The following is a 141754-nucleotide window of genomic DNA, read 5'->3' on the forward strand; positions in this document are numbered from 1 at the left end:
CCTAACGGAAGCTGAGTTGGATCTGGAGGTGACATTGATAATGGCGGAGAGATATCAATTGACCTGAATAACATACGAAGACCTGAGGGCACAGCATCAAAAACTATAGAAAATTCTTTTGGGCTTACTGGAATTTTATATTTGGCAAGAAATTCTGAATAACTGTATAGTAGTCCATTCTTATTAAAGAGCTGACTGACTAATAAAATACCATTGTTGAACCAATTATCATAAAAAAGCGACTTGTTCTTATAAACAATATTAAAGTTGTTCCATATATAACACCTCTGTGGAGAAAAGTTGTGCTTGTAAAGCAAAGCCCATGCTAAAAGAGCCTGTTGGTGGAAATTGGAGAGTTTAACTGGGATTTTTTGTATTTTATAGTTACAGAGCAGAATAAATTTTAGGCCACCTAACTGTGAAAAGACATGATGAGAAATAAAATTCCAGATGGAAGTAGGGTGTTTGAGATATTGCTTGATCCAATTTATTTTGAATGTGTTGTTGAGAGAGCTAAAGTCTATGAAATTTAAGCCCCCTTTGTTGTAAGAATTCAGAACTACAGACTTACGAATATAGTGAGTTTTATTTTTCCATAGAAAATTAAATAGCATCTTATCGACAGATTTACAAAAGGAGTTATCTACATGTAATGACTGAGCAGCATAGGCTAAACGAGAAATACCTTCCGCCTTGGTGATTAGAACTCTGCCTTTCAAAGAAAGATCTCTTTGTAACCATTGGTTGAAAACCTTTTGAGTTTTTTCAATGAGGGGAAAAAAGTTGAACTTACCTCTGGCTTCTCTATCTTTAGTGATATGAACACCAAGATATGTGACTGAATCTCTTACAGGGATATTACACACTACGGAAGCAGAGCAGTTATTCACTGGTAACAGTTCACATTTGCTAAGATTGAGGGTGAGACCGGAAGCTTTGGAAAAAGAGCGAATCAGGTTAATCGCAACTGAAACCTGAGAAGCATCTGCCAGAAACAGGGCTGTATCATCCGCCAACTGACTGATTAAAATATGATTGTTTGCCACACTAATGCCTTTAATAGGATTGTTTTTAATTTGTAAATTAAGAAGTTGGGCAGCGAGTAGGAACAGGTAAACAGAAAGAGGACACCCTTGCCGTACTCCACGCTTTAAATCAAACCTTGGGGATGCACCATTGCTTAATTTAATAGAACCGTTTCCATTAGTGTACAAAGTTTGGACCGATCTGCAGAAGAACTGACCAACTTTTTTAAGGTTTCCATTATAAAATCGTGCTCTAAGGAATCAAAGGCTTTATAAAAGTCTAAGAAAAGAATAAAACTGTCTTCATGAACTAGCTCAGAGTAGTCTAATAAATCTAAAATCAATCTCACATTATTTGAGATATGTCTATTATGCATGAACCCAGATTGGCTCTCATCAATAATAGAGTCTAGTACTGATTTCAGTCTCTTGGCAAGTATCAGAGCAAAAATCTTATAGTCATTATGTAACGGGAGGAGGAATTTTAATATTGACCCTTGAGGTACAACAACAAAAGACAAAGGTGTATAGACTCAATTTATTTCAATCTTTCAATACATAAAACACATAATATATAGATATATACACAACTAGGAAGAGAGATTAATAACGTCTACATACGTGGTCCATGATCACACTAGAGATCACAGATGATTAAGTACAAATAAGCATATTAAGCAAGTAGCACTACTGCTATAAAACCAGTGGTAAAAAAATATGGCGCCCTCTAGGGGGAAGTGAAGTCCCAAAGTCACAGTTATCTCAACGCTGGTAGACACACCACAAATAATTCTACACTCGTGTACAAATCACATCACACGCATAATCACTTTCAGGAAAACAAGGGTTAAATAACCATAATGTGACAAAAAAATACACAAGATCACACAGCAAACTGCTACCACGTTAAAAACGCTGTTTACATGAGAAATACCCTTTCACCATATTCACTGTTCAGGAAAGTATAGCGAGCAGCCAGACCTTAGACATGTGCACAACCCCGCCCCCCAGACAGTTTATTCGACATCTCAATTGCAAATTAGCCCCACTACATTTTTACCCCCCCCCCTCCCCCTCCCCCCCCTCCTCCCCCCCTTTAATAGGGCTCGTCCCGAGCACTAAAAATCCAGTCATAGGGCATAATGTCCCATAGTTCAGTTTATGGTCCAGTCTGTTGCGACCTTCAAGGTCGGTAGCGCACAGGAAGGTTCCCCCGGTTATCACGGGCCGGGTACCGACTAGGAGCACATGGCTCCGAATTTTGGTAATGTTCTGGGGCTGTGCAGGGGTCTATCATTGGCTGTGGTGGAACTATTGTGTCCTGAGCAGTCCCTACCATTCGCAACTCTGGGCCAGGGGCTTCATGAGAGGGGGCAACTGAGGCAGAAGAATGAGGTGGAGTCACTATAGGGTTGGATGGTACGTTGGCTGGCTCTGGCAATGAGGTCGATACAGGGTCGAGCCGGTATGGTGGAGCTGGCTGGATTAGTACCACAGGAGCAGGAGGCCAAAAGGGTTCTGGGCGATTGGCTATCCCAGGTTCGTATACCCCATTCTGATGACCTTCCGCGGTGTCATTATTGATCGGAGGGTCTCCAGGGCATGGCCGCAAATTGTTACGGTGGAGGGTTCGACACGGACCATCTTTACCCTCTGGTCGTATGGTAAACACTGGGCGGTCGGGATGGGACTGCCCAACGACCACAAATGGTGCTGGGAGCCACCGTGGTGCAAGTTTACCTTGAGCCCTGCGACGAAAGTTTCTCATCAACACCCTCTCTCCTGGCAACAGTGGCAAGGTCCAAGTGTTCCGATTGTAATGCCTCTGGTTCCAGTGGCTGCGACGCTCTGCGTTGTTACGGACAGTTGCATAGGCTTGCAGAAAAATCTGGTGGTGGCTTCGGACCCAACCCTCTAAACTATCTCTACACTGGGGTGGTGCAACCTCGTACAACATATCTACTGGTAGCCTAGCGTGGCGGCCAAAAACAACGTAATGTGGAGTCATCCCGGTGCTTGCGTGCGTGGTGTTATTGTAGGTCTGTAAAAGTGCAGGTAGCCGGCTAAGCCACTGGGCCTGGGACTGTGTTTCGATAGTACAAAACAGAGCTAGGAGAGTGCGATTAAACCTTTGCATGCACCGTTCCCCTGTGGATGGTACGGGGTGGTACGCATCTTCCTACAGCCATACATCATGCAGAGTTGACTCGAACGCTGCTCCCTGGTCTGTGAGAATTCGCTCTGGGCAGCCAAAAGGGAGGATAAGTGCCGTCCACAGGACCTTTACTGTGGTAAGAGCCGTCTGATCCTTGATAGGTACAGCCAGTGCATATCTAGAGAACAGATCCGTAATGATCAGGATGTACTGGTACGTGTCAGAAGGTCTCCCAAGGGACAGATAGTCTAAAGCCACAGTCTCAAAGGGGTAACTAGAGACAATTGGGCACAGGGGGGCTTTTGGCTGAGCCCCTGATTTCCCAACTACACAAGTGGTACACTCTGTTGCCCATTTCCGGGCATTTGCACTCATCCCTACCCAGTAGAACCTCCTTCTCAGCAATGAGACCATTTTGTCCCCACTCGCATGGGCTGCTGCCTTATGATATTCTTCCAAAAGTGGTCGGGCCTGCGCTACTGGGATGATAATTTGCTTCACCGGTGCGCCTGTATCTGGTTCCGCAACGCACCTCACCAGGGTCCCATCACACATCATCGTCCAGCCCTTCACCATGCAGAGCTAGGGCTGGGTGATCCCAACTACACAAGTGGTACACTCTGTTGCCCATTTCCGGGCATTTGCACTCATCCCTACCCAGTAGAACCTCCTTCTCAGCAATGAGACCATTTTGTCCCCACTCGCATGGGCTGCTGCCTTATGATATTCTTCCAAAAGTGGTCGGGCCTGCGCTACTGGGATGATAATTTGCTTCACCGGTGCGCCTGTATCTGGTTCCGCAACGCACCTCACCAGGGTCCCATCACACAGCTCCAAATGTCGCCACCTTTAAAAACCCCGGTCCAGCAATCTGCCACAATGTTCATCCCCAAGAGTCCATATTCAGTGTTAATGCAGTCATCGCGGACAATAACTACCCCCTTCCCCTTTACCTCTAATCCCCCAATGCAAAAGTCTAAGACGGCGTAGGCTACATAGGGAATATACAGGCCATTAGCTGCTTTTAAGGCTAGCCATGATATACGGCTAGGGTCTTGTATACATTCATCACCGAAGTGGCGCTGGAATAGTGTTTGGCTAAACAGGGTGACTTGAGAGCCAGTGTCTAGTATGCATGGAATTTGTTGCCCTTGGACAAATACCTCGATTTCAGGGCATCTACCAACCATGGAGGGCCTTTGTTTGGGGGATGGTTAAGGGCCCCTCCCGGTTCACTTGCCCTGCTGTGACCGGGGGTGCCGAAAACCCGTCTGGGCTGGGCGTCGCCGTGGGCAGAATCTCTGGATGTGTCCGGCATCCCCACAGTCACGGCAGATAGCTTGGCCTTGAGCATCCCATTGGTAGTACGACTGCCCAGGAGGGGCTGATCCCAGGCGTTGGCGTTGAGGGGCATTGGACTGTGACTGCCAGGATGGTTGAGGGGAAGTCTCCATCTCCGGCAGTGGTTTCAAGCGTCCTTGTAGCTCCTCTACAATAGACTTGCCTAGAAGGGTTACCTGTTCTTTCAGCTCTTTTGGCGCAACTCAGCCCGCAGAGCTTCCTTCATTTGCTGCAACTCTGTGACAATGGGAGTAGGCCGTGGGTATGATGTTGCAGCAACGGTTGGGCAAACGTTGGCTTCTTCTGTGTGGCCCAGTTCCCGCTCTAATGCTTTTGCCTCCTCACAAGCCTCCGCAAAGGTGAGCGTTGAGGTCCTTCGGAGCTGCCTCTGTAGCTCCTGCTTCAAGGATCCCGTTCTCAGGCCCATCGCAAACTGTGTCCGTAGCAGTTCATCATCTGTCCCGGCGTCCAGAGGATCCCTGGCTCTCCATCTGTAATGCAACTCACGTAAATGGAGAATGAAATCCCTGACACCCTCCCCAGGTTCCTGTTTGCAATTAAAAAACTGGACTCGCAACTGAGCTACTGGTTGTTGGACTCCATACAGTTCACTTAGGGCCTCTAAAATTTTAATGTCAGTGTCACGTTTGTCAGCCGCCAACAGCACCACCTCTCTTTTAGCATTTGCCTCCAATGCACTCAGCACAAAGTCCACCCGTTGCTCTACATTCAGCCCCTGGGCCCGGATAAAGGCTTCAATTTGGGTTTTCCATTCTAAAAACTTTGATGCACCCCCTTCTCCACTAAACTTTGGGACCCATGGCCCCCCCATAAACCATGGCATTAATGCAGCTACCATTTGTGGCTGTGCACCCACTACCTGAGGCTGCTCGCTGCTATTCATATTGTTGTGTACGTCAAGGGTCCTGCCGACACTACGCCAAAATTGTAACGGGAGGAGGAATTTTAATATTGACCCTTGAGGTACAACAACAAAAGACAAAGGTGTATAGACTCAATTTATTTCAATCTTTCAATACATAAAACACATACTATATAGATATATACACAACTAGGAAGAGAGATTAATAACGTCTACATACGTGGTCCATGATCACACTAGAGATCACAGATGATTAAGTACAAATAAGCATATTAAGCAAGTAGCACTACTGTTATAAAACCAGTGGTAAAAAAATATGGCGCCCTCTAGGGGGAAGTGAAGTCCCAAGGTCACAGTTATCTCAACGCTGGTAGACACACCACAAATAATTCTACACTCGTGTACAAATCACATCACACGCATAATCACTTTCAGGAAAACAAGGGTTAAATAACCATAATGTGACAAAAAAATACACAAGATCACACAGCAAACTGCTACCACGTTAAAAACGCTGTTTACATGAGAAATACCCTTTCACCATATTCACTGTTCAGGAAAGTATAACCTAACCATTGTCTGCCTAATAAAACCCCCCGTTTCTATACAAGAATGGATTAACAGCCCAGCAACCACTCACGGCCAGTCCACAGTTCAAAATCACAGTACAAGGGAATCGCCGCCGTCTCTGTCTCTTCGTTCCTTATGACGATGCAGGGTATCTCGCGCCTCCCGTCGGCAGCGTTCCTCCACGGATGGTAACTGTGGAAACTCCACCCGGAACTGTGAGGAGGGGAAAGTGGATCAGTCAACTCTTCACAACAATATCGCGGGGTAAAGCCCACTCGTTCGCAAGACAGTCGCAAAACTACTTCCCTTTAATACGAGGAATAGAGTGCGTTGGGATGATTATTTCGCCGTCCTCACTGCGTCCAAGCAGATCATGGTCAGCTCGCGGCCGTGAAAACTCCACCCGGAACTGCGAGGAGGGGGAAAGTGGATCAGTCAACTCTTCACAACAATATCGCGGGGTAAAGCCCAACTCGTTCGCGAGACAGTCGCAAAACTACTTCCCTTTAATACGAGGAATAGAGTGCGTTGGGATAATTCTTTCGCCGTCTTCTCTGCGTCCAAGTAGATAGTGACCAGCTCGCGGCTATCTGGGGAATCGGAGGCGGAGTAATACCGGCGTCTCCGCTCTCGTGGGTTGCGGTGCGTGAAGTTCGGGCTCCGGCTACCAGAGTCCTGGTTATCAGAATCCATCCGCTTTTATCCTCTCCAGCCACTAATCATGAAGGCTGCTGATCGTTCCCCATTATCAGCCGCACCTGTGCATGATCGTCTCACACACACACACAGACATGTGTACAACCCCGCCCCCCAGACACACTGCATGAAAAGAGGTGTATCCGGACCAGTATACTCCTGTATACACTGCTGAAATTCGGAAGAATCCAGGCGTATACTGGCCGGATAGCTCAAATTCCATGGGTCTGTATATATCCGTATACATCCAAAATGATACCAAATCGGATGTATGTTGTGGACGTATACTTCCGTGCTACAGCCATTTGTTGCCATGGCAAGTAATCCCTCAAAGGTTTTTTCAAGAGAACATTTTCACACCTTTGTGCACCTTTTGGCCTTCCCCCCTATTGGTCCTTTTCTTTTAAAACCACTCCCATTACCCAGACCACTATTGGAGGACAGGACACATTGAAAACCCAGGAAAGTGATTTGATTGGTTACTTTTAGAACATAGCCCACCCTAGGCCTTATCGCACAGTGATTTGATTGGTTATAGGCCAGCTATGCAGATATTGCTCAGTATACACTAAACCCCCCCTTCCCCCAATTTTAATACATTCAAATATAATTTTAAAAACACACACAAAGAACAATGAGAAAGTCTGACATTTTTATTAAGGTAAATAAAACATTCCAAAGAGCATTATAAACAAGCATTAAAAAGGAATGGGGGAACAAAAATATTTGAAGGGATGAAAATGTAAAGGAACAAAACAAATATAACATGAACATTCCAAAGAACATTATAAACATACATTAAATTGAATGGGGAAAAAGAAATGTGAACAAAGGTGTAAAGGAAAAAAAAAAACCGTGGAGATAAGCAACATGCACATCAAAAAGGAACAAATATACAAAGTATACAATATAAAACAAGATCAATAAGTAAGAAATATAGAAAATTAAAGTGTATATAAAATATATGTAAATATTCATTTTTTCAAACTGCCATGATGCACTGGTGGTGTGACGTAGCGTGGGTCAGCCTCTAGTCTGGTTTGTAGTACCTGGCAGAGAGCAGATAACTCTGTGGTTCTGTTTGGTGGAGACCTCACCATCCACACTGGCCTTCCATCAACAATAGCATCTTCATCAGACATCAGATCTATTGTTGCAGTCTTCCAGAGTTCCCTTTCTGTGTTGGTTTGTACAACACTGGACCTGGTCTCCAGCATCTGCAAAACATAACAGTAATTTAACCACTAAAACAGAGAGGAGGACAGTTACATTCTGAAAAAAAAAAAAAAAAAAAAAACCTGCTTAACCAGTTTCTTAACTTACCCGTCTCTTTCATTGACGGTTCTTTGCAGTGTTCTTCATAGTGTTTCTTTTCTGGGCCTTTTCAGGCTGAGCCAAAGAATACTTCCTCCGCAAAGTCTCAAAATACGTCTTGGAACCTGTTGAATAAATCATAAATAAATGTAATGCCAATAAAACTAAGTAAAACAGAGGACATTAAAATGATTACAACATCTTTAAGATTACCTTTTGCACATTCAGGGTCAACGTCTGTAAAAGTTGTCCTTAATTCTTTGAAGAGATAAGTGGTCACAGCCAGGTTATGTGATGAATTTATTCTGGGGGAAAAAGTTGCAGGCATCATTAATGAAATTCAGTTTTGGTATTTCAAATCCATATAGTATTAGATTAAACTAACATTTACAGTATACAATACGCAGTCGTACTTGGTTTGTGGATCGTATTTGTGTGGGTTGTTCACTGAATTATGGAGGCACCTTACAGATTCCTGTAAAGTTTGAAATTAAAAAGCGTTTAAGTGGATTCACAATCTGCAAGAACCACAAAACTGAATTTTCAGTTTGAATAAGTTGGCCATCACAGTAAACATAAGAGACAAAACATATCAGTTGATAAATCTTTAAGATGTCATGCAGCGCCTCTGATATCTTACCGGTTCGTGCCGCCTTCTGCCTATACAAGGCCACCAGTGCAGGTGTGTGTTGGTCAAGCACAGCATAGAACTGGTTCCGTATGTTGACGTTTGTAATGCGTTGGAACTCAGCACAAAGCTACAAAAACAAAAACAAACAAAAATAATTATATAAAAAGACTAATACTCGATTTGCAACAGAAAACACATTTGTGATGCAACATGTTCAGTTAAAATACATTGTTGAGCTACATGGTCACATGCAAAGTGATAGTTCTTACACACAGTGAATAGTGGCATTTGCTGTTCCATTTGAATGTGATACATATTAAAAATTTGGCATAGAAATATGTGTGAAGAGTGGCAGAAAAGAGAAGTGAGTCTGTTTTACCTGTGATTCAATCCGAAGAGCCGGCCATTTCCCCAAGAAGTCCTTTACCTGCACAGATAAAACAATCAATATGAAACCAGTCAAATTATGCAATCAACCTCTTTACAAATTAATGATACAAAATTTCAACTGAATGTAACTTACCGATAAAGTTGCTCTCTGGTGACAATGTAGGTCTGCACATGCACACAAAAACAGACAGCAAGATATTTAGTTACAGCCTAAATTAACATTTGAGTCACCTTGATTTTGGGGATGCTCACTGCACTCCTTCCACTTAAACCTATAATAAAAAAGACGTTTGTAAAGGTTTAATAAAAACTTGCATAGTTCATTCGGTAACTATTATGTCCATAACCTTAACTTTGTTTGAGTAAAAGTTAACATAACTGCTAACGTTAGCCACTAGCTCATTTGGGTGCATGTAGATAACATCACATTGAACTTGCCAGAGCAGGGCGCTTAACACAAACAGCAGCAACACACTCAAAAACAGAAGGACTATCGCTTGCTGAAAAGAGTTATTGACTAACGTTAACATTATTGCCCTGCCACGACATCAACAGTAGCTGCTAACGTTACACAGGATATTCTGTAACTAGCAGGCGGACTGACGGCAATCGCGCCTGCGGCACCGCGCTAAAAATAGCCTCGTCTAACAGTCAAATATCACGTGTAATATTATATTCTTACGATATTACAACAAGCAAAGTAGTTTTGAAGTGTTTTGGTTTACTTACAAGTTGTTTCATTCTTGATACACGTCGCTCGAGAGGGTAGCCATCTTGGATAGATTTTTCAGGTAACGTCAGCTGTAGGGGTGCACGATTCAGAAAATGTCACGATTCGATTCGATTCCGATTTTTAGGCTCAAGATTCGATTCAAAATCGATTTTCGATTCAAAACGATTCTCGATTAAAAAAAAACGATTCACAGTATGTAAATGTAGTTTACTTTTTCCTATGTGATTGATTGTAGACATACAATTTTAAAGAAAAGAAACACAAAAAACTCAATGTAGTTTGATATTACTTTACTTTGTCTTCATGCAAAAATAAAAACTTTTTCAACTAAAAAGTGCAAAGTGCCAAGCTTTGGCCAGCTTTCAAATACATTTCAAGTTTCATTTAGCTTTAAAGTGCTGTAGGCTACTAGGTTAACTGTTGAAATGTGAACTCGACTGGGCACATTGAACTTTATAAAACTAGGCCCTTTTTTTTTTAGAACTCTGGCAATACAGTCCATTCAACAGAACTTGTGTGATGTATCAGAATCACATAAAGGATCAACATTTAGGTGTATGTGTGTGTGTGTAACCAGTTCATGGTCCACCACTAGCTGAAATGTGTAAATTCTTTCGTAGAAACAGAAGCTGGTCTACGTGTTCTGGAGTGAGCATGCTCCGCTGTGCAGTTATTATGTCTCCGGCAGTTGAGAACACTCTTTCTGACGCAACACTAGTACCAGGGATGCATAAATAGCGCTTAGCTAACTTAGCCAGGAGGGGAAAGACAGTCTCATGGCTCCTCCACCAGATGAGGGGGTCTTCTGAGAGTGATAATGGGGAGGTTTCCAGGTACTTTTTCATCTCCTCCTCAGCTCTGGTGTTGGAGGATTTAGGGACCACCCCGGCACCGGCATCACTGAATGTCTTGCCTAACAGGCTCTCCAGTGAAGTACATCTTCTTTTGGGTCCAGGAGGGCCTTCATCATTTAGCCCTTCATCTGGGCCACTGGGCACCTCAGCATAATCCTTATGCCCCACCTCATGCTGCAGTGAAAGATCATAATAGAAATCACAATTAACAAATAATCCTCATGTTTAAATTTCAAGTTTAGTGTTATTATCCCTTGTAAAACACGATCCCACTACAAGATACAATGGAATACATCTGAAATATGTGACCCTGGACCACAAAACAAGTCACACAGGTATTTTTGTGGCATTAGCCAATAAAGCATGGTATGGGTCAAAATTATTGATTTTTCTTTTATGACAAAAATCATTTGGATATTAACTAAAGATAATGATCCATGAAGATATTTTGTAAATGTCCTACCTTAAATATAACAAAAATGTATTTTAAGGCAAAACTTTAAAGGCCATTTTCTTAATATTTAGATTTTTTTGCACCCTCAGATTCCAGATTTTCAAATAGTTTTAGTTCAGTGTATGTATAAATCTCAAGTTTAAAAAATGTACCCATAATAACACTGGTTTTATGGTCCAGGGTCCCATAGGCTATTGGTGCATCTCTCCACAAGTAACATTCATCACACACACACACACACACACACACACACACACACACACACACACACAGTATGGTTGTGCATAATCTGTATTATAAGCTATTATGTTAAACACATACTTGTGATATAATACAGTTTTGCAACATTGTTTTACATGTTTTATTGTTAAAGATAGAAATAGTTAGCCTACCTCAAGTGCTGCAGCTTCAGCTATCACTTTGGATTGCAAGTCATGCTGCTCATCTTGGGAGAGAAATGGAAGGGCTTTAAATCTTGGGTCCAAAATTGAAGCTGTGTAGAGCATATTTTTATCAGCCACAGTCAAGTATCTCTTCGACAGATCTTCGTGAATGGCCTGCTTGATTTCTCGGACAATTTGAGTTTCACCGCTGAAGCCTGTTTCTGTGTCGTGGAGTAACTGTGCATGCAATGGAGCAATCACAGACAAAGTCGGTGTGCTATCCTCACACATGATGTTGGTTGCATCCTTTATTGGTTTCAGGGTCACAGCGATTTCTTCGGCATTGTTGACATCCGCTTCGCTCAGGGTACAGATATCTGTTCCACTTTTTCTCACCTCGGGAGAGAGAAGCGCAGCGCAAATGGCTGGTTGTTGCTCGAGGAATCTTTCAATCATATCGAAGGCACTGTTCCATCTAGTAGCCACGTCTGTCTTTAACTTGTGAGGTGGCAGTTCGAGAAGCTTCTGTTTCTGCTCAAGGATATGACTTGCGCTGGTGCTGCGGTGAAAAAATCCGGTGGTTCTCCTAATCCTCCCCAGCAAACGTGACACAGCCGGCAGTTTCAAAGCTCTCTGACCGGCGAGGTTAATGGTGTGTGCGAAACACTTAACGTGCTCGAAGTTGCCGATCTGCATAGCAGCTAGCATGTTGGCGGCGTTATCTGTGACGATTACTAGGTCGGAGGTTTTGAGATGCCATTCCTGAGCAACAATCTGAAACATCTCATTCATATGTGCACCTGTGTGGCTCTCAGTCATTGCACGAGTTTGCAAAACACGACTCTCAAGTTGCCAGCAATCGGTGATATAGTGAGCGGTAAAGGTGACATAAGATTGAACTGCTCTTGACGTCCAGGCATCGCAGGTTAATGCAACTCGTATTGCTTTCTGCAAGCCGACCGTGACCTGTTCCTTTGTCTGTTGATATAGCTGAGGTATCGTTTTTTCGGTAAAAAGGCGACGAGATGGTATAGAATACTTAGGCTCAATTATGTGCATCATATATCGAAAGCCATCATTGTCTACCATGCTGTAAGGGCGTAAGTCTTTTGCAATGCAATAGGCTATGGATTGCGTTATTTTCTTTGCCCGTTCAGAGTTCGGTGGGAGTTTAGAGCATTGAAAAAGAGTGCGTTGGTTGACGGGCAAATTAGTTACAGGTTGTTGTTCGTCCGCGTCTTTAATTTTAATCTCTGGGTGATGGCGTACCATGTGATTTCTCACGTTTGTCGTGTTTCCAAAATACTTAACTTTTGCTTTGCAAAGCCGGCATATAGCATGAGTCCTATCAAGTTCCGTCTTTCCCTCGAGGTTATAAAAGCCGAAATGCGCCCAAATTATCGCCTTCAGTGAGGATGGAGCAGGTTGAATAATTCTTTCTGTGAGGTTTGCCATTGTTTGCGCCGAATGACTTTTGCTGCAATTCTTCTTTTGTTATGACAAGCGTGTGCAGGCGTCAGTGTGAATTCGACGCAGCGCCATCTATAGGAATGCTGAGCTAAACTCATTTCAGGACAATATTAACACGGCAAAAAAATAAAAATAAATATATATATATATGAATCGATTTTTGGAATTCTATGAATCGATTCTGAATCGGCAAAGCTTGAATCGCGATTCAAACGTGAATCGATTTTTTTGCACACCCCTAGTCAGCTGCACGTCATGACGTCACATCACGTGATCGATAGTACACTTTAAAATAGTGAGTAAACCAGCGGTGTTCACTCAGAAATGCTGAGGCACACAAACATAAAAATACATATTTGTTCATAGACATTAATAGTTTAAAGGTGGATTAACTCAGCAAGAGATTTTAACTGTAGTGACCTCGGTCTTCAATTCAGTGGAGTAGAAAAGCTCAGGTTCCTTCTACCTTTTTAATAAATATCAAGTCACCTTTATTTTTCAGTGCTTTTTACAATACAGATTGTTTCAAAGTAGCTTTACAGAGATAACAGGAAAATAATGCAAGAAAGTTTGTTTCCAGAAAAAGAAATAGCTTTACAGTCCAGCTTAAGTCAGTTCAGTGGTGATTCATTTTGTTGTATAAATAAATAAATACATTTAAATGTGTGTATATATAGCCACTTTGGAGAAAACCGTGATGTCATCGTCCAGCTCAGTTCAGATCTCATATAATAGTGTCAACGCAGGCAGATCAATAATATTGTTGAATATTAAATTACATGTCCCCAACTAAGCAAGCTAAAAGCCAATTGTGAAAAATGTGACAAATGTTGTTGTCTGCAATTTGTAAAACTTCACAATAAAATTTTAGATATTCTGAAATGTTTGGTTCATTTTTCTTTATTTGTTCCATTAAATTTATTGCTGGGAAAAAATGAATCGCGATTAATCGCATCCAAAATAAAAGTTTGTGTTTGCATAATATATGTTCGTGTACTGTGTATAATTATTTTGTATATATAAATACACACATATGCATGTATATATTTAAGATTTTTTATTTATTTATATATATATATATAAATTATGTATAAATGTATATACAGTATATACATGCAAATATTTCTTAAATAAATACATGCATATGTGTGTATTTATACATACAAAATAATTATACACAGTACACACACACATATTATGCAAACACAAACTTTTATTTTGGATGCGATTAATTTTTTCCCAGCACTAATTAAATTCCTTTGTTTATTTCATTAAATATTCAGATGTTTTTGTGAACGTATATGTTCAGACTGGGTGTTTATTTTGTCCTGATTTTATAAAAAATATTTTATTAAGAGACTTTTTTTCATGCAGTGGTTTTAAGGCCCTGACACAGGCGACGTGAGCCAACCCTAGAGTCGGCTTTAGTCATTGCTAGTTCTTTGACGTCGGTTTTGTGTTTCAGGGCCTTAAGAATTTATTTATTTTTCTGTACAAAAAGCTTGTTTGCTGTAGCCTAACCTAGTAATCCAGAGATAATTAAATCCTGAAGTCCTCCCTGGCCACCCCTCCCTCTGAGAACAGCCAGCACTGTGTCAGACAGTCATTAACATATGAAAGGTCTTCACACCTAACAGTTGTCAGCAGTGTTGCCAGATGTACGATAATTATCGTATTTGTACGATAATTTTGACCTCTGTACGATGTACGATCAATAATGGAAAAAATCCTATAATGTACGATAATTTCAGAACTGTGTGACACTTCAAATGATGGTCATTGTAATAGGACTTCTCATTGATCCAGCCGTGGATTCTACGTCTACCGGGGGAAGAACGTGTAGAGAGAGGGAGCGAGAGACCTTGCGTGTGTGTGCTAGTGTGCCTCACGAAGCGCATGTAAGGACCCAACCAATCAATTGTAAGTGCGGGCGGGGTTTTATCTATACTCCCGAATCAGAACCGAACAGGCTCAGAGAAAAATGCTTATAAAATTCGGCAGTAAAGCCGTCCGTTCCGGGTGATTTATTAATTTTTAGTTGATTAATGGCATTAGTCATTTCATTTAGAGAAATAGAGGCATCGCAAAAGTCACAATTAGCTTCAGAAATCTGATTGATATTAGGAATAGAATTAAAAAAACTTGTGGCATCTTGAGGACAATATCTTGAGGTGTAAAGATCACTATAAAATCCAGCACAATACTTGGCAAATTTCTTTGAATCGTCAGTAATTGTTCCATCAATTCTTAATTGCTGAATGGTGTTATTTTTTGATTGCTGCTTTTCTAGTCTAAAGAAATATGCAGAATTCTGCTCGCCCTCTTCGAGCCACTTACGGCGAGATCTAACAAAAGCACCTTCCGCTTTTCGTTTATATATCTCGTCCAACCTATGCTGCTGATTAGTAAGCTCCAACTGTTCTGACTCAGTAAGTACATCTAAAGGCTTAGAAGTTAAGGATGCAATTTTAAGTATAGTGTCGTTTTCCTCTGTTCTTCTTTTTTAGCGCAATTTTCCACCGGACAAATTGCGATTGTTAACTCATGATTTCTGTTCTGTGTGTCTGTGCGCACCAATCTTGCACTTCTATCTACTCCTCAACCAGACCACCTAGAGACTTCGGGTTTTCGGCATTATGTTAAGGAAGGTCTAATCTCGGGAACGCACAAAAAAAATCCAGGAAAAGATTTACTATCTCTTAGTGTTGTGATCCCATGAGGTGAGAAAATTGCGCTAAAACACTCACTGAGTTTTTATTACTTGTTTAGCTAAATCACTACTGTATTTCCTGAGAAATTTAGCAATTTCGTACTTTAACAACTCCCAGTTATTGCTAAAAAAATTCTCACTTTGAGCTTTGTCCCAGTAAAACCGAATAAAACTCTTAATCTTAGAAGTCACTTCCTTGTGTTTAAGGAGTGTACTATTAAGTTTCCAATAAGAGGTTTTAGGAGAACTGGGAGAGAGAGAAGGAATGAGAATTTGAATAGTCTTATGATCAGTTAGGGGCGATGGTAGAATGTTCGCAGCTACATTTTTCAGATCCTTGGATATAAGCCAGAAATCAATGCGAGACTGCCTTGATAGCGTTTTGTTGCTCCATGTATATGATTTCTGTAGCGGGTAAATATCTCTCCATATATCGGTTAAATTAAAACTATGTAAGAGCGTCTTCACATAAATATTAGAGGAGTCCGCATTCCTTGCAGGCAACCTATCCAGGCAATTATCTAACACGGTATTAAAATCTCCGCCCAAAACGATAAAAGAGTTTGGGAATTTAGATAACCAGTAAAAGAGTCGTTCTTCCAATTTATCAAAAAAACTGTTGTTCTCTGTTTGAGAATTGAAGCCATAAACATTAACTATAATATAATTTACGCTAGCAATTTCTAGAACTAGAAATATGTAATGACCGCTTTTGTCACAGTCAGAGTTTAAAACTTTTCCACTAAAGCGGTTTTTTAAAATACAAACACCAGCTGACAAACTTCTTTGCGGAGCGCCACACGGCATCACGGCAGAATCTGGAAGAGAAGCGCACGATGACACCTCTCGGTTGATTGTTACCAGGCTTCCTGGGGCCGAGGCGGTGAACGACGTCTATGGCATCTGGAAGTTTGGTTTTGGCCTCTGGAAGCAGACCCTGGCATATCTGGATGATCTCTTGTCGCAGATCCTGCTGATCGTTCTCTTCTAGGCCGTAGAGCTTGAGATTCCAGTGTCGGGAGTACGCTTCTAATTGAGAAACACGCTGCTCAGTCTTGTCAGTATTAACTTTGCAAGTCTCAATCAGCGATTCATAGCGGTCAACTCTCTCTTTAACGCTCTTTACTTCAGCACAAACAGCATCAAAGGAATCTTTAATACCGGCGATCTGCTTGGTGTTTTCTGTAACTGCCATCTTCACGTCGGCAATCACCGTGGAGTTGTCACTGACCAACTTTTCCAAGGCATCTGACCTGCTGTTTATCAGCTGAGAGAGGGAGGAAAGCTGGGAGAGGATTGCGGCAGTTGTCGTATCTTCCACTTGTCTCCATTTAGGTGCAGGAGATTTAACCAGGGTGATGGGAAGTGTCGGAAAATGATCATCCACTAACGAGACCGTACCTCCGTGTCTGACTCGAGGTAGTTGTGCATGTTGTCAATGAGCATGTTATTTGTATCTGACTGCTCAGTGGGAGCTAACGTTTCAGCCATGTTGGTAGAACTCGTGCTAGCAAGCGCTTTTTTAACGCCGCTCTTCCTCTTCTCCTGAGGCTTCATTTTACCAGCAAAAGTAACCAGAATACAGCCGGACAAACGCGGTACATGAACTAAAAGCAAAAAGTCCGTTTTGTACACACTTTAACTATATGGAAAACAGTTCGGTTTGCGGAGCTCAGAGAAACACGTCCACTCAGAGCGCCATCTTGGTCGACCCCCCCCATTCGCGTTACTCTCTCCTGATAGGTCGTCAGTGAACTACACATCATATTCTCTTAAAGGCAACATAACATTCAAAATACAGCATACATTTTTCATATTCACAACATGAGAAAAATAAGAACAAAAAGAAAACACTTTTGGATCATTAATGGAAAAAGTTTTAACTTTACAATTCTGAACTCAGTTATTAATTTACTTTTCTTTTAATTCAATTTACTTTTGGTTATTTATTTTAGTAACCACTCTGGCTTACTATTTATTTTTTTCCTTTCTTAATTTTTATTTGTAATCACTCTGGGTTACACTTGTAATCGAGGAAGCAGTTGTTCTGCGAGGACTTGGTGACATACCAAATGCATATGTGAACTTGATGGGATTGCTTTATGCTCTCAACATAAACTACCCCAAAAACATGAGATACACATTTGAGGTGATTCAGAGGCTGTTGATGAACATTGGAGCTGATACCTGCAGTGCAAGAGTGCACTCCCTTAAAAATACATTGTTGAATTAAAGATGTTGTTGAGGTAAGGTGTTGTCTACCAAAGGTCTGTGTTTGTTGTGTATTTTACAGTTTTCAGTTGTTGTTTTTTTTCCCAAGTTTTTCCAAGTTCTCTGAATCAATGGCCTGACATCTATTTTCAACAAGATTTCATGTGTTTTAAAGTTATTTCACAGTTAAAGGGGTATTATTAATGTGAAAAATCTTAGTGTTAGTTTATCTAACAAAATAATTTTCATTTTGGGTACTCAACCTCATGTTGCTCCAAACCTAAAAGACCTTTGTTTGTCTTTGAAAAACAAATTAAAATATTTTTTAATGAAATCTGTGAGCTTTCTGTCTCTCCTTTGACAGCCTACGCAACTAGCACTTTCAAGGTCCAGAAAGGAAGTAAAAAGACATTCTTAAAGTAATCCAAGTGACTCCAGTGGTTTATATATTTGTTTACATGCAACAGTGTCTGCTTTAACGTCCACACAAGAAGCTGTCATGCTCTTTTAAACATGCAATGGAGAAAACTATTTAATAAATAAAATGGTATGAAACACTCGCAATGATTCATAAAACTGAGCTTAACCCACTGAAATCACTTGGATTACTTTAAGGATGTCTTTTCTGGACCTTGAAAGTGCTAGTTGCGTAGGCTGTCAAAGGAGGGACAGAAAGCTCACAGATTTCATTAAAAAGATCTTAATTCGTCTTCCAACAAAGGCAACAGGTATTGGATGGCATGAGGGTGAGCAATTAACAATGGTATTAAAAAATTGTGTGAGCTACTACATATATAATGTAGTTTTTAGTTTGTATTTACAAATAATCAGAATTGTTTTGCATTTCTACTAAGAGAAGTGTTTGCTATTAGCTCTATTTTACAGTTAAAAAGTTGTAACAAAGAAATACAATTCATGGTAATCCTTTGAATATGTTAACTGAGGTTTCCCTTAACATTTCTTGATTTATAAGGGACAATAAAATCGTTTGAATGGAAAAATATATATATTTTTTTTTTTTGGTTGAATGTGCTATTGCAAGTTGACAATATATGCCAAATTGAGTTCAATGAACATAAATTTTAGTACAGACAACTTGAAAATGTAAGTTATTGTATTTCAACTAAACTTTACAAGTCCAGGTTACTTGAAATAAGTTGTTGGGTCAACTATTTTAACTGTCAACTAAACTTTTTAAGTAGAAAATACTTAGTAGATTAAGTAAATAAAACGTAACTGAGTCAAAGCAAAAAGATAACAAAAAAATTTAAGTTGAGTTAACAATTTTTTTTTTTTTACAGTGTATGGGTGACCGGGCTTTTTCTTCTTTGGCTCCTTGCCACAACACCCATGGCCTTATTTATGCAATTTTTTTGAAGAAGTTGAAAAGAAGAACGAGTCCTTGATTTTTAAGTGCCTTCTCCTGCCTCGGCCTGTACAATTTCTTCTTACAAGAATTCTCCTTCCAATCTAAGGAAACACGTAGAGGTAAGCCATTTTCATTTCACTCATTTCTTAAATGAGACATCTAACAGTAGCTTGCAGAAAACTGTTTCATTGTGCATGTTAAAATACTGTATAGACTATGTGACTTTACCATGAACATTGTGTACGTCATCAGCTAAGTTAGATGTTTCTCCCTATTTCATAGTTCATAGTATTTGTATTTGAAACTTTTCAAGCTGAGTGCTCTGATATTGTAAAATGGCAATCAATCAATGTTAACATTTTATGTTGGAATATAAATTCAATATATAAATTGGAAAATAAATTCAATTTTGATTAGTTTTACATGCAGCATATTCAATTCACATTTATTTGTATTAGCATTTTTCACAATACATAAAATTTTTAAAGCAGCTTTAGAGAACAAAGTATGTGTCTACATTACAATCTAGAGTGATCTGTTATCAGAGACTGTGTCCAAGTTATCTATATCAGAAATGTACAGTTCTACGATAATACAAATCATGCTGTTATTAGCTAACATCACAAATTAATATAAAGAAGGAAACAATGAGCTAATTAAAGTAATTATTACAAGTTGGGAACATAATGATTACATTATAAGAATATTTAGCATTAGTGTTTGATGCTAAGTACAGTTGACTGGTGGAGTGGAGCGTCCTTATAAACAGAGATTGTTATTTTCAAAAGTTCAGCTTCCAAAGACATTTACATTTATGCATTTGGCATACACTTTTATCCAAAGCGACTTACATTGCATTTCAAGCTACACATTTACATTCTTATCAGTTCTGTGACTGTGACTGAGATCTAACTATGCCTATGCTGAAATGATAGCCTACATATATGACATGCTAAAAGCACATGAAATGCTTATTTTATTTGATCAAAGAGAGGAGACTGATCTCTGGTGTGTAGTTATGTTTTGAATGTTTCCTTTTTGCAGAGAGAACACGGTAGCCATGCTGAGATATATTGCCCTAACAGCGCCAAGGAAAAGTGAAATGGAGAGCGAGGAGGCTCCTTCAACCTCCAGACTGCTGACGTTGACAGAAACCAAGTTAGTCACACAGAAGAATGTTGATCATGCAGTGTTGATTTGTGACCCAGAGTTTACAACCCTTTAGTGTGGTGGACCATTCATCATTTCATGCTTTCTAGCATGAACTTCAGCCGAACGCCTCTCATGTCAAGGAGCACTCTGCGACGTAAGATGGATATGGCTGCACTTGAAATGTAGAAAGATATGAAAAAAGCAATATCGGGGATCGATTTCATAGCAACGACAACAGATTGTTGTAGTTTAAGGAGAAGAGGTTTCATCGGTGCCACTGGGTTGATGCTAACAGTCTGGAGTAGCAGTAGCTCAGTAGCACTAGCATGCAGGCAGCTCAAAGGTCCACACACACTTCTGATGTTTTGGCTTGCACACTAAATGACATACATTCTGAATTCGGCATACAGAACAAGGTTGTTCGAACTACTACGGACAATGGGTCAAATTTTTTAAAGGCATTTCGTAAATATGGAGAGCAAGATGAGAACAAGAACTCTGCTTCAGGTGAGGCTGACGATGATGAGACCAGTGACGAGATGTGTGAGGATGAGGATGAGGATGGTGTTGAGCTGGACTTTGTAGAGGTCACAGCTGTTTTAGATGAAGATGATGAGACCAGTGACGAGATGTGTGAGGATGAGGATGAGGATGGTGTTGAGCTGGACTTTGTAGAGGTCACAGCTGTTTTAGATGAAGATGAAGGCTTACAAATCCAACTTCCGAATCATCATCGATGTGCCTGCCACTTATTAAACTTTCCACAGTGGACGCAGCAAAAGCCTGTTCCAATCCGACCCCCGTCTCCACGGAAAAATTACCTATGACCATTGGTTAATTGGTTAATGGGATTATTTATGAGCTTGCGAGTATAGGGCTTCCATTTATTAATATTTTAACTGTGATATAATGGAAGTTATGAGGGTTATTTTGGAGCTCTGACATCAGGATGTGTGTGATATACTAATGGAAGTTATTAGGGTCATATATATCAGGGTGTGTGTCACATGCAAGCATCAGCATGGAGCTCCTTCCTTCCCACCCTCCACATGCCAGAGCGCAGGGCAATTGCTTGAGACAGTGGAAGTGAGAAAAAGAGGTTTTCTAATAAAGCTGTATATATAACACTAACTAAAGTTGAAAAACATGCTGTTCTTAAAAAGTATATAAATGAAATGGTTATAACATAAATATATAATATAAAATAAATATCTTGCTAAAAATCTACTGAACCAATTAGTTTAGATAAACAAAAAATAAAATCATCTTACATTTTTTAGAGAGTTGAAGAAGTAAGCTCCTAACACATCAATGTCCATACCACGTATGAATGGGGTCACAAAAATGCAATAAGTTAAATATAAAATCTCAGAGAGTTTCCTGAAGTGGTTCTCTCTCACAGCACCGTCTGTCAGTCTCTGAGCCAGAGGGCTGTATTCAGTGATCAGGATGAGACATTGTGAATGTTTTGGTAGTGTTAAATTTATTTCAAAGTATAATGAAATTAAAAGATGTTTTAAATGAAATTCAATGAATTATTAAAAGTCTTAATAAAAACAAATATTCTACATTGATAGTCTGTGGAAAAACTTGACTTGAACTTAAAGTATATTTTTTATTTATCATGGGTATGTAAAATAATTCGAAATTTGAAGCGTCACAAGTCATCTCACACATGTGAAATGTTCAATAATTACTAAGCTGTATCTGTGAGAAAATCACCACATAGGCCTATCTTCAGAGAGAGAGAGAGCAACAATGAAAACATTTAGAAACTGTGAAGCCTCAGGCTGTCCCCATTGATAGGCTGCTTATAAGGTCCTTCCGATCAGCGCTGCGTCTTCAGAGAAAGAAGTTCCTTGCCCATCATTAATGATAGCTTCAGGATATCGGGTGACAGACCAGAGGAGCCTCTCTGCATCATGTCACAGCGTATGTAATGTTAGTCTGCTAACGCCTTTCTAGAGCCAAAGTTTTGTTCATACTAAATTTATTTCAAAGCATAATCGTAAAAGTTTAAATATGATCTTTTAAAATGAAAGATTGTTTAAATTAAATCTTTAAAGTTTGAATACATACACATCTTCTATTTATCTTTTAGAAGATTACTGTAATGATTTTGTTAAACGGTGACCTAAAGTATAATTGTTATTAAACAATGTCTGTTCAAAAACTTTAGATTGTTGAAAAACTGTACTTAGTCGTCTTAAATCTCATTTATATGAAAAGATTCAATCAGTATTTTTTTTTGTCCATGCGGGGTTTCAATTTTTATGGTGGGGGCTTTCCATAGCCATGATGATTTTTGTACTGTAATTGCATATGCTATCCCGTACACCTAAACACGACCATCACAGAAAACGTACTCGGTTACTAACGTAACCTCGGTTCTCTCTAGAAGAGGTCTCTCGTACTGCGTAAGGTATCTTACGCTAGGGGAAAATCCTTTTTCCGCGAGATATTGAAGCCAAAAATTATCCTTAATTTTGAAATAATGCAAAACGCGTTGCAGCAGCATGCAGACATAGGCGAGGCAGCTCGCGCGCCTATTGGCTGGTCTGCGGCAACTGCAGCAGCCTATCGTGTGAGGCCTGGCGTGACGCCAGACCCAATGAGGGTGCTTCGCGCCCGCTGCGTCACGTCCCACCGAAACGGGCGTGGTCTAGGCCTATAAATATCGCTCGCAGGCAGCTATTATCTGATTTTTCATCATCGAAGCAACCAGAGCGTGTGCATGCACGGCAAGATACGCAGTACTCGTTCCCTCTTCTAGAGAGAACCGAGGTTACATTAGTAACTGAGTACATTCTCTTACGAGAGGTCTCTCGTACTGCGTAAGGTATCTTACGCTAGGGGACCCAATGCAAAACGCAGTGCGTGCAGGGATCCGACACCATAGACCCAAGGGCGAACGCCCGGGGTTCATAAAGTGCACAATCACCCATGGAACTCACAGGGAGTCCAGGAAGAGAGAGGGGTGAAACCGTACTCTTCCACACATAGCAGCGTCGCTTAGACGCTAATACATCACACAGACAGGGCGGAGTACGGCCTGAACTGATGGAAAAAGTGGGTCTTACACATTCTGCCCGCACACATTTAGTGCTATTATTTTACGCTGTCGATCAATGAGCTGCCTTCAGCAGACACAGCATTCTGGGCTGATAGTATCAGGACAGACAATACTGGTAACTAGACCGACAGCAGCCTGGCCTGCAGGGCGGGAACCTCTAGGTTGTAGAACCTTATAAATGTAGACGGGGAGGCCCAGCCCGCCGCCGTACAAATATCTTGCAAGGCAATCCCACTCGACCAGGCCCACGAGGAGGCCATGCCTCTCGTGGAGTGCGCTCTGACACCCAAAGGGCACTGCTCGCCCTTGGAAGCGTATGCTAGCTCAATAGCATCAACTATCCATCTGGATAGGCTCTGTTTCGACGCGGCTAGTCCCTTAGAACGCCCACTGAACGAAACAAAGAGCTGCTCTGTCTGTCTGAAAGCAGACGAGCGAGACACATAAGCTCGCAGCGCCCTGACTGGGCAAAGGAGGTTCGCGTCTCTTTCCTCATCAGGGACCGGTAGGGCTGACAGGGAAATAACCTGCGCCCTAAACGGTGTGTTGAGAGATTTTGGAACATAACCGTGCTTAGGTTTGAGTATAGCCCTCGAGTCATTCGGCCCAAACTCCATGCACGTCGCGCTTACTGAGAGCGCGTGTAAGTCCCCAATGCGCTTCACCGAAGCGAGAGCCAGCAGAAACACGGTCTTGAAAGACAGGTGTTTCAGATCAATCGTCTGCAATGGCTCGAATGGGCCACCTTTCATGGCTTCCAGAACCGTAGAAAGGTCCCATACAGGGACTGAGGGAGGCCTGGGAGGATTCAGTCTTTTAGCTCCTCTGAGGAAGCGAATGACTAAATCGTTCCTTCCTATTGACTGACCAAGCGTTGTTCTAGAGAACGCTGCTATAGCCGCCACGTAAACTTTGAGCGTGGAAGGGGTTCTACCTTTTTCCAACAGCTCTTGTAGGAAGGAAAGCACCTCTCTCACTCCACAAGCTGTGGGTGACACGTCACGGGCTGTGCACCAGCCCGCAAACACTGACCATTTTGAGGCGTAGAGGCGTCTAGTAGACGGAGCTCTAGCCTGTGTGATCGTGTTTATCACTCCCTTAGGGAGCTCAGCATGTACCCGTTGATGGCCCAGACGTGAAGGGACCACAGTTCCGGGTGAGGATGCCATATCGAGCCGCAAGCCTGGGAGAGGAGGTCTCTCCTCACTGGCACTGGCCACGGGACAGTGCTCGCTAGCTGCATCACAGCTGGGAACCAAGGTTGGTTCTTCCAGAGTGGCGCTACGAGCAGTACTGGACATCCTTCTTCCCTTATCCGCTCTATCACCTGAGGCAGGAGAGAGACAGGGGGAAAAGCATAGAGCGGGCGGCGGGGCCATACATGTGCCAGCGCGTCCCTGCTCTTGGAGAAAAACTCCGGGCAGTGAGCGTTTTCTTGAGACGCAAACAGGTCTACTTCCGCTCTGCCAAATTTCCTCCACAGCAGCTGGACTGTCTGTGGGTATAGAGACCATTCGCCTGCCGGAACATTGTTTGGAACAGTCTGTCTGGTCCTATATTCAGGAGCCCCGGCACGTGCGCTGCTCTCAGCGAGCGCAGATTGCACTGAGCCCACACCAGGAGGCGTTTCACTAGCCTGTACAGGTTTCTGGACCTGAGGCCGCCCTGGCGATTTATGTAGGACAACACCGACATGTTGTCCGAGCGGACCAGAACGTGGTGTCCTTTTATTTGGGGACAAAAACGCGTCAGCGCGTTGTCCACTGCCAGCATTTCGAGGCAGTTTATGTGCAGGAGCTTCTCGCGTTCTGACCACTGGCCAAAGAACGGTCTGCCCTCGAACAGCGCTCCCCATCCCGAGGTGGATGCGTCCGTAGACACCACCCTCACCCTCGAGGAAGTCCCCAGGTTTACACCTGTTCGGTACCAGCCGTCCACTTTCCAAGGTTTCAGAGCCGCAACGCACCTCTGATTGACCTTGAGATGAAGCGAACCGGACTTCCACGCTCGGCGTGAGACTTGCGCTTTCAACCAGAACTGCAGTGGGCGCATGCGGAGCAGGCCCAGCTGGAGCACTGAGGATGCTGAGGCCATGAGACCCAGCATCTTCTGAAATTTCTTGAGCGGGACAGAAGCGCCGCAGCGGAAAGAGCTCGCTGCGCGCTGAACGTCCACCGCGCGCTGTGGTGATAGATGCGCTATCATAGACAGCGAGTTCAGCTCTGTGCCCAGGAAAGATATCTTCTGACTGGGGGACAGAGAGCTCTTCGCCCAATTGACTCTGAGACCTAATTTCTCGAGGTGATCGAGTAAAATGGTCGTGAGCGAGATTGCGCTAGAATCAGCCAATCGTCCAAATAGTTCAGTACTCGCAAGCCCTTCATTCTGAGGGGTGCGAGCGCCGCGTCCATGCACTTCGTAAATGTACGGGGTGCCAGGGACAAACCGAACGGCAGGACTGTGTACTGATATACCTGGCCCTCGAAGGCGAATCTCAAAAATCGCCTGTGACGTGACGCTATTTGTATCTGAAAATACGCGTCCTTCAGATCTATTGACACGAACCAGTCTCCTCGGCGAATCTGCGCGAGGATTTTCCTGGTCGTGAGCATCCTGAACTGTCGCTTCACAAGCACTTTGTTCAGTTGCCTTAGATCTAGTATGGGTCTGAGACCCCCGTCCTTTTTCGGAACCAGGAAGTATCTGCTGTATAGCCCTCCTTCGCTCTGAACTTGAGAGAGAGGCTCTATGGCCCCTTTGCTCAATAGTTTCGTCACTTCGGCTCGAAGTAAATGTGCTACTTCTGTTTTTACCGTGGTCTCGACGCGCGCCGTATAACGGCGAGGGCGCCGGCGAAACTGCAGCGAATAGCCTCTTTCTATAATGTCTAGCACCCACTTCGAAACCCCGGGCAGCTTTGCCCATGCATCTGCATGAATAGCTAGGGGTTGAAGACGAAGCTCGCTCCGTTCGCTCCGCGATAGAGATGCTTCGGTGCACTGCAACATAATCGTCGCGCTCGTGACATTTGAGGCAGGGGGCGCGCTGATAACAGCGGGCAGATTGCCCGCGCTCGACTCCTCTACGGTGGTCAACCGAGAGGGGGAGGGCTGGGCGAGTCCCGTAGGAACTGTCATGTCTGTGTGTAGATGTGGGCGCGGAATAGCGGGCACATTTATTACACTGAAAGCATTTTTCGCTTGAGTGAAGCGAATGCCTGTTGGTTTCGTTTTTACAGAAACCGTGAGACATGCACAACGTGGTGTATGTGGGCACTGGGTAGTGGGCACATTTACCACGTTTGAAGCGCAATCGATCTGAGTCGATTTTATGTGCGCGAGCCCTGTGTGACAGGCTGTGCTTGTGTGTAGTGATGGGCACTGGACAGTGGGCATTTTTTCTACACATAAAACACCATCGGCCGTGGCCGGGACACCAGAAAATACGCTCTCTTGGGGATTTATCTGGGTAGCCGTAAAAACAGCTTTTGTGTGCAGGCAAGCGGGCAACAGAACCGGCTTGTTGGCTGCAGAAAACACTGGACCAGTCGCATTTTCTGGAACTGGACGAGCGAATAGCTTTGGTGGAAGTCCGGCCGCAGCGGGACTCGAACACCGTCGTTTTCCTAGGCGTGCTAGGACGACTTCGGGGCCTCGGGCTTTACCACAATCCTAGGCCGCGGGCCGCGCATGGTGGGGCGGCGGCCGGATGAGCGGGAGCGCGGTCTCGCGCCTCGGACCTGACGGCGCTGCGGAGCAGCGGCAGTGGGCGGCGGCTGGGGCTGAGAACTCTGTGCAGACGGTTTCGCACGGCCTGCAGCAGAACTGGAGCGCTTCGGTAGGAAGTGCTTCATAGCCTGAGATGCTTTCTGTACCTCAGCGAATCTCTCTGCGAAGTCCTTCACGGAGGATCCGAAGAGGCCGGCGGGAGAAAGCGGGGCATCGAGGAACGCTGTGCGCTCTGAATCGGCCATGTCCGAGAGCGTCAACCAGAGGTGCCTCTCAGTAACAGTGAGAGAGGCCATCGTACGCCCAATAGCCTGAGCCGCGGACTTAGTGGCACGGAGAGCGAGGTCCGTGGCGCTCCTTAAGTCCGGCACACAGATCGCTTCAGGTCCCTTCTCGTCCAGCCTTCGGAGGAGATCGGCCTGGAAAATCTGAAGTGTGGCCATGGTGTGCAGCGCTGACGCAGCCTGCCCGGCGGCGGAGCAGACTTGACGTTGTGCGGCAAGCTTTAGAGGGTAGGGCCAGGTTAGCGCGCCGTCCAGCGGAGGGCGGGCATAAGTGGGCCGCAATCGCCTCTTCGACCGGCGGCAGCGAATGATGTCCTCTGTTTTTGGCATCGTCAATTGCAGAGAATGTCAGCGAAACAGAAGGACGCACTCTAGCTGAATAGGGGGCGTTCCAGGATTTAGCGACTTCTTCATGTAACTCAGGAAGAAAAGGCACTGGTTTGGAAGCAGGCGAAGCGCGATCCCCAGGCAGGAAAAAGCCATCCAGCCGGTTGTGAGCGGGCTGCTCGGGCGAAGACCACTCGAGGCCGAGGCTCGCCGCGGCCTGTGCGAGTACTCACATAAGCTCCATCTCAATGGACGCTCTCTTGCCTGACGAAGTGCGGGCAGGGGGCGCGAGGTCCACAGAGCTCGCCCAATCCTCACTGCCTGACGCCAGGATGGAACAGGAATCCTCCTCTCCCAGCAGGGCTTCCTCATCAGTGATATCAACGGAAGCGGCGCCGGACGGCGGCCGCTGTCCGTCAGGAAGAGAGGCTGACGAAGCCGGTGAAGCAGGCGGGCGACCCGGCGAGCTTTGGCGGCTGGGGGAAGGTTCCGGGACCCGCTGGGCACGGCGCTTTTTACGGCGCGATGCCGCGGTGAGTGGGGGAGCAGTCTCTGCGAAAGAGGCCAGGCGAGTCCGCAGAGTCGCCATGGGCAGTAGCTCGCAGTGAGGGCAGCCGCCGTCAGCGAGCGCGAGAGCTGCATGATCCTCACCCAGGCAGGAAACGCAGATAACATGGCGGTCCCCGTCGCTGAGTGTGGCTCTGCACGAGCCGCAGGAAGGCATCTTTAAAAAGACGCTGCTCTTTTAGAATGTGTGTCGCGTTAGCAACACACACACACATACAACACAGAGAATGAAAAGGATATAAGCGCCGGAAAGCGCAGCAGGAAGGCAAGGAAGGCGGCGCGGCCAGCGACTTCAGTGACTCGTCCCGCTGAAGGTGCTCTCTCTCGACGGCGCGGCTTCTCTTCAGCTCCAGCGATGCGTGTGCTTCGCTTGAAGGATGAAAAATCAGATAATAGCTGCCTGCGAGCTGTATTTATAGGCCTAGACCACGCCCGTTTCGGCGGGACGTGACGCAGCGGGCGCGAAGCACCCTCATTGGGTCTGGCGTCACGCCAGGCCTCGCTCGATAGGCTGCTGCAGTTGCCGCAGACCAGCCAATAGGCGCGCGAGCTGCCTCGCCTATGTCTGCATGCTGCTGCAACGCGTTTTGCATTATTTCAAAATTAAGGATAATTTTTGGCTTCAATATCTCGCGGAAAAAGGATTTTCCCCTAGCGTAAGATACCTTACGCAGTACGAGAGACCTCTCGTAAGAGAACTACATTTGTACATTTTCAAAAATTACATAAATAAATAAATAATTTATTATAATTTCTAAGCTGTTTTGTGCGCGCGCGCACACGCACACACACAGTTATAAAAATGAACTAATCTCTATTTTTAAATTAGATTATTATAAATAAAATATATAACCAATGAATAATAATATATGTTACTAAAATGTATTTAAAAAATGTAAACATAGTTTTAGCTAAATGAATATATTTATAAAAACACCTTACATTTTCAGAGCACTGAAGAAGTAGTTGTTTATGCAACGATAAAAAACAATCCAAAAAGCAAATAGTTTAGGTTGTCATAAACAAAACAGCCCCAGATCCTTCAGGGATAAACTACAGTGTGAACTGAAGCTTCAGACCCGTACAGAGACGAGAGGAGTTACAGACCAGATGAGTCTCGGGGATAATGTCACAGTAGAGCTAGTCTGCGCTCCAGAGCACACTACATCCAGAGTTTTATACTAAATTCATTTAAAAGCATAACCTTAAAAGTTTAAATTAGATATTTTAAAATTAAAAGACTGTTTAAATCAAATCTTTAAAGTGTTATTAAAATCGTATCTTCTATTTTTCTTCTTAGAAGACTATGGATGATGTAAATGATTTGCTTAAATTCAACCTAAGGTATTATTTATACTAAACAGCATCTGTTCAAAAACTTTAGATTTAAAAAAATAAATAAATAAAAAATAAAGCAAAAAGTATGCTTAGGCATCTTAGATCTTATTTATACAAAAATAACAAACAGTATTTTTGTCCATACAATATGAAACATGTTGTCAAAGTTTGTCACAATGTTTTGTTTTTAAGAAATCCGAGGACTCTACATTGCTCGTATTTAGATTAAGTTGTATCTTTTAGAAAATCACCACACATTTTTCAGAGATGCTGGTGGTCCATGGCGCGGTGCAAGTAAAGTTTGTGTTGAGCGAATATTTAATTTTACTCGTCTTAATTCAAAGCATGATCTTACTTTTTCTACTGTAGCTATGATCTTTTGCACTTATAAGATATATAAGATCATTTTCACTTTTCTTGTATCTCCCAAACTATCCTTAATGTGGATACACAGTGTGGAAACACACAGTACCCTTTACTGAGAATATACTATTGGTTATCTACTCAAAATATATGTAGAAGTTTAAAATGTTAGCATTTGTTGATGCGACAGGCTGTCTGTCTGTTGGCCGCATGAATAGACTTCGGGGAGAGCTGATAATACTATAGCACAGGGATGGGCAACTTCGGTCCTGGAGGGCCACTGTCCTACAGAGTTTAGCTCCAACCCTGAAAAAATCACCTGCCTGTAATTTTCTAGTAATCCTGAGGACCTTGATTAGCTTGTTCAGGTGTGTTTGATTAGGGTTGAAGCTAAACTCTGTAGGACAGTGGCCCTCCAGGACCGAAGTTGCCCATCCCTGCTATAGCAGGAAGCATGACCTCTGACCTCCTTGATTTTGGAGGCTTTTTTGTTAAAGACCCTACAAGTTAGTCCTTAAAGGTACGCTGTGTAGGAGTTTCTCCCATCTAGCGGCGAAATTCTATTTTGCATTTAAACGTAGTGTGCTCTCTAGCGCCTTGCTTTTTTAAATGCTTGTTGCAATTACGATAGCCGTTATGTGCCAAGAAGCTATGACAACATGTCTTCCAATAGCACTTCATCGAGTTTAACCCTCTGGGGTCTGGGGTGTTTTTGGGGTCCTTGAGATGTTCTGACATGCCCTGACATTTGTGCTTTTTTCAGTTGCTTATAAACATATTAATGGCAAAAAAAAATTACACACTATTTAGCACAAACAGGACTACCATAATATGTGAGCAACAAGAATGTACATGTCTGCATTTTTGAGAGAATAATGTTTATGCGTGGTTATTGAAAAAACTAAAAACTAAAGTTTCTGAAATAAGGCCACAAAACACATACTAAATATGTGGCAATAAGACTTTTGACTAATGGATTTCATCGCCTAGTGTTTTTTCTTCAAAATGATATGAAAATCATCCTGCCTAATCATCCACAAAAAAACGATACATTGATTTTAGTTTTGTGAAACACTTTTAGTTTGGAAAGCCAATATGCGGATGGGGCGTAAACGCTCCAACAGCATCATGCATATGTAGTAGTTCACACCTGGTGAGACTACGTCCCTGCATACTTAATGAGCCATTCATTCAGGTGACGTGTCACCTATAGCTAACTTAAATATACAAGCTTCATAAAAATGATCATTCTAGGAGAAAATTTCAGATGGCATTTAGAGGCTTTTGCATCTGAACTCTTCATATATACACACACACATATATATATGCATGCACATACATACTTTATAATCTTTTCAAAACTAGTCAACGTCTTTCAAAACTAAAGTATACATTTTATCATACGTATTTAAAAGTAAAGGATTCATTAGTTAGTTGATGACTTTATTTTTGACAAAACACATACAGTATATATTCCTCATCTCAGTATAGCAATAGAGTTTGCTAAAAGCTGTTCATTCAATACAGCAGTATTTGAAAATCGATCATATTTTGTAAAATTACATTTATATTTGCATTTATGTCAAAACCTAGACACTTTTAAACATCAAAAGGACATTTATTAATATGTATTCGTGTCAAAATGACAAATAAACAGATTTTCCTATTCAATTTTGCATGGAAACGCTTCCAAGACGCTTGCGTGTCGCGTGAAAAATAGGCGTCGGTTCTATTTCTAGAATGCACGCGTTTTCCACGCGGCTCGTGCCGCGCCTGAGACGCGCGTCTCACACAGGCAGTATGCAAACTCTAAACTGTTAACATGGATGGGAGCCGAAATAAAAACGGACACGCCACGCAGCTGAGACGCTTACGCCACGCATCCAGTGTTTCACCGGCCTTATCCAGCGGATGTGGGCGTTTCACAGGTTTGTATGGATCGCCTCACATTTGCGTTTGAATAGCGCGGTCTCCGTAGGCGGAGTCACATTAAAACTTAATTAGCTGAGATGAGAACGACTGACATCTCTCTCTTTACATACATATTATATAAACTGTGAATATTTGTTTTTTATAAAAATTACTTCATTTGAAAGAAGATAATTCAAGCTTCATGCCTGTGTGACTGTATGCCTGTTTGACTGAGTATTCGCTGAGTTACAGTTCATTTTCGGACGCGTTTCAGAATTGACTTCACTGACGGAGAGTAGGCAGAACTCGCATCATGTTTATTTTTCTTTATTTGGCGAAAAGCACAACACTTTGTTTTTATTATGAGCATACACAAAAAAAATACACACTAAACAGGATCGATTGATGTATAACACAAGCATATAAGATAAAAATTAATTTTTATTTTTTATTTTTTTTTGCACTCATACGAAAAAAAACGAGCCTATCGCGCCGGCGCGATAGCCGACCTCAGGGGGTTAACTATACATGTTCTACTGTTATGCTGTCTATATAATGATTTACACAACCAAGCAATGGAAAAAAGCTTGTAATTTAGACTCCTTCATTAGCTCTTTCCACCTGGGAAAAGCTATCCCGATATTTACCCTAGTTTTGAATTCGCTGGTCACGGTTCCTTTTAAAATTCAATTTTTGCTTTTTGGCGACGAGGATTCCTTCTCCTGTGGCTCGGCATAAGTATGATCCTGCATTATATTGTATCGTGCACTGCAGCCTTTCAGATGTGCCGGGGCAGTGACCAGCGCCTCTCACTGATCTCCGTGTCCGCTTCAGCTGGTTTCAGTCAGCCGGCTCTGAACGAACACGCGTTGAGTAGGCCTGTGACGATAACAAATTTTGCTGGACGATAAATTGTCCAAGAAATTATTGCGATAAACGATAATATTGTCGTTCGAGACCATTTTCATCTAATATAATGATAATGGCATAATAATGCAGGTTTCAAAGATCTATAAACTTTTATTTCTTAAGAATATTAAACATTGAAAACGGAAAAACATTTTAAATATCCACAAAAAATTAACAAAACAACCAAAAACAATAAAAGCAATGGACTCTAAATGTCTGTTAACAAAAAAATTCACTTGAATAAATACCAAAAACAATAAATAAAATGGATGTAAACAAAATTGCACTTAAAAAATATTAAACTATAGGCTCAGACCACTGATCTAGAATGACATTATATAGAACAGTGGCTCAGACATATAGTGATACATTCCATAACAGGCAAAACTGCCGGTTAGGACCTTTGTAAACAAAACAAAAAAAAGCCTCAACAGGATACCACAGCATTTTTTGCACATAAAGGGCATATCATATGCACGCAAAAACTATTTTTGGCATATAAATGGCACGAGAAATAACATTCGTGGTATAGATACGCATTTTCATGAGATAGGGCTCGCTGTCGCATTTGGCTTTGAAACCGATTCCATCTTTTTCTTTTTTTCCCCCTCCAACTCACAACTAGCATCTTCTCGCTCTCCCGGCAGTCCCGCCGGCGCCGCCTCCCCACACAAAAACCATGCAACTGACAAGAGGGTTTCCTCCTATACGCTAAGGAACCGAGAGTGGTCATCCAGTCTGTTTGGTAGAGAGAGAGACGAGGAAATCAAACAAGCATGTAAATGGAATTATCGCGGCAGGAAAAATTATCGAGCTCATTTTTTTTTATCGTGCGATTAATTGATTTATTGACTATCGCGACAGGCCTAGCGTTTAGGTAGCTTGTGCTTTTTGTCCCTCTTTGCTATTATAGTTTTTCAAGATGGCGGAATGACATGGAAGCCTCCATGGACTTACCCGTTCCATGTAAATAAAGATACGAAATTCTTCGCTTACGAGGATGAGTCTGATCATTGGCAGGTAATTTTACACCAATGAGGACATATTTATGAATAAAGACAATGATTTTAGCTAATAAAACACATTTAAAAAAACTACTGTACCTTTAATTTCAGATGTTTAAATTACAAAATACCATTTTTCAACCGAGTGAATCTACATATGAGAGGCCTTCAGAAGTCATAACTTCAGGGGCCGGTTTCACAAAGCTATTTTAGACCGGTCTATAGTGTTAGACATGTCTAAAATTTGCTTATAGACTAGTCTAATGCAAGTTAGACTGTTTCACAAAAATAAAGACTGACTTAATTTAGTCCAAAAAAATTAGACACCTTACCCCCAGGCTAACTTAGGTCTAATGGGGGTCGCACACCGGACGAGAAGCGTAGCGCCGCGCCGCGTCTAGGACAACTCGAGGTATCGCACACCGGACGCGCATTTACTCAGTTTATGGCCAGCAATATTGTTATGTTTAAGGACATTATGGAGTACAAATTAACAATACAATCGTTGCTTAGTCTGCAGTCTGAATTCACTTTACCTCAGAGCGTCCGTTAACTGAATGAATTGAGAATATCACCTGAAAATCCGATAACATCAGCAGTTTTCATCCGCGCAGCTGATTTCTGTGAATGAATGTAAAACTAAATGCATATTGCAGGACAGGGTGAAGTCAGTATATACATTAACGACGATTTGAGACAAATATGAGACAAAAATTTAAATGGTGCTCTATGGCGCGGCAGGATTTTGAACAAGGTCCTGAGCCGTTGCTGGGCGCCGCGGACAGACGCCGAATGGTGCCGCCGGTTCGCATTGCGTTGAGATTTTATGCAACAGGAACTTTTCTTAATGCTGTTGGTGACACAGTGTGTCTCAGCAAAGCTTCTGTGTCACGGGTGGTATACAGGGTATCTTGTACCATGTTTTGTATCTTTTCTGTACGTCTTTAACGCTCCGCTCAACGATCGGATTAACGTTGTTAACTGTCGTAGCAATCTTTTTCCAAATTAAAAAAATGTTCTATTTAGTAAAATTAACTTAGAGCATGCGCAAAATGAAATACATCCTAGCTACTTTCTAAATGCTTGTTACGGAACTTATTGTGAACAATTCACACATTAATTAATTAATTTATTGTATTTTTTTACCTCCTAAAGAATCAGTTGTGTAATACTATTTTTATGAGCTCAGACATTACCGCAACAGAATAAAAAAAATAAAAAAATTAATCAATTAATCAATGGTCATATGTCATTTCCACCCCCGGAGGATACAAGGTCAAAGGTGACAATGTCAGCGAGAGGGTAAGGTCACCACTAGAGCAGGTCAACACTAGGGCAAGGTCAGGGCAAGGTCAGGGCAAGGGGAGGGGCAAGGGCCAAAGGTCAACCCATCAATCAATTAGAGTCAGGTAAGTAGTGTCGTAGGAAGAGTCAGGTAAGTCCTTTGGTGTGGAATGACGAGACCAGACAATGTAGTGCTGTGGGTATGGTGACTAAATAGTGCTGGTGATTAGTGGTGCTGAGTGCAGGCAGGTGATGGTGATTAGCATTCAGGAGACAGGGAACCAGTGGGCGGAGTGTAGAGGTCTGGTGATGTTGATGTTGACTCCGTGACAGTAACAAAGCATATATTTATTAACAGCCCAGCGAGCAAATATTTATAAAGTTCTTTGGCATAGGGAAGCGGAAACTGCATTTCGTGCCTGAAGGCGACAGCAGGGGCGCAGCCGACCCCCGGGAGGTATGGGAAGGGACAATCCTGTTGGAGGTGGGGAGGATGGAGGGGAAGGGACAATCCTGGTGGAGGTGGGGAGGATGGAGGGGAAGGGACAATCCTGGTGGAGGTGGGGAGGTGGGGAGGATGGAGGGGAAGGGACAATCCTGGTGGAGGTGGGGAGGATGGAGGGGAAGGGACAATCCTGGTGGAGGTGGAGAGGATGGAGAGGAAGGGACAATCCTGGTGGAGGTGGGGAGGATGGAGGGGAAGGGACAATCCTGGTGGAGGTGGGGAGGATGGAGGGGAAGGGACAATCCTGTTGGAGGTGGGGAAGATGGAGGGGAAGGGACAATCCTGGTGGAGGTGGGGAGGATGGAGGGGAAGGGACAATCCTGTTGGAGGTGGGGAGGATGGAGGGGAAGGGACAATCCTGGTGGAGGTGGGGAGGATGGAGGGGAAGGGACAATCCTGGTGGAGGTGGGGAGGATGGAGGTAATTGGCAGCGTCAGCATCTGCGAACTCAGACATGTGTAAGTACCAGTCTTTTATACTGCGAGTATTAAAACATGAATGGTTAGATGTGGAGGTAATAAGTGACGCAACGATTGAGTCTTCCTAATATGGTGGGACGTACAGAGTTTCGTTTTTAATGAATTTAATGCTTGTGGGTAATGTAGTGTCCAATTATATTCCGCGAGGGAGTGTATAAAAAGGGATTCGAATGCACCGTTTGTGTGTGTGTGGTCACCGCCTGTGCGTCATTGCAGGGGACCGTCCATTCCGGTTTGTTTCATCTCTTCCGCTTGAGGTATGTGTTTGGCTAACTAGTTAGCACATAGATTTGTGACTTTATGTAACAGTCATTTGGTTTATAGCATTATGGCGGATGGTTCGTTGCTGGGGGTTGTTGGCGGCGGCTATTCATATGCCCCTCCTGCATTCTCGTGCTTTTGTTGGCATGGCGATAGTCTTCTGTGTGCGTGACTTGGATTTGCGACCCGCTATGGAATGAAGGTACGTGTAATTACCGCTACTGCGCAACGTTCATTCATAGTTATGTTGGGAGTAATTGTAATGTTTAAATTCTAACAGGAATAATCTGTTCTCGGATACCGTGCATTCAGTGAGGCCTGCGGGGCAACACTATTTGATGCTGCTGCTTGGTCGATCCTGGTTTCTCCTGGACAACTCGCTCGTTAGCGCGTGTCCGCTCGGTTCATGTGTTTGTGTTTTTCTTTCTTTGCTTTTTGTACATTTACTTTATTGTTCTTCAGTGCCATTGTTGTATCTCTTTTGTTTGTTTCTTCTACCCTGATTTCTCCTGTGAGAAACTCGCTCATCAGCACGTGTGCGCTGGGTTCATGTGTATTGTGACACCTGCTTTCCAGCATATATTGTTTGTGATCGCTGGGTTGCTGGTGAAGTATGAAGGCGGAGTGAATATCCACTCAGTTTTGGTGCCAAATTCTTAACCTCAGTGTGGTTTGATGCATGATTCTCTAGTTTACTAATTAAATGTTTTTCTTCTGTAACGTTTCAGTTTCAGTTGTTGTTGTTATTTGTTTATTTGGAGACCATTTTGTTAATTTTGTATCTCATTATAGGATCCAAGGCTTCAGGGCAGGCCGCTCATAGGCCCTCGTGTGGTGGTGGGATTCTGTCACGGAGTGCTGTGTGTTCATGCTTGACCTTATTGGTGTGCGTGTGCTGTGGTGAGACCTGTGCACAGGGTGGTATAGGAGTCTTTTGCTCATTAAACTAGTTTCCCTGCCATTGGTAAGCCTCTGCCTCCTTTTCATGTTTGGTTTCTTTAATGTTTGTATGTGTAACCTGCTCCATCAGTCTTTTAATGTTTTAAGATTACTGATTGATGATTGAAATAAAACTTTTGTATCTTGTGGTATCCACGTCTCAGGCCCTTCTTTCGATAACCACGTTCCTGTGTGTCCTGGTTAGATTCATTAATATTTATATTTCCCTGTTTAACAGGGTGACGTAGTCAGCTATATCGTATAGAGGTTGCTTGCTCTCACCTCAATGCGGCGTCCCGCCACACTAAATTACGCTAAATCTTTCATTTCACTGTGGATTCTTTAGTAAATGATTTGCAATTTCGGCACAGGCTTTGCAAACAGACTTCTAAGATATGGACTCGATAGTAATGCCACAACATGTGAGTAACTGTTAATTCTAATGCCTGATCTGTGACCAGTGATTTCTGATGTAATGATTCATGTACAGTCAGATGTTCTTTGTCTATGTGTCAGTCAATCAAACCAGTGACTAAAAGATCAACTTCACATAGTTTCTCTTAGTAGGATGAAAATATTCTGTTATTTAAACTGTGAATAAATTATATAATCGCTGGAACTGTCAATCAAACAGCGTGAGTTTATCAGTGACTTACGCTGAGGCTAAAATCAGGGTAGCAAAAATGCCTTTTATTTTTAAATTATGACAATTTTTCATACTAACATTATAAGTGCAAACCCCAGAAAACATTATAAAATGATAAAACTTCGGTAGAGACGGCCTGTATGGATCGACTCCACTTTCCAAGAGTAACAACGCCGGCTCAAACGTTTACAACGGCGCTAACGCCTTCCTCAGGAACGAGAACGAATCCATGCAACCCTGTATGAAGACAAGAGCCTGGATTCTGAGAAAAAGGTGAGTGATTTTTTGCTGAACATCCTGGTGTTTTAATGCACATTTCCAAGTCGGAATATAAACTCTAACCTTTTGTTTTAATAGCTGTTCCTGCCATGCAAACCTGTCGAACAAACATTCTTCAAAAGAGTGTGTCATACATAGCAACGAGCTCAGCCCCGCCTCCTCACTAAGATTAAAGTTTTTGTCTTTTCCTTGCACAGAGTTGCTCTCAGATCGACAGATAAACCTGTTTTGCACACGTCACTCAAACACAGAACCAGGAAGCAGGAAGAGTTTGTGAAGGAGAAACTGAAGTGTAGTTGAGCTGTTGTGTGTTTGTGTGTCTCATGCAGTAAAATGGCAGAAGCCAGAATTTCAGTGGATCAGAATGAGTTCCTGTGTTCAGTGTGTCTGGATCTCCTGAAGGATCCAGTGACCACTTCCTGTGGACACAGTTACTGTAAGATCTGTATTACAGGCTTCTGGGATCAGGAGGATCAGAAGAGAGTCTACAGCTGCCCTCAGTGCAGACAGACCTTCAGGCCAAGACCTGCTTTAGCTAAAAACACCATGCTGGCTGAACTGGTGGAGAAACTGAAGAAGACTAAACTTCCTGCGGACTGTTACGCTGGAGCTGGAGATGTGCAGTGTGACGTCTGTACTGGAAGAAAACACAAAGCCATCAAGTCCTGTCTGGTGTGTCTGGAGTCTTACTGTCAAACTCACTTTGACCGTCATGAGGATTATCACTCCCGTAAGCCACATAAAGTGACTGATGCCACTGGAGGACTGCAGGAGATGATCTGCCAAACACATGATAAACTCCTTGAGGTTTTCTGTCACACTGACCAGAAGTTTATATGTGTGCTGTGTACGATGGACGATCATAAAAACCACGACACTGTATCAGCTGCAGCACAGAGGACAGAGAAACAGGTATGAAACTACACACTGATGAAATAATGTTGACACTATTTATACTGGCACCATATGATCAGGAAACATCATTCACACTGCAGACGTCTCAGAAGTGAACAGAAGCTGCAAGTGGACTTTCACTGCTGAGCGTATTTGTGCTTCACATTTAACTTAACAGAAAATATGGTGAAAATACACCGTAAACACAGGGGTGTGAAGTAACGAATTACAAATACTCACGTTACTGTAATTAAGTATTTTTTTTTTCAGAAATTGTACTTTTTTGAGTAGTTAAAATTTTTTGTAATTTTTCTTTTACTTGAGTACATTTTAAGTGATGTATCGGTACTTTTACTCCGCTATTTTCCTTCTGTTTGTGGTCGTTACTCGTTACATGCTTGTTTTAATTTTATTTTTATCCATCAATATGATTGGATCGAGTAATCGGTCTCGTGACTGTCATCAAATCAAATTAAGCATAGAAAACGTCTCAGGTTACGACTGTAACCTATGTTCCCTGAGAACAGGGAACGAGACACTACGTCAGAATGACGCTATGGGGAACGCCTCAGGCGTGACAGGTGTCTGAAATAAATATCAACTCACGTCAATCATGTTGACCGGCGACAGCCCGTGCATCATCAGCTTGAATGATGAGCGCGCGACCTGGATGTATAAAGGGGAGCCTTGCACACATGACAACATCCTATCGTCTGAAGGGACTGTTGCAGGCAGGCCCCGAGGCATGGCAGGAAGACGTAGTGTCTCTTTCCCTGTTCTCAGGGAACATAGGTTACAGTCGTAACCTGAGACGTTCCCTTTCGAAAGGGAACTCTACACTACGTCAGAATGACGCTATGGGGAACGATATACCAACGCCACCATGCTGAGGGGAGTGCATGCCCAAAGGCAGTGACAACTGTCCGAACCAGTAATTCAGAAACACTGGAACCACTCACCCTTAGGTCACATCGGGCTGTCAGTGACAGCACTCCCTACCGGTCATAGCCCAAGCTAATGAACCAAGAAACCGCCAGAACATAGTTAATTGGGGGTATATCTGGGCCAGCTCAAAGGCTTAGGACCACAACTTCCAATAGAAGGGGTCCCTTCCAGGGAGTGTGGCTAGGGGACCCAAGGGACTCCCAGCCAGTCACTATTCAGGGGAGCATGCCTCCTGAAATGCCACCAGGCTGGCCTGGTGATCTATACTAAGACTCACAGTCTGGCCATTGCCTGTCTGTCCAAGACAGAGCCTCTGGAAGTTGCCTTGGATAAGGCATCCAGAAACTGAAGGCCTGTAAAGCTGGCAGAAACCATTCAGTTCCGGATCACAGAGAGTGTAACTTAACCTCAAGAAACGACGGAAGTCGTCCACTCAATCCACGGGTCTACCCAGTGCTCGCTCCGAACACTGGGGAAGTAAGAGAGGGTTCAAAACCAGGAAGGTCTACTGAGACCTAAAACCTGATGACCCCCTCATGTGGGGAGCTCCAGTACATGAGGGCTCATATCAGGAAGGCCGGTGAGGCCTGTAACCTGGCGACCACAGTATGTGGGAGCTCATACTCAGGAAGGCCTGTGAGGCCTGAAACCTGGTGACCACAGTAAGTGGGAGCTCGTATTCAGGAAGGCCGGAGAGGCCTGTAACCTGACAGCCACACAATGGCCTGTTACCACAAAATGTGGGAGATAGCTTGAAAGGGAGGCGCCTGTCGTAAAACATTGCGACAGAAGACGCATCTAGAGTGGGACCCAAGGTGAAGAACCGGAGTCTGAGCCACGTAAAAAAGGGAACGAAGCGGAAGCGTATAACCCTTACCACAAATATGGATTTTAAAAAGTACACGAAACGAAAGTGCGTATACTTATGCTAGTCCGAATCCAGGAAGGCCTGATGAGGCCTCTAACCTGGCGACCACAGTATGTGGGAGCTCATACTCAGGAAGGCCTGTGAGGCCTGAAACCTGGCAACCACAGTAAGTGGGAGCTCGTATTCAGGAAGGCCGGAGAGGCCTGTAACCTGACAGCCACACAATGTGGGGCTACCTTCCGAAAGGCCTAATGAGGCCGGTAACCACAGAATGTGGGAGATAGCTTGAAAGGGAAGCGCCTGTCGAAAAACATTGCGACAGAAGACGCATCTAGAGTGGGACCCAAGGTGAAGAACCGGAGTCTGAGCCACATAAAAAAGGGAATGAAGCGGACAGCGCATAACCCTTACCATAAATATGGATTTTAGAAAGTACACGAAACGAAAGTGCATGTACTTAGCCATTCTGAATCCAGGAAGGCCTGGTGAGGCCTCTAACCTGGCGACCACAGCATGTGGGAGCTCATACTCAGGAAGGCCTAGTAAGGCCTATAACCTGACGACCACAGTAAGTGGGAGCTCATCCTCAGGAAGGCCGCTGAGGCCTGTGACCTGACGACCACAGAATGTGGGGCTACCTTCAGAAAGGCCTAATGAGGCCTGTAACCACAGAATGTGGGAGATAGCCTGAAAGGGAAGCGCCTGTCGTAAAACATTGCGACAGAAGACGCATCTAGAGTGGGACCCAAGGTGAAGAACCGGAGTCTGAGCCACGTAAAAAAGGGAATGAAGCATACAGCGCATAACCCTTACCATAAATATGGATTTTAGAAAGTACACGAAACGAAAGTGCGTGTACTTAGCCATTCTGAATCCAGGAAGGCCTGGTGAGGCCTCTAACCTGGCGACCACAGCGTGTGGGAGCTCATACTCAGGAAGGCCTGTGAGGCCTGAGACCTGGCGACCACAGTAAGTGGGAGCTCGTATTCAGGAAGGCCGGAGAGGCCTGTAACCTGACAGCCACACAATGTGGGGCTACCTTCAGAAAGGCCTAATGAGGCCTGTAACCACAGAATGTGGGAGATAGCCTGAAAGGAAAGCGCCTGTCGTAAAACATTGCGACAGAAGACGCATCTAGAGTGGGACCCAAGGTGAAGAACCGGAGTCTGAGCCACGTAAAAAAGGGAATGAAGCATACAGCGCATAACCCTTACCATAAATATGGATTTTAGAAGGTACACGAAACGAAAGTGCGTGTACTTGGCCAGTCCAAATCCAGGAAGGCCTGGTAAGGCCTCTAACCTGGCGACCACAGTATGTGGGAGCTCATACTCAGGAAGGCCTGTGAGGCCTGAGACCTGGTGACCACAGTAAGTGGGAGCTCGTATTCAGGAAGGCCTGAGAGGCCTGTAACCTGACAGCCACACAATGGGGGGCTACCTTCAGAAAGGCCTAATGAGGCCTGTAACCACAGAATGTGGGAGATAGCCTGAAAGGGAAGCGCCTGTCGTAAAACATTGCGACAGAAGACGCATCTAGAGTGGGACCCAAGGTGAAGAACCGGAGTCTGAACCACACATAAAAAAGGGAACGAAGCGTACAGCGCATAACCCTTACCATAAATATGGATTTTAGAAAGTGCATGAAACGAAAGTGCATGTACTTATCCATTCTGAATCCAGGAAGGCCTGGTGAGGCCTCTAACCTGGCGACCACAGCATGTGGGAGCTCATACTCAGGAAGGCCTAGTAAGGCCTATAACCTGACGACCACAGTAAGTGGGAGCTCATCCTCAGGAAGGCCGCTGAGGCCTGTGACCTGACGACCACAGAATGTGGGAGCTTGTATCCAGGAAGGCCGGTGAGGCCTGTAACCTGGGAACCACAGCATGTGGGAACCAATGATCAGGAGGCCAGACGAGGCCTGTAACCTGATAGTCACAATGCGTGGGAGCTCACATTCAGGAAGGCCTATACCCTAGCGACCACAGTGCGTGGGAGTTCACATCCAGGAAGGCCTGGTGAGGCCTGTAACCTGACATGTGAAAACTCATAACCAGGAAGGCCTAGGAGGCCTGAAGCCTGGTGACCACTGAATGTGGGAGCTTAACACTCAGGAAGGCAGAGAGGCCTGAAACCTGGCAAACACAGCATGTGGGAGCTCATACTCAGGAAGGCCTATGAGGCCTGAAACCTGGTGACCACAGTATGTGGGAACTCACATTCAGGAAAGCCGGATGAGGCCTATAACCTGACATGAGGAAGCTCATAACTAGGAAGACCTGCGACCACGGTGTGTGGGAGCTCATACTCAGGAAGGCCGGGTGAGGCCTGTAACCTGACATGTAGAAGCCCATCACCAGGAAGGCCGGTGAGGCCTGTAACCTGGTGACCACAGTATGTGGGAGCTCATATTCAGGAAGGCCTAGTAAGGCCTGTAACCTGCGACCACAGTATGTGGGAGCTCATATTCAAGAAGGCCTGGTGAGGCCTATAACTTGATAACCACAGTATGTGGGAGCTCATCCAACCACAGTATGTGGGAGCTCATAACCAGGAAGGCCGGATGAGGCCTGTAACCTGATGACCACAGTATGTGGGAGCTCACATTCAGGAAGGCCGGATGGGCCTGTAACCTGACATGTAGAAGCCCATCACCAGGAAGGCCGGTGAGGCCTGTAACCTGGTGACCACAGTATGTGGGAGCTCATATTCAGGAAGGCCTAGTAAGGCCTGTAACCTGCGACCACAGTATGTGGGAGCTCATATTCAAGAAGGCCTGGTGAGGCCTATAACTTGATAACCACAGTATGTGGGAGCTCATCCAACCACAGTATGTGGGAGCTCATAACCAGGAAGGCCGGATGAGGCCTGTAACCTGATGACCACAGTATGTGGGAGCTCACATTCAGGAAGGCCGGATGGGCCTGTAACCTGACATGTAGAAGCCCATCACCAGGAAGGCCGGTGAGGCCTGTAACCTGGTGACCACAGTATGTGGGAGCTCATATTCAGGAAGGCCTAGTAAGGCCTGTAACCTGCGACCACAGTATGTGGGAGCTCATATTCAAGAAGGCCTGGTGAGGCCTATAACTTGATAACCACAGTATGTGGGAGCTCATCCAACCACAGTATGTGGGAGCTCATAACCAGGAAGGCCGGATGAGGCCTGTAACCTGATGACCACAGTATGTGGGAGCTCACATTCAGGAAGGCCGGTGAGGCCTGTAACCTGACATATGGAGGCTCATAACCAGGAAGGCCTGGTCAGGCCTATAACCTGGTGACTACAGTATGTAGGAGCTCATATTCAACCACAGTATGTGGGAGCTCATACTCAGGAAGGCCTTGTGAGGCCTATGACCTGATAACCACAGTATGTGGGAGCCCATATTCAAGAAGGCCTGGTGAGGCCTATAACTTGATAACCACAGAATGTGGGAGCTCATTCAACCACAGTATGTGGGAGCTCATTTTCAGGAAGGCCTAGTGAGGCCTATGACCTGATAACCACATTACTCCTTGACAGTCAATTCCTGGGAGCTCACCTCAGGGAGGCCCAAGCGCTGTCCGGTTGCAAAATGGGGACTGTCTGGTCAAGGAGGCCTGTTAAGACCTACTACCTGACCATCGAAAAAATCTTTAGATTTACTTTCTTACCCATAACATTTTGCCCCAGACTCTAAAACAGGAGACGTGGTCTGAAAAGAAACAGAAATATGTTAATTTCACATTTTACAAAAAGACCAGAATTAGACCTGCTCTTTTTGTTCACTGCTCATCATTTTAATTCCTCAATTAAAATGCAGCCAAAAACACTGGATAACGCGATCTGGATAATAGGCTGAATTACTAAATATCTAACTTCTTAAAAGTCAGATAATATTCCACCATTTTAATTCATAGAATTAAATGCAGCCATAATCACCAGACAATACTGTTTTAACATTTATACGTTCTCGTAATCTACACACTGCCTCGGCAAGCGTGAGAAACGAGCCGTTAAAAAATATTTGGCTTTCATCCCTCGAGAAGAAAGTCAACAGGTGCGAGGTTGAAACATCCGACAGCGCACGGAATTTTTTCTTTCTCACGCGCGCCGAGATATTTCTTAATGAACACTGCCAGCACCCTCAGGAACTGACTGTGAACGCCTCGTACCCAAACAGTATTGTTTCACAGATCGCACGCACCACAGCTCAGATGCTGAACCCTCCTCCCTCGAGAAAAGGGTCCGACGAGAGCGGAGCATCTTTAAATGAAAAACGCTCACAGTTTGCACAAGAGGCTCTCTCGAGAGCCTCCTGCGCGCTTCAGCGATATTCTCAAAACAGACAAACAGTCCCTGAAGACGAAAAGATGTTGTCATGTGTGCAAGGCTCCCCTTTATACATCCAGGTCGCGCGCTCATCATTCAAGCTGATGATGCACGGGCTGTCGCCGGTCAACATGATTGACGTGAGTTGATATTTATTTCAGACACCTGTCACGCCTGAGGCGTTCCCCATAGCGTCATTCTGACGTAGTGTAGAGTTCCCTTTCAAAAGGGAACTTTAACCACCTATACCTGCTGTTACTCGTGACTGCTGTGGAAGTGCATTCTTCAAGCATCAATTCAGTCCAGATATCAGCATCTTCCTATAATATGCTAAGGTACATTTCAAATATATGCTTACTATGATATTTATATAGGCTGGGCTATCTACAGGGCCTAACATTTGGTGTGAGGTTGGGTTGGGGTATTGCAGCGTGACGAGTTCATAATGCGGTGAATTACCGCTCACATTTACTTCACAATCACATTATAGAGCTGGTAAGTCCCGCCCATCCGTAAAACCCCACTGGACCTCTAGGTTGAAAAATCGTCAATGCAAGTGAATGGGAGAAAATAATTATTTTCTGGTCCCGTTTGAATTGTGCCATGAATGTGAACATATGTTGTCTGTGAATTTTTAATATCATTTTTCATGTTACGAGTTTGACATTATATTGTATGATTCTTTGGCTAGCAGTTCTGGAAAAGACATAACGAGAAAGACTACATGTCGCCTATGTGATGTCACCCCATGAAGTTGACTTACCCGTGGTTTTCGCCAACCTCAATGATTTTGTCCTCTCCCTGAAAGAAGGCGGTGAAGTGCACCAAAGACACAGCCATGTTTAGCGGGATCCGTGAGCTAGTGTCCGTGTGCGAGTGGTGGTGACGTTTCAAACGCGTCGAAAGCAGTGAAGAGTTGTAGTCCACAAAGTGCTCTCACACAAAGTCTAACCGTATCAAACTTCTACCCGGTAAATTGTAGAATTCTTTACAGGAAAAATAAAAAATTCACAGACAACATATGTTCACATTCATGGCAAAATTCAAACGGGACCAGAAAATAATTATTTTCTCCCATTCACTTGCATTGACGATTTTTCAACCTAGAGGTCCAGTGGGGTTAGTGTAAGGGGCGGGACTTACCAGCTCTGTATAGAGAGACGCGCGTCACGATCTGTGCACTGCCGCGTCTCGTGCTCGCCATGCAGCCAGATTCAGTATCAGTGAACCATCACCTTATGAACCATGGCGTTAACCTGAACTGCGTTTCTGTCAGTGTGTGACTACAGCTCGTTAATAAACAACGTTTTTTGATTGATCCATTTCATACAATCCATCTTCATTTAGCAAGTGCACTTGCGCAAAAACATTTTTCATGTTCAGCTTTTGTTGTTGTTGTTGTGGATGCTGCTGATAAAACAGCTTCACAGAGACTACAAAGAGACATGCATTTGTGTGTGTATGTGTGTGTGTGTGTTTGTTTCTTTTGTAAAAGTTTCCCGGATATAACTTCCCTATTTAATGCACAATTTTCCTTACAAATGATATTATCAGCATTACAATGTGAGTAAATGTAGCCGTGTAAAATGTAAGGGATGATGCCACCCTTCTAGAACCATGTGCATTTACGTTTAAATTGTAACATATTTAATAGCATGGAATCAGTGTAATTAGTGTTAGCCTACTATCTTAGCCTTTTTCAGTGCATTAGGTGAGGTAAACTGATAATATTAGTGATTCTCATTTATCAAAATACTAAAATTGGTACCGTTTTGGAGAGAAATTGGGTGTTTTTTAATCTCTCTATTTAACCCATCTCATGGTGTGTGATGCTGAACTATCATATGAGTTTCTAAAGGTTTTTGAATTCTTTACACAGTTATGAATATTGATATTTTATGTGCAACAATAGCATGCTCAGGCTCAGTGGCCTTACACCTCATTTTAAATGCTTTTTTTTTTTTTTTCAAATAATATGATTTAAATGGTGATGAGTGTACTGATTTGATGCATTTTTTTTTTAATGATTTATTTATACAATTTAAACCATTACAAAAAAAAAAATATATATATATATATACAAAATTAACAGAAACAGGGGAAGATGAAAATACACAAACCATTACAGAGAGAAGATGCACTGAGGGTTATTTCCCCCTCAAAAAAAAAAAAAAAGTTAAATAAATAAATAAATAAATAAATAAAGAGTACAGTACAATCACATACAGTAACAGTAAACATAGCAGTGTATTGGCCAGGCAATACAAAATTAGTATCAACATCTAGATTGGTGAAGGATGTGGGGGGAGATAAGGGGATCACACACAAAGAGCAGGGTCAAGCTGGAGAGTTTTGATATGTTCACAAAGGGGTTGCCAAAGCTTGATGAAAATGGTGCTAAAGAACATCTCTTATCCAGCGAGTGTAAGAGGGAGGGTGAGGGCTTTTCCAATTCAATAGAATTAAACGCCTAGCTAAAAGAGTCAGAAAGGCTACAAAATCTGAAAAGTGAGAAGGCAAAGAATGGCCAGGCGGCAGAACCCCAAATAAAGCTGTGACTGGACAGAGTGGGATATCCGCCGAAGTGATGGCTGACAATGAGACAAAAATTTGTCTCCAAAAAGAAGACAGGGCAGGACCAGAACATGTGAATTAAAGTGCCTGAACCAGAATGACACCTGTCACACTCCGAGTCAATAGACGGGTTAATGCGTGCTAACCTGGTCTTCGACCAGTGGGCTCTATGAACCACCTTGCACTGTATAAGCCTGTGACGTGCGCAGAGGGAAGAGGAGTAAACCCTGTTCAGGACTGCCCTCCATGTCTCCTCATTAATCTCAGTACCGATGTCTTGGGACCAGACAAGGCGTAAATCATCAGAAGAAGATTGCAATTGAACAATTATATTCACTAATTTACAAATTGGCCCTTTAGTACAAGGATCCACACCTAGAATGGTGTCTAAATCTGAAGGGAGAGGTGCATTTGGAAAGTTGACCTTTTTTTTTTTTGTACAAAATCTCGAATCTGTAAATATCTGAAAAAATGTTTTTTTGGAAATATTAAACTGAGAAGTCAACTGTTCAAAAGAGGCAAAAACACCATCGATGTAAAGGTCAGCAATAGAAACCAACCCAAGGTCTCTCCAAGAGGTGTAAGCACGGTCTAAAATGGAGGGGTAAAACAACGGGTTAGAATGTATTGGGGATAACGGGGGTATTATGAAGACCAAAATGTCGCAAAAATTGGGTCCAGATTTTGAGACTGTTTTTAACAATTATATTATTTGAATATTTCATTGGGGACAATGTGTATGGGAGGCATAAAAGAGCCGCCAGGGAAGATGATTTACATGAGGCATTCTCGATATGCAGCCAGAATGGGGAGTTGACAGAGTTGTTTGGCTGGAACCAGTAAAGAGTGGTGCGTATATTTGCTGCCCAGTAATATATTAGAAAATTAGGAAGAGCTAGACCACCTAATTGTTTTGTCTTCTGCAGAATGCCTTTTCGAATCTTTGGGGTCTTTTTATTCCAAAGAAAACTAGAAATAGAGCTGTCGAGTGTAACAAAAAAAGACTTTGGAATAAAGATAGGAATACACTGAAATAAATATAAAAATTTAGGGAGCACGCTCATCTTAATACAATTAACCCTACCGATCAGGGATATAGGAAGGAGAGACCAACGATTAAAATCCTGAGATGGACGATTAAGCAGTGGAACAAAATTATGGACAAATAAGTCTGAAAAGTTTTTTGTCACATTTATGCCCAAATATCTAAAACTGAGTAAGGAAGATCTAAAAGGTAGGGATGCTAATGGATAGTTCAAGGCAGCTGTGTTGATGGGAATTAGTTCACTTTTACTCAAATTTAACTTATAGCCTGAGATTAGGCTAAAATCCATTAGCAAATCAAGCACCAAGGGAATGGAAGTACCAGGCTCAGAGACATATAAGAAAAGATCATCTGCGTACAAAGATAGCTTATGCTCCAACCCTCCCCTCTGAATGCCAGCCATCGCACTGGATCTTAGAGCGATTGCCAAAGGCTCAATGGCTATTGCAAACAAAAGGGGGGAAAGTGGGCAACCTTGTCTAGTCCCGTGACCGAGGGAGAAATACTCAGAATAGTTATTATTAGTTCGAACACAGGCCAAGGGAGAAGTATATAAAAGCCTAATTCAAGATATAAGCTGATCAGGAAAGCCAAATTTCTTCAGTGTATAAAACAAATAGTGCCACTCGACTCTATCGAACGCCTTCTCAGCATCCATGGAAATAACTAACTCTGGTGTTTCATTTAAAGAAGAAGAATAGAGAATATTAAAAAGGCGTCTAATATTTATGAAAAGAATGTCTATTTTTAATAAAGCCGGTTTGGTCAGTAGAAATTATAGTTGGAAGGACCACCTCCAGGCATCTTGCTAGGACTTTAGCTAATAATTTCACATCTGAACAAAGTAAGGAGATGGGGCAATAGTTGCTGCACTGAGAAGGATCTTTATCTTTTTTGAGAATTAGAGAAATGATAGCCTGCCGTAAGGAATGAGGGAGAATACCTGAGCTGTAAGACTCATTGAACATGTTAAGTAAAAGAGGTGATAATTTGTCAGAAAATGTTTTGAAAAATTCAGCAGGGAAGCCATCCGGCCCTGGCCGTTCTGCATTAGACTAAGAGCAGACTTAATTTCGTTCAATGTAAGAGGGCCTATCAAATTCGAGGAGATATCAGGATCAATGCAGGGCATATTGAAGGAATTGAAAAAAATTGTCGAATTGGGCTACTTCAGCTATACTTTCCGAAGTATATAACGAGGAATAAAAATTCCTGAACTCATTATTTATAGTTAATGGATTAACTGAAGACCCATCAGAGGTGGAAATTTGAGTAATGAGATGTGAAGCAGCAGACTGACGCAACTGATGGGTGAGCAATTTACTTGATTTATCACCGAATTCATAATAATTGCAATGAGTCTTATTTAGAGCTTCAGTTGCCTCATTTGTAGTAAGTAAGTCAAACTCTGTCTTTGTTGTCAGAAATTTAACAAAGTCATCCGAGTTTGTAGAATTAACACAATTAGACTGGAGGTCTGCCAAAGTATTCAAAAGATTAGCTCTCCTTTCATTGATTATTTTTCTCTTATAAGCCGAATATGAAATTATTTCTCCCCTTAAATAAACCTTACATGCCTCCCAAATTGTCTTAGCTGAAACACCAGGGGAAATATTTGTGGAGATAAAAAGGTCAATACGATCATTAATGACAGAAATAAAATTAGAATCATTGAGAAGCAGAGAGTTAAAACGCCAAGGAGACCGGGACATTGAAAGGCTTGGTAAAGCGAGGTCAAATGTAACAGCAGCATGGTCTGAAATAACAATAGTATTATAGATACATGAGCTAATCAATGGAAGCAATTTGTTATCAACAAGAAAGTAATCAATGCAGGAGAAAGTATGATGTACAGGGGAAAAGAAAGAAAACTGTTTTGTGCTAGAATTAAAGGGACACTTCACCCATTTGCATTAAGCTTTGCATTGTTAGAAACCCAGTCATACTATTGAATGGTCGTGCAACACTCTCTCATTTTCCCCTGAGACGGGAGAAATCTGTTATTTACCTCTTACACTTCCTCCTACAATGACGCAAAAATCGTCATTTTGCGTCATTGTAGGAGGAAGTGTTAGAGGGGGGGATTTCTGTTAAGACTACAGACACTAGTTTCTCATCTTTCCCAGGGTGGGGCGCGCTCACGCTACAGACCTATTACAGATCAGTGGGTGGGACTTTACTCTCTGAAACTGAAAGCAATATCCTCCATCTTGTTTGAAGCTAAGCTAACAGGCGCTGTGGAGACAGATGTAAAGTTATGACAATAGCGGAGGAGAGTGCTCAATATGATATAGAAGAAGAGGATTTCGGAAGTCTGATGCTTGAATCAGGTGTTTGTGGCTACCTTTACAAGCCGCATTATAGCGAAGAGCAGCCGAGGCAGAAGACCTGCCTGCCGCGGACGAGGAGCCCGGACTGGCTCGAGTTAGGGCGGACTGGTGGCGCCGGTGATCTCACAATGCAGCTACGAACCGCTACGAACACAGAGATAGAGTCCGTCTGCGGCAAAGAATTTCAACGATGACAATTTCTCCTGGACGAAATCTCTGAATCAGACGAGGACACGGACGTTTGTGTTGAGAACTATCCTAGTTTCGCACCGCATATGTTCTGACTGAACATCCAGGTACCATGCAATAATTCACCTTTTCGAAAGAAATACAAACGAGGAGTAATGCACTATATGAGTTCGCCAACTAACTAGACATTTTGTGTGAATGTGAAATGAATTTCAAGCTCTGGTAGTAGCTAGCCTTGTAGACGGAAGAGTGATTTCTCTTATAGGCAGATATGCGCTTTCTGGATTAGTGGGAGTGGCTTGCGGAGCTGTGCAATGTGGTGCATTGTGGGAATTGTTGTCTTTCATACAAATGCGTTCTGAAGTTATTTTTTGTCTTTTCTCGGTCACGAAGGCACCAAATTCAAAAATTATTTTACATTTCGACTACATATATGACCCACTTTAAATAAAAAACAATGTTCAAATGGGTGAAATGACCCTTTAAAAAAACGCCAAACATCAGAAATAGCATACTGCTCCATGAATAACTGAATCGTCCTGCTGGACTTAGACTGTGCACATGGCCTAGATGAGGAACGGTCTAAAAGAGGGTCTAAGCAGCAGTTAAAATCCCCACCCAGAATTAGCTGATTGGAGTTCAAATCAGGGAGAGAAAACAAAACTTTTTTGAAAAAAGCCTCATCATCCCAATTAGGGCCATATACATTGGCCAAAATCAAACAAACTCCATTAATCTGTCCTCCAAGAATAATAAAACGCCCATTGGGGTCCGAGATGACCTCAGAAACGGAGAAAGGAACCGATTTATGTATGAGAATAGCTACCCCGCGGGACCTATCCTGGAAGCCGGAGTGGTAGAGCTGGCCTACCCAGCCCTTTCTAATACTTAGATGGTCTGCAGGCCTGAGGTGTGTTTCCTGAATAAAGGCTATGCTAGTATTCAATTGTTTCAAATAATTAAGAACTTTATTTCGTTTCACTGGAGAATTCAGTCCTTTGACGTTCCAGCTGGTGAATTTCAGTGCACCATGAGTTACCATCTTGTTATTCACCACGGGCGTGGACAATTAATTCCCTGAACATAAGATTTCTGAGACGGTGAGACCTCCACACCCCCACACAAACATCCCAGCCAATAGTAGACCTTGCTTGTAGCATATAAGGATATAAAGTGCCATAGTGATTGCACACAGATTGACAAAAGTAGAAGCAAAAAAAAAAAAAAAAAGGAAAGAAAGACCAAGAGACAAAAACAAGAACAACCCCCACTCCCACCTCCACCCCTCCCCTCCCCTCCCCTCCCCTCCCACCAGTTGACAAGAACAGCAACTGGAGCCACTTTACCATAACAAGTTTCCTAACTCCTTGTCCTCCCATAAAAGGTGCATAACCTCAATAGTGATTATCAGAAATTACTGACAGACATTCTTCAGAAACAAAACTAATGCAAAATATAAGCGCAAACTTTTAAAGAAAATAATAATAATTAAAGCTGCAAGCAGCATTTATCGGGGTTCAAGCATTTAAGGCCTTTCAGGCCTTTAAGCACAAAAGCATCAAAAGTTATTACGTTTTATTTAGCAAGCCAAAAAACTCGCTAGCGCCAACTAGTGGCTGATTTCTTTCAAAATTCTTACAGACATCTAGAGCCATGATTCGAACATGCCTACCGAGTTTTGTTCCGATCGGCCTCCGTTAACCTTGTCTAATAGGTGTTTAAATTTCATTGGTCGATGGCGGCCATGTTTTTCGAGATACGCCAATGTCCTCATAGACATATATGGCGCCTTGGACCAAGACACTGCATACCAATTTTCAAGTCAATCGGACTAACGGTCAGGTAGTCAGAGCCCTTTTCATGTTTTAACAGTTATAGCGCCACCTATCATCCGATCTATATGAGATTTTGCATGCTTATTTAGAATGATATGGCACATATGCTCACCAATTTTTGTGAAGTTCTGAGTTTTCGTTTAGGATTTATAGGCTTTTGAGTGCATTTTGCCACGCCCATTTTCTTTATGACCAAATATACCCATGCGAAAAATGCAAAAGTTCAACTTATTTTTGATAATTATTGATCTAGAGAGTCCATAGAATTGTCCTAGACTCGTTTGGTTCCGATCGTGCGAAAAACCTAGGACTAGTTCGCAAAAGTAGGTTTTTAATATAATTATGAATATTTAATGAACGGTTTGATTGACTGCAATGGTTCTTGAGGCAAAGTTGTTCAGCATGAGCAGATCTATCAAATGATATGCATTATGTGACAATAAGTGTAACACCATGTGATTACAGAGCCATAAAACTCGTTAGCGCCAACTAGTGGCCGATTTCTTTCAAAATTCTTACAGACCTCTAGGGCCATGAGTCGAACATGCCCATCGAGTTTCGTTCTGATCGGCCTCCGTTAACCTTGTCTAATAGGTGCTCAAACTTCATTGGCTGATGGCGGCCATGTTTTTTGAGATACACCAATGTCCTCATAGACATACATGACACCTTGGACCAAGACACTGCATACCAATTTTCAAGTCAATCGGACTAACGGTCAGGTGGTTATAGCCTGTTTTATGTTTTTTTCATGTTATAGCGCCACCTAGTGTTCAATCATCACATAGCCTTCACCATACCTAGAGATTGGCATGGGGTACTTTCCATAAGATCATCTCTCAATGCAAATCAAGCTAGCTTTTAGGCTAACTGAAATAAAACCATGCCAATCTCTAGGTATGGTGAAGGCTATGTGATGATGTGGGGCTATTTTAATTCCAAAGGCCAAGGGAACTTTATCAGGATGCATAGTATCCTAAAAATTAATAAAAAAAAAAATACTTAAAAATAAAAATCTGCCTGCCTCTATGGGAATTTAACATAGGGGTGTACACACTTATGCACCCTGTATTTTAAGGAAGAACATTTATTTATTTACGATACATTATTCATTCACAAAGAAAATTGGTGTCCTAAAAGGTTGGATTTTTCCTAATTTTTTAAATTAAGGCATTAAGTTCAATTTCCAAAATATGATTTTTTATTCCTCTTTTTAGTCAACTTTAGCATGGGTGTATTAACTTATGCATTGCACTGTATATAATAATATTACTTAGGCAAAAGGACAGTAAAACTAGCTGTCCAAAATTAGCACACCATGTATGAATTAAGCTTAATCAAATAGCAGGGACTTTGTGGTGAACAAGTTCAATATAAAACAACTCAATTTTGTCAAGTTTAACAAACAATCCAATGTCAAATTCACTAAACAGCCCACATTATCCTTAACAAAAAGCTGAAATTAAGCAGCCTGCTCGCAGTATGATGGAGTCTGATATGAAAATTAAAAGTTGTTTGTCTATATGCCAAAATTAAAATCTAATTGTAAAACATTTTTTTTTTACATATATACCAAACTGTAAATAAAATGCGATTTGAAGGGACCTTGTAGTTAGCAAGTTTGAAGAAAGAGAAAAAGAAACAACTTTGTTGGGTTTAGCCAAGTGTCTAATGTTAGACTCAAATCCGCGGGGCCGACGGCCAAGCTGTTACTTCAAATAATGGGGGAAAAAACGCCAAAAGTCAAGACTGCTCAAAGTAGAATACAGTCCGTCCAATTTACTTTGAGTCCAAGCTCTGGATGAAGTTGTTGGCTTCCGCAACCGAAGCCAGCCATTTCTTCTCACTGTTCGGAAGAGTAAATCGCAGTTTAGCAGGGAACAGAAGCGCAGGCTTGAGTCCGCGTTTGTACAATGACGACATCACATCCTTATACTCGGAGCGAAGTTTCAAAACCTCAGGGCAATAATCCTCAAAGATACGGATTTTGTGTCCTTCATACATCAACTCACCCTTTTTGCGAGATTCACGAATGACCAAGTCCTTCACTTGAAAGCGATGAAATCGCAAGATAACGGGTCTCGGTCTCTGTCCAGGCGCTGGTTTAGGTGCGAGGCTGCGATGAGCTCTATCTAGCTCAGGCAGCGAGGTTAACACCTGAGATCCAAGGACATCGACCAGAAGCTGGGAAAAAAATGTACTTGGACGCGGCCCCTCGATTGACTCAGGTAAGCCCAGGATTTGAATGTTTTGGCGACGGCTACAGCTCTCGAGATCTGAGACTTTAGCCTTAAGCCACTCGTTATCCTTCTGGAGCCCCGAACACGTAGCTTCGAGTCGTTCAAGCTGTTGACTGATCTCCGTAGTGCCGGACTCAAGATTCCCGATGCGAAGATCATGATCTGCCACTGTGGACTGAATGTTGTCCAACTTCGTTGCCAAACTTTCGAAAGATGCTTTGAAGTCCGCGGCGATAGATGCTCTGAGGTCATCGTGTAAAGCACTGATCTCGGCTAGCGTGACGCTAACGGCCGGCGAAGAGGCGCCTTCTCTGTCTTTATCGACTTGTTTTCCCCTTCCTTTGGACATTTCAAGATCGAATGAAATCACGAAACGGTTATAAAACAAATGCTGTCAGATGTCAACGAAAATGCTGAGGATTTAAAGATAAACTTAAAAGTTTCGGGAGCGAGCCGCACACACGTCTGCTCCTCATGCGCCATAACCGGAAACCCACTTGATGCATTTTAAAAAGATAGATGATAGATATTCTTCGATCTTTCTGACAAAGAACAAAATATAATGTGAATTACAGTATGTGCATTTTTTTTAATTTATAAATTGTAGTGCACAGTGTTTATTATAAGGGGGTAGAATCTGCAGCTCAGTACTCAATACTCACTACTCATGAGTACTTTTAAATAAGCTACTTTTTTACTCTTACTCAAGTAGTTTTTTTGGACAAGTACTTTTTAACTCTACTCACACTACATTTTTTGGAATGTAATGGTACTTTTACTTGAGTATGTTCTCTTACGAGAGGTTCTCTCGTATTGCGTAAGTTGCTTACGCATCGGGAAAGTCTTCTTTCTTCGAGATCTGAAGCCAAAAATTATCCTTAATTTTGTATTCATTGTCAACGCAGTGCGGCAGCCGGCAGACCTAGGCAGGCTGTATAAGCGTGCTCATTGGCTGCTCGGCGGCAACTGCTTAAGCCTATCAGTGAGCACTCTGAAACGTGGCCTCCAATGAGGGCGCTTCGCGCCCTCCACACCCTTCTAACCGTCAGAACGGGTGTGGCCAGCGTGTATATAACCAGTGCTCACAGGCTAAATATCTGATTTTCTTGTCTTCAGCGAAGCTCTTCGCATCGCTGGATCTTGAGAGCCGCCGCCGTTGAAACCAGCGACCAGCAAGCCGAGGACAGCGCCTGAAGAAGCCGGCCGCCTTCAGCCTTCCGTGCCTGCTACGCTATCCGGCGTCATATCCTTTACTGCTGTGTGTTCGCCTACTGCGACACATGTTTTCTCTCTCTCTAAAAGAGCACGGGGCGTTTTTCTAAAAATGCCCCGTTTTTCCTGCGGCTCGTGCCGCGCCCCGCTCAGCAACGGAGACCGCCACCTCATCTGCGCTCTCTGCCTGGGCCGCGAGCAGGCCGCCACCGCACTCTCTACGGGCGGCTGCCCTGAGTGCGAGGAACTTTCAATGTCGACCCTGCGGGCTCGACTTGAAGTTTTTGACCAAGATGTCGCTCCGCCTGTCCCTGCTGGGCCGCGCAAGAAGAAGCGCCGCTCACAGCGACCACCGGAGACCGACGAGGCGATTAGAAGCTCGCCGGATCCTCTCCCTCGAGCTTCTCTCTCGCCTTCCCCGCCCCCCCTCCCGGCCGCGCAGCCGCCGGCTCCCGCCCGCGCCGCCGCCGTTTAAGGGGATGAGGCGGACGAGTTTGATGAACGCGCCGTGGACAGCTGTTCCATCCTGGCCTCTGACAGCGAGGACTGGTCTACTGCCTCCTCTTCAGTCCAGGATTCGGGCCGTACTCGAGCGGGGGAGGACGCGGAACTGTTACACCTCCTCACGCGAGCTGTTGAACAGCTGGGCCTTGATTGGTCTCCTCCTGAGGAGCCAGCACCGAACAGACTCGACGGCTGCTTCCTTCATCATCGCCGCCGACAGCCAGCGTCCAGAACCGCACCCTTCCTGCCTGAGCTTCACAGCGAGCTCTCTAAATCGTGGAATGCTCCATTCTCCGCGAGAGTTTCTTCACACGCCTCATCGACGCTCTCACAGGTTGACGGCGCCGCTGAGAAGGGTTATAATGCCATTCCCCCCGTGGAAGAGGCGGTCGCAGTGCACCTTTGCCCGCCCTCTGGTTGGCACTCAAAGGCTGCCCTCCCGTCTAAGGCTTGCAGGACCACATCAGCCCTCGCCGGCCGTGCTTTCTCCGCCGCCGGACAGGCTGCATCTGCACTCCACTCTATGGCCGCGCTGCAGATTCTCCAAGTTAACCTCCTCTGTGATCTGGACGAGAAGGGCTCGGAGTCTGCTTCCATCATGGATTTGAGGAGCGCAACAGACCTCTCCCTTCACGCCACGAAATCCGCTGCCCAGGCCATTGGACGGTGCATGGCCTCTCTGACTGTCGCAGAGAGGCATCTCTGGCTCACGCTCGCGGATATGAGGGAGTCTGAGCGCTCGGTGTTCCTTAACGCCCCCCTCTCCCCCACCGGCCTGTTCGGCCCAGCGGTAAACGGGATCGTGGACCACTTTTCGGAGGTTCAGAAGACCACACAGGCGATGAATTTGTTTCTGCCTCGGCGCTCCAGACCTGCTGCACGCCGTCCTCGTGACCAGCCTGCGCAAAGCTCTGCCCAGCGCCCAGCTCGACCTCCGCCCTCGCTCTTGCTCGACCAGCCGCATCAGGCCGCCTCCTCCCCGGGGACCCCGGCAGAGGATCGGGGTGAAGCCTGAGCCTGCAAAAACCTCCTAGCCCAAGGAAAGAAGCGACGATCGTGTCCCACCGCGGCCGGACCATCGTCAAAGCTTCATGCTCTGTCAGTCCCCGTTGCTACGGTTACTGCAGACACTCATCTCGCAGCCAACGAGCCGGTGAATTCACCCTCTCGCCTGCACACAACCGCCGTTTTCACGGCGACCCAGAGAAATCTCGAAAAGAACATTATGCCTGCTCGCGCTGTATGTGTTTCAAATGCAGTAAATGTGCCCACTTCTCTGTGTTCACCTCTGCACACAAGCACCATAAACCCCGTGTTTCTCACAGAGCCCGCTCGCATAAAGCGGGCAGAAGCCGCTCGAGCGTTAAAAGTAGGTCATGTGTCCACCCCGCTGTGCCCACACCTACTCACTGCCCGCTCTGTTACACAACCCCTCACGACCGGTCATGCTATTTACGAAGTGCATGGACACGGCTCTCGCTCCCCTGAGGGGTCGGGGAATGCGAATTCTGAACTACTTGGACGATTGGCTGATTCTAGCACAGTTAGAGGCCGAACTCATCGCCCACAGAACAGTGCTTCTAAGCCACTTGGACAGCCTGGGGCTTACGGTCAACTGGACCAAGAGCTCGCTAGTGCCCAGTCAATCAACCTCTTTTCTGAGTTTGGATCTGGACACTGTGGCAATGACGGCCCGCCTGTCGACACAGCGCGCGTGCTGCATTCGACGCTTGGCCGCGTCCTTCCGGCCGGGCAGCACCGCACCTCTCAAAACATTTCAGAGGTTGCTGGGTTGTATGGCCTCAGCTGCAGCAGTGCTTCAGCTGGGTCTCTTACGAATGCGCCCGCTACAACGCTGGCTGAATGCCCGAGTGCCTCACAGAGCCTGGGCTTCCGGCGGCATCCGAATCAGAGTGACTCAGAGCTGCGTTTCAGCACTGAAGCCCTGGTTAGCGGCCGACTGGCAAAGTTATCTCGACGGACGCTTCCACCTCAGGTTGGGGCGCTCTTTTCGAGGGCAAACCGGTTTTTGGCCTGTGGTCAGACCAGGAAAAATGCCTCCACATAAACTGTTTGGAGATGATAGCGGTCGAGAACGCGGTCAAGCGCTTCCTCCCATTCATACAGGATCACCATGTGCTAGTCCGCTCGGACAACATGTCCGTGGTATCCTATGTGAACCGACAGGGCGGTGTCAGATCCAGGAATCTGTGCAAGCTGACAGAACGCCTTCTCGTGTGGGCTTACCGCTCGTTGCGCTCGCTGAGAGCCGCGCACGTGCCGGGCCACCTGAATGTCGGTCCAGACAGACTGTCCAGGGACAACATTCCCCCAGGAGAATGGTCCCTGCACCCCCAGACAGTCCAGTTTCTTCGGCAGAGCGGAGATCGACCTCTTTGCGTCGAAAGACAACGCTCACTGCCCGAAATTTTTCTCGAAAAGCAAGGACGCGCTGTCCCAGACATGGCAGAAGACATGGCACCTGCCAGAAGGGGTCGTGAACACGATCACACAGTCTAGAGCCCCCTCTACGAGACGGCTCTACGCGTCTAAATGGTCGGTGTTTTCTAAATGGTGCTTTACTAAGAGCTTGGATCCACGCGCATGCGGGGTCCCGCGGGTGCTCTCCTTCCTACAAGAGCTGTTGGAAAAGGGCAGGTCCCCTTCCACGCTCAAAGTGTATGTGGCGGCTATTGCAGCGTTCGCTGAGACGACGCGCAGCCGGGCAATAGGAAGGAACGAGCTCATTATCCGCTTCCTCAGAGGAGCTAGACGGATGAATCCCCCGCGGCCCCCCTCGGTTCCTATTTGGGATCTGTCCTTGGTCCTGGAGGCCCTGAAGGCTTTTCCCTTTGAACCGCTCGAATCCGTGGATTTAAAGTACCTGTCGCTTAAAACTGTTTTTCTGAAAGCTCTGTCTTCAGTTAAACGTGTGGGGGATTTGCACGCGCTATCTGTTAGCCCTGCATGTCTTGAGTTCGGACCGAACGACTCGAAAGTCATTCTCAGACCGAGACACGGTTACATCCCCAAAGTGATTGGAACCCCTTTTAGGGCACAAGTCATTTGCCTTTTGGCTCTGCCAGCATCCGATAATGGGGACAGTGATAACCTCCTATGCCCTGTCCGGGCGCTGAGAGTTTACATCACGCGCTCCGCCGCTTTCAGGCGTTCAAAGCAGCTCTTTGTTTCCTTCGGCGGACACACCAAGGGTCTCGCCGCCTCGAAACAGAGCCTGTCCAGGTGGATAGGATTTCAGCAGCTTATGCCTCCAAGCTTATGCCTCCGCGATTGCAGCAGCTTATGCCTCCAAACACCTGCAGTACCCTCTGGGTATCAGAGCCCACTCTACTAGAGGCATGGCCTCTTCGTGGGCCTGGTCCAGCGGAATTTCTATCCACGATATTTGTATGGCAGCGGGCTGGGCCTCCCCATCAACATTCGTGAGGTTTTATAACCTGGAAGATCCCGCCTTACAGGCAAAATTACTGTCAGTATAAGTGACATATATGCTCTGCCCAGTCTCTCATGTGCAGACTACGTTCACATGCTGGCGATATTTCTGGTATGATACTTAGGGTGAAGTGTTTTATACTCAGACCGGCTGGACCGCTCTGTTTCTCATTCCCCGTTACGCGCTGTTTACCGGTGCTGGCCCGCGCTGCTGGCCGCCCGTATTCCTCTCTGTGGTGCGGGGGTTTATTCTCTTCATGAAAGACCGACTATGTCGCTCTTTTCTTACCCTAATAAGTGCTTATGTACTGTGTGGGCTCGCTCTGCCGGCCCTACTGTTTTGCAATGTTATATGCTTATAGACCGGCCGCGCCGCTCTATTTTATATACTGATTGAAGTGCTTTGTACTGTGTTGGCCCATCTCTCCGACCGGCCACCTATTCCAGCAGAATGTTTTCCCCGGTCTCCCTGGGATTCATGGGCTGGATGCTCGGCGCACACGGCGTTGACAAAGGGTTCCCGAAGCGTAAGCAACTTACGCAATACGAGAGAACCTCTCGTAAGAGAACATACTCGGTTACCTAATGTAACCTCGGTTCTCTCTAGAAGAGGGAACGAGTATTGCGTAACCTGCTGTGTCGCGCCACGAGCTTTTGCGCTTCAGACTGCGAAAACCAGATATTTAGCCTGTGAGCACTGGTTATATACACGCTGGCCACACCCATTCTGACGGTTAGAAGGGTGTGGAGGGCACGTTTCAGAGTGTGGAGGGCACGTTCTCACTGATAGGCTTAAGCAGTTGCCGCCGAGCAGCCAATGAGCACGCTTATACAGCCTGCCTAGGTCTGCCGGCTGCCGCACTGCGTTGACAATGAATACAAAATTAAGGATAATTTTTGGCTTCAGATCTCGAAGAAAGAAGACTTTCCCGATGCGTAAGCAACTTACGCAATACTCGTTCCCTCTTCTAGAGAGAACCGAGGTTACATTAGGTAAGGGAGTAATTTTTTTCAGTACTCTTTCGACCACTGAGTAACATTAATTTACAAACATTTACAAACTTTTGTAAAACAGCTTTAAAGGGGTCATGAACTGAGGAATCATATTTTCTTTGAGCTTTTCACCTATAAGACGTCATCATACTATAAGAATGTCCTGTTAGTATCAGATCTGAAAACTTCCTTGTTAGTCTAAAAACAGCTTTTACTGTAACCAAGCCCAGCGAACAACTGGTTGTGTCCACTGGTGTGTTAGAAAGATCAGATCACGAGGAGAGAAGATGCAGGATCACTAGACTAAAAACAACATTATCTTCTAAAGGATTGTAATGATAGGAATGAGGTTATTAATGTGAATGTCTCAGTTGAGCTTTATTTATTTGTATTCGCTACAGTTCACTGTGGATTCTTTAGTAAATGATTTGCAATTTCGGCACAGGCTTTGCAAAAAGACTTCTAAGATATGGACTCGATAGTAATGCCACAACATGTGAGTAACTGTTAATTCTAATGCCTGATCTGTGACCAGTGATTTCTGATGTAATGATTCATGTACAGTCAGATGTTCTTTGTCTATGTGTCAGTCAATCAAACCAGTGACTAAACGATCAACTTCACATAGTTTCTCTTAGTAGGATGAACATATTCTGTTATTTAAACTGTGAATAAATTATATAATCGCTGGAACTGTCAATCAAACAGCGTGAGTTTATTAGTGACTTACGCTGAGGCTAAAATCAGGGTAGCAAAAATGCCTTTTATTTCTAAATTATGAACATTTTTGAATACTTTTATAATACTAACATTATAAGTGCACACCCCAGGAAACATTATAACATGATAAAACAATGCAGTTCATGACCCCTTTAATAAAGCAACATAAAATAATGGAAAATATTCACCCATTGTTTGACAAGATATATCTCTGTCAAGAATAACGCAAGTTCAATGGGTAACGCTTAAGGTTCCTTCGTTAATGAATAACTACACAGGAACAAATGAGTAACAATATTAACAATCTAGTAACTACTATTAACTAACAATAAAATCTGATTAACTAATTAGTAAGTAATAGCACACAGATGAAAGTCTTAGTTCACTATTAACTTATCAATGACTACTATTTTTTAATGCTTCCCAGAGAACTACTGAAAAGGTTTCATAATTCATGCAAAACTAATCAATAATTAATGCAGGACAAATGTCTAGCAGTATATTAACATTTTAACTGCTATTGTAAACATATACACAAGGTTATTTACATTATCAATATGTAGTAGCATAGCAGACTTATGATTTATGAAAGCTGTCAATAATTAGCCTATGCTGTCATATAGCATTAATTAGCTAGCTCATATATACATGTGTGTGTGTGTGTGTGTGTGTGTGTGTGTGTGTGTGTGTGTGTGTGTGTGTGAATATCTTGGGAATGATTATAAGATTCTAAACTTTAGGATTGGCTTTTCATTAGTAACTACTGTAAGAATCATGATAACTAACTAGTAATGACTCAAGTGTTACTGATCCCTTCAGGAGTTTGAACCTCCAGCCATTGGTTATTAATTCTACTGTTACTGGATTCAACTCTTCACATGATGATATAGTGACAGTATAAAGTGCCATCTGTGTTACTGGTTTGTGCTGCAGAAGCAGCTGAAGGAGACGCAGAGGTCGTTCCAGCAGAGGATCCAGCAGAGAGAGAAAGATCTTCAGCAGCTGAGAGAGGCTGTAGAGTCTCATAAGGTGAGTCTGGAGAAGAAGAGAAGTTTGAGAAGTCTCAGTCAGGACTCACTGAAGCTCACTGTGTGATTGTGGTGTGTGTCCTAACAGCGCTCTGCACACACAGCAGTGGAGGACAGTGAGAGGATCTTCACTGAGCTCATCCGCTCCATTGAGAGAAGCCGCTCTGAGGCGACACAGCGGATCAGAGATCAGGAAAAGACTGCAGTGAGTCGAGCTGAAGAACGACTGGAGCGACTGGAGCAGGAGATCAATGATCTGAGGAGGAGAGACGCTGAGCTGGAGCAGCTTTCACACACACAGGATCACATACATTTCCTGCAGGTAACAGAGATCCAGAAGAACAGGATCATAGTGGACGTGAGCAAGAGACTCTCAGAGAAACATTTCATGAGAGCAGAATGAGCCGCTGACTGAAGTGTTGATCTGTGTGTTCGGTTATTATATAATCATCAGTCAGACTCTCATCTGATCATCTTCACTCACAGTTCAACTTTTTTACCTAATTTTTTTCACTAACTGCTCAAAAGTTTAATGAAAGCAATAATGTTCAATCTGCTTGTAGATTTTGAACTGCTTTTCCTGAGCGAATCTACTCAAGTCTACAATGACACCAGGGCCGTTTCTTAACATTTTACCCCTTCCCAAAATGTATACTCTCAAAACTTAAATAGCAACGTTTTGTCACGGTATGGATAATTGGAGCGAGGACTCAAGTGCAGAAAAAGATGTTTATTAAGTAAATTATACAAAAACCAAAACTACAAACAAAACTCCCCATGGGGGGAAACGAGACGGGTCTCAGGAGGGAACAGGAACACAAGCGAACATGGACAACGAACCAGCACAGGACTGCAAACACAGGAAGACTAAATAGGGAGCAAACAAAAGAGGGTAACGAACAAGGCAGGTGGGGCAAATTAATCAATAATCAGGTAACAAGATGGGAGGGGCCAGACAATTGACAGGAGAGCACATGGCACAAGGAATACAAGACAAACCATGTGCTCACAACAAACCAGACTAGTGTAAGATATTTGTAATTTGTAGTGATTACAATTTAGCTCAAAGGAATTATTAATTAATTTATAGGGAATTCAAAAGAGTCACTTTATTACAACCGAGCAAATGACTCGTTCGCGGTTCATTTGAACTGGCTGTAATTATCAACTCTGCAACGGATATAAATATCCGAACTATAGTGAAACACTATATAGTTAGCAAGGTAACTTAGATCAGAAGTTTAAGACATTAAATTTGTAAGCACAATAACACAAGTAATATTTCTCTTTAAAATACAAACAAGACTTTATTGATTATTCTAACACATACAACTAATATCTAACACAGACACACACATTCATACGCGTTGCAGAAATAAAGAGAGTAAGGAAAGATTAAGTTTTAAGAGTGAGTTTAAGAGTGAGATGATGTAATCCCAAGTTTCTATGCACTTATAAAACACAACCTGAATGAACCATCAATCATTAGTTTAACCCTTTTATCGTTTCCTAGGTTATTAAATCAGTATCAAATACACCAGTTCAGTTTAAGAGTCTGGAGGCAGTACTTGCTTGTCTTTGCTTTTGGGGATTCCCTTTTGTTGCGTGTAAAGGGTTTTCCCGGTCCGTTCGTTGGCTGGTCTCCGCATGCCTGATGTCTGGGTCACGTGGTCAGCCACGTGGCGTGCTGGCGGAATGAAAGTCTTTGTTTGAAGCTGGCTTTGCAGAAGAAACGTGGCTCGAAATCTTGTCGCAAAACTTAACTTAGAACCGAGACTCACAACGGAAAAGAAAGGAAACTAAGAAAAGAAAGGAAATTGAGAAGAGTAGATGATGGCTTGAATGAAGCTGTTTAACCCATGTTCTTCAGATCTTGATTTGGGTTATTTCGTCTGCGCGTTTACATGGTTCCTAGTCTGTCTAGATCTTCATCTCCCGCTGCATTTTTGGTTCTGCACTAAAACTCTAAACTTTGTTCTGGTGTTAAGATTTTAAACTCAAATGTCCGCCCAGCCTCCTGGATCAGTTCTAACCAATTAGACACTGTCTTTATTTAGGAGGTGGCGTTCTCTTCACTTCTTATCATAAATCAAGCTTATCTGTGCTCTCCTTACTCTCTAAGCTCTAGCAAAGAGTACAGAGGCCACAGCTAAGACATTATTACTATTATAAGAATCCGAAACATTTTCCACAGATTTCAATCAAGCCATCCTTTGAATTAAGAACATACGATCATATTGATATGAAACACAACACATTTTCATTCAAACATCTAACAATTATAACAATTACATGAATTGTATGGCATCTAAGCATATCAGATACACCCATCTATTGTAGGAACAATATAGAATCATGTCGTTGCATGATGCTTGATCTATAAGTCCATTGAAAATTGTTCTTGAATGATTTTATGTATGTTATAGGTAAAATCTCAGTTCTGTGGTTTGAAACGATTTTACACCCTGAGGTCTATCAGAGGTCCTTAAGGAGGAGGGGGTCTGGAATGTTGTGGGCTCGAGCAGCTTCTGCTGTTATCTTGATCGGGCTGAATTGTGCTATCTCTGAGCCAATCATTCTTTTCCAAGCTATCTCACATTGACCAGTTCTTCCTTTAGTTGGGCTCATCTTCTTTGAAGCTTGCATGGCCATAAAGTTCTTAGCTGGGGGTTTTCGTTGGTCAGCGGAGACTGGCTGGCTGGAGCCTTCTTTTATGGCTCTGGGGTTGGTGATTTGGTGTCTGGACTGTTCAGTTCTGTGAGAAATTATGTTTGAACAATTCACCTGGAAGATTCATTTGTGTTTGTTTCGCACTCAATCCTACACTAGACACAAACACATGACAAACTGGGAATGTCAGAGCTCTGTCACCAAACCAGATACAAACCAAACAGAGGTGACAGAACCCTGACACATTTCTAAGCATTGATATTGTACTTTTACAAATTATATAAATAGGTTGTTTCTCAACATTGAAATGATTCCCAACTGATGTACATTCATTATTTTTTTCTGTTCTCATATTGGTTGTAGGAACAACATTAGCGTTCGGTGGTTCAGCGTAGTTTGTTAGCAATGAAAGTTTCAAGGGTTCCAGTTCACAGTATCCAAATCTAAACTCATTTATAGTAAATTGATTGTCCAGTTTATTTTCTATAGAGATTTCTAGTTGATCATTTCTCTCTCCTCATCACTCGCTGCCCGATCACTAATAAAAAACCTCGCTCTGTATTCACTCCATGTCAAAATTAATTCAGTGTGCTTTTAAATAAAGCCAATCTCTAGACACAAGATGTATTCAACGAAAAATTAATGGACAACGAATAGAATAAAATGAGAATTCGTTATATTTATTTCTTTTAATACAACTGTATCGTTTCTTCACTTATGCACAATAATGCAACAGTAGCCTATTGTTTTTTCAATAAAACTTAAAGTGCTTTATTAAAAGTTAAATGTGTCACATGCCTGTCCTGTCTTGTGTTGCACATGGGTGTTTTGTTATTTTGGGCCATGTGCTCATGTCATTGTCTGATCCCTCCCCCTTGTTATCTGATTATTGTTTGAGTTCTTCCACCTGTTCCCTCTTGATTAGTTCCCTTTATAAGTCCCCTCTTGTTTGCAGTCTGTGTCGGTTCGTTGTCTGATGTCTCCTGTAATCACTAGTAAGTTCTGGTTCTGGTTCTGGTTCTGTTTTTGGTTTTGTATTTTCCAGTTATGTTTTTCCCCCTTGTGGGTTTTGTTTTGTATTTGTTTTTCTGTTTATAAATAAACCATCATATCTCTGCACTTGAGTCCTGGCACCTTTTTGCAATCATCCTTACCGTGACAGAACGAACCGACCATCTGAGGACTCAGCAGAAGAAATGGGCATGTTCCTTTTCCCATCTCCCTGCCCCTCCGCTCAACAAGTGGATCCTTTCGCTTCAACAAGGCAATGCCAGCGTAAAGGTGTTTGCTCACCAGTTTGTGGTTGTAGCGGAGGGGCTCAACATCAGTGACGCAGAGCTCAAGGACATTTTTAACACCAGCCTTAATATGCCTGTGCCTGCCTGGGAGATGGGAATGCTGGGGATATTGTCATTCTGGCAGTTTGTGGGGTATGTTTACCATCGCGGATGGGAGGGTGGTCTTCCGCCCCATGGCCCACCTCCCATTTACCTCACAAACTCCCAAGTCCCCAGTCCTCCGATGACCCCTTCGGGGAGAGGGAGGAGGAAGAAATGCTCCAGCCCATCTGCCACCTATCCTGAGGTGGAGGAAGGGGCGACAGAGGACCCGACTCCGGTGGTCCCGAGACGGAGGAGGAGAAGGAAGACCTCCTCCGTGACAGTTCCGGTGGTCCCAGTTCCGGTGGTCCCAGTTCCGGTGGTCCCAGTTCCGGTGGTCCCAGTTCCGGTGGTCCCGAGTTCGGTGGTCCCAGTGCCAGTGGCTCCAAGACACAGGAGGAGGAGAAAGGATCCCTCCGTAACTGTTCCGGTGTCCCTGTTCCGGTGGCTCCTAACACGGAGACCATCCCGGAGGTGACTGCCGTCCCTGATGCACCGCCCAGGCGTCTTGCTCTGCCCGCACCGCCCAGGCGTCTTGCTCTGCCCGCGCCGCCCAGGCGTCTTGCTCTGCCCAGGCGTCTTGCTCTGCCCGCACCGCCCAGGCGTCTTGCTCTGCCCGCGCCGCCCAGGCGTCATGCTCTACTGGCCCCGCCCGAGCTGCTCGCACTGCCTGCACCACCCCAGCGATCCGTCACGTCTGCCCAGCCAGAGACTGTTCACATCACGTCTGCCGAGCCTGTGTCTTCAGACAAGATGGCCAACGCCGAGCCTGTTCACGTCGCGTTTGCCGAGCCTGTGTCTTCGGAAAAGATGGCTGCCACAGAGACTGTTCACGTCACGTCTGCCGAGCCTGTGTCTTCAGACAAGATGGCCGACGCCGAGCCTGTTCACGTCACGTCTGCCGAGCCTGTGTCTTTGGACAAGATGGCCGCCACAGAAACTGTTCACGTCACGTCTGCCGAGCCTGTGTCTTCGGACAAGATGGCCGACGCCGAGCCTGTTCACGTCGCGTTTGCCGAGCCTGTGTCTTCGGAAAAGATGGCTGCCACAGAGACTGTTCACGTCACGTCTGCCGAGCCTGTGTCTTCAGACAAGATGGCCGACGCCGAGCCTGTTCACGTCACGTCTGCCGAGCCTGTGTCTTTGGACAAGATGGCCGCCACAGAAACTGTTCACGTCACGTCTGCCGAGCCTGTGTCTTCAGACAAGATGGCCGCCGCCGAGCCGGTGTCTGTTCCTGAGCCGGTGGTATCTGTTCCTGAGCCGGTGGAGTCTGTTCCGGAGCCGGTGGTGTCTGTTCCTGAGCCAGTGGTGTCTGTTCCTGTTCCTGAGCTGGTGGTGTCTGTTCCTGTTCCTGAGCCGGTGGTGTCTGTTCCTGTTCCTGAGCCGGTGGTGTCTGTTCCAGTTCCTGAGCCGGTGGTGTCTGTGGTGTCTGTTCCTGAGCCGGTGTTGTCTGTTCCAGTTCCTGAGCCGGTGGTGTCTGTTCCAGTTCCTGAGCCGGTGGTGTCTGTTCCTGTTCCTGAGCCGGTGGTGTCTGTTCCAGTTCCTGAGCCGGTGGTGTCTGTGGTGTCTGTTCCTGAGCCGGTGGTGTCTGTGGTGTCTGTTCCTGAGCCGGTGGTGTCTGTTCCAGTTCCTGAGCCGGTGGTGTCTGTTCCAGTTCCTGAGCCGGTGGTGTCTGTTCCAGTTCCTGAGCCGGTGGTGTCTGTTCCTGTTCCTGAGCCGGTGGTGTCTGTTCCTGTGCCATGGCCGCCCGAGGGGTCGTCTCCGCCCTGGCCGCCCGAGGGAGAGTCTCCGCCCTGGTCTGTCCCTCCCGTCCTGCCCTGGTCTGATGGAGCGTCTAGTAGCCGCTCCGTAGGGAGGGGGTAGTGTCACATGCCTGTCCTGTCTTGTGTTGCACATGGGTGTTTTGTTATTTTGGGCCATGTGCTCATGTCATTGTCTGATCCCTCCCCCTTGTTATCTGATTATTGTTTGAGTTCTTCCACCTGTTCCCTCTTGATTAGTTCCCTTTATAAGTCCCCTCTTGTTTGCAGTCTGTGTCGGTTCGTTGTCTGATGTCTCCTGTAATCCCTAGTAAGTTCTGGTTCTGGTTCTGTTTTTGGTTTTGTATTTTCCAGTTATGTTTTTCCCCCTTGTGGGTTTTGTTTTGTATTTGTTTTTCCGTTTATAAATAAACCATCAAATCTCTGCACTTGAGTCCTTGCACCTTTTTGCAATCATCCCTACCGTGACAAAATGACCTCAAAAATCCAAGCATATATAAATTATTGTTTAGTACTTCACATTTCATAGAAAATAAAATAAATGGGAAAAAACTTTCCCCTATAATTCTGTGAATAAAACAAAGGTTTTAATGACATTCCCAGTGTATTAAACTTGTTTAGAGTCCAATTTACACAATATAATACAGCTAAGATGGAGATTGATGCATTTCATCAGGATAATATGATTATTTAAAAAATTAATGTGAGAGAGATGTTGTATATCACTGACATCTAGATTTTATTCACATGTGAATCACTTTTTTTTTTTTTTTTTTTTGCTTTATTTTACTGTTGCCATCATTCATTTTTTTTTTTAACATATAATTTCAAAACACTAAACATTAGGATTTATGATCACAGCATTTCTAATAAAATTATGTATTTCTGAAGCTAATATTGAGCTTAAATTGATTTCCTAGCAAGTTCACATGTAGTGTAAAAGGCAAATGCTAGAACTTGTGTCTCTAATGTCACATAATGAATATGAGAAGAATGAAGCTGATGCTGTGAAAGTGCTGGATTGAGGAGAGTTACTAAAGATCAACAAGAGCCGCACAAATCTGACAGTAGAGCAGGTTATTGATGAAGTGTGGAGCAGGGTTATTATAGTTTTGCATTTTTCATTAGTTTTTATTTCTATTTCGTTTTGACTTTTTGTTTTCAAATTCAGTTTAGTTTTAATTAGTTTTTAAAGTGGGTTTGCTAGTTTAGTTTAGTTTTTATTTTTTGAAAATGCTTAGTTTTAGTTTAGTTTTTATTAGTTTTAGTGTTAGTTTCAGTCTTTTTTTTGTAATTTGGGTTATTTGTCAGGGGCAAGATTCAAAAAAGTCAGAAAAAGTATTGTGTAATAATAAAAACATAATACAATTTTAGAAAAAAATTCATACCCCATTGAAATTCCTTTACCTCTTACAAAATCCACACGCTGTACCAAAAATCTACACATCTTCTATACAGAATTCACACCCTATACAAATACCACAGCTGTACAATTTTCACACCCTATACTAAATTTACCCTATGGGGAGAGTGGGGTGATTTGTGCCAGGGGGGAAGTAGTTCCACCCCTTGTTTCTGGAAAACCATAGAAGAAATTGGTCATGTGACCATATAATTTTGAAAAGCAATCACTTTTACTCATCCTCCAAAGAAGAGAGACACGTGGCATGAGAGTTAAGCACATTTTAGTGCAAAAAAACTGATTTTTCCCTTTCAAAGTAAAATTTCTATGATTAAGGTTTTTTGATTGTAGTGTCTGAACAATTATAGACAAGTTTGAAAACATTTCACACATGTTTTAGTGTTTTAGTAGGCTACACAATGAGTCTATACAGTTAGCATGATGTTAGCTCTTAACTGCTGGATCATGCTAGTTTTTCAAACTTGTGGGTCTGGGGTGATTTGTGCCAAAGGGCCTGGGTTAAGTTGTGCCAGATCCAGACCACCTAGACCTACATACTCACAGGGGATAATCTTGAGAAGTGAGGAGATGGGCATGCCTCATCATTGTTTGACTTAGGCCTGCCTGCTATTTGTTTAATTTAGCTAACACTGATTTCAGTTTTGAGTTTGCACTATATTATTAAAGAGAAGTTTTATTCAGTTTTTAAGTGGCCTATGTCACAATAGTAAGTTTAGAAATTAGCCTAGTCACTTTATTCTTATATGTTACATAATTGACAGACAGCGCTATGTCAACAGGCATCTATTGCCAAAGCCTTTTTGCCTGAAATGAGTCACAAATATCATATATTGTGTTGCTATGGTGCTCTAAATGGTTGCTAGGGCGTAGCTTGATAGCTTCACAATGATCCTGAGAGACTGATTGGTCGTCTGAGTAAAATGAGCCCGCCCCCTTGTCTCTATGACACTGTGATCCAGAGTTATGTTCAATACAAAATCCCTATGCAATTGACCATAGTAGGAAAAACGCATGCTATGGTATTCCAGGGTGACAATATCTAAATAAACCTTAAATGAGTAATTTTGTATTGAATTTGTCTTGCTTTCATATAGCATTACAGTTCATAACATTAAAATGTTCTGTTTTACTTCAGAAATCACTGGCACAATTTACCCCAATGTATTCCCCTAAAGGCACAACTTCCCCCGCACCAGGGGCAAGTTGTGCCATGAGACCACTTTTTCCCCAAAAGCTATATTTCTGAAACAATTTATTTCAGATCCAAAGTTATTGTTCTCAGGGATGCACCACATCCTGAAATATATGTACATCGTTAAGTTGAAGGAATTACTGCCATGGCCTCACTTTAAAGTCACTTTGAGTAAAAACTGGCACAACTCACCCCACTTTCCCTACAGCCTACTCATCTGGATTGAAGCAGCAAATATTAAGTGTAAAAGTAAAAAAATTATATAATATTATTTAATATTTGAATCAAAGCTTATATAGTGTTTTGACATCGACAACCACAACCAAAAAGTGCATTTTACCTTAAACTTGCGTCCAGTTAACTTTCTAAAAAAAACGCATTCGCTTCTCGGGTCGACATTAACACACTGACAAAATTATATTCAGAATTTAAAATATTTTGATACCAAAATACTTTTTAATGTGTGATTGTAAGGTGTTCACGAGATAGAGATACTAACCTTTAGCGAACTTGCTTTCAACGTCGAACGAACACTCGTTCTCATGGAGACGGTGTGCAGGGAGGGGAGGGGCTGTGTGTGTGTGTGTGTGTGTGTGTGTGTGTGTGTGTGTGTGTGTGTGTGTGTGTGTGTGTGTGTGTGCGCGCGCGCATGTGAGAGACGCATGAGTGACAGAAACGGAGGGAAAGCAGGGAAAGGAAATGCAGCTGAACGAATACGCTGCGTTTTAAAAAGCGTTAAAAAATGAAATACCTTGACAAAGACGAAAACTAAGGACATTTACTCTATAATTTTATTTTATTTTAGTTAGTTTTGCCAAACACACATTACAGTTTTAGTTAGTTATCGTTTTTTTGTAATGCCTCGTTTTTATTTTTATTTCAGTTAACGACAATGTTTTTTCCCACCTAGTTTTCGTTTTTTCGTTAGTTTTTGTTAACGATTATAACCTTGGTGTGGAGGTGATGAGCTTTGATTTCTGTTTTCTCTAGAGTTTCCAGTCTCTCTCAGCTCCTCCTGAATCTACAGACGTAAATGACAATCCCTTCAGTTCTCTCTCCTCTTTTGATGGCATGAGAGAATCTGTCCGTCAGCTGAGAGACAAACTGGAGGATTTCTGCAAAGAGGAGCTGAAGAAGATCTCTGACAGAGGTAAAGTCCTGGAGATTCTGCTCTCAGAAATGATCCTCCATCATCTCAGATCATGTAGAAGATCATATTAGAAATGTCTTAGGAACGGATGCAGGATAATTTTCTCTTGACATGATAATCACACTCTTCATGTCTGTTGATTTCCACAGGCACTTTCTCCAACATTGTTCCCAGGACCAGGAAGGACTTCCTACAATGTAAGTCACTGAGAAAACAAGCAGAAAAACTCACTGAGTGTGTTCATGTTCTTCCTGGAGAAGTGAAAGAAAACATGACAGAAGAGTTTTAGAGTTGATCATGTAAATGATGATTTGCTCAGGATATCTGGTAAACTGCACTGAGACACTGATGATATATTGAACATGAAGAGTTCAGATACATTAAAAGATCAGACAGATTCATAATTCCTGATTCTGATGTGTTTTATCTCCATCAGATTCTCATCAACTCAATCTGGATCTGAACACAGTGAATAAACTCCTCCGTCTGTCTGAGAGGAACAGAGCGATTACTAGCACTTACCCAAAGCTTCAGTTGTATCCTGATCATCCAGACAGATTTGATGGATATATGCCTCAGGTGTTGTGTAGAGAGAGTGTGTGTGGACGCTGTTACTGGGAGATTGAGTGGAGTGGTGGTGGTGTGGATATATCAGTGTCATATAAGAGCATCAGCAGGAAGGGATCAGGTAATGAGTGTGGGTTTGGACGTAATGATCAGTCCTGGAGTTTGTCCTGCTATTCCTCCAGATATTCATTCAGACACAATAACATAGAGACTGAACTCCCTTTAAAGCCCATCAACCGTAGAACAGGAGTGTGTGTGGATCACAGTAGAACAGGAGTGTGTGTGGATCACAGTAGAATAGGAGTGTGTGTGGATCACAGTGCAGGAACTCTGTCCTTCTACAGCGTCTCTGACACGATGAGCCTCATCCACACAGTCCAGACCACATTCACTCAACCGCTCTATCCTGGGTTTAGGGTTTATAGTGGATCATCAGTGAAACTGTGTTGATGAATCAGGATAGACTGTAGAGATATTCTACCCATAATGCTTTGAGCTGCATGATAAATCAGTGACTGTCACGCTGGCTTGACTAGATAATCCAAGATAAGAGGCTTGATGCAGAAAGACGATGAACACTGACATTTAATAAACACCAGCACAAAACATTAACACTATTTCTATTTCAATTAATTTATAAAGCACAATTAAAAACAACTTTTTTTTTAAACAAAAGGTGTGCATGTAAACAATGAATGGCGACTGTAGAAAGCAAAAGCCGAATCCCGGACATTTTGGACGATCTCGACGGCCGGACATGTCCGGGAAAAAGAGGATGGTAACCCCTACTCCTCAGATTTCTCCACAGAACAAGAGCCTGCTAGCTTAGCTTCCAAAGAAAGATGGCTGACACTATGTGTACATTCTGTGAGTGAGATCCCTCTATGGGCGGGCTGAAAACATGCGGGACAGCCCCTACTACTGGCTGTAGTCTCTCGCATCTGGCCAAAAAATCCTCTGATGACGCAAAATTACGTTGTTTGCGTCATCGGAGGATTCTTTCCAGACAAAAAATACATAAATCTCTCGTCTCAGGGGGATATGAGGGAGGGAAGCACTGTAATTCAAAAATACTACAGGTTTTCTACTGATAAAAGGCTTAATGCTAAATGCGGAAGTATCCCTTTAACACAATTTAAATTAAAATGTATTTATAAAGCACAATTGAAAACAACTGCCGTTGACCAGTGTGCTGTACAAAATGAATAACCATTAAGTAAAATGTAGACAAAGACATAAGTAAACAACAAAGCATAGAAAGACAGAACTCATGAATTATAAGCCAGATCCAATAAAAAATATTTTAACTTAGATTTTAAAATATATATTGTGGGAGCAGTTCTGATTTGAACAGGACATGAACATCAGATGACTGAGGGTTTAAATACACTAGATAACAAGAGACTGAATGAAGGACAGGTGATGGTGATAAGTTTTCATGGTTACAAACAAGGGTTGCTATGGAATAATAATCCTACATCTGAACTTCTGTCAGTGAAATAACATGTTCAGGTTCTTCAGTCGAGCGCTAGAGCCGTATTGGTGGAGTGAACGATGAGATCCCACTAAACTCCATAATAAAAGTCAGAGCATGTTTAACACCCTGTCCTACCAGACGCGACACGACTACGAGATGGGTCAAAATCAATCAAAACTCTGATTAACATGGAAAATAACCTTTTATCGTGTCGCGGCATCGCATGTAGTTAGCACACAGTGTAAAGATGAATGAGAGACACAAGGTGAAGAAACAGGCCAGGATACTGAGAGAGAAGAGAGGGGAAATATGAGACAGAAGAAGATGGAGACACAAAGAGACACACTACAAACATGTCTGGATGATACGAGCAAATCCAAGACTTTCAACTCAAAACTGAATTTAAGACATTCAAAGATGATCTCAAAAGACAAAGACGTTAATATAGAAGCAACAAGGAAAGAAATACAGGAACAGAATATCAAAGTTGAGGGAATTAACCCTCTGAGGTCGGCAATCACGCCGGCGTGATCTGCTCGCTTTTTTCCTTATCAGTTGAATTGAGACCCGAAATACTCTTTTGACTTTGATTTTACAAACAAGTTTCATACATCAATCGATTCTGTTAAATGTGTATTATTTTTGTGTATACTCACAATAAAAACAAAGTGTTGTGCTTTTTGCCAAATAAAGAAAAATAAACACGAAGCGAGTTCTGCCTTCTCTCTGTCAGTGTAGTCCATGAAACGCGAAACGCGACCGAAAATGAACAATAACTCAGCGAATACTCAGTCAAACAGACATACAGACACACAGGCATGAAGCTTGAATTCTCTTCTTTTAAATGAAATAATTTATAATAATTTATAATTTATATAAAAAACAAATATTCTCATCTTGTGAAATCTGTATTAAAAGAGAGCGATTCCAGTCGAGCTCATTACAGCTGATTCAGATGTAATGTGACACGCCCACGGAGAGCGCGCGCTATTCAAACGCAAATGTCTGAGGCAATCCGCGCAATCCTGTGAACGCCCCCATATCAGCTCGAGAAAACACAAGTTTATTCAGATCATTACTTGTTTACACCGTCTCGCAGCGCTGTGAGGAATAATAATAATGGAAAATGTCCCTCAGAAGTGCGGGTATTTCGAGGAGCAAGGATCAGACTGAGCTGAGGAATACAGTAGTAAGTTTTTTTTCCTTCTCACGTGAATCGGGTTTCTGTGAATGAACGGCAGCCGCAGAGATGCGCGCTGTTTACCACAGCTCGCAAAAAGACAGTTTAAATTTAAATCGCATTTGTGAATGAATGATGATGTTTTAGCAAACTGTATTGCTATACTGAGATGAGTAAAAATCGACTGAAATATGTTGAAATAAAATGTAGGCTATTTGTATAAGCAACGTATTAAACTGCAAATTAACATTTATATGCCCTAATATTTCATAAAAATAACGTTACAGTCAGGCGAAATATGAAAGACAACATTTTGTTGACTAGATTTGGGTACAGTTTTTACTGTAGAATATACTGTAAGACTACACTTGAATTGTTGTTGAATTGTAACCTTTTTAATAAAAAAATATATTTACAAGGTAGATGTAAACAAACTATTAAAAGGTAATTTTTTTTTTCTTTTAATAATTTGTATTGTGTTTTATTAGTAACAAATTTGGGGAGAGGATAAATATTCGAAAAAATGAAAATACAGTATGAGAATTAACTGCACAATTACTAGACATGTTTACCTTGGATAATATATATGTGTGTGTGTGTGTGTGTGTGTGTGTGTGTGTATGCATATATATATATATATATATATATATATATATATATATATATATATGTGTGTGTGTGTGTGTGTGTGTGTGTATATATGAAGAGTTCAGATGCAAAAGCCTCTAAATGCCATCTGAAATTTTCTTCTAGAATGATCATTTTTATGAAGCTGGTATATCTAAGTTAGCTATAGGTGACACACCTGAATGAATGGCTCATTAAGAATGCAGGGGCATTGTCTAATCAGGTATGAACTACTAAATATGCATGATCGTTTACGCCCCATCCGCATATTGCCTTTCCAAACTAAAAGTGTTTCACAAAACTTAAATCAATGTATCGTTTTATGTGAATGATTAGGCAGGATGATTTTCACATCATTTTGAAGAAAAAACTCTAGGCGACGACATCCATTAGTCTAAAAGTCTTATTGACACATATTTAGTATGTGTTTTGTGGCCTTATTTCAGAAACTTTCATTTTTAGTTTTTTCAATAACCATGCATAAACATTATTCTCTCAAAAATGAAAACATGTACATACATGTGGCTCACATATTATGGTAGTCCTGTTTGTGCTAAATAGTGTTGTTGTTTTTTTTTGCCATTGATATGTTTATAAGCAACTGAAAAAAGCACAAATGTCAGGGCATGTCAGAACATCTCAAGGACCCCAAAAACACCCCAGACCTCAGAGGGTTGAGACACAAATTCAAGAGAATGAATCAGTCGCAGTTTGTTGATCAATTCCTGTGTAATTGAAGGATCTGAGGATCTCAAACCTGTGTGTGTGTGTGTGTGTGTGTGTGTGTGTGTGTGTGTGTGTTACTTCAACCATACATCTGACAAGCATCACATTAATTTACAGCCCGCACACACTGACCCTGTAAGTACAGTATTTAAAAGTTGAAATAGGTTTAGTTTTACTTGTCTTGAAACACAGAAGCCCAAACTTAATCAGTGCACTTTTGCTATCAAAAAAATTACTGTATAAATGCACAGATATGTACCCCGTAATTTTACATAAGCCTTTACATATTAATACACTATTTTAACAAAAAGCTATGCAGTATGTTCTCGCTAAATTGCTCCCAAATGTAAGAGTGTTGTATCATATTATAAAAATAAGTGCCCCTTTATTTCTAAAATACTTTCAGTATAAATAATTAGTTCATTTTCCTGGTTGTTACCCCTTTATTCCCCAAACTTTACATATTCTTCCCTTATTCCTACACATACATACTTTATATTGCTTTTGTTTTAAGGTTTGCATTCTTGAGCCTCTAGACACTGTTGTGTGAATGTGAAAGTGTGTTAAGGGTTTTCTGTGAGAACGGTGTCGTGTTAGTGGACCATAAGATAATAACTAATGATCTTTGCAATGGAAGTGAATCAATCAAAACTAACTTTAGCTGGACAATAACTTTATTCTAGAGATGCTATAAAGCCAAAACAATCTCTGTTACTTTACTTTCATATTATCACTGTAAAGCTGCTTTTAAACAATCTATATTGTTAAAAGCGCTGTATAAATGAAGGTGAATTGACTTGACTCTACGGCTGTAATCTAAAGCGTTACTCTTTTGTCTACTACTCAGTGTTTTTGATTATATCCTTATGTAACTTTTTAGTTGATTACATGTATAACATTCTGATTAATCTTAATAAATTGGTTATGGTTTCACCATTTACTAAATTATTTCATGTGTTGGATCAATGACTGCTGTAAAAACATACTATTTACATCTAATGACAATTTGTTTTGGTGCTCTGGTCCCTGAAATATTGCACCTCTCCTTAAATCTGTCAGCAAGAGACGTAAGAATCCCGCAGTGATCCTCCATCATCCACAGCTCCCTCTCCTTGACCATCATAATCCAGGAAGATTACACTTCTCTTCTCACGGTCAAACCTGTTCATAACACTGTTCATAACATCAGACCTGCAGATGTTCATCATGTTGACGGTCAGCGTTGATTCAAAGTCACACTGGGACACGAGTTCTTGAAGAAGAAGTGAGACCTCTGCCCTGTAGCGAAGTTCAGGAAAACTTGATTGCATTTTATATACAGTATATATATTTAAAATCTATATAATTTTAAAGTAATGATCTTAAAAGCTTTCATAAAATCAACAGTAGCAACACTGTTCTAATAAACCCAAAGATTAAATTTACTAGGTTATTTTAAGTGCTTCAGTTTTCTCGTTGCTCCTCATTCATATCAATATCAGAACAAACAACAAATCATGAACATGATTCAAGAAAAAATCATAACAGAAGCTATCAAAACAGAAGACATCATAGTAATTAAGCCTATTCAGAAATGTTTAATTGGATAATTAGGGTAGATTCGTAGCTCACATCCGTAGCCCACCTAAACTAATGAGATGGATGAGCCTCTCTCTCACAACACTTTTTGTTTATTTGTGGAGTGTTGGACGAGAGACAGGCTCTCAGATCATTCTCCACATTCAAACGAGCCCTGAACTTCATTGCAGCCAAAGTGGAGAATGAGGACTCCCAGAGATAAGTGGTAGGAAATGGGAGAAATATTGTCATGGCCTTGGCAGTGAGTTCAGGACACTCGTGTGAGAGGGAGGTCTAAAAGCCTGCATGAGGCCTTCAGTGTCCCATCACAGGATAAGTCCAACAGCTCTTCTTCTGTGTTACCAGCTAGGCCACTTGTTGCAGCTGGGGCAAAAGGATCCCGCACCCAGTCCCAGGTACCCTTGTTCACATCCCAGAAGTATGAGCTGAGGTGATTTTCTCCACACAAACAACCTGTCTGTGGTTAAAGTGAGAGAGACAGTCAGTTGGGGAACATGTCTATAACTCCATCTTGTAACCTCCTTCTCCATAGCTCTGTTTTCTTCATGAAGGCAGTGATTTTGTCACTAAATGAACAGCAGTGACAGCTATGTTTAAAACAGAGTAAAGATCCACTTCTATGCTTCCATGCGAGCGCATGCCGATGCAGAATCCAATAACTCCACTTTTTGGGCTGTCATCACCGCCATACCATCAGTATGAACAGCCACGCATTTATCCCAGCTCAGTCCTGATTCAGTCACGAAAGCATCCAGGAGTCAGTCAAGTCACATGTATTTATATAGCGCTTTTTACAATACAGATCGTTTCAAAGCAGCTTTACAGAGATAACAGGAAAATAATGCAACAAAGTTTGTTTCCAGAAGAAAATAACGTCACAGTCCAGCTTAAGTAAGTTCAGTGATGTTTCATTTTTGTTGTAAAAAGTTATTAATTTAGTTCATGTATAGCCGCTCTGGAAAAAAGTGATGTCATCGTCCAGCTCAGTTCAGTTCTTGTATAATAGTGTCAATGCAGGCAGATCAATATTATTGTTGAATATTAAATTAAATGTTAAATTTAATGTCCCCAACTAAGCAAGCCAAAAGCCAATGGCAACAAAGGTGGAAAAGGGCGCCAGTGGCAGGAACCAAAACTCCATCAGTGGCAGAATGGAGAAAAAAACTTTGGGAGAAATCAGGCTCAGTTCTCCTCCGACCAGTGAACGAACAGTGTATGATTATGATGCTGGCAGCATTACAGGTCAGAAGTCAGATTGGATTGGAACAATCAGAATATTATCCAGTTCATCTGGTTGAAGATCGGAGTCACACCGATATGGAGACGAGTTTGTTGAGGATCAGTGCCGATGGCTGTCGTGTCGATGAGGCCTTCACAGGGGAGAGTCTAGTAGACACACTCTCTGCTGACACTTCAGGGATGCGTTGTGGTCGTGTCTAGGAGCACCTCCATCTGATCTGGATACGGCCCGGAACCGGCTGACTACGGTAAACCTCGTGATAAACAGAGAGACTAACATTAGCGTAGACACCATTCTTCTTATGATGTAACGAGTACATCAGTTTATTTGCTGCCTCTATGCCGTGCATAATTTCACACATTTAACGGCCGCTGGAAGTATGAGTTCTTGAGCAATTGTGTGAGGTTTTTACTTTTAGCGGTTCATTGATCCTCCAATAAGAAGCTTTCTGTGCTTTTTCTAAAGCTGTGGCCTGGTTCACCATCTGTGTTTTCTGGTGGACGTATTCCTTGCTTTTTCAAATGAAAAACTCTTGTTTTGCCGTTATATTCTGGGGGCTTCGTAATCAGACAACGCTTTAACTTGACTGGCTTCATGGCTTTGTTTGTTAGCACCTAAAGACACAAGTGGTGTCCGCAAAATAATATAGAATTCATAGACGATTGGAAAAGTTTTTGGGGCAGACCTGACCTGTTGAAAAGAGATGGTATTAATCCCTCCTGGGATGGGGTCGCTCTTCTCTCTAGTAATATGGCACATAGTCTTAGAGCTCAAACATGACAATCTGGGGCTCAGGGTAGGGTTGCACCAGCCGTTCGTAAGTTCTTTCTTAAATTGGAATGTTAAGTCCTCACTAGAGGCTTAGTAACTACTAGCAAGTTTGTAACTAACTCTGTACTTTATTCCGTTGCACCATTTGTTCGTAAGGAAGAGCGTAGCTAGTAGATCGTAAACTCTCTGTAAAGTAATGAGTAGTCGCATAATATGACGTTTAGCCTCGATGATCCAATAGCAGCCTTCAAATACATGAGCAGATGTTGTGTTGAAATGCCATGAATTTCAGTTTGTCCTTCATTCTTTTGCCTCACGTTACTAACGGTAAAAATACGTTTCCATCAAATACAATACTTGATCATGAATAGCATAAGTGTTTTTATATGTAGGCCTAAGTAACATTCAGAAACTGTATTTGAAATGAAATAAATAAGGATCAATAAATAAATATTGATACAAAAAACATAAGAAATTACGTTTATTGATTATGACTGATATTTGACATGCACAACATGGACCGATGCACACAGCGTCGGGTTGTTTAGGAAGGGTTCGTGTTGAAGATAGCCCCTAACAAAGTGATCTTTTCACATAATGTTCTCTCTCTTAAAATGTAAGCGAGTGTAAATGTCAGCATAATCATATATGTCTAAAGAATTGAAGTCTGTCATGTAAAAGAAGAGCTTATTGATGCAGTTCAGTCTGTCTGATATTTTATTCCAACCACTACTCCTGATCGGAGGCTGCCGTAAATATTTAGTTTATACGTAGAGTTACGCTTCAACTAAGTTTAATGGTGCAACGCAAAAATAATTAGAAGTGCGTAAGTCGTAACTTAGTGGCCATTTACGTCAAAACTAGGCTAAGTTGTAACTTACGCACAGTTGGTGCAACCGGCCCCAGGTCAGGAAGCAGACAGACTGGCTAAACCGACCGTCTGCTCACGTCACCAAGGTCAGATAAATCCCATCACATAGAGAGCTCGATTGCATACAGAGAGGCCTTAAAAGCTGCTAGATCTGCTTATTTTTCAAACCTATTAGAAGAAAATAAACAAAACCCTAGGTATTTATTTGAAACAATGGCTAAACTAACGAAAAAAATAAATCTTCAAGCCCAGATGTTTCCAAGCAACACAGCAGTAATGATTTTATGAACTTCTTCACTAATAAGATTGATAATATCAGGGACAAAATTATAACTATGCAACTGTCTACTACAGTATCGCATCAGGCAGTGCATTGTAGTGTCCCTGAAGAAAAATTGGAATCATTCATTGCTATAGGAGAGGAAGAATTCGCTAAACTCATTAAATCATCTGAATCTACAACTTGTATGTTAGACCCTATACAGACTGAGCAACTGCAAGAGATGCTCCTAGAGGTCATAGATCCTCTTCTTAATATCATTAATTCATGTTTGTCATTAGGATACATACCAAAAACTTTTAAACTGGCTATGATTAAACCGCTTGTTAAAAAAACGCAACTAGATCCTACAGAATTAGTCAATTACAGGCCGATCTCGAATCTGCCTTTTCTGTCAAAGATATTAGAAAAGGCGGTATCCTCACAACTGTGTTCCTTTCTTGAAAGAAATGATATCTGCGAGGATTTCCAGTCAGGATTTAGACCGTACCATAGTACCGAGACAGCTCTCGTTAGAGTCACAAATGATTTGCTCTTATCATCCGATCGTGGTTGTATCTCTCTATTAGTGTTACTCGATCTTAGTGCTGCATTTGATACTACTGACCACAACGTTCTTTTAAATGGACTCGAAAATGATGTTGGCATTAGTGGAATTGCACTAGCATGGTTTAAATCATACTTATCTGACCGTTATCAGTTTGTAGCAGTAAATGAAGAGATGTCTCATCGATCACAAGTTCAGTATGGCGTACCACAAGGCTCAGTACTAGGACCGCTGCTGTTCACTCTGTACATGCTACCCTTGGGAGATATCATTAGGAAACATGGAATTAGTTTTCACTGTTATGCCGACGATACTCAGCTGTATATTTCTTCACGCCCAGATGAAACTTACCAATTCACAAAATTAACGGAATGAATAGCTGACATAAAAAATTTGGATGATTAGTAATTTCCTACTACTTAATTCTGAAAAAACAGAGATTCTAATTATTGGACAAAAAACTTCCTCACGCAATAATCTAGAATACTGTCTAACACTTGATGGCTGCTCTGTTAAGTCTTCGTCATCGGTTAGGAACCTGGGTGTGCTCTTTGTTTAACCTGGCCTCCTCTTGTGCCTTTGATGAAATGCTGCACAGTTGCACTTTTATTGGCTTTTCACAGTGAATGAATGTGTTCACTGCAATGTTGTGAGCTTTGCTGTTTGTATGTCTCTCGAAAGCTTCTGGACCATGTTTCCAGTTCCTGAAACGCTGAGAGACGAATGTTTGCTCTGTATTCTTGGCCAGTGTTGACATCTGTTCGGAAAAGGCATTGATGCCGTAAAAACACACTACCCCTTTAAGTTGAGAAGCCATGAGAAGCTCTTAAACCAGCTCTCCTGAAATCTAAGAGTTTTGAACCTCAATGAATTTGGGATCAGGCTGAAATGGTTCAGTTGTTCTGTATTTCTCAGGTGCCTGCTGTCCTGGCTCTATGGAAGGAGTTGGCTGTATTGATTGCTGCAACTCTGTGATCTCCACAGTCAAGTTTTGCCCTGCTCACTCAAGCTATCAGCTGCCTGCCTCTTGAGGCGATAACAGTCCCACATTGTAGAAGGCCTTCTGCCAGACACGCTGGTCCAGCTCAGCCCTACCTTGCGAATACAGATGAAGAGTACTGTCGTGTGCAGATCTTCCAAGCTCTTGATGCAGTGATGACACAGCTGACACACAGATTTGAACTGGAGGGTCTGCGCATCATTGTCATGCTTGAAAATGTCCTGATCTCTGAGCAAGTCAATAACATTGTTGAACTTTACCCTGAGCTGGAATCCTGTTCCCTAAAGGTGCAGATGGCCATGTTTTGCACAAATTATAAATACCAAAGTTGTACAGAAGTGGTCAATATTTTGAAGAACATGGTACCTGAGGTCCGTGGACTCTTCAAGCAAGTGGAGGCTCTGGTCCGCTTACTTCTCATAGTTCCTGCATCATCAGCTGAGGCGGAGAGAAGCTCCTGAAGACATGGCTTCACTGTAAAAAATGATCGTAATTTTAACGGTAAAAGACTGTAAAAATGCTACAGTGAAAAACTGTTAATTGGTTAACAGAAAGTTTCCGTACTATATATGGTAAATAACTGTGATAGATCTAACGGTACATTTAATGTAATTTTACTGTAACATACCGTTAAATTTACAGTTTTTGAAAGTGAAAAAACAACTCATTGTATAATTTACAGTGAAAAACCGTAAATTGACATTCCCACAATTCCCTGTGACACTTCACATTTGATGTATTTTTGTTGAAATAACTATGTTTGTTTCTTCATAGTTTTCTTCGTTTTTTCTAATCAGTTATGTACATTAGGGGTTTATGTTACATTTAATGTTGTTAAATTAATGTTTATTGCATTTTTAAAATTTCATGTGTTACCATGATGGTGTTTAATGTTTGTGTGAATGACACTGTGCAGCTTCTATATATATTAGTATTAACTTTCTTGTGGAAGAACTGCTTGTGTTGAGCTTTGATTGATCATGTGACTCTCATCACTGCTGTGATTGGTGGTTATCAGTGTACAAAACAGATATTAATACTTCAATAGGATGGTAAATTAACATTATATCATATTACTGAAATTTACTGTTATATTTACTGGTTTATACTGTAAAATTGACATGTTGTTCAGAATAGCACGTACATTTTACAGTTTAAACCAGTAAATATAACAGAACTCCAGTGTGTTATATGCTGGTTTAAACTGTAAAATGTACATGTTATTCGGTAAAAGCAATTACTGTTTTGTTGTATATTTTACGGAATTGTTCTGGTAACCCCAGCTGCCAGTTTTTTTCCGTAAAAACTACGGGATTTTTTTTACAGTGTTCAATCGATGTCCCAGAACCGTCTGAACAGCGTTGTTGTTTGTCATGTTCACAAAGACAGAACAAATAAATTAGACACAACAAAAATAAGCCAGGGATTCATAAAGGCCTCAGAGAGACGTGCTCAGGTTTTTGGTTCATTTAAGTGGACAAAGCTAACTAAACCTAAAAAGATGTTACTCTGATACTCTTTTTGACATCCATTACAATATTATTTTTATTTCTTATTACAGTTCATTCTGATGTGTTCATAAACATATTGATGTTATTGTTTATTGTTAATAAACAAGATTACTGTTGACTTCTATCAAAAGCATGTATCTTTGTTGCTCAACGATTTGTCATACTATACATTTTCAACTTTATCACTTATTAAACGGTTAAAATACTATGTAGCATTACCTTAGAGGCAAACAAATATAAAATGATATACCAAAAAAGTAATAATAATAATGAAATAACAGCTACAGTAACATTCTATGCTAGCACACACTTCCCTCTTTCGTCCGCACTTGTGATGGGTAAAATCCTGGAAAAGGCTGACATCAAACGGTTTCACTAAAATGATGTTACAGAATTAAAACATTGGTTAACAATAAAAGCCAATTCATTGTATTTTTACTTTCAAGGGGTCTCAAAACTATATGAATCTATATATGATTCTTACCACTAAATCGAATTTGCTAGCTAACGTCAAGCCTAAACTGCTTCACGTGCTCGTTCGTTACTACTGAATTAAGACGAGTTTACAAAATGAACTATTTACTTCTTACATAACTAAATTTTTCATAAAACACTTAATCATGACTTGTAATAATAACCGTGACTTGTGACTTTTCAACAATGCCTCAAGTGAACTCACTCACTGCGTGGTTGAAGAAGAACTGTAGTCCACCGTCTAGACATCACTTGATGACTACAGTAGTGATATGACTTGTGGACCAGAGATATTGTCCCATTCATTTTCTCAAAAATCTTAAATAAAATATTTCAACATTAAAACAGTATCCAAACAATACGAACATCGCAAAAACAAAGGTACAGGAATCTGTAGACTAATTATAAGGAAAGGAAACTACATATCCCATGATGCATATCGAGTGTCTCGTGATATTTTTCTCGTGATATCACCGTTGAGGACGTTGAAAAGCTTCTGACCGGCGGAAAAATGTGTAAAATGAATGAATTAGATTATGAAGAATGACGATTTGTAGATTGTGCTTTTCCTTTAATACATATCAATCTATTTTTCAATTACTTTTAAAAAGTGGTGGGGACAATATCGAGCCTGGCAAAAAGTGGTGGGGTCACGTCCCTCCCGTAAATTACGCCAATGATGATATCTCTTGGAATGCAACAACCTCACACGTTTAAAAATAACCCACCTATATCTTCTCTACAAACAAAGGGAATCGTAATACAGGGAACCTATTTAATGTTTAATATAGGCCACTATATTATGGGTGTGCCAGATGAAGCCGCAATTCGAGGCTTGTGTTGTTAACGTGAAAATCACGTGACTAATGACAAACGAGGCCGCGGTTTGTGTGGATACGTCATCGGTTCGGTCTGAGTGTCGCTTCCGGATAAAGGGGGTTCGAAACTCGCGCCACCTTGTGGGTGTTGCAGGAGTAGTAGAAGCAGTTGTAGTGTCAGAGAATCAGAGAGTTAGAGAACTCCCATTGGCATTGTCGTTACTGTGTCTTATGAGTGTTAGGGCTGTATATTATTACATTATCAGGTTAGAATATATAGTATATTGTTATTATTAATTATAGTAGGCCTAGCTATATTATAGTCTTGTTATATTAATTAGATACGATTATTTGGATTGATTTGGATTTTTGGATCTGGACTGGACTGCTTTTTGATTTGGATTGCCCTTTTGAATTTGATTGCTTTTTGTGACCTCTTCCTTTTTCCTGGTAATGGACCAGCAAGAAAGAGGGAATCCTCCCCTGTGTGGGCTCAACAGAAGCATCAGTGTCCTCATTTATACCAGCTGGCACTGGCATTTTTATGTTCCCCTGCATCCTCTGTTCCTTCTTTTCCAAGGTTGGAGAGATTGTGTCCGAGAAGAGGAATCGTCTAAACCCCAACACACTTGAAATAATTCTGTTTCTCAATAAAAATCTATTGTAATCCTTCCTTCACCCACCTCAAACTGCAGTGTTGCAGTTTGCTCCTCTATATCCCCAGTCCAATAAGCACAACACTGCACTAAAACTAGTTTTTTTTTTTACAAATTTTTCCCACCCCAGACTATGCTGTTGCAGTTTACTTTATTACACTCCCTCCACCATAAGCACTGCACTCAACACAGTGTCACTTTTGCTGTTCATACTGTCACTATCCAAACAATTTATGAATAATTAATTAACTGTGTGTGTGACAGTTGTCTCTGCACAAGTAAATTCAGACAGAGAAAGATACGTATTTTATATTATACCCAGGCAATGGACAAATGTATGCTCAGGTCTTTTTATTATTGCAAATGAAAGGTTACAGACATTAACAGTGAGAAGAAAATAAATAAATAAATAAATAAAATTAATTAATTTGTCTGCTATTTCATTGCACAGTAGCTAGGTGTCACTAGTGAGCAATGCTGAATGAAGCTTCGAGTAATGAACCTTTGGCTGAAGCAATGGGCTGCGAGGTCTCAGTGGTTCAGGAAGCCTCATTTTGCCATCACTAGTTCCCACAACAGAGACGTAAGCGCTGTCTCTCTGGCATTTTCAAAGGCTCAAAAAAATGTGGTTTGGCTTGATACACAGTTTAATGGTCTAAGAACTCTAACGAAATCCAAATTGTAAACATATTTTACTGTAGCAATTTTATGGCCTCAGCCTTACACTTCCTATTAGAGCCAATGCAGATGAACGAGCAAAGTTAACTCAGGGCAAGATCGCCCCGAGTGTAAAGCCCTACCGTGATTGGTTGTAGAGAGAACGTGCTACGATTGGTCAGCTCAATGTGGCCGTTATCTGATTGGCTTGAGTAAACGGAGAGTGGAGTCCACTTAATTGTGGATTTGTCTGCATGTCGACACTAGAAGCGTTTCAAAATCCACAGACACGTGAGGGGATTTACAAACGCACAAGAAGAGATTCACAAATGTGTGCAGCGGTTCACAAATAAATGCCAGGCAGAGTTGAGTTTGTGACATAAAACACATTTGTAAGTATTTTTAATTTTATTTGCAAATTTCATTTTATTTATTTGTGAGTTTTATACATTTTTGTGAAACTCTTTACATTTATTTGTGGATCTTAATCTATTTATTTGTGAATTTGATAAATTTTTGTGAATCTCTTTACATTTGTTTGTGAATATCAATCTATTTATCTGGAATAATGCAACAATTCTAACCCCATAGTAATTTCACAGGTTTTGGAGTGTGATACTGATACAGTAAACATAAAACAAAAAAAAAGTCAGTATACTGTTTTCATTTTCATAAATCATATGTTCAGATATATATTTTTTGTACTGTTTGACAAATGTTGATATTAAAAGTTTACAGTTTGTTCCTGAATCTTTGTTGTTTGTCATATTGTGATTTTGGAGAAATTGTATTGAATCCAATTAAGGTCAATTTGACCCACTCCAGAAAGGGTGTACACAGAAATCAAACAGTGCACAAGGGTTAATAATTAATTAATTATGATGTGCCTTCTCAAGTAAAGTCATGACACAATGATGCACTTACATATCATTAACTAAAATATGAATAAACATATACAATAAGAGTGTGTCACGTTTTGGTTTTGTTTATGTCTTGTTTCCATGTCTGTCATGTGATTCCCTGTTTGTCATGTGATCCTGCCATGTCTTGTCATTGGTTAATTGTCTGATCATTGTTCACAGGTGTCCCTTGTCTTGTCATTAGTCTGTGTATTTAAGCCCTCATGTTTGCCATGTGTCTTGGTCAAGTATTGTTTCCTGTAATTCTGTTGTAGTGTAAGTTTCATGTTCATGCCATGGTTTTTGTTTTCATGCCACATCATGTTTTTGTTTCATGTTTTGTTTTAGTTATAATAAACTGCATTTGGGTTTTCATCTTTCAACTTGCCTCCAGTGGACCTCTTATTACAGAATACTTGACCTACTACAATGAACCCAGCAGCTGCACTCCTAAATCTACGGCAGGGGAATCGTCCCCTGGAAGCGTATATTAAGGATTTTCTCTGTTTCACGGATCAGGTACCTTGGGATGAGACTTATTTTAAATGGTGCTTTCAAAATGGATTGGATGATGAACTCGCTGAGTTAATGCCTTCGTTTGATCACCATTCTACACTATGCCAGCAAATAGACTTTATTTTGTTTTTAACTGAGTCTCTCCACGCCAAACCTGAGCCTCTTCACGTCATGCCTGCCAAGCCTGAGCCTCTTCACGCCATGCCTGCCAAGCCTGAATCTCTTCATGTCATGTCTGCCAAGCCTGAATCTCTTCACGTCATGTCTGCCAAGCCTGAATCTCTTCACGTCATGTCTGCCAAGTCTGAGTCTGTTCACGCCACGTCGGCCGCCGAGCCTGTGTCTCCTGACAAGATGGCCGCCGCCGAGCCTGTGTCTCCTGACAAGATGGCCGCCGCCACGCCTGAACCTGAGCCCTCAGCAGAGATGGCCGCCGCCAAGCCTGAAACTGAGCCCTCAGCAGAGATGGCCGCCGCCAAGCCTGAACCTGAGCCCTCAGCAAGGATGGCTGCCACTAATCTTGAATCCTCAGTTATGGCTACACTAACAATTATGGCCACAGTTTTTGCATGATTTTTCAGCGCTGTTTTTCCTTCGTATTTAACTGAAATTTTTAACTGTAAAAAAAAAAAATTTGTGTAAATAGCCTAAGTGTATTGTGATTGTCAAAACATTGTAGTAACTAAACTGAATTGTATTAGTGACAACATGTTACATTTTGATTTTTTTTTTTATATATATTTATTTATTTAAGTGTCAAACACCATGGTGCCCAGCCCTCATGGGCTTATTAGACACTACAATAATAATTTCACAATTATCTCCAGATAGCCACGTGATGTAACACAGAACCCAACATAACATCACTAAACCACTAAGAATAAATACCCATACAATTAGAGATGACTTCTCACGTGGGATACAAAATACTTTGCCTCAAGTACCAGGCCTTTTCTATAAATTTTGCCAAAGCAAAAACATCATTTTCAAACAACCAGCACAAAATCTCCCCCTCATCTTTCCAAAATATATCAGGATATTTTAACTGGATTAATTCAAAAAGAGAGTTCCTTAAGTCACAGTATAAAGGACAATAAAAAACATTGTTACAATGTTTATATGGTACAATTTCTGGTAAGCTATGTTTTTTATTATTGCTTGAAACAAATTTCAGGATTTCAATTCAGTTCAATTCTTGTGATTTGATTTCATTTCATTTTTCTCAAGAAAAAAATATCACCTAATGCTTAGGGGTGGGGGAAAAAATCGATACAGCATAGTATCGTGATATTTTCTGTGGCAATACTGTATCGATACACGGGCGCCAAGTATCGATGTTTTATTATTTAAATTACACATGAGAATTTAACTTTGGTAGTAGAATGCTAAAAATGAATGTGGCGGTGCGCCACAGAATCAACACCGGCCGTCACATATTGTGTTTCGTTATAAAACATTTTTTTACGCAATTTAAAACACGCAGCGTATTCATTCAGCTGCATTTCCTTTCCCTGCTCTCCCTCCGTCTCTCTGTCACTCACGCGTCTCTCTCACAAGCAATTTTTTGTCTCGCCAAAGCCTTATTTGATCGGTGAGTGATGTACATGACTGCTGCGCTTGCGATAGGTGCATATTACTGATTACTTATTATTGAAGTCAACAGGGTACTGAAAGAACGAGCAGAGAGAGAGAGAGCCGCGATCGCGCGCGCACCCTCGCCGTCTTCTGTCTTGCTCTCTCTCGCTCCCTCGCGCATATTAATCAAAATCAATTGAGAATTGACACGATGGTAAAAGATCGGAAGACCGAAGTTTCACGTGCAGCATTCAGGTATTTTTTTCCTGAATTACTGCTGGGTGTTGTGCAAAAAAACAAAAAACAAAAAAAAATTACGTTGCCTTATCTTCTCTGAAAAGCGTTCCGCACATTCAGCTGACATGAAAAACACTTTCAATAAACAAAACAAAATCCAATGATGAAATGTTTTCTGTGTTGACAAATCTTGTGCGATGTCCACTGCCGGGATAATCACACGCGTACAAGTCCGCTAATGACACGTCCGATTCGCGAACTAATGACTCCTTTGAACCGATTCAACCAAAACAATATTTTAGTTTAGACTGTTTGGGTAAATGCAGTTGGGTTGTCAAGGTCAAAACTCTAAATAAGATGTGAATCAAATAAACTTACTATAAATAATGTTATGTCATTTTTTTACTCTTACACTGAATGTTTGGATTTTGTGAAGGTGTGAATCATTTTTGATTAATATTTAATATAATAAGTTCTGTGTAACAGATTATTAATGCAGATTATTAACGGAGATTATTAAAATTGATGTGACATGAACAAACAGATGTTGACAGTTTTCCTTTGCGGACATAATTTGAAGTTGGAAAAAGGTAATAAATTGCAATATATTGCAGAATATCGCAATATGTTTAAAGGGGTCATATAATGCCATTTTTGTACAAGCTAATATGATTCTTTAGGGTCTAAATTAAAAGTTTGTAATATACTTTAATTAAAAATTCTCATTAGTATTGTAAGAAAACACTAATTTTACCTGGTCAAAAACAGCTCTGTTTTCAGCACGCCGTTTCAGTGCATGTGTCTTTAAATGATAATGAGCTTTGCTCACCCCGCCCCTCTGTTCTGTGCGGGCACCGTTTCTAACACAATAACCACGCTTTGATCATTATAAACGTGGGATTATGAATTATATTGAGATCGTCGTCGTACATAGAAAACATGATGTAATGTACCCTGAGTGTAAACCTTAGACGCATTCATTGTGAAGCGTGCAGCAAGGTTTGCAAATTTCGCAAAGATTAATGTAAATACTAATATAAAGGTTAATAAAACATTACACTCACATCTTCTGGAGGTTCAGCAGGAACACGTTGGTACCGATCCGTTTTTTCTCGTTTGTAAAGCTGTCTGGTGTGAAATGATTCACGCAAACAGGAAAGTGCAGACGATCGTGGGGAATCCCCGTGAGGGAATCCCTGCGTCAATCCTTTGGGCATATCGCTTCAAAAACAAAACTCAGCCACTGCATCTTCAACCGCTCGGATTTAGGAACATCCAAATGACTGCTGTGTTCCTTATTACATCTAAGAACTGAACACCACAATCGCTTAGACGCCATTCTGCTCCAGCATATCAACAATGGCGGACTACTATGACGAAGGCTGTCACAGCTCGCTCAGGGATATTATATTGGATATTATGACGTCACAATATCGAACGGCTTGATTTCAGAGAGGGTCAAACATATAAGGAGATTAAAACAAAACCACTGGATGGATTTTTATCATGATAGGATGGTTGTGTACAGGCACTGCCAACACACACTTCAGTACTATCAACTTGTAAAAGTGCATGTACCATTATATGACCCCTTTAAAATCGCAATAATATCGTATCGTGACCTAAGTATCGGGATAATATCGTATCGTGGTGCCTCTGGTGATTCCCACCCCTACTAATGCTGTAAACATTGGAGTCAGGGTTAGGAGTCCTGTCTCGGAGTCAGGGTTAGGAGTCCTGTCTTGGAGTCATGGTTAGGAGTCAGGGTTAGGAGTCCTATCTTGGAGTCAGGGTTAGGAGTCGTATCTTGGAGTCAGGGTTAGGAGTGCTATCTTGGAGTCAGGGTTAGGAGTCCTATCTTGGAGTCAGGGTTAGGAGTCCTATCTTGGAGTCAGGGTTAGGAGTCCTATCTTGGAGTCAGGGTTAGGAGTCCTATCTTGGAGTCAGGGTTAGGAGTCATATCTTGGAGTCAGGGTTAGGAGTCGTATCTTGGAGTCAGGGTTAGGAGTCGTATCTTGGAGTCAGGGTTAGGAGTCCTATCTCGGAGTCAGGGTTAGGAGTCATATCTTGGAGTCAGGGTTAGGAGTCAGGGTTAGGAGTCGTATCTTGGAGTCAGGGTTAGGAGTCGTATCTCGGAGTCAGGGTTAGGAGTCCTGTCTCGGAGTCAGGGTTAGGAGTCCTGTCTTGGAGTCAGGGTTAGGAGTCGTATCTCGGAGTCAGGGTTAGGAGTCGTATCTCAGAGTCAGGGTTAGGAGTCGTATCTCGGAGTCAGGGTTAGGAGTCCTGTCTCGGAGTCAGGGTTAGGAGTCGTATCTCGGAGTCAGGGTTAGGAGTCCTGTCTCGGAGTCAGGGTTAGGAGTCCTGTCTCGGAGTCAGGGTTAGGAGTCCTGTCTTGGAGTCAGGGTTAGGAGTCCTATCTTGGAGTCAGGGTTAGTCCTATCTTGGAGTCAGGGTTAGGAGTCCTATCTTGGAGTCAGGGTTAGTCCTATCTTGGAGTCAGGGTTAGGAGTCCTGTCTTGGAGTCAGGGTTAGGAGTCCTGTCTCGGAGTCAGGGTTAGGAGTCCTGTCTCGGAGTCAGGGTTAGGAGTCCTATCTTGGAGTCAGGGTTAGGAGTCCTATCTTGGAGTCAGGGTTAGGAGTCCTATCTTGGAGTCAGGGTTAGGAGTCGTATCTTGGAGTCAGGGTTAGGAGTCGTATCTCGGAGTCAGGGTTAGGAGTCGTATCTCGGAGTCAGGGTTAGGAGTCCTGTCTCGGAGTCAGGGTTAGGAGTCCTGTCTTGGAGTCAGGGTTAGGAGTCCTATCTTGGAGTCAGGGTTAGGAGTCCTATCTTGGAGTCAGGGTTAGGAGTCCTATCTTGGAGTCAGGGTTAGGAGTCCTATCTTGGAGTCAGGGTTAGTCCTATCTTGGAGTCAGGGTTAGGAGTCCTGTCTTGGAGTCAGGGTTAGGAGTCCTGTCTTGGAGTCAGGGTTAGGAGTCGTATCTCGGAGTCAGGGTTAGGAGTCGTATCTCAGAGTCAGGGTTAGGAGTCGTATCTCGGAGTCAGGGTTAGGAGTCCTGTCTCGGAGTCAGGGTTAGGAGTCGTATCTAAAAAAAAAAAAAAAATGAAGCCATCCGCCTGCATCTTGGATCCCATTCCGACTGTTCTGCTCAAGTCACTAATTTCCAGTGTCAGCCCAATCATCACTGAGTTTATTAATCTCTCACTAATAACAGGCGTTGTCCCTCCTGCCCTTAAAGCTGCTGTCATTCGTCCGATACTTAAGAAACCAACCCTAGACCCGGAGGTCCTGGGAAATTACAGGCCAATCTCTAACCTCACCTTTCTGTCAAAGGTCCTAGAGAAGGAAGTCGCCATTCAGCTTCACAGCCATCTAGAGCACAATAACCTATATGAGGTATTTCAATCAGGCTTTCGTTCGGCCCACAGCACCGAAACAGCTTTGCTAAGGGTGACAAATGACCTTCTCATGGCAGCTGATTCAGGATCACCATCGCTGCTCATTCTACTCGACCTAACAGCCGCATTCGACACAGTGGATCATACCATCCTTCAGGATCGCCTCCGCAATACAGTTGGACTATCGGGAACAGCACTGCAGTGGTTTCAGTCCTACCTTTCTGGCAGGACTGAACGAGTTATACTAGGAGAATGTGAGTCCAGGCTGCTCCCTGTCACATGTGGTGTTCCGCAGGGGTCGGTTCTCGGCCCTATCCTATTTATTCTATACCTGCTTCCACTCGGTTCTGTCATCAGCAGACATGGACTATCCTTCCACTGTTATGCGGACGATTTGCAACTTTATATTAAAACTGCTCCGAGCCCCTCCACAACCCTGTCGCGACTCAGCACATGTCTTCTGGAGATAAAGGAATGGATGAAAAGTAACTTCCTCCAGCTAAACTCTGCTAAAACTGAGGCACTACTTGTTGGAACCCCGCACCAAATCCACTCCTCTCCCGTATCTCAGTTCATCTTGGATGACCAAGCCATTACTTTCTCCTCCTCAGTTACAAACCTAGGGGTTAGGTTTGACCCGCAGCTGACTTTCAACGAACACATTAAATATATTTGCAAAACCTCCTTCCACCACCTTCGAAATATCTCCAAACTACGTCCTCTTTTAACTCTTCCGGATGCAGAGAAGCTTGTTCATGCTTTTATTTCCACCAGGTTGGATTATTGCAACGGACTCTTCATTGGGATTTCTGCCAGAAACATGCAGAAGCTACAATACATTCAAAATAGCGCTGCCAGAGTCCTCATGAGAGTCCGAAAATATGATCACATAACTCCCATCTTGCACTCACTCCACTGGCTCCCTGTTTCATTCCGGATCGACTTCAAAATTCTGCTGTACACACACAAATGTATCACTGGACATGCACCACCTTATCTACAAGAACTCATCACCTTGAAATCCTCCTCCCGCACTCTCAGATCATCAGGCCACCTACTTCTCCAGGTCCCGACCACCAGACTTCATACTATGGGGGACCGAGCATTCTGTTCAGCTGCACCGCGGCTTTGGAACCACCTCCCAAGGGAGCTGAGAGAATTACAGAGCTTGGACACTTTCAAGGCAGAACTGAAGACCTTTTTATTTAGAAAGGCTTTTATGTGCTGATTGTTTTATTGTTTTTATGGTTTTTAGTATTCTGTAGTTATTGTTGTTCTTTTGTGTAGCACTTTGAGATTCTTCGGAATGAAAAGTGCGTTATAAATAAAATCTATTATTATTATTATTATCTCGGAGTCAGGGTTAGGAGTCCTGTCTCGGAGTCAGGGTTAGGAGTCCTGTCTCGGAGTCAGGGTTAGGAGTCCTGTCTTGGAGTCAGGGTTAGGAGTCCTATCTTGGAGTCAGGGTTAGTCCTATCTTGGAGTCAGGGTTAGGAGTCCTATCTTGGAGTCAGGGTTAGTCCTATCTTGGAGTCAGGGTTAGGAGTCCTGTCTTGGAGTCAGGGTTAGGAGTCCTGTCTCGGAGTCAGGGTTAGGAGTCCTGTCTCGGAGTCAGGGTTAGGAGTCCTGTCTCGGAGTCAGGGTTAGGAGTCCTATCTTGGAGTCAGGGTTAGGAGTCCTATCTTGGAGTCAGGGTTAGGAGTCCTATCTTGGAGTCAGGGTTAGGAGTCGTATCTTGGAGTCAGGGTTAGGAGTCGTATCTTGGAGTCAGGGTTAGGAGTCGTATCTCGGAGTCAGGGTTAGGAGTCGTATCTCAGAGTCAGGGTTAGGAGTCGTATCTCGGAGTCAGGGTTAGGAGTCGTATCTCGGAGTCAGGGTTAGGAGTCCTGTCTCGGAGTCAGGGTTAGGAGTCGTATCTCGGAGTCAGGGTTAGGAGTCCTGTCTCGGAGTCAGGGTTAGGAGTCCTGTCTCGGAGTCAGGGTTAGGAGTCCTATCTTGGAGTCAGGGTTAGGAGTCCTATCTTGGAGTCAGGGTTAGGAGTCCTATCTTGGAGTCAGGGTTAGGAGTCCTGTCTTGGAGTCAGGGTTAGGAGTCCTATCTTGGAGTCAGGGTTAGGAGTCCTGTCTTGGAGTCAGGGTTAGGAGTCCTGTCTTGGAGTCAGGGTTAGGAGTCCTATCTTGGAGTCAGGGTTAGGAGTCCTATCTTGGAGTCAGGGTTAGTCCTATCTTGGAGTCAGGGTTAGGAGTCCTGTCTTGGAGTCAGGGTTAGGAGTCCTATCTTGGAGTCAGGGTTAGGAGTCCTGTCTTGGAGTCAGGGTTAGGAGTCCTGTCTCGGAGTCAGGGTTAGGAGTCCTGTCTCGGAGTCAGGGTTAGGAGTCCTGTCTTGGAGTCAGGGTTAGGAGTCCTATCTTGGAGTCAGGGTTAGGAGTCCTATCTTGGAGTCAGGGTTAGGAGTCCTATCTTGGAGTCAGGGTTAGGAGTCCTATCTTGGAGTCAGGGTTAGTCCTATCTTGGAGTCAGGGTTAGGAGTCCTGTCTTGGAGTCAGGGTTAGGAGTCCTGTCTTGGAGTCAGGGTTAGGAGTCCTATCTTGGAGTCAGGGTTAGGAGTCCTATCTTGGAGTCAGGGTTAGGAGTCCTGTCTTGGAGTCAGGGTTAGGAGTCCTATCTTGGAGTCAGGGTTAGTCCTATCTTGGAGTCAGGGTTAGGAGTCAGGGTTAGGAGTCCTGTCTTGGAGTCAGGGTTAGGAGTCCTGTCTTGGAGTCAGGGTTAGGAGTCCTGTCTTGGAGTTAGGGTTAGGAGTCCTATCTCGGAGTCAGGGTTAGGAGTTCTGTCTTGGAGTCAGGGTTAGGAGATCTGTCTTGGAGTCAGGGTTAGGAGTCCTATCTCGGAGTCAGGGTTAGGAGTCATATCTTGGAGTCAGGGTTAGGAGTCCTATCTTGCACTGGTTTCCTGTCAGGTTTCGCATATATTTTAAAATTCTCATGCTTACCTACAAGGCCGGTACCGGTCTGAACTTTTAACTGTCTACACCCCAAGGCGTAATCTCCGCTCTTCTGATTCTGGCTTTTTAACTATTCCCGCTACTCGTTTGCGCTCTATGGGTGACCGGGCTTTTTCTTCTTTGGCTCCAAAACTGTGGAATTTTCTCCCCACTGAGATTAGACATGCTGAATCCTTTAGTGTTTTCAAATCTTCTCTTAAAACTTATTTATTCCGGCTAGCATATTTGTGAATTTGTTTTTTTTCCTCCATGTCTTTTAAATTGACTTTGATTGTATGATTCTATTTATAAATTTTTTTGTATCTTTTCTGTACGTCTTTGTAAAGCGCTTTGAGATGCAACTTTTAAAGGCGCTATATAAAATAAAGTTGATTATTATTATTATTATAACTTGCCACAACACCCATGGCCTTATTTACGCAATTTTTTTGAAGAAGTTGAAAAGAAGAACAAGTCCTTGATTTTTAAGTGCCATCTCCTGCCTCGGCCTGTACAATTACTTCTTACAAGAATTCTCCTTCCAATCTAAGGAAACATGCAGAGGTAAGCCATTTTCAGTTCACAAATTTTTTAAATGAGACATCTAACAGTAGCTTGCAGAAAACTGTTTCATTGTGCATGTTAAAATATAGACTATGTGACTTTACCATGAACATTGTGTACGTCATCAGCTAAGTTAGCTGTTTCTCCCTATTTCATATTTCATATTATTTGTATTTGAAACTCTTCAAGCTGAGTGCTCTGATATTGTGAAATGGCAATCAATCGATGTTAACATTTTATGTTGGAACATAAATTCAATTTTGACAAGTTTTACATGCAGCGTATTCAATTCACTTTTATTTGTATTACCGTTTTTCACAATACATATAGTTTCAAAGCAGCTTTACAGAAAGTATGTGTCTACATTACTATCTAGAGTGATCTGTTATCAGAGATGACTGTGTTCAAGTTATCTATGTCAGAAATGTACAGTTCTACGATAATACAAATCATGCTGTTATTAGCTAACATCATGTATTGATTTAAAGAAGGAAACAATGAGCTAATTAAAGTAAGTTGGGAACATAATGATTACATTTTAAGAATATTTAGCATTGGTGCATGTACGATGCTAAATACAGTTGACTGGTGGAGTGGAGTGTCCTTAGTAGAGATAAGAGACACCTGATGTCAAAAATTATTGATGGCTTTTTATTTAATGATGATTGATGGGTTGACCTTTGACCTTGCCCCTTGCCCCTTGCCCTTGCCCTTGCCCTTGCCCTGACCTTGACCTGACCTGACCTTGCCCTAGTGTTGACCTGCCCTAGCGGTGACCTTACCCTCTCGCTGACATTGTCACCTTTGACCTTGTATCCTCCGGGGTTTGGAAATGACCTATGACCGTTGATTAATTGGTTAATGGGATTATTTATGACCATGTGAGTATAGGGTTTCCATTGATTATTAGGGTTATATATATCAGGATGTGTGTCACATGTAAGCATCAGCATGGAGTTCCCTCCCTCCCACCCACTCACCCACCCACCCACCCTCCCTCCCTCCGCATTCCAGAGTGCAGTGGGGATTGCGAGGCACTGTGGAAGTGTGAAAAAGAGGTTCTCTAATAATGACGTACATTTCACACTAACTAAAGTTGAAAAACATTCTGTTCTTTAAAGGTATATAAATGAGATGCTTATAATATAAAATAAACATCTTACTAATTTAACTAAAGTTGAAAATCATTCAGTTCTTTAAAATAAATATCTTACTAAAAATCTACTGAACCAATTATTTTAGTTTTAGATAAACAAAAATAAAAATAAAAATCATCTTACATTTTTAGAGAGTTGAAGAACTCCTAACATACCACATCATACCTGTCAACACTCCCGTTTTCCCCGGGAGTCTCCTGTATTTCACACCCATCTCCCGCCCCCCTCCCGTTTTGTTATTTCTCCCGTGAAACTCCCGTTAATTGTATGGCCCAAATGTCGTTATATGAATAATCACATCAATATATTATTCCAAGGTTGTCCAGGTGCCAAATCTTGTATGAAACCCACCCTACTCGCGCAATCAACACATCATACACATTTCAACCCATTTGTGAGCTCAACCTGGCAACCTACAACCCAGTTGTGCCGCCGATATCTGCGCAGGTAGTAGACGCAGGAAGTTGAATAAGCGTTGCTGGTAGAAATGGGAAAAGACTCTGTGTTAAGTAAATATTTAACGCAATTAACGCAGCATCCGTTTTTTTCTGTCATCCTTTGGCTGCATGGCGGCTGTGCTCAGATTTGTAAACCGTACAGATGCTTTGGTTTTTCAATCCATACCCGTTTTGCCCCGTGGCTCAAAAGGGACACAACAAAAATAGGGACACACGAGAAAGCCAAAAGAATGCAAAATTTATTAACAAAATAGAACTATACAGAAAAAAGAAAAAAAAGAAAACTACGTACAACGGTAACAGTGAACAAATTCATAATCCTTGCACGCTTTCGCAATCGTTGTTTTGTAAATTGTTCTTTCGCAATAGTTGTTTGTATTCAGTTCCTGTGAAAAATTGTGAAATACTGTTCCAATAGGTGAAGTTACACAACAATATGCTGATTGATTACATAACAATATTTGGATGTAATATTCAGTTCCTGTAAACTCCACACGCTGGAACAGTTTCTTACAGTAACTGAATATTACACAACATCACCTGTTCAGTCTTGAAAACTGTAGCCTACTCACAGATTTGTGGCCTATACCTTATTTTAGAAATCAGTTTTTCTGTATATTGATTTGATGTGTATTTTTAAGATGAATACAACTGTCTTAACTGAATTTTTATATGATTTGGCGATGGGGTGTGTAATGCATAGATGACATGAAACCGCATGTGGTTGAACTGAATACGCATACGGTCTCCCGTATTTTGGTACCCAAATGTTGACAGGTATGTACCACATATGAATGGGCTCACAAAAATGCAATGAGTTTAAAGTTGTAATACAAAAGATCCCAGAGTGTTTACTGAAGCGCCTCTCACACCAGTGTTTGACAGTCTGACTCAGAGGGGTGTATTCCGTGATTACGATGTGCCATTGTGATTGTTTTGTTGAATTTAATTTCAAAGTATAATCTTAAAAGTTTAAAGTATATCTTTTACAAATAAAAGATGTTTTAAATTAAATTTCAATGAATTATTTAAAGTCTTAATAAAAACAAATATTCTACATCGATGGTCTGTGGAAAAAAGTATATTTTTTATTTATCAGGGGTATGTAAAATAATTTTGAAATTTGAAGTGTCACAAGTCATCTCACACCTGTGAAATGTTTAATAATTCCTTAAGTTGTCTCTGTGAGAAAATTACCACATAGGCCTATCTTCAGAGAGAGAGCCAGGGGCGGTTTCTTCATTAGGGCGATTGGGCGACGCACCACCAAAGTGTGAAAGGGGCTTTTTCAATCACATTCACAATCTCATTCAACCACAGAGTTCCGCTAGCCGTCACTGTATGTTCTGCCTCTGGATATAGTCCAATCAGCGTCATGTCACGTTCTGTGGAGTACCGCCTCTTTTTGGGCGATTTCACTCTGGCTGAGAATCGCCCAGAGTGTTCCCATAGACTTACATTCAAAGATGTTTTTTTTTCGAACTGCAGGAACTGCATTGCATTCTCTATGGGCTCCGGGAGGGCTCGCACTAACGTGCTTATGTCATCATACGTATCCTTAACTTGTGCAGCGATTGGTGGGAACAAACATACACTATTAAAAATCTTTAAGATTAAGTGACGGGTGACAGGGTTTGTACGGGTGCTTGAAATCATTGAAAGTGCTTGAATTTTGATGTGTTTAAGGTTTGAAAAGTGCTTAAATTTTGGATAAAATGCTTGAAAATGTAACTATATTTCTCTCACAACAAATATTTATCTGACGGAATAGTTTGTTTATTAAATGGAGAAATAAAATGTAGCCCTTCAGATTCAGAGCGATTTGCGCTACGCTAGCCTGAGCAAGTAACGTAAATAGTGAGTTATGTGATTTCAGTTGTTTCTTATTAAATTGAAACTGTTAATTTATCCATTGCATTGGTGGACCTTATCCTTATCAATCATCCAAACATTTGCCCCCCCTGAGAGATTTTGCAGTAGCCGCCACTGGAGAGAGCAACAAGGAAAACATTTAGAAACTGTGAAGCCTCAGGCTGTCCCCATTGATAGGCTGCTTATAAGGTCCGTCCTTCCGATCAGCGCTGCGTCTTCAGAGAAAGAAGTTCCTTGACTATCATTAATGATAGCTTCAGGATATCGGGTGACAGACCAGAGGAGCCTCTGTGCATCATGTCACAGCGTATGTAATGTTAGTCTGCTAACGCCTTTCCAGAGCCAAAGTTTTGTTCGTACTAAATTTATTTCAAAGCATAATCGTAAAAGTTTAAATATGATCTTATAAAATGAAAGATTGTTTAAATTAAATCTTTAAAGTTTAAATACATTCGTATCTTCTATTCATCTTTTAGAAGATTACTGTAATGATTTTGTTTAACAATGACCTAAAGTATAATTGTTATTAAACAATGTCTGTTCAAAAACTTTAGATTGTTGAAAAACTGTACTTAGTCGTCTTAAATCTCATTTATATGAAAAGATTCAATCAGTATTTTTTTTTTTGTCCATTCGGGGTTTCAATTTTTATGGTGGGGGCTTTCCATGGCTATAATGATTTTTGTACCGTAACTGCATATTCTATCCCATACACCTAAACACGACCATCACAGAAAACTACATTTGTACATTTTCAAAAATTACATAAATAAATAAATAATTTAATATAATTTCTAAGCTGTTTTGCGCGCACACACACACACACACACAGTTCTAAAAAATGAACTAATCTCTATTTTTAAATTAAATTATTATAAATAAAATATATAACCAATGAATAATAACATATGTTTCTAAAATGTATTTTTTTTAAATGTAAACATAGTTTTAGCTAAATGAATATATTTATAAACACACCTTACATTTTCAGAGCACTGAAGAAGTAGTTGTTTATGCAATGATAAAAAACAATCCAAAAAGCAAATAGTTTAGGTTGTCATAAACAAAACAGCGCCAGATCCCTCAGGGATAAACCACAGTGTGAACTGAAGCTTCAGACCCGTACAGAGACGAGAGGAGTTACAGACCAGATGAGTCTCGGGGATAATGTCACAGTAGAGCTAGTCTGCGCTCCAGAGCACACTACATCCAGAGTTTTATACTAAATTAATTTAAAAGCATAACCTTAAAAGTTTAAATTAGATATTTTAAAATTAAAAGACTGTTTAAATAAAATCTTTAAAGTTTTATTAAAATTGTATCTTCTATTTTTCTTCTTATGAAGACTTATGTATGATGTAAATGATTTGCTTAAATTTAACCAAAGGTATTATTTTTACTAAACAGCATCTGTTCAAAAACTTTAGATTTAAAAAAAAAAAAAAATAAATAAATAAAAAAAAATAAAGCAAAAAGTATGCTTAGGCATCTTAGATCTTATTTATACAAAACTATATCAAACAGTATTTTTGTCCATATAATATGAAACATGTTGTCAAAGTTTGTCACAATGTTTTGTTTTTAAGAAATCCGAGGACTCTACATTGCTCGTATTTAGATTAAGTTGTATCTTTTAGAAAATCACCACACATTTTTCAGAGATGCTGGTGGTCCGTGGCGCGGCACAAGTAAAGTTAGTCTTGAGCGAATATTTAATTTTACTCGTCTTAATTCAGAGCATGATCTTACTTTTTCTACGGTAACTATGATCTATTGCACTTATAAGATGTATAAGATCATTTTCACTTTTCTTGTATCTCCCGAACTATCCTTAATCAGTGTGGAAACACACAGGGTGAAACCCTTTACTGAGAATATACTATCGGTTATCTACTCAAAATATATGTAGAAGTTTGAAATGTTAGCATTTGTTGATGCGACAGGCTGTCTGTCTGTTGGCCGCATGAATAGACTTCGGGGAGAGCTGATGATACTATAGCAGGAAGCATGACCTCTGACCTCCTTGATTTTGGAGGCTTTTTTGTTAAAGACCCTACAAGTTAGTCCTTAAAGGTACACTGTGTAGGAGTTTCTCCCATCTAGCGGCGAAATTGTATTTTGCATTTAAACGAATAGTGCTTTCTAGCGCCTTGCTTTTTCAAATGCTTGTTGCAATTACGATAGCCGTTATGTGCCAAGAAGCTATGACAAAACATGTCTTCCAATAGCACTTCATCGAGTTTAACTATACATGTTCTACTGTTATGCTGCCATTTAATGATTTACACAACCAAGCAATGGAAAAAAGCTTGTAATTTAGACCGTAAATTTGACTTACCTGTAGAGAAGAAAGCAGGAAACGTCAGCGTCCCTTTCAAAGTCTTTCTCCTTCATTAGCTCTTTCCACCTGGGAAAAGCTATCCCGATATTTACCCTTCATTTTGAATTTGCTGGTCACGGTTCCTTTTAAATTAAATGTTTGCTTTTTGGCTACGAGGATTCCTTCTTCTGTGGCTCGACATAACTATGATCCTGCATTATATTGTACCATGCAGTGCAGCCTTTCAGATGTGCCGGGGCAGTGACCAGCGCCTCTCACTGATCTCCGTGTTCAGCTGGTCTCAGTCAGCCGGCTCTGAACGAAAACACGTTGATGAAATGCGTTGATGTAGCTTGTGCTTTTTGTCCCTCTTTGCTATTATAGTTTTTCAAGATGGCAGAACGACATGGAAGCCTCCTTGGACTTACCCGTTCCATGTAAATAAAGATAAGAAATTCTTCGCTTATGAGGATAAGTCAGATCATTGGCAGAGGTCATTTTACACCAATGAGGACATATTAATAAAACACATTTAAAAAAACTACTGTACCTTTCATTTCAGATGTTTAAATTACAATATACCATTCTTCAACCGAGTGAATCTACACATGAGAGGCCTTCAGAAGTCATAACTTCAGGGGCCGGTTTCACAAAGCTATTTTAGACCGGTCTATAGTGTTAGACATGTCTAAAATGTGCTCATAGACTAGTCTAATGCAAGTTAGACTGTTTCACAAAAATAAAGACTGACTTAATTTAGACCAAAAAAATTAGACACCTTACCCCCAGGCTAACTTAGGTCTAATGGGGGTCGTACAGCGGACAAGAAGCACAGCACCGCGCCGCGTCTAGGACAACTCGAGGTATCGCACACCGGACGCGCATTTTCTCAGTTTATGGCCAGCAATATTGTTATGTTTAAGGATATTATGGAATTAAGATAATGTCTGTACTATGTTATGACTGTACTGTACAATACAATCGTTGCAAACTAAAGTCTGCAGTCTGAACACTTTACCTCAGAGCGTACGTTAACTGAATGAATTGAGAATATCACCCGAAAATACGATAACATCAGCAGTTTTCATCCACGCAACTGATTTCTGTAAATGAATGTAAAACTAAATGTATATTGCAGGACAGGGTGAAGTCAGTATACACATTAACGACGATTTGAGACAAATATGAGACAAAAATTTAAATCGCGGCAGGATTTTGAACAAGGTCCTGAGCCGTTGCTGGGCGCCGCGGACAGATGCTGGATGGTGCTGCCGATTCACATTGTGTTGACACAGTGTGTCTCAGCAAAGCTTCTGTGTCACGGGTGGTATACAGGGTATCTTGTACCATGTTTTGTATCTTTTCTGTACGTCTTTAACGCTCCGTTCAACGATCGGAACTGTCGTAGCAATCTTTTTCCAAATTAAACATTTCTTCTATTTGGTAAAATTAACTTAGAGCATGCGCAAAATGAAATACATCCTAGCTACTTTCTAAATGCTTGTTACGGAACTTATTGCGAACAATTCACACATTAATTAATAATTTATTTTTATTTATTTTTTTACCTCCTAAAGAATAAGTTGTGTAATACTATTTTTATGAGCTCAGACATTACCACAACAGATTTTTTTTTTTTATTTTTTTTTTTATTAATCAATTAATCAATGGTCATAGGTCATTTCCACCCCCGGAGGATACAAGGTCAAAGGTGACAATGTCAGCGAGAGGGTAAGGTCACCACTAGAGCAGGTCAACACTAGGGCAAGGGCAGGTCAAGGTCAGGGCAAGGGGAGGGGCAAGGGCAAAAGGTCAACCCATCAATCAATTAGAGGGGCCATCAATCATTTTGACAGAAGGTGAATCATAATTCTACTTTATTATATAACTGTCAGGACTTAAGAATGCAAACAGGTAAAGTTTGTAAACAGGATTTATTGAACACAAGATATTATTCAGCAGATGAGCAGGTGAGTGGTTGAAGATTAAAGTAGAGATCTGTTGGCTGGGTTGAATGAGTCTCTTATCTGGTTTTGGTTGTAGGTAATGAAGATCAGGACAGAAGACAGAAGACAGGCTAAGGCAGACTGGATCAGAGCTTTGGTTGAAGAATGGCATCAAAGAGGTAAGTAGTATCATAGGAAGTCAGGTAAGTCCTTCGGTGTGGAATGACGAGACCAGACAATGTAGTGCTGTGGGTATGGTGACTAAATAGTGCTGGTGATTAGTGGTGCTGAGTGCAGACAGGTGGTGGTGGCAGGTGATGGTGATTAGTATTCAGGAGACAGGGAACGAGTGGGCGGAGTGTAGAGGTCTGGTGCTGTTGATGTTGACTCCGTGACAGTAACAAAGCATATATTTATTAACAGCCCAGCAAGCAAATATTTATAAAGTTCTTTGGTGTAGGCCCCGTCCGTAGCGCACAATCTGAGGGTAGCGGAAACTGCATTTTCTGCCTGAAGGCGACAGCAGGGGCGCAGCCGAACCCCGGGAGGTATGGGAAGAGACCATCCTGTTGGAGGTGGGGAGGATGGAGGGGAAGGGACAATCTTAGTGGAGGTGGGGAGGATGGAGGGGAAGGGACAATCCTGGTGGAGGTGGGGAGGATGGAGAGGAAGGGACAATCTTAGTGGAGGTGGGGAGGATGGAGGGGAAGGGACAATCCTGGTGGAGGTGGGGAGGATGGAGGGTAAGGGGCAATCCTGGTGGAGTTGGGGAGGATGGAGGGGAAGGGACAATCTTAGTGGAGGTGGGGAGGATGGAGGGGAAGGGACAATCTTAGTGGAGGTGGGGAGGATGGAGGGGAAGGGACAATCCTGGTGGAGTTGGGGAGGATGGAGGGGAAGGGACAATCCTGGTGGAGGTGGGGAGGATGGAGGGGAAGGGACAATCTTAGTGGAGGTGGGGAGGATGGAGGGGAAGGGACAATCTTAGTGGAGGTGGGGAGGATGGAGGGGAAGGGACAATCCTGGTGGAGGTGGGGAGGATGGAGGGGAAGGGACAATCTTAGTGGAGGTGGGGAGGATGGAGGGGAAGGGACAATCCTGGTGGAGGTGGGGAGGATGGAGGGGAAGGGACAATCTTAGTGGAGGTGGGGAGGATGGAGGGGAAGGGACAATCCTGGTGGAGGTGGGGAGGATGGAGGGGAAGGGACAATCCTGGTGGAGTTGGGGAGGATGGAGGGGAAGGGACAATCTTAGTGGAGGTGGGGAGGATGGAGGGGAAGGGACAATCTTAGTGGAGGTGGGGAGGATGGAGGGGAAGTGACAATCTTAGTGGAGGTGGGGAGGATGGAGGGGAAGGGACAATCTTAGTGGAGGTGGGGAGGATGGAGGGAAAGGGACAATCCTGGTGGAGGTGAGGAAGATGGAGGGGAAGGGACAATCCTGGTGGAGGTGGGGAGGAGGTGATTGGCATCGTCAGCATCTGCGAACTCAGACATGTGTAAGAACCAATCTTTTATACTGCAAGTATTAGCACATGATTGGTTAGATGTGGAGGTAATAAGTAACACAACGATTGAGTCTTCCTAACAGAACTTACGCTAAAGCTTTCATTTCACTGTGGATTCTTTAGTAAATGATTTGCAATTTCGGCACAGGCTTTGCAAACAGACGTCTAAGATATGGACTCGATAGTAATGCCACAACATGTGAGTAACTGCTAATTCTAATGCCTGATCTGTGACCAGTGATTTCTGATGTAATGATTCATGTACAGTCAGATGTTCTTTGTCTATGTGTCAGTCAATCAAACCAGTGACTAAACGATCAACTTCACATAGTTTCTCTTAGTAGGATGAAAATATTCTGTTATTTAAACTGTGAATAAATTATATAATCGCTGGAACTGTCAATCAAACAGCGTGAGTTTATCAGTGACTTACGCTGAGGCTAAAATCAGGGTAGCAAAAATGCCTTTTATTTCTAAATTATGACAATGTTTGATGTCAAAATCATACTAGCATTATAAGTGCACACCCCAGGAAACATTATAAAGTGATAAAACTTCGGTAGAGACGGCCTATACGGATCGACTCCCCTTTCCAAGAGTAACAACGCCGGCTCAAACATTTACAACGGCGCTAACGCCTTCCTCAGGAACGAGAACGAATCCATGCAACCCAGTTAGTATGAAGACAAGAGCCTGGATTCTGAGGAAAAGGTGAGCGATTTTTTGCTGAACATCCTGGTGTTTTTATGCACATTTCCAAATCGGAATATAAACTCTAAGCTTTTGTTTTAATAGCTGTTCCTGCCATGCAAACCTTTCGAACAAACATTCTTCAAAAGAGAGTGTCATACGTAGCAATGGGGTCAGCCCCGCCTCCTCACTAAGATGAACGTTTTTGTCTTTTCCTTGCACAGAGTTGCTCTCAGATCGACAGATAAACCTGTTTTGCACACGTCACTCAAACACAGAACCAGGAAGCAGGAAGAGTTTGTGAAAGAGAAACTGAAGTTTAGTTGAGCTGTTGTGTGTTTGTGTGTCTCATGCAGTAAAATGGCAGAAGCCAGAATTTCAGTGGATCAGAATGAGTTCCTATGTCCAGTGTGTCTGGATCTCCTGAAGGATCCAGTGACCACTTCCTGTGGACACAGTTACTGTAAGATCTGTATTACAGGCTGCTGGGATCAGGAGGATCAGAAGAGAGTCTACAGCTGCCCTCAGTGCAGACAGACCTTCAGTCCAAGACCTGCTTTAGCTAAAAACACCATGCTGGCTGAACTGGTGGAGAAACTGAAGAAGACTAAACTTCCTGCTGACTGTTACGCTGGAGCTGGAGATGTGCAGTGTGACGTCTGTGCTGGAAGAAAACACAAAGCCGTCAAGTCCTGTCTGCTGTGTCTGATCTCTTACTGCCAAAGTCACCTTGAACAACATGAGAGTTTGTTTAAAGGAAAGAGACACAATTTGACTGATGCCACTGGACGACTGCAGGAGATGATCTGCCAAACACATGATAAACTCCTTGAGGTTTTCTGTCGCACTGACCAGAAGTTTATATGTGTGCTGTGTACGATGGACGAACATAAAAACCACGACACTGTATCAGCTGCAGCACAGAGGACAGAGAAACAGGTATGAAACTACACACTGATGAAATAATGTTGACACTATTTATACTGGCACCATATGATCAGGAAACATCATTCACACTGCAGACGTCACAGAAGTGAACAGAAGCTGCAAGTGGACTTTCACTGCTGAGCGTAATTTGTGCTTCTTATTTAACTTAACAGAAAATATGGTGAAAATACACTGTAAACATGGATCAACACAAACTTTTGTAAAACAGGATTTAAAGGGGTCATGAACTGAGAAATCAAAGTTTCCTTGAGCATTTGACATATAAGACGTCATTATACTATAAGAATGTCCTGTAAGTATCAGATCTGAAAACTTCCTTGTTAGTCTAAAAACAGTTTTTATTGTAATCAATCCCAGCGAACAACTGGTTGTGGAATGTGCCTCTTTATGATATAATAGTGCAACTAAAGACGCCTCTGTAGAAGACAATCAACGCCTACTTCATCATCGTAACGTTGGCCCCGTCCACTGGCGTGTTAGAGAGATCAGATCACGAGGAGAGAAGATGCAGGATCACTCGACTAAAATCAACATTATCTTCTAAAGGATCGTAATGATAGGAATATGGTTATGAATGTGAATGTCTCAGTTGAGTATTATTTATTTGTATTCGCTACATTTCACTGTGGATTCTTTAGTAAATTATTTGCAATTTCGGCACAGGCTTTGCAAAAAGACTTCTAAGATATGGACTCGATAGTAATGCCACAACATGTAAGTAACTGTTAATTCTAATGCCTGATCTGTGACCAGTGATTTCTGATGTAATGATTCATGTAAAGTCAGATGTTCTTTGTCTATGTGTCAGTCAATCAAACCAGTGACTAAACGATCAACTTCACATAGTTTCTCTTAGTAGGATGAAAATATTCTGTTATTTAAACTGTGAATAAATTATATATATAAAGCGATCAAAGGATGCTCCCTTCAATTGCTGGAACTGTCAATCAAACAGAGTTTATCAGTAGCCCCGTTTACATGCACACTTTTTTGCTATTCTGATTGAGATCGTTCTGATTGACGAATTCCGGTTGACTGTTTACATGGGATGTTATCTAAACCGATCTGGTGTTTACATGTGCTGACGCTTCCAATCGAAATCATTTTGTGACATGCGCACACAGCTTGTCTGCCGGATCTGGAAGCTCATTATTTCCACGTTTTCAATCCTGTCAAGATGGTGCATCACTTAATTGTCGCGTTTAGTTGTAGGCATCAGACGCGTTTCCACTGTCAGGCCAGTGCGAGCCATAAACGTGGCATTTTATTGTATTGTGTAGGCTATTGTTCTTTGTTAATTATTGTCTTGTTTTGTAGCCTATTTGCATCAGTTTTTCATTCTCATACTCATATCACACTCATTATAGCATATAATTAAATATAGGCCATCATTATTGTAAAAAAAAAAAAAAGAAGAAAAAAAGGAAGTTTTATCAGAAAACGTTTCGGTTACTAACGTAACCTCTGTTCTCTCTAGAAGAGGGAACGAGTATTGCGTAGTTACTACGCTACGGGAAAGCCTTTCTTTCTCGAGATACTGAAGCCAAAAATTATCCTTAATTTTTATAATCTTGTCAACGCAGTGCGGCAGCCTGCAGACCTAGGGCAGGCTTACTAGCGTGCCCATTGGCTGCCCTGCGGCAACTGCAGCAGCCTACCGCTGAGCCCTTGGCGTGACGTCACGACCAATGAGCGCGCTTGGCGCGCTTAATGCGTCACAGCCCGCGAAAAGGGGTGTGGCTTAGCGTATAAAAGCGGGGCTCGGAGGCTGCTTCTCTGGTTTCTGTCGCATGAAGCGAATGAGCTCGTGGCGCGAGCACGGCGGGCTACGCAATACTCGTTCCCTCTTCTAGAGAGAACAGAGGTTACGTTAGTAACCGAAACGTTCTCTTACGAGAGGTTCTCTCGTATTGCGTAGTTACTACGCTACGGGAACACCCTTGTCAACGCCGTGCGCGCCCAGCATCCACTGAATGAGTCCCAGGGAGAGCCCGGGGAACGTGATAGCAGAGAGCCGGGCGGCCCACAGAGGGCTAGCGCCGTACATAAGCACACACTAGGGGGTTAGGAGCGGCACGGCCGGTCCGAACTGACAATTCCCTGTATAGTGCAGCTCAACCAGTAGAGCTAAATCACACAACGTAGCCCGCGCACTGATAGTGGGCTGGCATACGCGAGACTTAGACTGATAACACTTTCGCCTGCAAGGCGGGAACATCCAGGTTGTAAAACCTAACAAATGTGGAGGGGGAGGCCCAGCCTGCCGCTGCACAAATGTCATGAATGGGAATCCCGCTGGACCACGCCCACGACGAGGCCATGCCTCTGGTGGAGTGAGCTTGAATGCCCAATGGGCACTGCAGGTCTTTAGACGCATAAGCAGCAGCAATAGCGTCCACTATCCATCTGGACAGGCTGTGTTTCGAGGCGGCGAGACCCTTGGTGCGCCCGCCAAACGAAACAAAGAGCTGTTCCACCACTCGTTTGACTGAAGACAGTGCTATCAGAAAAACGGTTTTGAGCGTGAGGTATTTCATATCCACAGTTTCCAAGGGTTCGAAGGGATGCGCTTTCAGGGCCTCCAAGACCAGTGAAAGATCCCACATAGGAACCGAGGGGGGTCGCGGGGGGTTCATCCTCCTGGCTCCTCTAAGGAAGCGGATGACGAACTCGTTCCTTCCTAATGCGCGGCCCAGCTCTGAAACAGAGAGCGCTGAAATGGCCGTGACATAGACTTTGAGCGTGGAGGGGGACCTGCCCGCGTCCAGTAACTCTTGAAGGAAACACAGTACTCGCGATACCCCACATGTCTGTGGATCGAGCCCCTTAGCAGTGCACCATCTGTTAAACACTGACCATTTCGACATGTAGAGCCGCCTCGTAGAAGGGGCTCTAGATTGTATGATTGTGTTCATGACCCCGTCTGGCAGATCAGCGTGTAATCGTTGAGGCTCCACGCATGCAGAGACAGCGCTCTGGATGGGGATGCCATATTGAGCCGCGGGCTTGGGAGAGAAGGTCTCTCTTCACCGGTATCGGCCAGGGGGCTGAGTCTGCCAGCTGTATTAGATCCGGGAACCAAGCTTGGTTCTCCCAGTATGGGGCTAAGAGGAGCACTGTGTGGCGCGCTTCCCTGATTCTCTTGATGACCTGAGGCAGCAGAGAGACCGGGGGAAAAGCATACAGCGGGCCGCTGGGCCAGGTCTGGGCCAGCGCGTCCTCGTTCTTCGAGAAGAACTCTGGGCAATGAGCGTTGTCTTTTGACGCAAAAAGGTCGACTTTCGCTTTGCCGAAACGGCGCCACAGTGACTGGACTGTTTGGGGGTGTAGAGACCACTCCCCAGGGGGAACGTTGTCCCTGGACAGTCTGTCGGGGCCCTCGTTCAGGTGGCCAGGCACATGCGCGGCTCTCAGCGAGCGCAGAGAGTGCTGAGCCCACACGAGGAGGCGTTCCGCCAGGGTGCAGAGCGTCTTTGATCTGACACCGCCCTGGCGATTCACATAGGCCACTACCGATGTATTGTCCGTGCGGACTAGAACATGGTGACCGTGGAGGAATGGGAGGAAGTGTTTGAGCGCTTTCTCGACCGTGAGCATCTCTAGACAGTTTATGTGTAGGAGATTCTCCTGGTCTGACCAGCGGCCATAGACCGGTCTGCCTTCGAAGAGCGCTCCCCAACCTAGGTTGGAAGCGTCTGTCGAGACAACTTTCCGGTGTGAAATCACTCCCATAGTCACTCCTGTGTGATACCATTCGGCTGCCAGCCAGGGCTGCAGGGCTGAAATGCAGCTCTGATTCACTCTGACTCGCAAGCCGCCGGCCGCCCAGGCTCGGTGGGGCACGCGCGCTTTCAGCCAGCGTTGAAGCGGGCGCATGCGCAGTAAGCCCAGCTGGAGCGCTGCTGCAGCTGAGGCAATATGCCCCAGGATACGCTGGAATGTCCTCAGCGGAACCCGGCTGCCTATTTGGAGGGATGCGGCGAGGAGGCGGATGCGGCACGCGCGCTGCTCCGACAGTCTGGCCGTCATAGCCACCGAGTCCAGTTCTATTCCAAGAAGGAAATTGACTGACGGGGCGATAGCGAGCTCTTGGTCCAGTGACCGAGAGTCCCAGATCCTCCAGATGGCTGAGAAGCGCTGTTCTGTGAGACACAAGTTCCGTCTCTGACAGCGCTAGAATAAGCCAATCGTCCAGATAATTCAGTATTCGCATTCCCTGTTTCTCAGGGGAGCGAGAGCCGTGTCCATGCATTTCGTAATGTACGGGGTGCCAAAGACAGGCCGAAGGGCAGGATTGTGTACTGATATACTCGACCGTTGAAGGCGAATCTCAAGAATGGCCTGTGACGGGGAGTTATCTGGATCTGAAAATATGCGTCTTTTAGATCGAGAGAGATAAACCAGTCTCCTGGGCGAATCTGCGCGAGGATTTTTCTGGTTGTGATCATTTTGAACGGCCGTCTCATGAGGGCTTTGTTCAGATGTCTCAGATCTAAAATAGGTCTTAATGCTCCGTCCTTCTTGGGTACGAGGAAGTAGCGGCTGTAAAAGCTCGACTCGCTCAGAGAAGGATGAACCTGTTCTATAGCCCTTTTGCGCAGCAGCTTCGCTATTTCGGCTTGAAGCAGGTGCGCAGCTTCTGAACTCACTTTCGTCTCCGTCTGTGCTAGAAAGCGCGGAGGGCGACGAGCGAATTGAAGCGAATAGCCGTGTTTTACAGTACTCAGCACCCATTCTGACGCGCCCTGAATAGCTTCCCATGCTTCCGCATGCATAGCTAGGGGTCGAATGGTCTCTGGGTTCAGATCGCCGCGCTGCGCGGGATTGGGGAACCTGTATCAGAGAGGATGGAGCGGCGTGCGCGCCGCTGGTGCTCGAACACGGGGGCTGGTAAACAGTATTGGCCGGCTGTACAGCGTTCGGTAGCTCGGTCCCAGAGGATGGAGCGCGATTTGCTGACAAACACCCCTGGCGCGAAAGCGGCGTGGGGATTGTAATGTCTAAAAGTGAGTGCGCGTGCACGTGAGCGGGCGCAGAGTTTACACTTATGACACGGCCAGTGTTTGGGAGCTTAGAGGGTGTGCGACCCGAGGTAACTGAATGGCAGAGCGAGCAGCGGGTAGGTGTGAGCACAAGTTGTGGGCACATTTACTACACTTAGTACTCGAGCGGCTTGTGTCCGCTTTATGAGAGAGCGCTCTATGCGCGTTACCATGGGGACCATGTTTGTGTGAAGCAGTGAGCACATGGGAGTGGGCACATTTTCTACACTTATGACACCTTCGGCCAGAGCCGGAATGTTTGTGAGCTTTAGAGGATCTGCAACCCGGGGTAACTGTGTGATAGAGCGGGCAGCAGCTAGGTGTGAGCACAGAGTTGTGGGCACATTTACTACACTTAGTACTCAAGCGGCATGTGTCCGCTTTATGAGAGTGCGCTCTGTGAGCGTTACCGGGGAGACCGTGTTTTGTGTGTAGCAGTGAGCACATGGGAGTGGGCACATTTTCTACACTTGTAACACCATCGGCGTTATAGAGCAAATGCTTTGATGGCTCATATGTTTAGACGCTCATAAATACTCAAGCACCATCCTGTGAGATGCGGGTTCGCTTTCTGTATGTAAGAAAGCTGGCCGCGAGCTCGGAGAAGCCAGCAGAAAAAATATTTTTCTGCCGCCAGAGCCGGATTTGAACACGGGTCTCCAGTGCAGAAGCGTAATATTCTGCCACTGAGCCACAGGGGCACACATGAGCTTCCAGTTGGTGCGAGCATATGACCGAGCGTCGTGTTTCGGCGTTTGTTTGCAGGCGCGCGTGTATTAAAACAGGCCCGTTTACTGCAGCATTAGTATTTCCAGCCGCCTGAACATAGAGGGGACTGAGAAATATGTATCCCGTGAGATGCGGGTTTGCTTTCTGTATGTAAGAAAGCTGGCCGCGAGCTCGGAGAAGCAAGCAGAAAAAAGTTTTTCTGCTGCCAGAGCCAGATTCGAACACGGGTCTCTGGTGCGGAAGCCTAATGTTCTGCCACTGAGCCACAGGGGCACACATGAGCTTCCGGTCAGTGCGAGCATATGACCGAGCGTCGTGTTTCGTTTCGGCGTTTGTTTGCAGGCGCGCGTGTATTAAAACAGGCCCGTTTACTGCAGTATTAGTATTTCCAGCCGCCTGAACTTAGAGGGGACTGAGAAATATGTATCCCGTGAGATGCGGGTTTGCTTTCTGTATGTAAGAAAGCTGGCCGCGAGCTCGGAGAAGCAAGCAGAAAAAAGTTTTTCTGCTGCCAGAGCCGGATTCGAACACGGGTCTCTGGTGTGGAAGCCTAATGTTCTGCCACTGAGCCACAGGGGCACACATGAGCTTCCAGTCAGTGCGAGCATATGACCGAGCGTTTGTTTGCAGGCGCGCGTGTATTAAAACAGGCCCGTTTACTGCAGTATTAGTATTTCCAGCCGCCTGAACTTAGAGGGGACTGAGAAATATGTATCCCGTGAGATGCGGGTTTGCTTTCTGTATGTAAGAAAGCTGGCCGCGAGCTCGGAGAAGCAAGCAGAAAAAAGTTTTTCTGCTGCCAGAGCCGGATTCGAACACGGGTCTCTGGTGTGGAAGCCTAATGTTCTGCCACTGAGCCACAGGGGCACACATGAGCTTCCAGTCAGTGCGAGCATATGACCGAGCGTTTGTTTGCAGGCGCGCGTGTATTAAAACAGGCTCGTTTACTGCAGTATTAGTATTTCCAGCCGCCTGAACTTAGAGGGGACTGAGAAATATGCGAGGATTGGAGGAAGTCCGGCCTAAGCGGGACGAAAACACTCTCTCTTCCTCCTTTCGCCGGTGCTCGTGACGTCCGCTCTGATATCCCTTGAGAACGGCGCAGTTGCGCGGCTCGAACAAAGGGAGAGAGAGCGGGAAGATGTCATTATGTGCTGTGACATCGTTTGTTTGCAGGCGTGCGTGTATAACAACAGGCTCGTTTACTGCAATATAGATATTTCTAGTCGCCTGAGCTAGGAGGGGACTGAGAAATGTGTGAGAAACGGAGGTGGCCGGAGAGTGACGCGCGCGACCGAGACGCGGGGTAGCTTTCTTATAACGTAAAGGAAGCCAGCCCGTGACCGTCTACTTCTGACATCCCTTGTGAGCGGCGCCTTGCGCGGCTCGAACAGAGGGGGAGAGGGCGTGCGTCATCCGGGGGGGGGGGGGGGGTAGCTTCCTTGTAACGTAAAGGAAGCTATAGCCCGTGACCGTCCGTTCTGACATCCCTTGTGAGCGGCGCCGTTTGCGCGGCTTGACAGAGGGGAGTAACCAGCTGGTCTGCTTCATCCCCTGAGGCGACGGCAGTGCGGGCAGAGGCCGGCCGCTGCGCGTCGGTGAAGGGCGGGGGAGAAGGAGAGAGCGAGGCTCGCGGGAGGGGCTCCGGCGAGCGCTCAGCTATAACCACCGGCTCGGAAGGCCTTTGAGAGCGGCGTTTTTTCTTACGCGGCCCGGAAGAGGCAGCCGGAGAAGGTGGAGGATCGTGAAACATGGCGAGTCGAGCCCGCAGGGTCGACATCGGCAAGTCCTCACACTGTTCGCAGCCGCCCGTGAAGGGCGCGGGCTGCGTGGTCGAAACCCAGGCAGAGAGCGCAGATCACGTGGCGGTCTCCGTCGCTGAGCGCGGCTCTGCACGAGCCACAGGATGAGCGAGGCATTTGCAACAACGCCTCGCGCTCTTTTAGATGCAAAGTGTGTCGTGGGGCGAACACACAAACACATACAACACAGAGCAGTAAAAGGATATATTCGCCGGATAGCGAAGCAGGCAGGGAAAGCTGAAGGCGGCGAAGGCGGCCGGCGTCCTCAGGCTGAGATCCTCGGCGTGCTGGTTGCTTGATTCGACGGCGGCTTCCTCAGAGAGCAGCGATGCGTAGAGCTTCGCTGAAAAGACAGAAATCAGAGAAGCAGCCTCCGAGCCCCGCTTTTATACGCTAAGCCACACCCCTTTTCGCGGGCTGTGACGCATTAAGCGCGCCAAGCGCGCTCATTGGTCGTGACGTCACGCCAAGGGCTCAGCGGTAGGCTGCTGCAGTTGCCGCAGGGCAGCCAATGGGCACGCTAGTAAGCCTGCCCTAGGTCTGCAGGCTGCCGCACTGCGTTGACAAGATTATAAAAATTAAGGATAATTTTTGGCTTCAGTATCTCGAGAAAGAAAGGCTTTCCCGTAGCGTAGTAACTACGCAATACGAGAGAACCTCTCGTAAGAGAACTAATCAGAAAGAAATCACTGGAAACAGCCTGATCGATCGCAAAACAAGAGCGACTGTTTGCTGGCATTTTTGTTGTTTAATTGAATTTTAAAACCCAAGAATAGATGTTTTACCACAGGTTTACAATAAAAATCGATACATTTATCATAATGAATTAATTTGTGTCAAAATTGCACATTAGTCACAGAAATAAAGTGGTTTACCGTTTATGACGTTCGTGAACGTTTACAAAAGAAAGAGGACACACAACTTATTCGCGTCTGTTTCTGTTTATTTGGTTGCCTAGTAACAGGACGTATTTACATCACATTTAGAAAGAATGTTCATTTCTACAAATATGCCACCAAAAATATGACCTGAGGAGCTTTAGCACTCTCTCCCAGAAGGATACAGTTATATTTTCAGTCAGAGAAAAAGAGGATAGTCCGAGACATAGGCTACTGAAAGATAAAATAAAAACAGGATTATGATTTGTCTGATTTCTTCAAGCGTACATATTTTCCATGTTTACTATGGTAATGGTTAGCGTGCATAGTTTTTTTGCATCGGGTATAAATATTCCTACCTTATACGGTGATCAGAATCCACATCTGATCACAAACAGAAGGCGTAATGTTAGCTGACAGAATTATCTGGCGCAAAACCAGGCATGCGCAGAAAGACGTACACTCAAAGTAATCGGATCAGCTCGTTTACATGGTGTAATCTTTCGTTTGATCGGTTCATGAAAAGGTTTATTCCACCCCCTTCAATCCGACTGAAATTTTAATCGATTTGAGCATTTTTATTCCGATTGAGGTGTTGACATGGAGCATTTTCATTCTGATTGGACTTGCACCTGGTTATAATCGGAATACAATGCTACATGTAAACGGGGCAAGTGACTTACGCTGAGGCTAAAATCAGGGTAGCAAAAATGCCTTTTATTTCTAAATTATGACAATTTTTGATGTCAAAATCATACTAACATTATAAGTGCACACCCCAGGAAACATTATAAAATGATAAAACAATGCAGTTCATGACCCCTTTAATGAAGCAAAAATAAAGGAAAATATTCACCCATTGTTTGACAAAATATATCTCTGTCAAGAATAACGCAAGTTCAATGAGTAACACTTTAGAATAAGGTTCCTTTGTTAATGAATAACTACACAGGAACAAATGAGTAACACAATATTAACAATCTAGTAACTACTATTAACTAACAATAAAATCTGATTAACTAATTAGTAAGTAATAGCACACAGATGAAAGTCTTAGTTCACTATTAACTAATCAATAACTACTATTTTTTAATGCTACCCAGAGAACTACTGAAACATTTTCATAATTCATGCAAAACTAATCAATAATTAATGCAGGACAAATGTCTAGCACTACATTAACATTTTAACTGCTATTGTAAACGAATACACAAGGTTATTTACATTATCAATATGTAGTAGCATAGCAGACTTATGATTTATGAAAGCTGTCAATAATTAGCCTATGCTGTCATATAGCAATAATTAGCTAGCTCATAAATACATATATGTGTGTGTGTGTGTGTGTGTGTGTGTGTGTGTGTGTGAATATCTTGTGAATGATTAGAAGATTCTACACTTTAGGATTGGCTTTTCATTAGTAACTACTGTAAGAATCATGGTAACTAACTAGTAATGACTCAAGTGTTACTGCATACTTCTATGGGAATTACTAGCTAAAACTTCCCCAAAAACCTCAAAAGCTTAACATGATTTCAGTAACTAGTTAGTTACCATGATCTTCACTTTAGAATACGGATCCAAATGATTAGTAATTTAACTAATTTACATATAAATTGCACGATAAACACTATACCTTATGCTTCATGTAAATTCATGTACAATGGTGGTAAAACTGATCAATCATCCCTTCAGGGGTTTGAACCTCCAGCCATTGGTTATTAATTCTACTGTTACTGGATTCAACTCTTCACATGATGATATAGTGCCAGTATAAAGTGCCATCTGTGTTATTGGTTTGTGCTGCAGAATCAGCTGAAGGAGACGCAGAGGTCGTTCCAGCAGAGGATCCAGCAGAGAGAGAAAGATCTTCAGCAGCTGAGAGAGGCTGTAGAGGCTCATAAGGTGAGTCTGGAGAAGAAGAGAAGTTTGAGAAGTCTCAGTCAGGACTCACTGAAGCTCACTGTGTGATTGTGGTGTGTGTCCTAACAGCGCTCTGCACACACAGCAGTGGAGGACAGTGAGAGGATCTTCACTGAGCTCATCCGCTCCATTGAGAGAAGCCGCTCTGAGGCGACACAGCGGATCAGAGATCAGGAAAAGACTGCAGTGAGTCGAGCTGAAGAACGACTGGAGCGACTGGAGCAGGAGATCAATGATCTGAGGAGGAGAGACGCTGAGCTGGAGCAGCTTTCACACACACAGGATCACATACATTTCCTGCAGGTAACAGAGATCCAGAAGAACAGGATCATAGTGGACTTGAGCAAGAGACTCAGACTTGAGCAGAATGAGCCGCTGACTGAAGTGTTGATCTGTGTGTTCGGTTATTATATAATCATCAGTCAGACTCTCATCTGATCATCTTCACTCACAATTCAACTTTTTTACCTCATTTTTCTTCTGATTTCTTATATAATGGTGAAATCAGTGAACTTCATGGTAGCAGTTTGAGTAATGTTCATCAAAGTTGGATCAGATGATCTTCAAACTTGACAGAATTGACAGTATTTTCATAATTGTTTGCCTTTAACCGTTGATGAATTTGACCATGAAGACCCTAAACATGAAGTCTGTATATTAGCAAAGCTTCAACATACTGAAACCACACAAAACCTGACCTTGGGATCGTGTCCTAAGAGTCCTTGTGGATTTCAGTGTCATTAACTGCTCAAAAGTTATAAATAATGTTCAATCTGCTCGTAGATTTTGAACTGCTTTTCCTGAGCGAATCTACTCAAGTCTACAATGAGACCAGGGCCGTTTCTGAACATTTTGCCCCTTCCCAAACCTTACACACTCAAAACTTATATGTTTAAGTACTGATATACTTTTTCATAAATTATATAAATAGGTTGTTTCATTGATGTACATTCATTCTTTTTTTCTGCTCTCATATTGGTTGTAGGAACAACATTAGCGTTCAGTGGTTCAGCGTAGTTTGTTAGCAATGAAAGTTTCACAGGTTCCAGTTCACAGTATCCAAATCTAAACTCATTTATAGTAAATTGATTGTCTAGTTTATTTTCTATAGAGATTTCTAGTTGATCATTTCTCTCTCCTCATCACTCGCTGCCTGATCACTAATAAAAAACCTCTCTCTGTATTCACTCCATGTCAAAATTAATTCAGTGTGCTTTTAAATAAAGCCAATCTCAAGACACGCGATGTGTTCAATGAAAAAAAAAATGGACAACGAATAGAATAAAATGAGAAATGTTATATTATTTCCTTTAATACAACTGTATCGTTTCTTCACTTATGCACAATAATGCAACAGTAGCCTATTGTTTTTTCAATAAAACTTAAAGTGCTTTAATTTTCAATTTAAATACACATTCATCTTTCCAGCGGTGAAATATCCCTGTAAAGTGCTTTATTAAAAGTTAAATTACCCCAAACCCAAGCATATATTAAATTATTGTTTAGTACTTTACATTTCATAGTAAATATAATAAACTGAAAAAAAAAATCACATATTAATGCCTTTTCATCACACAAATATGAATTTAGCAAAGTTTGCCCTATAATTCTGTGAATAAAACAAAGGTTTTAATGACATTCCCAGTGTATTAAATTTGTTTAGAGTTCAATTTACACAATATAATACAGCTAAGATGAAGATTGATGCATTTCATCAGGATAATGATATGGGGTGCGTTCTCCGATAACGTTGTCTCTTAGCGCGCTACGAAGACTCAAAAGGTACACCTTAACTACAGGTATACCTTTTCTCCGTGTGTTCTCCGAACTATACCTTAGGACGTTGCTTAAGGTAAACCTTCTTAAGTTCGACCTTAGCAGGCGCTGTCCATGGTGGAGACGCTGAATAGGTTGATATCGATGCCTCGATGATCGATTGTGCGCTCTTTCCTTCACAGCGGTATAGGTAAAGTATTGAGAAAACAATGTTCTTTATAAAGAAGCGTTTTAGAAATAGTACAAACTGCATTTATCGGGGCTCATTGAAATATGTACATGCAGAAATAAATATGAGTATGTGTTTATAATTTAGCAAGTGTGCAATCCCAAACCCTCACGGCCATAAGTGTGTTAATGTTCTCCACAACGTATGCTGATTATCCACCAGCCATGTAGTTGACATACACTAACTGGCTCCGCGGACGGCGCCGCCTTTGATTTAAAACAAGTACTCGCTGTCTCGCTGCCATAGCTATAAAGTTTGTGTAAACTCATCTTTCTTTATATAGACTCCTAAGCCTTTTCTGTCAAATGGTTCGCCAGCTGATGTGCCTTAGGATAGTAATTAAAAAAGCTAACAACCATTAGTGTATGGAAACTTTATTAATGAAAACACTTCCATACACTGGGTGTAGGCTATAACAACTTAAGTATTTTATGTGTAAAATTTTAAAGTAAAGTAAAAATGTAATTTTAATACTAAATCAGATTTTATATTAAATGTTCATATAAAATTTTCTATGTGTAATTAAACTGCGATGTAAAAAAGCTTTTTGCGTAGTGGTGGCCACTAGCGGTATGAACCGTCAGCAGCGATAAGGTATAGCTAAGAGCGCTCCAGACCAACCTTACGAACGTATGACTTACAGAAGGTATACTTAACTAAGAAGGTTTCGGAAACCACGTATTAACGATAAGGTACTTCTTAAGGTACAACTTAAGAACGACGTAGCGTTAAGGTAGTTTCGGAGAACGCACCCATGATTATTTAAAAAAATTAATGTGAGAGAGATGTTGTATATCACTGACCTCTAGATTTTATTCACATGGGAATTTTCATGATTCCTGGACACTGCTGCTGTCATTCATTTTTTAAATATATCATTTCAAAACACACTAAACATTTGGATTTATGATCGCAGCATTTCTAATAAAATCATGTATTTCTCAAGCTAATATTGAGCTTAAATTGATTTCCTAGGAAGTTCACATATAGTGTAAAAGGCAAACGCTAGAACTTGTGTCTCTAATGTCACTTTATGAATATGAGAAGAATGAAGCTGATGCTGTGAAAGTGCTGGATTGAGGAGAGTTACTAAAGATCAACAAGAGCCGCACAAATCTGACAGTAGAGCAGGTTATTGATGAAGTGTGGAGGTGATGAGCTTTGATTTCTGTTTTCTCTAGAGTTTCCAGTCTCTCTCAGCTCCTCCTGAATCTACAGACGTAAATGACAATCCCTTCAGTTCTCTCTCCTCTTTTGATGGCGTGAGAGAATCTGTCCGTCAGCTGAGAGACAAACTGGAGGATTTCTGCAAAGAGGAGCTGAAGAAGATCTCTGACAGAGGCAGTAGCGGAACCAGTGCCACCCCGGACCCCCCTCTGGCTCCGCCACTGGACAGAGGTAAAGTCCTGGAGATTCTGCTCTCAGAAATGATCCTCCATCATCTCAGATCATGTAGAAGATCATATTAGAAATGTCTTAGGAACGGATGCAGGGATCATTTTCTCTTGACATGATAATCACACTCTTCATGTCTGTTGATTTCCACAGTCACTTTCTCCAACATTGTTCCCAGGACCAGGAACGACTTCCTACAATGTAAGTCACTGAGAAAACAAGCAGAAAAACTCACTGAGTGTGTTCATGTTCTTCCTGGAGAAGTGAAAGAAAACATGACAGAAGAGTTTTAGAGTTGATCATGTAAATGATGATTTGCTCAGGATATCTGGTAAACTGTACTGAGACACTGATGATATATTGAACATGAAGAGTTCAGATACATTAAAAGATCAGATTCATAATTCCTGATTCTGATGTGTTTTATCTCCATCAGATTCCCATCAGCTCACTCTGGATCTGAACACAGTGAATGAACGCCTCCGTCTGTCTGAGGAGAACAGAGTGATTACTGACACTTACCCAGTGTTTCAGTCGTATCCTGATCATCCAGACAGATTTGATCATCTTCAGGTGTTGTGTAGAGAGAGTGTGTGTGGACGCTGTTACTGGGAGATTGAGTGGAGTGGTTGTGGTGTGTGTATATCAGTGTCATATAAGAGCATCAGCAGGAAGGGACGGGGTAATGAGTGTTTGTTTGGATCTAATGATCAGTCCTGGAGTTTGTTCTGCTCTTCTGACAGTTACTCATTCATACACAATAACATAGAGACTAAACTCCCTGTAGAGTCCATCAGCAGTAGAACAGGAGTGTGTGTGGATCACGGTAGAACAGGAGTGTGTGTGGATCACAGTAGAACAGGAGTGTATGTGGATCACGGTAGAATAGGAGTGTGTGTGGATCACAGTGCAGGAACTCTGTCCTTCTACAGCATCTCTGACACGATGAGCCTCATCCACACAGTCCAGACCACATTCACTCAACCACTCTATCCTGGGTTTTGGGTTTTTAATGGATCAGTGAAACTGTGTTGATGAATCAGAATAGATTGTAGAGATATTCTACCCATAATGCTTTGAGCTGGATGATAAATCAGTGACTGTCACGCTGGCTTGACTAGATAATCCAAGATAAGAGGCTTGACGCAGAAAGATGATGAACACTTACATTTAATAAACAATTTATATTTCAATGTATTTATAAAGCACAATTGAAAACAACTAAAGTTGACCAGTGTGTGTACAGAATGAATAATCATTAAGTAAAATATAGACAAAGACACAAGTAAACAACAAAGCATAGAAAGACAGAACTCATGAATTATAAGACAGATCAAATAAAAAGATTTTAACTTAGATTTAAAAATAGATATTGTGGGAGCAGTTCTGATTTGAACAGGACATGAACATCAGATGACTGAGGGTTTAAATACACTAGATAACAAGAGACTGAATGAAGGACAGGTGATGGTGATAAGTTGTCATGGTTACAAACAAGGGTTGCTATGGAATAATACTACAGCTGAACTTCTGTCAGTGAAATAACATGTTCAGGTTCTTCAGTCGAGCGCTAGAGCCGTATTGGTGGAGTGAACGATGAGATCCCACTAAACTCCATAATAAAAGTCAGAGCGTTTAACACCCTGTCCTACCAGAAGCGACACGACTACGAGATGGGTCAAAATCAATCAAAACTCTGATTAACATGAAAATAACCTTTTATCGTGTCACGGCGTCGCGTGTAGTTAGGACACAGTGTAAAGATGAGTGAGAGACACAAGGTGAAGAAACAGGCCAGGATACTGAGAGAGAAGAGAGGGGAAATATGAGACAGAAGAAGATGGAGACACAAAGAGACTCACTACAAACATGTCTGGATGATACGAGCAAATCCAAGACTTTGACTGAATTTAAGACATTCAAGGATGATCTCAAAAGACAAAGACGTTAATATAGAAGCAACAAGTAAAGAAATACAGGAACAGAATATCAAAGTTGAGGGAATTTAGATGCAGATTCAAGAGAATGAATCAGTCGCAGTTTGTTGATCAATTCCTGTGTAACTGAAGGATCTGAGGATCTCAAACCTGTGTGTGTGTGTGTGTGTGTGTCACTTCATCCATACATCTGTGTTGTGTTTTAGTTTCTTTGATTTAAAATAATGTATAATCATTAGTCATGTATGTAGCTGTCATTTGATTTACACACTTTATCATTTATTCATTTTATTATTATTCATGTCATTTTATGTGTTTTTATATGTAATATTACTTATTATTTCCTGAATCTTCTGATTGTGGGGTGTCACATGTTTGTCCTCATGAATAAGAGATCAGAGGAATCTCTCAGTTTCAGGGTTTTATGGGATGTTGTTGTGAATCAGTCTGGAATAAACACACTTGTTGTATTTGTGCTGGTCAGATAGTGATGGAGAGTCGACTACAAAAGAGTGAAGCAAGCACCACTTTAATTTACAGCCCGCACTGACCCTGTAACTACATGAACAAGAGTGTATTTCCCCAGTATTTAAAAAGCTGAAATAGGTTTAGTTTCAAACTCAATCAGTGCACTTTTGCTATCAAAAAATTACTGTATAAATGCACAGATATGTACCCCGTAATTTTACATAAGCCTTTACGTATTAGTACACTATTATTACACAAAAGTGTATGTTCTCGCTAAATTGCTCCCAAATGTAAGAGTGTTGTATCATAATAATAGAAGAATAAGTGCCCCTATATTTCTAAAATACTTACAGTATAAATAATTAGTTAATTTTCCTGGTTGTTACCCCTTTATTCCCCAAACTTTACATATTCTTCCCTTATTCCTACACATACATACTTTATATTACTCTTGTTTCAAGGTTTGCGTTCTCGAGCCACCAGACACTGTTGTGCGAGTGAGCGGCCGGAGCGTGTTTAGGGTTTTCTGTTATCAGTGTAATCAGTCATAAAAGGGGTCAATAAAACAGCTGGAGAACAATTATGTCACAGCCATTTACATAAACCTGACCATAAACTGACCTCAAACAGGTGCATCTAATTTAGGATAATAAATGGAGTGGAGGTGGACATTTTAAAGGCAGACTAACAGGTCTTTGAGGGTCAGAATTCTAGCTGATAGACAGGTGTTCAAATACTTATTTGCAGCTGTATCATACAAATAAATAGTAAAAAAATCATACATTGTGATTTCTGGATTTTTTTTTTAGATTACGTCTCTCACAGTGGACATGCACCTACGATGACAATTTCAGACCCCTCCATGATTTCTAAGTGGGAGAACTTGCAAAATAGCAGGGTGTTCAAATATTTTCCTCACTGTATATCTTAAACTCTAAAATGTAGGCAGAGAAAGATTCAAACACTTACATAGGAATCTCAGATTTTCTATGCATTAAGTCACCAATAACGAACTTTCTGTCATCTATGATATAGGTACTCAATAGCCTAGATAGCCTATAATGGTCCAGATAATAATATTTAATACAACTTACGTCATATTTTACTCAACCACAAAGTACTGATAAGTAGTAAAGTATAAATCAGGTGGACCGAAGCTAGAAAGTAACGTCCGAACGCGAATATAATTAACACAACGCTCGCGTAGCGACCCTTAAACTCCTAACTCTCATCCATATCAAATAACAGCTAACAAAGAAATGCAATATCACGAGTAATACACAGGGATGTGATTTTGCCGGATTTTCCGACCTGAAAATGTGACCTACGTGAATCATGCAGATCTGTAAAAAGAAAAAAAAAAAAAAAAAAAAAAAAGAAAAAAAAGGGGGGGGGGGGGACCATCTCACAGCCGTCACCGTGGTAACCCGGGACGGAACCACAATCGCCGTCCCCGCGCAACAGGGCCACACCGGGCGGCACGTCACTATGGTTACAGATGGCAAAGAGATGCATTTTTCCTTCCTTTCCAAGTATCAACAAGGACGTATTTGCGTTCAACTTGTTCACCTGCTCAATTTCACTGCTGCGCAGTGTGTAAGTTACCTCAGTCGCTCTCGCGCTACAGTGGTATCGTGAAAAGAACATCGCCGGATCGGATGATCTGTGTATGTATTATTGCTTGTGTCTATATATTATATAACGTTAACCTATAAGTTACTAATTTGACTTTGTTGTCGATTGATTAGATAATCGATTTTGATTGATTTTCCACTATGGCAGGATGTTTAAGCTGCATTAACATTAACTTACTTGTATTTGCTAATTGTAATATTGTAATATCTTTATTGTAGCTATATAATAATAAGATAGCTAAGTTAGCTACTACTAGCCACCCTTAAAACTTTGCTGTATGAATCGTTGTATGATGTATGAGTCGTTTTCAAGGTTTTGGCAACTTATAAATTAATTTCTTGTAAATGGTCAGGGTTCCAGACTGCGACCATTTTTTGAGAATGTGCGAGTTAAAATTTTATGTGGTCGCATTTGTGCGAGTGCATGGTCATGTACTCAGTTAAATTCACGCATTCATTTTTCTGCATTGAACTTGTTTTAGTGCCCGCCAAAGTGATTTTTTTGTCCCGCCAAAGTCTTATTTGATCGGTGAGTAATGTAGATGAACTGCAGCTCTTGTGACAGGGCGCATGTTTAACTGAAAGAACGAGCAGAGAGAGAGACCCGGTCGCGCGCGCGCACGCACTCTCTCTTCGGAGCCAGGCGAAAGTGTAAACAAGACTTCACCGTCTCCAAACTAAGCACTGTCTTGCTCTCTCTCCCTCGCACATATTAATTGGGCCTTTTCTACAGCCGCCCCCAAATGTATGTAATACATTTGCTCATCATTAAAGGCAACAAAGTTCTATAGCTGGGGTGTAGAGGCAGGAGTGGAACCGTCTCCATCTTCTCCAGAAGGAAGTGCAAGGAGGACAACCAGCCTGGCAACTGGCCGGGTGTAGATTCTCTCCTTCACCTTTACATCAGCGGACCTGATGTGCCCGTCAGGGCTGGGATGAGTCTTGACTACTTTTCCAATGGGCCAGAGGGCTCTTGGAAGATGTGGATCAGCGATCATCACTACACAGTCCTCTGCAATGTCAGCTGGTGTAGCCTGCCACTTCTGGCGAGCTTGCAGACTTGGCACATAGAGTCGGATGAAACGGGCCCAAAAGTGATCAGACAAGATTTGGGAGTGTTTCCAACGGCGGTGAGAGATGAGCTCACTTTCCGGGTAGACTACCTGAGTTAGCGAACCAACAGGCCGCCCCATAAGAAGAACACTGGGAGTCACTGGATCTGGGTCACTGGCATCTGAAGACACATAACCCAAGGGCTTACTGTTAAGGATCGCTTCCACCTCAGTAAGAACGGTGCGAAGCACTTCTTCTGGAACAGGCTGAGCACTGACTGTGGCATAGAGTGCGCTCTTAACTGAGCGTATCTCCCTCTCCCACACCCCTCCGAAGTGGGGAGCTGCTGGGGGGTTAAAGCGGAAAGAGATCTTCTGTGGTGCAAGTAGACGTTGTAATTCGTTGGACATTCCAACGAAGGTCTCACGGAGTTCTCGCTCACCTCCCTTGAAATTTGTCCCCTGATCAGAGAACAGCTCTGCAGGCGTTCCTCTACGGGCAATAAACCGACGAAGGGACATCAGAAAAGCATCTGTATCAATAAAGGTAAGGAGGTCTAAGTGCACCGCCCTAGTTGTGAGGCACTTGAAAATGATCCCCCATCTCTTCTCCCGGCGCCGGCCCACTTTGATCTCAAATGGCCCAAAGCAATCCATCCCCGTAGAATAGAAGGCAGGCTTGAAAAGGCGCAGACGGGCTGATGGCAGGTCTGCCATCTTCGGCACTGCAGGTTTTGCCCTCCATCGTCGACAGTCAGCGCAGCTATACTGGTAGCGCCGGACAGCCTCACGCCCTCGCAGGATCCAGAAGGAGCGTCGAAGCTCAGCGAACACCCGCTCTGAGCCTGGGTGGTGGAGGCGGTTATCAAAGTCTTGGATCAAGAGCGTAGTCACTCGATGACCTGGGTCTAAGATGACTGGATGAAGAGTGGTCAGTTCTAGGCCTTCTGCTTGACGGAGTTGTCCTCCAACACGGATGAGCTCTCCCTTTTCATCCAGCTCTGGAGACAGCATGCGAAGTCGACTGCTGCTGGGGACGGGTTTACCAGCTTTCAGGAGGCTGTACTCCTGCTGAAAACTATCCCTCTGAGCCCTCTGAAGTATCAGCTGTTCAGCCTGTCGGTAATCTTCAGCTGTGGGCTTATCATTAGAGTTGGCCGCCCCATGCAGCTCCTGCACTGTCACTTCCAGCAACTCCTTCCACGAGCCGTATTGGCCCACGTCTGAAGTCGACTGGCTTGATGCAAATGCAGCGACCCCACAGAAGATAGACTTGCGCAGCTCTGAGGTATCTTCTGCTTGGTCAACAGTGTGGTCCTCTGGCCATGAGTCTGGACTGTTCAGGAGGAAGGCAGGTCCCAGGCTCCATCTATTTGGCTGAACAAGCTCTCGCAGCTTCTTTCCTCGTGTTAAGTCATCAGCAGGGTTTCTAGCGCTATCAACATATCTCCAGGCATGCCCTTCAGTCAGCTCCTGTATCTCGGCCACGCGGGTGCCCACAAAGACCTTAAACCGGCAGGATTCAGACCCTTAGCCATGTCAGCACCGTTGTGGAATCTGACCAAAGGGTTGTCCGATCAATGTGGATGGTAAGCTCCCTCTTCAGCACCTGTGAGAGCTGTGCACCAGTAAGGGCAGCACAGAGCTCTAATCGGGGCATAGAGTGAAATCGCTTAGGCGCGACTCTGGAACGGGCCATCAGGAATGACAGATACACTTCACCGTGTCTGTCAGTGGTCCGGAGGTACGCCACTGAACCATAAGCCTCTTCTGAGGCGTCGCAAAATACATGCACCTCTCTCTGGAGACCGGAGATGTCCACGGACTTTGGCAAGTACGGTCGGGGCAGAGTGATTTGAGGTAAGACTTGAAGTTCTTCTTCCCAGTCTTTCCACTGCTGCAGAAGCTTCTCCGGTAGTAGTGGATCATCCCATCCCCTGTGTTTGTCCCAAAGGTGTCGGACAATTATCTTAGCCCTGGTGGTGTAGGGTAAGATGAAGCCCAAGGGGTCGTACTCCAGAGTCATAAGGGGAGGTGAGGGGTGTCATCCTGGCATTTCCCTCCTGGTGAGTACTCTCTAATTTCTCTCTGTACCTCTCACCGATGTAGCCTCGATAATCGACCTCATAATCTGCATAGTGCACAGGTGGGCGAATGTGCCGCTTGGGACGTGTACCACAAGCATCATACTCTGGATGTAATTCCATCTCTGACGTAAACCCAGTGATCCGGCTCGAAGGACCATCAATGAAGTGAAGATAATAGGTAGACGCTCAGTCTAGGTGCTAATTCTGGGTTTATCACCAGGTTCACTCAGGAGTGTCGGCCAGAACACCACTTAAGGCCAAATATTCCAGAGTATGAAATGACGAGCTGAGAGATAGTTCTTATTATTCTGTTTATTCTTTCCTCTTTCTTGTGTCAGTAATTTTCAGTGTGTAATTTGAGTGTGGTTTCTATACAAAGAGAAACAAAATACAAATGAATAAAGGAAACATATGCATACACATAATTTCTCCTTAAGCACTAATATACATTACCATATAAATAAACAATAGTCAGAATATGTCTATATATATCTTAAACTCTAAAATGTAGGCAGAGAAAGATTCAAACACTTACATGGGATTCTCAGATTTTCTATGCATTAAGTCACCAATAACGAACTTTCTGTCATCTATGATATAGCTACTCAATAGCCTAGATAGCCTATAATGGTCCAGATAATAATATTTAACACAACATATTTTACTCAACCACAAAGTACTGATAAGTAGTAAAGTATAAATCAGGTGGATTGAAGCTAGAAAGTAACGTCCGAACGCGAATATAATTAACACAACGCTCGCGTAGCGACCCTTAAACTCCTAACTCTCATCCATATCAAATAACAGAAATAACAGCTAACAAAGAAATGCAATATCACGAGTAATACAGCAGAAATACTTACTTTTCTCATTCACGCACACTCCGAGGAAAATGTCGCTCACAATGAGAATCCAACTGACTGACGATCTCTATCGTACTGCGTACTAACTTTGACAACCGACCGACTATCTTTCATACTGCATACTAACTGTGTGACGTCACATACAATATACAAACCAGCGCGCGCGTCCGCTATCCTATTACAAGCACTGAATAAACGGCAGTAAACGTAAAACATAACTCACAATATGGTCAACTGTACTAAATAATAGCAACTCTAATATAACTTTGGGCCTTTTCTACAAGACGCATAGGCGTCGAAACGTTAGTCGTTTTGCACCATTAAAAATGACTTTAAACGTTGTGTGCTCCGGTCCTGCTCCTTGGTCCTAGCTAGACCTTGGGTCTCCTCTTAACAATTCTGTCACATTTACCTCAGGAAAGCCATTTAATGACCATAATATAGGCTATAGCACGTTAGTTGGCTAGAAAAAAAGAGCTATAGAGAGTATTTTGCTAAATATGCAGGGTCGGCGCCAGGACATATACGGAACGAGGGGGCCTCGTTGTGTCACTGGGGGGGCATACCTCTCCCACCCTCAATAATAATAATACACCCACTTTTAATTAAAACAACAACAACCTCTATAAATCCATGATTGCTTGAATGATCAAGCACGTTAGGTGTTTTAGATGAATACAGATTATGAATAAAGAGTAGAAGTTGACTGAAAAAAAAAATACTTAACGTCATGACGTACAGTCATATTTCAATCAATTACATACAAGCTGCTAGTGACGTAATTTAATCGCCTGTCGCGAGTGAAAATGCAAAGTTGCAAAGCTGATTTTATTCTAGTAAAACTAAATTAATTTACAAAAAAAAAAATATATTTATATATATAATAATAATAATAATAAATAATATTATATATATATTATATATATTATTATTATTATTATTATTTTTTTTTAATAGGCCTATATATATATATCGTCGCTGTCGGGCGGAATCCTCGTATCTCTCAGGAAATTAAAAAAACGGCATATTTTTTGAGTTATTAAACATTGTATCGTTAAAGTTGGTATTATACCTTATATTGCTATCCTATACTGTGGTGTACCAACATTAACACAACATTTCCCCAAAATCATGTTTAATCAGAGATACGAGATTTATGACTTGGGAGCAGGGAGATACGAGGTTACGCTGTCATTGTTGATAAGAACGGTACGGAGACGTCGCTGCTGCCAGCAGTGTTCATCAAAGTCTGCGGTCGCGTTGAGCCTTTTGACAAGAGATAATGCTTTAAGAGCCATTCAAATCTAATGATTGTGGTTACTTACATCTTCCTAAACTTCAATTTAAACGTTTAAGAGCTATAAGTGAAGCAGAACAAAAAACGATGAGCTGACTAACGTTACGCTGTCTAATAGGCGGAAATTAGACCAGTAGACGTACCTTTTTTCTCCCATAAATAAAAACCTTGCTACTTGGGGTATTTTACATGCACAGTGCCAACTTCGAGTCAGTAAAATAATAACAATAATTTAATGCTGGTATCCAAAACATTTAATTCAATTCAAGTATTATATTAGATACATTTTAAAACTTCAATGCACACGTATAATAAGCCTAGTAATAATAAGCCTAGTAATAAGTAGACATTTAAAATACATCAATAACTAATATCATAGTTTAAGGCTTGCTTTACGTGTTGCTCGACGAGGACTTCTTAATTGTTGTGACTTTCAATCCTGAGGAGACAAAATGCCGTGAGGCTCCTGCCGCGGAGTGAAGAAGAGGTGGAGTTACGAGGATTCTCAGACAGTTGAAGTGTCCAATGGAGTTAAGAGATTTGCTCTCAAGCCATTTTCAACACTTTAGATTGGTTAATAATTTGTAAAAATAACAGTACCACGTGGGGACTGACCAATAGCATCGATTTGTGAAAAAATCCGAGGCAGGGTGGTGTGCTGACCAGAGGTGAGGGGGCACAGTAACCTAGGTGGCCGGGCCAGGCCCCCTGGGGCCCCCTCGTGGCGCCGACCCTGTAAATATGTGTACTTTATTACATATTTGTTATATTTTTACTTATATCATTAAATAAAGTTGTTATTATAATAAAAACTCATTATATTTCGCATTCAATCTTGAGTTATTTTCATCCTTAAATAATACTGCCAGCTGATAGGGCTCTCTGTATGTTTACAGCATTAGGTGAGATTTTTTTTTTCTTGAGAAAAATTAACGCCTATCTTGTGTACCTAACATTTATCCAAATGAGTCAATATTAAATCAAATCACAAGAACTGAATTGAATTGAAATCGTGAAATTTGTGTCAAGCAATAATAAAAAAACGTAGCTTACCAGAAATTATACCATATAAACATTGTAACGTGTTGTCACTAAACCTAATAAAATTCTGTTTAGTTACTAAAATGTTTTGACAATCACAATACACTTATTGTGATGCAAGATCCCCCCCCCCTCCCCCATATATATATATATATATATATATATATATATATATATATATATATATATATATATATATATAATTAATTAATCAATTGATTAATTCATTCATTTGTTTAGTTTTATTTTTTACCAAGTATCACCAGGTTTCATGTGAAGCAGTATAGAGTTAATGCACCAACACTGGCAATCACACATACAAGCATTACTAAGTTGATATAAAATATTGTTCCTGAATGTGTGGGGAAATTCATAACTGAAATAGTATTATGTACACCTACTGTATCAGTTGTGATTGGCAAGTGCGTTTCTTCTGATTACAAACACTAGTTCCTATTACAGTGAATCTGATATGGCCCGTTTATATTTATGCACAGAGACATTCAGATGTGATAGAGTAAAGGGAAACTCATGTGAACCTGTGTTTTGCAAGTTTAAGTTTAAATAAAAACTTGGATTACTGTTATAAATCTCTCAAGTCCTGTTATTTCATTTGGTTCTAAAGGAAATTGTTTGGCTTCAAGGTTTTGGACTTATGAACATTTTAATAGACATCAGTGTCTGTCTGACTAATTAATGTCATTTTATTAATAGATTGGTGTGCCAAGAGTGACACTAGAGTCTTCACGTAGACTGAGTTAAGCAAGAATATTGTGACAAAAATGATAATAGGACATTATAGCCATTAACAAAATCATAGTACTTGGATACCTGAGTACATTTGAAGGCAAATACTTTAGTACTTTTACTCAAGTGAATGTTTAAAGGCAGCACTTCTACTTTTACTTGAGTAATATTTTACCTTGGGTATCTGTACTTTAACTCAAGTACATGGCATGTGTACTTCGTCCACCACTGGTTTTTCACAACAATCCCTCTGCTATCAAACCTCAGGATCTTAAAGACCCTTGTAGTATAGTGCGTGAGTTATCGCGAGAAGTGACGAGAGAGAGAGTTAGGAAGTTAGAGAGAAAAACGAGGAACGTGAGGAGAGTGATTTGACATGCAGACCTGAGTTCAATAAAACTATAGAAAACCAAAAGAGAGGTGTTGTTCTTGGATGACATCACAACAATTGGCGACGAGGATAATAAGGGAAATCTGTACTCTCGTTAGACTGACCTGAAGAAAAGTCGCCATGGCCACTGCACAGTTAACACCGCCAGGACCACTTAACCTCGGAGTTGTGGATTTATACACGGAGTATAAGATGTGGAGAGAGTCGTACACTTTCTTTGAAATAGCGAGCGGATTAACAGAAGCAGAGGATAAAGTGAAAAGAGCCACATTGCTGCATTGTATAGGAGCGCCAGTACAGCGGATTTTTGCCAATCTGCCAGGTGAGAAAAATACATATGAACGAGCGGTGGCTGCGTTGGATGCATACTTCACTCCTCGTAGGAATGCCGTTATGGAACGTCATAAATTTAGACAGAGGGCTCAGTCGTTGGACGAGACAGTTGGTGCATTCTTGAATTCGTTGAGAGAGTTGGCCAAATCGTGCGAGTTTGGAGCTTTGGAGTCAGATATGCTGAGAGATCAACTGGTAGAAAAGAGTGTAGAAAAACGGCTGCCTGACAAATTGTTGCAAGAGGAAGGATTAACTTTGGAAAAAGCGTTAAAGATCGCGCGAATCTTCGAGGCAGCACAAGAAGAGTCAAAGATGCTGTCGGAGCAATCAAGCAATTTGAAAGACTGTCAAGTGCACTTCACTAGGCAGCATACTCGCACGCAACGAACGCATGCAAAAGGAACGAGAGTAAACAAAGATGAATCGCGTGCAGACAAAGATAGGAAATGTCACAGATGCGGGTTGGCCACGCACAATTCCAAGGAATGTGGAGCAAAGACAGCTAAATGCTTGTATTGTAAGAAAGTCGGACACTTTGCAAGGACATGTAGAAAAAAAGAAGCAGATTAGAAGATGAGAGACAAGCCCGGATTTAAAGAGAAACACATAAGAACTGTGCATGAGTTTGATTCGGATGATTCCGAGGAATTCGTCTACTCCATCGATTCAGAAGGTAAAGAGACCGTAAAAGTGCAAGGCCAAAGAATCTAAATGATTGTGGATACTGGAAGTGGGAAAAATTTCATCAGTGAACAACTGTACAAGACTATTTTCAAACAGAAAGGCATCACTCTGTGCCCGACGAATAAAATATTTTTTGCTTATGCGCAAGATAATCCACTCAAATGTGAAAGTTCCTTTGAAGCTTGTTTAAAATACAAAGAGAGAACCATAACAGACACCATCTATGTGATTAAAGGAATTGTAGAACCACTGCTGGGCAGGAATGCATGTTTTAAGCTAGGAGTTTTACATGTGTCGGATGTGAACAAAGTGGACAATTCCCCATACAGGTTCAGCATCCTGACAAAAGAGTATGAGTCACTCTTCAAAGGACTTGGACAAATTACAGGATATTTTCACAGAGTTACGGTGGATGAGAAAATAGCACCTGTAGCACAAGGACTAAGACGAGTTCCATATCACATGATTGAAGCTGTCAATCAAGAGCTAGATAAGATGATCGAAGATGGAATAATAGAGGAAGTCAATGAAGGTGCAGAATGGATCTCCAATCTCTTATTGATACCAAAGAAAGACACTACAGAGGTGAGACTGTGTGTTGATTTAAGAGAAGTCAATAAAGCAGTCATTCGAGAAAGGCATCCAGTTCTGACAGTTGATAGCATTCTACAAGCAATGCAAGGTGCTAAAATATTTGCCAAGTTGGATGCCAGAAAAGGATTTTGGCAGGTTGATTTAGCAGAGCAGTCAAGACATCTAACAACCTTTATCACACATAGAGGGTGCTACCGTTTCCGGAAAGTTCCTTTTGGTCTTTCTAGTGCACCAGAGGCGTATCAAAAAGCCATGGACTCCATACTTTGTGGGTTAACAGGGGTAGTTTGGTACATGGATGATGTTGTAGTGTATGCGGACACTGCTAGTAAGCTGGAGGAAAGATTGAGAGCAGTGTTTGAAAGATTCAAGGAAAGAGGACTTAAACTGAACAAAGATAAGTGCTCTTTTGGACTAAAACAAGTAGAGGTTCTGGGTCATTTAGTAACTTCCGAAGGAATTAAACCTGATCCCAGGAAAGTGGAAGCTGTGTGTGGAGCACCCAGGCCACAAAATGTAAGTCAGTTGAGATCTTTTCTGGGTACATGTGGATACCTAATGAAGTTTGTTCCTAACTTTGCCAACATCTCAGAACCACTCAGACGACTAACAAGGAAGAATGTTCAGTGGGAATGGACAACTCAGACTGAACAATCATTTAACAGCATGAAAGTAGCTCTGACAAGCGAACCTTGTCTGGCCTATTTTCAACTTGGTGCACCAACGTATGTGATGAGTGATGCTAGCCCTGTTGGCCTCGGGGCTATTCTGCTTCAAAGGCAAGACGATGGACACAACAAACCAGTTGCTTATGCAAGTCGTTCCCTAACTGCCACAGAGAGACGATATTCCCAAATTGAGCGTGAAGCTCTTGGCTGTGTTTGGGCTGTTGAACGTTTCAGAACATATCTGTGGGGAGGAAAATTTACATTACAGACTGATCATAAGCCGCTAATTCACATGTTTAACCCTGAGAAGGCGACACTGCTTCCACCACGTATTCAGCGTTTAGGATGGAGATTGCAGCCATATGATTATAAAATAGAGCACATTGTCGGTAAGACAAATGTCGCAGATTCTCTATCCAGGCTTCCCTTGCCAATGACTGAAACTACTGAATATGTTGAGGATTATGTGAAGAAAGTGTTACTGGTGCAGACACATGATTTACAGGCACTGACCGTTGAAGTGATTAAAGAGGCAACAGAACGTGATCCAATTCTTCAGCAGTTGATTCAAGCAGTTCACGCAAACCAGTGGCCAAATCCAGTTCCAGAAGTGTTAGTTCCGTATCAGCGTTGTGCGACTGAATTGTTATATGATGGACTTGTACTTCGTGGAAATAGAATTGTGCTTCCCTCTTCTGTAGTAAAAAAGGCGTTGGGCCTCGCTCATGAGACACACCAGGGTGTAGTGAGAACAAAGCAGTACCTAAGGTGTAAGTTTTACTGGCCCAACATGGACTTGGACGTTGAGAGAATAGTTCGAGATTGTGCAGCATGTATAATGAATCAACCTCTTCAGGACGACCAACCGCTGCAACCACTTGAGCTGCCCCCAAGGCCGTGGACAAAGCTGGGAATTGACTTAGTAGGACCAATTCAAGGTGAATACATTCTGACTGTTATTGATTATTTCTCTTCCTTTCCTGAGGCGGTCGTGGTAGCTGACATATCCTCACAATCAGTCATAGCAGAACTGATGAAAATGTTTGCTCGTTTTGGCTATCCATCAGAAGTTGTAACTGACAATGGCAGACAGTTTGTCAGTCAAGCGTTTGACGCGTTTCTCAAGAATGGAGGTATCACACACATAAGTGCTTTGCCGTACTATCCTAAGAGTAACGGGAAGATTGAACGATTCCATCGATATCTCAAGAAGGCGTTTCGAGCATGCAAGTGTGAAAATAAAGTGTGGAAAGCGGAGCTTCCAAAAATTCTGATGTCTTATCGTGCCACTCCTCATCGTGCTTCGGGAGAAACACCTGCATTTTTGATGTTTTCTAGAGATATTCGAACAAAATTACCAACCTTGGACCTGTTACAAGAACAGATCACAGAGGAAGTCAAGACACATCATCAGATGTACAAGGAGAAAATGAAAAACTATGCAGATAAAAAAAACAGAGCAAAGGATCATTCCTTCAAAGTGGGAGATGTAGTCTATGTTGCAAATACGGAGCAGGGAAAGTTGGACTCAAAGTTTAAAGGTGCTAGGTATGTCCTTCTGTGCAAAACGTCAGACAGCTCATTTGAACTTGTGAATACAGAAGATGGATCTTTGGTCAAAAGAAATGTTAAACACATGAGACATGCGTCGTTGTCCGTGGATTCACCTGTTCCTGAGCTTGAGGAGGAGAGGGTTAGCCCACATCTGCAAAGTGAACAAGTGAAGACTGAGCAAGAGCAGAAAGAAATGTCAAAGTTGCCAGAGACTGTTCCTTTGGAGAAGCCGTTAACGACTAGAAGTGGTCGTGTTGTGAAGAGACCAGCTAAGTTTAAGGATATGGTCACTTGAAGTAATTATTTAGTTACGTACTGTTATTTAGTACATACTGTCTTCTGTGTTTAGCTTGAAGAGAAGAACTTAATTTACTTAGTTAAACTTTTTAGTTTACTTAATTAGTAGATAGGTTGTTTTAAGTTTTAAACTTAAAAATTAACAAAGGAAGGGATGTAGTATAGTGCGTGAGTTATCGCGAGAAGTGACGAGAGAGAGAGTTAGGAAGTTAGAGAGAAAAACGAGGAACGTGAGGAGAGTGATTTGACATGCAGACCTGAGTTCAATAAAACTATAGAAAACCAAAAGAGAGGTGTTGTTCTTGGATGACATCACAACAACCCTGATGGGGCAATCAGACCAACAGCAGATTCCTCTTATACTCCTCTTATGATAAGAGATTTGACTCCAGACGGTGAGAAACACTGGGAACTACTACTTTCATTACTTGGCTGTATGGAGTTGATTTTCTCCCCAGCCTCGACCTCAGAGGCAGTTGAATATTTACGATCAGATATCCTGATGTGTGGGGGGAACCCCGAGGACGCGTCACGTGAAACGAAACAATATCCAATCAGAAAGCGAGATGATGGAAGACGGAAGCATAACAAATGCAGTCATGGCGCAGCACAAAGTGAAACTGATGTGGACAGCAGAGATGGAGGATCAGCTTGTTGATTTGTGGCAACAGCACGAATGTTTATACAACGTGTCGTGTAAAACCTTTCCGAACACTATCATCACAATTTCTTCCTGCATATCGTCCGCCATGCTTATTCTGAGGTCTCGTGAGATTTCCTGTGTTCACAGTCGAGACTCTGGTTGAAAATCTGTTTGTGTGTGTGTGTGCTGTCTTTGTCACATCATGGCACACACACACTATAGGAGCAAAATGCTTCAGTCTAGGATTTTTTTGTCCTCATGTTTGTGGTCTATCACATTTTGAAAATCTTTTACAATAAGATGTAAAAAATCTTTTGGTGTGTACCCAGCATAAACCCACTGAATCTGAGCTACTTATTTTTCCTTTCAGAAATCAGAGAAATCGTACCCCTGTGTAAAAATCATTTGCTACTTTATTGTGTTGTGTTTGTGGGAGAAGTAACTACACTTATTAACAGGGGTCGCTCATATGTTACGTCCGGTTGAGATTTGAGATTTTGCTCTGCAAGTCCGTCTGGCCAAGAGCCCATTCAAGCCCATTTCCAATGTTTCCAAAAGGAGGCACCAGTCACAAACGTTGAGGCGGGCTTTACACGATGACGATAGCGCAGCAACGTTGAAGCAGATTTTGTACATAACAAAGATGGCTGCCGCCGTGGAACATCACTCGTTCGAGTCAGCTATCACGTCTGTTTTAAGCGATTTGAACGTTTCCTTTTTGTTACAAACCGAGCAAAGAACAACACTCGAAGCCTTCCTATAGCCTTCACACCGTCGCTCTGCATAATTCGTCTCCTTCATCACTCTGATTGGTTTTAGGTCTATCCAGTTGCGCCCAGAGGCGTTTGAGCGCCGTCCGTTGGTGACGCCCCTTTAATGAACTGTCCCCAGATCCTCTCTCAGTTACGACCGAGAATCGGCTGGAGTCAACCAGGCTAACAGCTTGATGCACTTTCATTGAATTTCGTCATAAAGCAGACGGGGTGATGGGGAAAATATGTTTTTAAATGTTTTAAGTCATTTAAGTCACACTTCATTATTTTTACTTGTGTATTGTTGTCAATTTTTCGGGGTGGTTATTAATCAATTTTTAATATTTTGGTTACTGAAGCCTTTATTACTGCAATTTTTTGTATTATTTTAGTCATTTTAATTATTATTTTTTTTTGATGACTAAAATTTCTGCAATTCCTCAACAGTGGTGAAATTAATCACTTGGGCTCTTTTGCTCACGGTCTTACTTCCCACACGGTGAACAGTGTCACAGGTACGGTATATGTCAAAGGATCTGGATACTAACTACCCGATAGGAAGAAGCGCTGAACACAAAAACAAGCGCTTCAAGCTCAAGTCCCCCGTTATGAAGGAATGCGAAGAGATCGGTCAGTGTCGGCCTTGTAAGCCCGTAGTCTGCTCTCGCAACACTAACCCCATCACAGAAAAGGGACAGGACTGGGACGTCTTGATGTGGCAATACTGCTTGGGTGACGGCACAACCTAAAACACTGGTAAAAGATCTCATTAATACGTCACATGCATGTTTCATCATTTTGACCCCAACACTACATGGAAGACTTTTATTTTTAAGTGTATATAACACAAAATGATGGAGCAGATCTCGTTTGTACCTAATAGAGTTCATGAATGTACAACTACTAAATATTAAATGCTATAATATAGTATATATACAGTATATATATAGTACTATACAGTATTAAATAATTATATTATTATTAGAAATTTAGTATAATTTGAAGAACAATGGAAGATATTTCATTGCATTTCTTGTGTTGGTGTCTCTTTACGGTACAAAGATATTTAAAAGATTAAGTTCATGTTTCAATAATTTAACAACACATTTACATTATGATTCTCTGATATGGTCATAACATGCAGGAGAACAAATAAAGTATTTCTATTGTTTCTGTTCAAGTGTTATTTTGATGATGGTAAAAGTATTTATTCTTGATTTAATTCATGTTTAGCTCTTTTCGACCCTGCAGTTCTTTCACAAACCCCAGTTTGGCCCTGATGTCATTTTTAATGTGCTTCATGATGTTACATATATATTTTTTTCTCTTTGTTGTTTTAATATCAATATTGTCCACAACAATCCCATTTAAATCTATGCAATAAAGTAATCTAAATGTAATCACAAAGTAGTCCGAGTAGAGTACCTAATATATGTAATCCAAATAGATTGTACATGTAATTTGTAATCAGTAGCAGGCTACAGTTTGTGAGTTATCTACCAGCCCGCCGTGTGTGAAACAGGGGATTTTATTCAAGTTTAGGACAGTCAGAAAACATGTCAGACACAATGGATGCACCATCTGTATTAATGGTAAATTTAGATATTTAGAGTTTTTTTTTTTTTTTTTTTTTTTTTTTAGATTTACAATAAAACTGTCTAAGTTGCATGCACAAAATACCATAATATTTTAAAAGTACAATAGAATAAATAATTTAATTTACAGCGCCTTCATAAATTGAATAAAAACATTAAAAAAAACAAGAAGTTAAACACCTGTCTTTAATAAAGGTGCTGTACGTAACTTTTTCATTCTATTAAAGCATAAAAATACCATAATATGTTGCAGATATTTAGGAAACATGCTAAGTTCACATACTCGTTTCTCTGAAAAACACTTTTACTGCCAGTTATTTTACTTATTATTTTACA

At 42.5% G+C, this 141754-nt stretch overlaps 2 protein-coding genes across 2 annotated transcripts; both read left to right on the plus strand.

The window, feature by feature from the left end:
- Nucleotides 1-38472: 38472 nt before the first annotated feature.
- On the plus strand, nucleotides 38473-75691 carry LOC307164953 (tripartite motif-containing protein 16-like). Its single transcript, XM_079882189.1, has 6 exons — nucleotides 38473-39150; nucleotides 63291-63386; nucleotides 63474-63707; nucleotides 72803-72962; nucleotides 73112-73159; nucleotides 73399-75691. The coding sequence occupies exons 1-6, from the start codon at nucleotides 38572-38574 to the stop codon at nucleotides 73977-73979; spliced, it is 1698 nt and encodes a 565-aa protein (XP_079738315.1). The 5' UTR covers nucleotides 38473-38571; the 3' UTR covers nucleotides 73980-75691.
- A 32642-nt stretch (nucleotides 75692-108333) lies between these two features.
- Nucleotides 108334-125187, plus strand: LOC307164947 (tripartite motif-containing protein 16-like). The gene is made up of 6 exons (XM_079882180.1): nucleotides 108334-108998; nucleotides 119268-119363; nucleotides 119451-119684; nucleotides 122568-122784; nucleotides 122935-122982; nucleotides 123218-125187. The coding sequence occupies exons 1-6, from the start codon at nucleotides 108420-108422 to the stop codon at nucleotides 123814-123816; spliced, it is 1773 nt and encodes a 590-aa protein (XP_079738306.1). The 5' UTR covers nucleotides 108334-108419; the 3' UTR covers nucleotides 123817-125187.
- The last annotated feature ends 16567 nt before the right edge of the window (nucleotides 125188-141754 follow it).

This window comes from Squalius cephalus, assembly GCF_949319135.1.
Source record: "Squalius cephalus genome assembly, chromosome: 9".
NCBI lineage: Eukaryota > Metazoa > Chordata > Actinopteri > Cypriniformes > Leuciscidae > Squalius > Squalius cephalus.

Coding starts and splice junctions, on each gene's coding strand:
- LOC307164953 (XM_079882189.1), top strand. CDS start 38,572: ATGGCAGAAGCCAGAATTTCAGTGGATCAGAATGAGTTCCTGTGTTCA. Junction 63,708..72,802: donor ATCACATACATTTCCTGCAG/GTAACAGAGATC, acceptor TGTTTTCTCTAG/AGTTTCCAGTCTCTCTCAGC. Junction 73,160..73,398: donor CAGGAAGGACTTCCTACAAT/GTAAGTCACTGA, acceptor TATCTCCATCAG/ATTCTCATCAACTCAATCTG.
- LOC307164947 (XM_079882180.1), top strand. CDS start 108,420: ATGGCAGAAGCCAGAATTTCAGTGGATCAGAATGAGTTCCTATGTCCA. Junction 119,685..122,567: donor ATCACATACATTTCCTGCAG/GTAACAGAGATC, acceptor TGTTTTCTCTAG/AGTTTCCAGTCTCTCTCAGC. Junction 122,785..122,934: donor GGCTCCGCCACTGGACAGAG/GTAAAGTCCTGG, acceptor TGATTTCCACAG/TCACTTTCTCCAACATTGTT.